This window comes from Syngnathus scovelli, chromosome 22 (genome assembly GCF_024217435.2).
Source record: "Syngnathus scovelli strain Florida chromosome 22, RoL_Ssco_1.2, whole genome shotgun sequence".
Classification (NCBI taxonomy): domain Eukaryota; kingdom Metazoa; phylum Chordata; class Actinopteri; order Syngnathiformes; family Syngnathidae; genus Syngnathus; species Syngnathus scovelli.
Genome location: NC_090868.1, coordinates 1,620,778 through 1,762,872, shown reverse-complemented (window position 1 = coordinate 1,762,872; position 142,095 = coordinate 1,620,778). Strand labels below are relative to the sequence as shown.

The 142,095-nt window shown below is 44.0% G+C and overlaps 7 protein-coding genes and 1 long non-coding RNA gene across 18 annotated transcripts; 3 read left to right on the top strand and 5 right to left on the bottom strand.

Moving 5' to 3' along the window:
* The first annotated feature begins 1,287 nt into the window (after window positions 1–1,287).
* ifrd1 (interferon-related developmental regulator 1) lies at window positions 1,288–4,787 on the top strand. Its single transcript, XM_049760772.2, has 12 exons — window positions 1,288–1,528; window positions 2,383–2,487; window positions 2,546–2,627; window positions 2,683–2,807; window positions 2,872–3,029; window positions 3,099–3,149; window positions 3,214–3,392; window positions 3,461–3,569; window positions 3,798–3,932; window positions 3,990–4,118; window positions 4,188–4,283; window positions 4,352–4,787. Exons 1-12 carry the CDS (start codon window positions 1,498–1,500, stop codon window positions 4,436–4,438), a joined length of 1,287 nt encoding a protein of 428 aa, XP_049616729.1. The 5' UTR covers window positions 1,288–1,497; the 3' UTR covers window positions 4,439–4,787.
* A 10,252-nt stretch (window positions 4,788–15,039) lies between these two features.
* On the bottom strand, window positions 15,040–20,745 carry tmem168a (transmembrane protein 168a). Its single transcript, XM_049760753.1, has 6 exons — window positions 20,683–20,745; window positions 19,386–20,294; window positions 18,692–18,967; window positions 17,939–18,081; window positions 16,488–16,765; window positions 15,040–16,335 (listed from the first exon to the last, which is right to left on the bottom strand). Exons 2-6 carry the CDS (start codon window positions 20,217–20,219, stop codon window positions 15,785–15,787), a joined length of 2,082 nt encoding a protein of 693 aa, XP_049616710.1. The 5' UTR covers window positions 20,220–20,294; window positions 20,683–20,745; the 3' UTR covers window positions 15,040–15,784.
* A 14,174-nt stretch (window positions 20,746–34,919) lies between these two features.
* Window positions 34,920–38,674, bottom strand: gpr85 (G protein-coupled receptor 85). Of its 2 annotated transcripts, none has more exons than XM_049760776.2 (2): window positions 38,287–38,674; window positions 34,920–37,834 (listed from the first exon to the last, which is right to left on the bottom strand). In XM_049760776.2, exon 2 carries the CDS (start codon window positions 37,646–37,648, stop codon window positions 36,515–36,517), a length of 1,134 nt encoding a protein of 377 aa, XP_049616733.1. In that variant the 5' UTR covers window positions 37,649–37,834; window positions 38,287–38,674; the 3' UTR covers window positions 34,920–36,514. The 2 variants fall into 2 exon arrangements, with proteins under 2 accessions (XP_049616733.1, XP_049616734.1); XM_049760777.2 differs by having other exon boundaries at window positions 38,503–38,674.
* An 883-nt stretch (window positions 38,675–39,557) lies between these two features.
* Window positions 39,558–40,181, bottom strand: LOC125992137 (small integral membrane protein 30). The gene has a single exon (XM_049760788.2). The coding sequence runs from the start codon at window positions 40,092–40,094 to the stop codon at window positions 39,903–39,905; it is 192 nt and encodes a 63-aa protein (XP_049616745.1). The 5' UTR covers window positions 40,095–40,181; the 3' UTR covers window positions 39,558–39,902.
* A 9,512-nt stretch (window positions 40,182–49,693) lies between these two features.
* LOC125992116 (uncharacterized) lies at window positions 49,694–52,940 on the bottom strand. The gene is made up of 4 exons (XM_049760742.2): window positions 52,082–52,940; window positions 51,751–51,803; window positions 51,590–51,669; window positions 49,694–51,444 (listed from the first exon to the last, which is right to left on the bottom strand). The coding sequence occupies exons 1-4, from the start codon at window positions 52,795–52,797 to the stop codon at window positions 49,915–49,917; spliced, it is 2,379 nt and encodes a 792-aa protein (XP_049616699.1). The 5' UTR covers window positions 52,798–52,940; the 3' UTR covers window positions 49,694–49,914.
* Window positions 52,941–54,876: 1,936 nt separating this feature from the next.
* Window positions 54,877–117,631, top strand: foxp2 (forkhead box P2). 8 transcript variants are annotated; one of them, XM_049760749.2, is made up of 19 exons: window positions 54,877–55,471; window positions 61,834–61,894; window positions 62,285–62,350; window positions 82,581–82,770; window positions 92,494–92,583; window positions 99,013–99,150; window positions 99,716–99,805; window positions 100,905–101,085; window positions 101,302–101,611; window positions 102,304–102,408; window positions 107,009–107,096; window positions 107,883–107,966; window positions 109,466–109,676; window positions 110,140–110,216; window positions 110,345–110,446; window positions 111,486–111,607; window positions 111,691–111,760; window positions 112,060–112,355; window positions 114,703–117,631. In XM_049760749.2, exons 4-19 carry the CDS (start codon window positions 82,594–82,596, stop codon window positions 114,845–114,847), a joined length of 2,286 nt encoding a protein of 761 aa, XP_049616706.1. In that variant the 5' UTR covers window positions 54,877–55,471; window positions 61,834–61,894; window positions 62,285–62,350; window positions 82,581–82,593; the 3' UTR covers window positions 114,848–117,631. The 8 variants fall into 8 exon arrangements, with proteins under 8 accessions (XP_049616706.1, XP_049616705.1, XP_049616709.1 ...); XM_049760748.2 differs by having other exon boundaries at window positions 54,879–55,471; window positions 101,299–101,611; XM_049760752.2 differs by having other exon boundaries at window positions 54,880–55,471; window positions 110,113–110,216.
* On the bottom strand, window positions 73,019–76,597 carry LOC125992139 (uncharacterized). The gene is made up of 2 exons (XR_007489537.1): window positions 76,457–76,597; window positions 73,019–75,643 (listed from the first exon to the last, which is right to left on the bottom strand). It is a non-coding gene; the product is annotated as an uncharacterized lncRNA (long non-coding RNA).
* Window positions 117,632–127,894: 10,263 nt separating the features above from the next.
* mdfic (MyoD family inhibitor domain containing) lies at window positions 127,895–140,046 on the top strand. 3 transcript variants are annotated; one of them, XM_049760784.2, is made up of 5 exons: window positions 127,895–128,230; window positions 128,383–128,485; window positions 129,703–129,765; window positions 136,111–136,371; window positions 139,238–140,046. In XM_049760784.2, exons 2-5 carry the CDS (start codon window positions 128,398–128,400, stop codon window positions 139,495–139,497), a joined length of 672 nt encoding a protein of 223 aa, XP_049616741.1. In that variant the 5' UTR covers window positions 127,895–128,230; window positions 128,383–128,397; the 3' UTR covers window positions 139,498–140,046. The 3 variants fall into 3 exon arrangements, with proteins under 3 accessions (XP_049616741.1, XP_049616740.1, XP_049616739.1); XM_049760783.2 differs by having other exon boundaries at window positions 127,896–128,230; window positions 128,380–128,485; XM_049760782.2 differs by having other exon boundaries at window positions 127,900–128,230; window positions 128,346–128,485.
* Window positions 140,047–142,095: the final 2,049 nt, after the last annotated feature.

Below are 142,095 nucleotides of genomic sequence, written 5' to 3'. Positions count from 1 at the left end.
AGAGGTGGGTAGATAAAATATGAAATCATACAAATGAGTCGAAAGAAAGCACATCAGAACAATTATAAGAATTAAAATAGCAACATAATAACACACAGACTTGTCATCACCGTTGTTGCCGTGGCGACGCAGAAATATCTATTAACTCTAATATGGGCAGACTCGCCTGCATACCTCTCATATCGTGTTAGCATTAGCATAACCGCTAACAGAGAGTCGCCTGATCTAGAAGAGTGTTGCTGAGTTGTAATTACAGCGCTCACCACTAGATGGCAGACATTGTAAAGTGATGTTTTAGATGATTGCTCATAGTTATAAAATGGAACAAGTGAGTCACTTAAATTCAACATGCGTCGCCCTTTAGGCCTCAATATTCCTTCCCTGACAACCGATACAGCCGCGGGGGCCTTCGCCAGATACATTATTTAAAAACGACGGAGCGTGGCGATTAATATTCACGTTTTTTTCTATCTATCGTGGGCTGTCGGCCAAAGCGCCTCACGCCGCCATCTCACTCCCGCTACCTCGGTGCCATCATCAGTATTCCTTTGGCATCAAGTTGGTCGGGGCCCGTGCCCACCCATGCGACGTGCACGGCATGCCGAGCGGCCGACACACTGGGCTTCTCTGTCTTGCCTCTTTCTTGTGGCAGGTGATTATCCACTCACATCTCCTTTACTTCCTAAAACTTCAGATAAACAGCCCACACTTTCTTAAGACCTCACGCATAAATCTTACTTTTGCAATCCGGCCTGGTTGCAATGGCTGTTTATCAACCAGTGAGCATAGTGAAATTAAATTATGCATCACAGAAAACCTATCTGTGGGAATTTCACTTGCTCCTTTGCAATTTGGAGCTGGGCTGTGAGGCAAAGCTATTTGAATTTCAAACAGAATGGCTCCCCCTAGTGTACCATAGACAGTTTTGGAGAGTCCTCTTGCAGCCTACTTTAAAATGTGTCTGATGTAATCAAGCGGTTCATTTGAATCACTGTAACAATTAAATGCAATCAAGCAGGTCTTGTCAGTGACACGTAAAGTGATTAATTCACCGATTATTCTTTTTGGGTGTGACATAATCTCCTATATTACTTTACACTGCACCGCCTCCAAAAAGATAATATTGCTCAAAGTCACTTGTAAGCACGTTTTCAAGAGTATGCAAATACAACTGTAGTTTCAACGTGAGCGTTGTACGAGACGCCCACAAAGTGCGCACAAAAACGTCACGCGTGCGCACACGCGACTGTGATCCTGTCCCCCGATTGGTCAGCCTTGCCGGTCAAAAGTGGTGGTGTCGCGTGATCAGCGCAGCACTGGTGTGTATGAGAGGAAAATGTATCGTCTCGGACAACAGTGTACCTCCCAGATCGCTTTCAATTGCCTTTTCTTCACAGTGCCGCGGGGTTATTTTCATTTTGCTAGACAACACAATAAAAGCTGGTCGTGTATTGGCTGATTTTTGATCAAAAAGTGAAGATTTTGAAAGCAAAGAAAATGCGAAAGGCCAAGAAGAAGAGCGGCAGAGGTGAGTGAGGAAATCGGGCCTTGTTTTGGCCTAGCGTTGCGCGATGAGAGTTGTAGTTTTTGTGGGGGCGCCCGGGCGTTGACTTGCGTTGAACGTGTCTCGTGCGCGGACTACAAACATGGAGTCGTATGCGTCCAACTCTATTTTGCGGCTATTTTAGCAGCTAACACAAAGCAGTAAAAACGTGCGAACACACGACGTGTTTTTACGTTTGATCATTTTAACATTTATAATACTTTAAAGCCCGGGTGTATTTATCCAGCCAGGGTTCAACTTTTTGAGTTTTCCTCCTTTTTTTGCAGCATTTTGTCAACATCCGTTAGCTAAGCATCAGTTAGTTTTGTCCCGTAGTTAAATGTTCCGATTTTATTTCTTCAATAAAGAGTAATCACATGTCTTGGAGTTGCATTATTTTAAATGCTTTGGATTATTTCTGCAGTTTAAAGGGCGTTTAGGCCCTGTGGTTGTGTCGGGACTGAATGCGGACATTATTTGCTGGTTGTTTTGGGCGTGTTTAAGGCGGTGCTGGCTTCTCCCCTACAGAGATCAGCTGTTCAGTACACGTCAACACATGCACTCAAATGGCCGACGTGTGCTAAAGTCCCAACATCACGCTTCTTGCATCTTTTAACACATATTCCGGAATGTCCAGTAAATAATTTGAGATCTTGCCACTGCATTTGTGACCCAAACTGTTTGAACAGCTTTTAAAACAAACCAGACTGACCCGAGCGTGTAATCAGCAGCGTACGGGGAACAGATTAGATAAAAGTAGTGTTTGCGCAGGTACATGTGCTGTGCCAATATTATGTAAGAGTTGCAGCAGACGTACTGTAGTTCTTCTTCTTCTTCAGGGGCGCAGCATGGAAACGTGCAGCCTTTCAGCGACGAGGACGCCTCCGTTGAGACGCTCAGTCATTGCAGCAGCTTCAGCGATGTCACCAGTGTGGCTGATGAAGGTGAGCATGAAATATTAATCATTGTGTTAAGAGTACTAAGGGTGGGTTATTTTATAAGGTGGCGAGGCCAGCGAGGATGCAGCCCAAGAGGATTTCCAGTACAAGCTCAAGGGGTTCATCGACAGCACAGTGGACAAGAGGTAATGGAGTTAGAGTGTCGAAAGGATGAGCCACGGTTAACGTTTGTTTCTTCAGCGCAAAGACCAGACAGGGGGCGCTGGACGGGCTCAAGACGGCAATGGCCACGCGTATCTTGTACGAGTTCATCTCAGAGCAAAGGATGACCATCACCGATAGCATCGAACGCAGTCTGAAGAAAGGTAAGGCGATCCGGAATGGAAGATGCAAACGTCGGGGTCGAGTTTAACGGGTTGCTATTGTCAGGGAAAGGTGAAGAGCAGCGGGCTGCGGCGTCGTTGGCTTGCCTGCTGTGCATCCAGCTGGGCTCTGGCATCGAGAGCGAGGAAGTGTTTAAGACGCTCAAGCCTATTTTCAAGAACATCCTGGCTGATGGCTCGGCAAACATGCAAGGGAGACAGGCGGTCGGTGGCTCTCCTTATCGTTGTGAAGGAACTTCTGGAAAAAAAACTCAAATGAAGCTCTTGTTTTAGGTGGCGACAAGTTTGGGCCTCTGTACGTTGGTTGCCGAAGATGACGTTTTGGTAAGTTGATTGATTTGATAGGAGTGACATCACAGTGTTGACCTCGTCCTCTTGCGTTCTCAAGGACGTGTGCGCCACTATGGAATGCTTCGAGAACCTCTTCAGCCGCTCCTACGCCAGGGCGGACGGCACGTGCGCCTCCATCAGCGCTCCCGTCAGCCAGCTCCACACCAACGCTCTTCTGTCCTGGGCCTTGCTCCTCACCATCTGCACCGGCAGCCAGCTCAAAGACATCGTGCACAAGTAGGTCATGACGGCACTCAACCGAGACAGGAACAAATTGAGAATAATTCTCCACGTTTGTTGTTCAGACATCTGCCCAAGCTTCCGAGGTTGCTGGAGAGCGACGACGTCAACATGAGGATCGCCGCAGGAGAGACCATCGCGCTGCTTTTCGAGCTGGCCAGAGATTTGGACCCTGTGAGCGGCTTGTGCTTTCAAAATGGCAGAGATGTTTAGAGTTGGAACAAAAACTTTGAGATACAGAAATACAAATTTGCTAAGTCATTAATATAAATGGCAAAAAAAGAGGGGGGGCCTAAGATAGAACCCTGCGGAACCTCTCTTATGGAGAGTAACATTCAGAGCGAACATTTAATACACTTTGACCTATTTAAAATATCAACCAGAACCTCAAATGTCTTCTAGGAGTTCGAATTCGACGGCTGGGATGAGCTGTGTGACAAATTGAGCGCGCTGGCCACCGACTGCAACAAGCATCGCGCCAAGACGGACAAAAAAAAGCAGCGCTCCGTGTTCCGGGATGTGCTCAAAGCCGTCGAGGTGAGTCCGAACTTGAGCCTCTCATGACGTGGAGAGTCTAATCTTGGTCTTTTCCAGGAGGGCGACTTCCAGTCTGAGAGCATTCGCTTCGGGACAGAACGCATGACCATCGACAGCTGGCTCAGGAAGAGGATGTACGACGCCTTCAGGGAGTTTGTAGGCTCGGGAATGAACTACCACTTGCAGGTGTGTTTGTTTGTCGCCGCCGCGATGTCACGCCGTCATAAATCGAAACCCGCCGGTCCGCCCTCGCAGGCCAACGAATTCATTCGAGACGTGTTCCAACTCGGGCCTCCGGTGCTGGTCGATTCGGCCACGATAAAGGCCATGAAAATCTCCCGCTTTGAGAGGGTAAGGCACAAAATTGCTTTTTGATCACAGCCAAATGTTGAAATAAAAAATGGCTTCCCTCTTCACAGCATCTTCACAACTCGGCCGCCTTCAAAGCTCGGACCAAAGCCAGAAGCAAGTTTAGGGACAAGAGATCAGATGTGGGCGACTTCTAAGTATTTTTATTTTTTTTCCTGAACAACTTATTTACAAATATTCTTTGCTTATAATCACTTGTTTTAACGTGTGTGTAACGTTTTGGGTCATTTCTACACCATTTGTAACACTACGTGTGTATGGTAAGCGCACTCATTGTGGTATTGTACATATTTGTCAGATTTCAATATTCCGGTAAAGTTAGATTAGTACTTATCGTATTTATATTTTCCGCCGCCATCTTTTCTTACGTTGCGCTAGCTAGCTGACCACGAGAAGTTTCAATGTGTACAACCTGGTGTTGATATATTTTGCATTGGGTGTATGAACAAGAAAAAATATGGCGATAATAAAGTGCAAACAAAAGGATTTGACTTTTTTTTTTTTTTGAGGAACGCGTTCACCTTGAGAATAATAAAATATTCACCCCCGCCGGCAGAAATGTCAAAGTATCCAGTATATCTACAAAAAGGCTTGTCAAATGAATTTCCCCGGGAATCTATATTTTCGCTTTGCTTAGCACGTTTAAAGAGCGGAAACCTTCCACCGAGAGAAGGTCATTGTGAGCCAATGGCGTGTGTGTGAATCTCTTTTACGACTCGATATCAGAGTGAGGAATCTGCCCATAAAGGGTACCCAGCAGAACATTGTGCACCCCCCTTTCCCTCTATCCCAGACACACTTGTGAACTCCCCAAGGTTGTTGTTATTGCAAGATTGTCAGGGAGGCGGACAAAGTAACCATGAAGCGTGTTATCAACAATTAGCCGCAGCGATCCTGTTAAGTAAACAAGATGGTCCTGATTGGATTGGCAAAAGAATGCTAACGAGCTATTATTCATTAGCAATGGGAGCAGCGAGAGCTGGGTCGTCGTTGGTGAGCGTTCGAATACGGTTAGGAAAGTCATACCTTGGTAAAAAATGATTTGAAATTTTGGGATATATTTAAAATATTTAAATATATTTAAATATTTATTTGAATATATATTAAATATTTATTTTAATATATGTATACATGTAATATTTATTTATTAAAAATGTATTATTAATAATTAATATTATATACAAATGTATAAAAATGTATTTAAATTTTTCAGTGAACACCGCAAGTATCAATTCCATTGCTGGCCAAGTGGTGGCGCTTTGCCTCCATCTGCCTTCCTGCTGCAGTAGCATCCCTTGCATTGATACTAATCATGTCTCCACTTGAAAATGAACATGAGTGACGATCCCGAGCACCCAGTTTGGAGGTTAAAAATATTCCGTTACACAATTCTCAAATTGACCCACAACAATGGCAACCCTCGATTCTACCACGAGCCCGCCCCTCCAAATGATAATCCCATGAATCGAATAATAAAAAGCAAGCCTGCATGCGTTCCATTCATGTGCGAGTGGAAATGGAGCATATGGAAGGTGCTCGCAGCCTTGAAACACGATGCAGCGATGCACATTTTGTCGTGCCGGGCGCAGATGCAATGCAGCCCCCACACTGTGTGACTCATTGCTGTTATGAGGACACACACACATGAACACATGCAGACACATCATACCTCCCACTCCTGCCCGCCACACCCCCGTTAACGCAACCCTCCCTCCTTTCCCATCCCGTTATGTGGGCCACTGATGATGGCAGACCCCCATCAGGGCTGACAACTGTTCTCCGGATGAGGCCGTAGTCATGCACGTTGGGTACTGGTAGCGCCCCGGACTTAAATGAAACATTTATTTCTCTGCCGACTTTCAATTTTCACGCTATTTCGGGACAAATATCCACTCATTTTTACACCTCGCTTTGGGTAAAAGTAGTTTCGCAATATTGTCAAATGAATGAATAGAAGGTCTAATCATCGTTTTAGTCGTGCTGAATATTCAAGGTTGTTTCGCCGCTCGTAAATGACTTGCAGAGTACATCATGTCTCTCGGGTTGCCGGGAAACCGGCACCAAGTCAAAAGCACTTTATTTATTTATTTATGTATTTATTTTATTTTTTTAATTTATCTATGATTTATTTTCTTATTTTTTTAAATGTGGGGAAAACTTGTCCCCTTTGCTCATTTGGATTCTTTTCACCGTTTGCTCCAATCTCAACTCCAATTGAATTACATTTGTACGGGCCAAGGGGGACATCAGCTGTTGTAACAATCAATTTTCCTTCCGGATGAATCTTCCGCTCAATCTTAATTAATGCGAGCGCACACCTTAGCGTGTTTTTCGAGGCTGACACGCATGTGTGTGTATAGATTGCTCGTAAGGACTTCATGAGGTCATCAAGTATTATGCCACCCGCGAGAGAAACTACAGAGATTGGAATGGGACCTGGCGTTGTGTGTATGGTGAGTTCACTCACACACACACACACACACACACACACAAACACCCGAGCTGCATACAAGAGAGTCCAGACAGGTTTTCTACGAGGCGCTACGAGCCAAACACACAACACGCAAAGACACCCTCCCTCTCATTCCACACATCACACTGCTGTTTCTGCTTTGCCGCGGAGGTTGTTGCCAAGGCTCGGAAACGAGCCACTTGATTGGTCGAGCGGGCTCATCAGTGTGCAAACTCGCCGGTAGGATTGGCTGCTCCCCGTAAAGGAAGCTCCTCAAGATGCTTTCGCCGTCTCATTATCGCCGCACGCGCGATTTAATTAGCACGTCCGCGCTTCTCTTACTCCCCTTTATCGCTTTTTTTTTTCGAGGTGAAATGAAAAAACAAAAGGTTCCGCACTTGATCATACGAGTGATGGAGGTAGACTCAAAACCGGGCGGCCTTTTCGCCGTCAGCGCTTGATAGCCTTTGATAAACAAGACAAAACATGTCCCCGGCCTCAAGGTGAGCACGACTCGCCGGTTAGCAACAAACGCAGGGGCCGCCGACTGCGTGCCAGCCCGAGCGCCGCGATGCACGTACTGAATTTAACAAGGTCACTCGGGGCGGGCTGTGCACGCAAGGAAAAAGATCTGCAAAGAACAGCTGGAGAAAATAAAAAATATATTTTGGAATGTGCATGAAAGCATTTTGTGGGACCAGACTGAAAGTGCAAAAGTCAACGTCACAAATCGGGTTCACTTTTTTAGCACGGCCGTGTCTGGCCACGTCGCCATGGCAACCCGGGCTGAGAAAGCTCTTTATATGATCTGAGGCGAGATTGGCTTATCGTTTTCCCTTCAATCTCGCACTTCTAGGCCGACAAGCGACCTTTTAAAAAAAAAAAAAATCGACATATTAATTTTAAATGCATTTTATAGTGATCCTCGCTCTTCCCCGGAGCTTGACGATGGAACATTAACATAGCGCCTGATAAGGGGCCTCAAGAAGGGCTTATGTAAAAATGATATGAAAGGAAAATGATAAAGAATACATAAAATCAGAATACTTCAAGGCCTTCAGTTGACCTTAGCAGATTTCCAGATTACCGTCAACAGAATCGGTTATGCGGCTTCGTCTGAAAAGGAATGAAATACAAGCTTGGTGTTTTTAGGTAGCTGGAACACCGCCTGAATAAAAACAACATAATAAAAATAGATAAACTATGTAACAAAAAGACAAAGGCGGGTACTCTTGACATTGACGGCTTGTAAAACAAATGAAAAGCGGCAAATTCTCACCGTTTGTTTTGTTATCGTCAACGAGCACTCGCAATAATAAATACGATTTTCCAATCGGGAATCCCGACGCCTTAGCCGTGAATCACGCAACTTCTCTCTCTCCGTCTCGCCACTTTTCTCCCCACAGAATTTCATGACGGCTTTGTCTACTCGTAAGGTGCCGCGGCTGCCGGTAATCTCGGTGATAAATTCTCGTCTGTCACAACAACAAACTCCCGGTCCTCGCCGGAGAGATAACGCCGGCGTCCGTCTCAATCGGAGATTGACTTTGTGGTCTATATTAGTGCCGTACTGATGAGTCGAGTTGTGCCATCTCAATATCTGTCTGTCAAGTTTCTAATACTATGCCGACTTTAAGGAAGAGACATAGTGCCATAGTCATTTTTTCATTTCGACCTAGCATGTGACACTTCCCGTCGGCGGCCATTTTAGCTTTCTGGAGATGCAATAAACACACACTGGTGTATTTATCCACTGTTGTTTTAGTTGACACTCCATTCACTATGACAGATACCGGGCCACAATGCGAGATGGAACATGTCGAGCAGCTTGTATCTGCATATAGGGAAATAAGGCCAGTGGTTCGTTTCACAGCTCATTAGGCAGCGATGCTACGAGCACAAACTCACTGGAGCCTTTACACACTAACAAGCAAACCCGGCGTCACTACAATGCATACAAACGTTGCACGAGGGTGACTTATGGTCAGAAAGTCAAAGAATCTTTTAGAAGAATCTTCTGCTGAGCCTGCTTTACTGCTGCTGTTACCATGGTAACTGCAGCGCTAACCTGGCGGACGCAGCAGCTTTGAACGTGATGACAATTTCATTAAAGGGTACACAAATTTGTCAAATTGACTCCCAAAAAAAATGGACAGGAACCAAATAGCAATAAAAACGAAGCACTTGTCCCGTAGTCATGAGCCATCTAAGATGCTTTCAGTCACACTACTGCGACTTCTAAGCATCTCTATGACAACCAAACCTCGAAGCGAGGCTGAACGGCGCCGTTATAAATAACAAGCCCGTTGCATACATTCCCACAATGTGTGTCAGTGTCACATCTATTAACCTCTGGTCAGGTGGTCTACAACCTGAGCCTCCCCTCAAGCAGCCTCACCTCACTATTGATGCCCCCTCTAATTAGTCCTTAGCCCGGCTTTGATCGGCCATCTTGTTATTCAACCGCCTTGACTTCTTTGCCCTTTGCAAACAAACGGCAAAATCATTCCTTCCCACGCCGGTGATTTACAGTCATCGCCGGCAAAGTCATTTGCCGATGAAAATGAGCCCGGAGTTCTTGCTCTGCAACTCATCTGGCCTCGTCCTTCCTCCTACATATGAAAGTCGATCCTTTGTGACCTAGTCTGGGAAAAACATGGCCGTCTCGATAAAATCGATCCCGGCTACGGACGGGTGGATGACGGATGAAACTTTTGAGCGAGATGAGTAAACACAACAAAAAGTTTTCTAGCGCTTGAAGCTCTCTCTGCACATCAGTCCTCAGATACCTCCAACGAGTGGACATGGGCCTCAGGACACGTGTAAAGCCTCGAAAGCAAACATGGGCGATGTGTTCGAAAGACACAAGGTTGCAGGAAGAGGAGCTCGGACAAATACTCATCTAATAAATGCACACATCTTGCAAAAATAAAATGGAGTTAGCTTGACAGTCGAGAGCTATCGATCGCTTAGCGAGGCAGGTTTCTCCGATTTGGGGGCCGGTTCGACTCAGCAGAGTTTTCCCCACTTAACCTTGAATCGTTCGGGAGCGGGAACGCCCTTGGGGGGGATTTGAGCAACGTTGGGAAGGTCGTACAGGAGGAAGGGAAAAAAGGAATGCCGGGAAGGTCACTAGGCAAAAAAAAAAAAAAATGATAAAGTCATCTGTATTAGATTTTGTGTGGCTACAACGAGGACGAGAGCTGGCGACGCGCCCGCACCTCCAGCCAGAGCTCCCCCCCCCGAGCATCAGCACTTAATCACTCGTGTGGATACACACGGAATCTTAATCAATAGTCAGGGCTCGGGAATTTAGAGAGGCTCTTAAAACATGTACTTAAAAGGAGAATTAATGAATAAATACAGTGGAACAACTATTTTTTTAAGCTACTTTTGCTTGGCACGTATAATTTCGGGGAAAATATTTTGGAAAATAGGATTCAAGTTCTTCACTGACACTATTTACATTCAAATAAATAGACAACAAAGAGAATTACATTTTGTGTACTTAAAAAAAAATGCACGTTTTCAGTTCACTAGCTTAATGCTAATGCAAACGAGGAAAAAGATACTTTTGGTCTATTTCACAGGTTGGCACGTATAATTTCGGGGAAAATATTTTAAAAATAGGCTTCAAGTTCTTTACTGACACTATTTACATTAAACTAAATTGAAAACAAAGATTTTTTTGTATTTAAAAAAACAACAGTTTTTAGTCCACTAGCTTGATGCTAATGCTAATTAGCATCTATGTGAACAACACTACGGCACATGCAAAATACCTTTTCTGCTAAGGCAGGGGTGTCAAACTCGTTTTTTTTCACAGGCCGCATTGTCACAGCTTATTTTGGAGGGCCATTTAACCCTAACCCTAACCCTTAACCCTAACCCAAATAAATGTATGAGCACCTCATATTATATACAGTAAAAGCTACAAAACAAATATTTTTAAAAAAAGTGAAGACAATTTGCAATTTGTCTTGGCGGGCCACATAAAATGATGTGGCGGGCCCTATCTGGCCCCCGGGCCTCGAGTTTGACACCCGTGTGCTAAGGTGTCATGCTAAATTGCCCCTGAAAGAAAAGAAAGAGGAACATGCAAGACTGAAGAAACAATTACGCTCGCCCTCATGTTCTTTTGTGTCTCGTCGTCGACATGTCTGTCAGACAAAAAAAAAAAAAAAAGCCGATAATCGTTGGTAAAAGTGCTGAGTCGGACGCTTCCTCCGGGGCTTGCATCCACTAAAGCAGTGATGCAACAAATAGGCAATGTACTCCCTTGGCGGCTCCCGGACATCTCCGCCAGCCTCTGCTGGGATGCACTTTTTAAAAGCAAAATGTACGACAAGCAGGGCAGCACTCATCGCAACGTCGATAGCGAGTTGTACAAAAAAAAAATGAAGGGAGGCAGAAACACAGCACGACAGAGGGAGGGGAAAAACAAAAAGTCCTTCGCATAAATTAGTATGATTGATTGTAAGGCGGCGCGGGGTCAATCAGTGTTGTTAGCCGCCGTGGTTGACCGTGCGGGGACTCGAGGCTTGACTGTAGATTAGCGATGATATTTATGGTTTCACACTGGTCTCATGGCAACAGGGACACAAAAAATGGTGGAAATGTGGAAATGGAGTCGAGCGAGAAGCCACTCGGTCATGCTGTCATAAGCCTCCATTACGAGGACCGCCTAGCACGTCCGCACGTATAAATCACCTGGCTAATATGAAAGTAGCATGCTGAGTGACCAGCGCTTGGCTTACACGGAAACGCCCGACGCTGCCTTGCGGTCCGGTTGACCCCAAAGCAATTTCAGCCCCGGCGCTTCCGAGAACAATTCCGAAGCGTGATGAAAATGAATTTGCGACGGGGTAATGCTTCACTTTGCTAGCCACTACTTTCCGGGTCATCTGTTTTCCTCCCAGAGGCTGCTCCGGCGCCAACACGGTCGTTTTTACTTTCAATTCAGCACACGGGGGAAACGATTGACACTTTCCAAAACAGGCAAATGAATGTCTGACTGCGAGATATTTTAATTAACACAGCGAGGGTACGTTTGTGTATGTCTGGAAGGCCATCGCTGCGATGAATAAACAAGAAACGGGGGAAAATGTGGTTTTGAAGTCATTTTGCCGTTGATGCACTCTGCAGAGAACGCAATCACCGCTGTGTCCAACTCCGCTCGGAGACAATCAATAAAAAGCTTTTATTCCACATGGTGGCTAGCCGCAAGCGCCGAATAGTAGCGCTTCTCCCACTCCTTGCACCTCCACCCATGGGTGATAAAAGTCAGTCCCCGATGTCACCCATCTCCAAGTAAACATGAGTAAATAACGGAAATGTAGCCCGCAGGAGGGGGAGGGGAGGGGGGCAAACCTGGGGGAGGGGCAAACCTGTGTCTCTCCCTTTCTAAATTGGAATTGCATTAATCTTCCGCTGATTAGCAAATAAATAATGAAAAGATGTCAGCCCGACCTGGGGTGACATGAAATGCGTGTCACGACGGCACGGTTGTGCTCGTGGCAAAAACAACGGCGGGGTGGGATTGCGGTAAAATTGCCACGATATTAGAAACATAAACTCGATTTGTGTCATGTGAGGCAGGGGGGCTTTTATTGTCTCCTGGAAATAAACGGCGTTGCATAACGCAATATTTGTCGCTCTTCATATTACTTTGCAATACCGTACATACAAAGAGATATCGGAATGCTAGCTAGCTAGCTACTTTTGGGCAACAAAATATGTGTCGCTCTTTATATTACTTTGTATATACAAAGAGATGTTGGAATGCTAGCTAGCTAGCTACTAGCTATTTTGTCGCTCTTCATATTACTTTGTACATACAAAGAGATATTAGAATGTTTGCTAGCTAGCTAGCTACTTTTCGGCAAGACAGATGGCAGGGGGGCCTTTATTGTCTCCTGAAAATAAACGGCGTTGCATAAGGCAATATTTGTCGCTCTTCATATTACTCTGCAATACCGTACATACAAAGAGATATTGGAATGCTAGCCAGCTAACTAGCTAGCTACTTTTGAGCAACGCAGTATTTGTCACTCTTCATATTACTTTGTTCATACATAGAGATGTTGGAACGCTAGCCAGCTAGCTACTAGCTATTTGGTCGCTCTTCATATTGCTTTGTACGTACAAAAAGATATTGGAATGTTAACTAGCTAGCTAGCTACATTTGGGCAACGCAATATTTGTCACTCTTCATATTACTTTGAACATACAAAGAGATGTTGGAACGCTAGCTAGCGAGCTATTTCGTCGCTCTTCATATTACTTTGTACATACAAAAAGATATTGGAATGCTAACTAGCTAGCTAGCTACATTTGGGCAAGACAGATGGCCCGATTGATACATAATTACAATTGAGCCATCTCCACATGCTTATAAATCCGTCTCATCCTTCTAAACTCTGCCTTGTTTGCCGCACCTTACCCTCAGTTGGAAGCAGCTTCAAGGCTGCAATCAAACAAGCTCCTGATAGAACCCCCCGTGGTTCTCCACACACGCACGAAGAAAATATAAACCACACATCCACCCCTGACTGAAATCACGCGGAATAAATCACCGCATACGTTTGGTCCCTGTCAAGTCAAGCTCTCTTAATACCGCCGCTTGCTTGTTTTCCAAGAAGTAAACATAAAAAAGTCGCTGCCTGAGTGCCTCGTTGTGTCACGGTTGAGAAGACACCAGGCCTTCGCTATCTGACAGCCGGCAGATAGCTCGGATAGCTCGTATACACGCATAGCATAAGCGACGACAGACGAAGAACGCCGTCGATTTAGTAGCTCGGCTCGATAAAACCGTGAATAGAACGAGGCAAACGATACTTCCCTCCGACTCCGGTTCCAGAAGCACAACGGGAATCTCGCCGACTCCGCCTGCTAATTACCAAGCAGTGGGATCCCGCGGAGCGCCATGTCTTGTTAGTTTTCCATTTACACTTTTAATGGCATCAAGCGAGCCGAGCTCTTTGCCTCATCCAAAGTGTACTTACAATATCTTTGATTAGAGACGACTAATCTATTTACACCGACACCTGTAAAACGACATTCGCAGCGCCTGTTAACGAGATAATCTGTCCATTTTCAAACTAATTCCGGCCGAATTTAATACATCCGGATTTCTTTCCTCCCATTTAAGATGATTGCCATGGCTTAAAACTGCGGCTCTAATTAAGTGTCAATACTAAAAATACAAATTGGCTTCACTTCAAAATATCTTTTTTTTTGTAATTTTTAAAAATTTGAACAATTTTTACTAGTCTCAGATTTCAAAACTTCTATAATAAGACGTTCATACATTTATTTGAGTCGTCAGTCCTTCGAAGGAAACTATGACCACGCTAAAAAAACTTTGCGTTATATCAATTTCTGTCAATATCTGATTAAATTCTCGATATCGAGGCTTACCAAGCAGTGAACACGTCCCTCTCATCCATCCCTTCTGTGATTTAAGGTAATAGCTTTGACATTTCATTGTCGGTGATAGTGGAAGCCTACTGGGATCGGTAATGCCCTCGGAACATCGGGACAAAGCCGTAATCGCTTTCCTCCGCTTCGAGAGGACGCGGGAATAATATAAGGAAATTCAGCATTTATCTTTCCGTCCATTTTTTTTTTCCGTGTATTTCGATGAGCTCATGTGTGAAAGTGTTGGCGAAAAAAGCGTAAAGCCATCACGCTCATTCATAGGAATTAAAAAGCAATTATCGAGTCTTCCTTTACCGAGTTCATACACCCTTTTGCAATTTTAATGAATGGACCCGCGGTAACGCACCAAATTACTGGAGCAAAACCGGCGAGCGAGAATCGTGTTAAAGGGCATAAAATTGCCCTCCGCCCTCGCTTTTTGCCTTTAGAGAAATTGTTGGCTTGTCAGATAAAAAAAGAAAGGCCGTAAAAAGCACATTTATTTCCGCGGTCGAGCGTTGCGTCACTTTGGAAGCTGCGTGCTAACCCAGGAGCCGCACACGCGTGTGGACTCTGACTCAGCACATCCTCAAGGGGGAGGCAGTGGGGGGGTCTTTTTATTACCTAATCCAGTTTGGGGGATGAATCTGGCCCATAATCTAATATGGTGGTGAATGATTGTTGGCGTATCCACAAATGTATTGCTGAGGCTGCAGCTTGTTAGCGATCAAATGAAAAAGCAGTCACCCTTTTAATTTTTCCTTTTATTATTCCGAAGCTAATCTCTCTTTTTTTTTTTTTCTCATTTTCCCCTTCCCTGCGCAATTCCTTTTTCCCAGACAAACGCCACATGGGGACTACGATAAATATGAATGTTAAAATGACTTTATTACATTTTGTTCTGACAGTCCAGAGAGGCGCACGGATGTATACAGTTTCTATCGGGTCCTTTTAAGGCAACAGAAATTCAATTATTTTGATTTTTCTGACACGTCTCGCTTTCTGTTGCCGGGTGAAAAGCGTCATTTTTTTTTAAGTCGCCACGACAACAACAAAATGACCGCGTCGGCGTTTTTGGATTGTGACAGCTAAGTGGTTACATCACATATTTCAAAGCGTGCGTCATTTTGTGCACCCCCCCCCCATGACTATAAATTCTCAGCAGCTTTAGTTTGTGAGCACGTATAACGCTGGACTTAATTAAATAAAAAATATTTATGTACAAAGAAAAAGGCCAAAGAGTGCAAAAGAGGATTAATAAGGCACTGGAAGCAAAAAGAAAAAAAAAATCTGGAATATTACAATTATCTCAATATTTTTTAAATGAATAAAAAAGAAAAAATCTCATATTTTGTTAGTCTTACAATGAGACTAAAACCTAATTTGATCAAAAAAGGCACCAAAGCAACGTTTTGAGTTGAAATAAACAAAACATCCCAATCATCTGGGTTTGGCAAAGTATTTAAGTTTACCCAACTTTGTGTAGTATCAACAAACCCCCAAAGTTGGGATGATCCCTAATCAGATCTAATTTTAGTTTTTTTTTTTTTCACCCAACATTTTTTAGAGTGACGTGACCTCACCATGTTCCCAACCAATCCGAGAGTCCCATCTACGAGTGCACCAGTTTAAGGCCCTGCCCAGTGTCCAAAATGGCAGGCGGGAACCACGCCAGTTTGCACCTCCGGAAGCAGCGCAGACACATGCCGCAGAACCAAAACAGGTTCAGACCACAGCACCAGTTGGAGAGGTGCACCATGGGATACGTCGCTTTGGGAAAATGGGTCTTCCAATGCTTGGCCACGTCGCTGCCCGTGGGCAGGTGCAGCGTGTAGTCGCTCCAGCGTTTGGACACGGCGTAAACGGCCGCCACGCCGCGGCCCTTCTCGGACCACTGCGTGTCGCTGTTTGGGTTGCAGTTGAACTCCACCCATTCGGACGTGAAGTCCCCGAGTACGGGGGCCTCGCCCGCTTCCGGGTCGGGCCTCGCGGCCGACAGCTCGGCTGTTTGCACGGCCACGTAGACCCCGTCTGCTCTACGTACCTCTCTGATCCAAGGGAGGGAGTTTTCCGTGTCCAGGACCAGGATAAGACGTGAGCAGTGGCCTGCGTTCTTCTCCTTCCACAACTCCAACAGCTGGGAAAGATGAAGACTCTCTCCTCCTACCAAAACAACCCAGATAAATAAATCATCAGTTGAGGATATTATTTTGGAACTGTCAATTATAAAACACATCCGATTTTTTCTGAGAAAAAAACTGACATATTAATACGAGTCAGAGTTTTAATTTTAATACATATAAGTGATGACTCACCAGCTAGCGCCCAGGCTCCATTTTCTTTGCGCGTGTGCCCGCTGTAAAAGATCAGGTAGGTGTCGTGACGCGGGCCGTCGACCGTGCGCAACTCCAGGAAGTTGCGCAACTTGGCGTGCAGCGTCTCCAGGCTGACGCCGCTGGCCGAGTAGTCGCAGCCGAACGTCTGGATCATGTGGTGCGAGAAGAGCCGCTGCACGTTGTTCAGCATGCCCGTGGAGCGCAGGTTCAACTCCTGGGCCTGCTCCGGGGGCAGCAGGGCGGGCTGGCCGTCGGCGCTGAAGCGTGGGAAAATTGAGAAAAGGGGGAGTTGATCGTTTTGCATCACCGGAATGAAAGCAAAAGTCTGAGGCGAGCGGCTTGACGACGGCCGAGATTGAAAAGTTGAAGGTAAAGTCGTTTTATAGAAAAGTGTGTGTGTCGGTGTGTGTGTGGCGGCGGTGTGTGGTGACACACATGCGCACACAAAGTCAAGGCTGCCTCCAAATCACACGGCCATACAATCCCTTTCAATCTGCTGGCTTGATGGAGCGAAGTGACATCAGCACCTTGGACAGCGCCGATGATGCTATGTCAATTAAGCGACTCTGATTTCTAATTTCTCCAACCGGGTGAAATTTGTGTCACTCGACCGGGCCGAGGACGCGCCGATATTGACTGCCGACGCCTGGCGCATACACAAGCGGAACTTTTAATAAGAAAAATGACACGCTTCATCCTCCGGGCGCATCTTGCCAAGCTCATCTAATCTTTTCCGATCTCACGTACTTTAAGATTCACGCCGCATCTTTCATCCTCCCTGTGAACTTCTCCCTTTTGTCAAAAAAGCATCCCCCCCGCTTCTCACCCCGATGGCTGTAATCTCCCCGTGGGGCTCGTCACTACGGCAACCAATCGGCGGCCATCAAACTGCCTATTACGCGCTACTGCGTTCTCATCATGCCCCAAGTCGTCCCCGCGGGCCCGCTTGGAACGCAGAGAGGCGACGACCGGACGGGAGTTGGGACGCGGAGGGGTTCCACGCACGATTGAACATCGCTGACATCACTAATATATGACGGCGAGCTGCCGTGGCGAGGGAGGAGATCATCAAACCTAACCGGCCTATTAAAAAAAGATGCCGGGCCCTCTTGAGAGCAACCTGGGGGGAGGCGTCGGGATTGGCGTTAGCTAATGGCTAACCCGCTCCACGACTTAGTATGCTGCACGGAGAGCGCCGGAACGATCCCTTTAGGGGCGGAACATTAGCGGCATGTTTATGCATCGTTATTGGCCTATTTATCGAGTTGGTTTTGCGTTAACTGAGAGGGGATTTGGGATGGGAGATCATATGTAAAAAAATGTAAAATAAATATAAAATAAAATAAAAGTGTAAAACAAAGAGTACAAAAATAAAATAAAATGTAAAATAAACAAAATAAATAAATGCAAAAAATTAAAATAAATCCTACCTGCAGTACGAGGTGGGGATGACCAAGGCGTAGCCGACGCAGGTTCCCCCGAGACAGCTACCGAGCTCATGGAACAACCCGTGGGCCATCGACTCCAGAGGTAGCACAATTAGCAACGCACTGAGGAAGAGACCATTGGCCGGCTGCGGGGACAGGACAGGACAGGACAGAACACGGCAAAGTCACTTCCTTCCTTTTGTCACTTGCGTTTTGTGCCGAAGCAATCACAGGCACTTAATTGGCGGTGGCAGCCCGCAAGTGAGTTACGCAACACGAGAGCGAGCGACTGCAGGATCGGGCGAGAAGAGACACAAGGGACTGTTAGGACTGTCGCCACATCATTCAACGTCCAAAAGCGAAGCAAACTGATAAGGACAAACAGAAACTTTGCTAATGCAATCAGCAAAATCAGTTTCATGAGTCACTGGAACGCAGTCTCGTTTAGCCACATTCCTGCTGCCGTTTCCGAGAATACTAATCAAATCAAAAGTAGCAAAAACGCAAAATGTCTTTACCAGTGAGTCCCAAATACTGTAAATTATTCACTTTCACTTAACTGTTCAGAAAATAATTTATTTGCTAGAAATAAATTGAATTTTGTGGCCAGGCACAAAAAAATAAATCCCTACCCACCACTCTTCTTTAAAAAGAGCAATAACTAAATACACGCGGAGTCCCGCAGGGATCATGACTTGGTCCTCTATAGATTATTTTTCATTATTATGCCCAAAGCTGATGTATTTGTTTTCCTACCTGCCAGGATACGGCAGCCAGAATGACCGTGGACAGCAAGCTGAAGAACACCAGCCGCTCGGAAATGAGGCAAAAATGTCGGATGCCCCTGGAGGCCATGACCTGCTCCAAGCTGCGGCTGCTGGAGCGCTGCGCCCGCCAGGCTCTCTGGCACTCGCTCAGCTTGCTATGGAAGCCCCAAACTGTGATGAGGAGGATGACGTGGCAGACGAACCAGAAGAGGCTGAAGAGGCAGAAGCCTGGGATCACCAAGTACCACAGTTCCAAGTGGCCCAGCTATGTGAGAGGAATCAATATTGCGATTAGAATTTAAGATCTGTGGTTTTGGTCACTATCATTTTTGATGGACTGGATGTGGACATATTCATAAATAAAATATACAAACCAATCAAAAGTTTCGAAACACCTTCTAATTATGTGTTTTCTCAGAATTTAATGTCGAGGAGAAATTGATGGAACTATTTTCGATTCTACAAAGTTTTGCCCACATAACAGCTTTGTATATCTTAGGTATTTTCTTTCTCAGCTTTATAATGTGCTTTGACCTCTAACCCTTTCACTTCCCAGCTGTGCACGATCAAGAGGTAATTGAATTTGAAGGTGTTTCCAAACTTTTGTCCAAAGCCAACTAACAGATGGAAATGAAGTTGAGGTCATTTTGGGCTCTGAATTCAATTACATAAAACAGCTGTACCTTAAAAGCGGACAGGACGATGAAGGTCAGCTCCAGCAGGCTCAACGGCAGGAGGGACAGCCTCCTCCACATGTTCCCCAAAGTGAGCACGGGCATCCAGCGCTCGGTGGCGCCCAGCGCGCTGAAGTACACGTCCAACACGGGCTCGCACAGCAGCCTGCCCAAGTAGCACCCTAAGGCAAAAGGGTTGGCGGCGATGCCCAAGGCTTGGAAGAACACCAGCGAGGTAACCAGGGCGAAGCTGATCAAATTGGGCAACGCCAGCATGGACTTCATCCTCAAGTCCACGATGAGCGCGCCTAGAGCCACCACGAGGCCCACGATAGCCACTGACTTGCTGAGAAGCATGGCGGTGCTGGCGATGGCAAACCCCAGCAGCTCGAGGAACTCGGTGGACTTCAACAAAATGGGTTTGTAGCGGATCGAGCGGAATATTCGCTCCGTGGCGGCCCACACCACCTTGATGATGACGCTGGCCAACAGGAGATAATTGGCAACCACTTCCTTAACGTTGGAATCCAAAGCGGGACTATTAAGGAAGCACAGGAGACCCAGCAGGAAGCCAAACCACAGATGGAAGAGGCTCAAGCTGGCTTGCTCCATCCCAAAGTAATAGTGGAGAATACTGGCGATGCCGAGGACGAACAGACCGAGGATGAAGATGACCAGGATCATCGGCTCGCTCGTCACCTCCCAGCGTAAGTACATTCCGACACACACCGCCACCAGGAGGTTGAGGCTTGACAGGTACCCGAGGCAACGTATTGATGTGATCATGTCCACCTCTTTGGGACCCTCCACGGTCAGCTCCTCTTCTTCATCGTCGTGAGCCATGGTTGACAAAGCCTAAAACGCTAATGATGCTTCAGAAGATACTAGTAAGGCTTTTGGTGTAACAGAAATCACCCCCTGAGAACAAATACAAAAATACGTTACATTTTTTCAACTCATTGGCATTTTAGGTGAATTTTCACAACACAATGAGACTATGTGCAGCGACATAACTTTGCTAAAACTAAAATAACGTGACAAGCATATAAAAGTATTAAAGAACAGTAGTTTTGGAAGTATTAGACATTTACATGGGTGCTCATCAGTTTTTAGGCGATGTGGCAGTCTAGCAATGAAGCTGTATGCTAACTAACGTTAGCATTAGCGCTGATTTACCGATCACCGTGAGCTAAATGTTTTGTTTTTTAAGCTGAGAGAAGGATAAGACGCGTTCGGACACAGAGCGGAGTAAACTGCTTAAGCATTAGTGCTTAGTTTTATTGAATATTACTTAAATGAAACTTACATGTTGAGGAGTAGATGATAGCGACTGTACTTCCGGGTTCTAAACTACAGCAAAGCGCGAGGGTCAAATATCCCAAGCTTCGCTTTTCGTTTTAGCCATTCGGACCATTGTTGATTTCAACATATTTAGTAGAAAACAAAAAAAAAACTTACTTAATCACAAATATGGGGAAAATAGGGAAGCTTTTGTGTAGAAGTGTCATATTTCCAATAAACAAAATAATTATAATAGAAGCATTGTTGACACTGCTGTAAAAAAATTCCCAATCATAAAATAACCTAACCTTCTTCATGACTTACTCAACATGGCAAGGCAAAAATTCAAATTTCTCCTAATAAAGATAAGGCACTCTTGCTCAAAGGAAAAAAAAAATTCATTAAGGCTCCCGTTCATCTTAATTCATCATCTCCATTCATCTCTGGTCGAGTAACAAGATCACTAACACAATGAAGGAGTCATCACATTTATCCAATTAGACCCCGAATGTGACATCTCTGAATAATTAACCTATGTGGTGATGAAATCATTTTGTAGTGCGTATGTGTGGGTGCTGAATACACACCTTCCATCTTAGCTATTTATCAGAGCTTGTAAAAAAATGATACGTTGGTCTTTCCTCTGAGAATCTCAGAGCGAGGAGGAAGGATGGAGGATGTGGTGGAAAAAGCGAGACACTTAAATTATGCAGAAGGTACCTCTGCTCTAATGTGAGACTTACCTTGAGTCCAAACTTAATCTCGAGAACTACAACATGTAATCTTCAAACACAATAAAGCAAATACATTCCGTTTTGGGTGACTTGATCCGTCACGGCGTGTAAAGTCGAAAGACGGAAAGCCATTAAGCTCTTGTCGTGGCCACGCAGACTTTTTGTTCAGGGAGGAAATGAGATAGAACTAATTATACATGAAAGCGGTATTTGGAGGCAGCAAAAAAAAAATCTCGCATCATCTTGATGGCCTTCTTCACAGACAACACGGCGGCCATCAGCCTGCCTGGAGAGCTCCGTCCAATCACTGGTCTCATCTTCTCAGAAGATGTTACAAGGAGAAGATGATGAAGTCAGAATCAAAAGAGAAACAGCTTTTAGGTTGAGTCGGGTGGGGAAAAAAAAAATACACACACGATAAGACTCTTGACTTTTATTTGTCTCTCAGGAGGAGAATAAAAGAGATGCTGGAAGAAACAATGCAAAGATAAGAAATGTGTGGAATTACCTTCACCCCACCCCAGAAGAAAACTGGAGAAGATCCATCATGGTGTTTTTCCCATGCGTTAAATATGGCAACCATAATTGGAGTGATTGCGCAATAAGTGGACTCTTGGATTAGCTTTACCATGACCTTGAATTTAAACTTCAAGAGTGCTGACAGTAGGAAAAATTCCCGTCCAAACAATTAATTTGTTTGCGCCCCCCGCGTGAAATGCCGTACACCCGTTTAAAGCTAACGGCGCGACGCCGCCTAATGGGCCTTCGTCCTGAGATCAAGCTCGCCGCCGCCGGAATCGTTTCATTGAACGCACCGCTTCACGAACGAGCGATTTGATTTGGTAATTGGCCCGGATTAGTCAGCGTTTTGTCAAAGTGCGGACGCCGCCTGGTTGCGTTCAGCCTCCCATCGCCAGATGGATGAGGGATAAAGATTTAGCTACTTGATTTCCCTTCGCTCTGTTGTGTTTCGCTATACATGGAGGGAAAATATGGAACCTCGCTGTGCTTCCTCAGGTTTGACAAATCAGCATCTGCTTGCCTGTCGGCGAGCCAAAAAAAAAAAAAAACCCGTCCGAGTCCAACATCGATAATAGAGAGAGGACACGTGGAAGTGCTGAGATGCTCTTTAATTGGGAGCTCTCAGGTGCAGAATTAAAATGGGTGAGAGGGAAATGAGCCTGACAGTCACTCAAAATGAAAAACTAGCTTTGGCTTCGGAAATAGCCGCCCTCATTAGTTTTTTTTTTTTTTTTTTTTTATCCGGCTCGGTCTTTATCAGCAGTCTGATACGTTTTTGCGGAGTCTGTTGCTCTTGTAGCCTAGCTTGTGGTGTTAGCCATATTTGTAGAAAGTGTCGGCCATGTTTGTGGAGTGTCTGTTTGTTTATTAGCGTAGCATGCTAACTATTTTTGTGGAGGACATCGGACCCTTGTTACTATGTCATCGTGTGGTTTTTATTTTTTCAAACTAAAAAAACTCAAAATTAATAATCCAACCTGCAGCCGTGACTTTCTGTAGGATGCAGAATTTGACATTTAATCATTTTCAACAACTAAAATGTTGCCATCTAGAGTTTGAAAGTGGAATTACACTCAATACTGCTTAAAAGAGACCAACTTTTTTTAATGTTTTTAATACAATACCCATCAGCTGTAGTTCCACAAACCTCAACAGTGTTCATCTTCTGGCCCAAAGTGTGAGCAACAAGAAGGCGGTGACTCATGATCAGAAGCTGAGGGCTGACTAAGTGTGGCAGGATCCATGTTGGTGTGAAGAAGTTGGTGTCGGAGTAAAAAAGTAAGAACGCAGAAGATTCAAATGACGAATAAAACCAATGTGACTACAATGTCGCCGTGACTGGGCCCGGGCCGCCACAACCTGAACGCACCTTCTGATGATTCACCGTTTGAGTTCTTCATCCGGTTTTCCGACGTGCCAATCGCTCCTCGTTTGCGTTGTAACTTCATCTCGCCACTCTGGCAATGTCAAGATAGACTTCAGTCAGCACTTTCATGCATCATTAGAGCCCAGATAAAAAGCACGGACATTAAAGGGAGAAGCGCCCGATTGAGCACAGAGTGTCTTTTACAATACATTTGCTTCAATATCTTTTTTTTACTAGAGAAATATTACAGGCTTGGATTTGTGAGTATGCCGCAGTATATGACTTGACAAGTTTTTGTTGTCCATAAAAACAAGACATACTAATGAAACGATATTGATACAATTTCATCTCGCAATTTTTTCACACCCCAAGAGAAATCTAATAGGGTGAAGCTATTTAAATTTTCTCTATTTTGCTTTAGGCAAAATGCAATTATTCTCCATTTTGTGCACTCAAGCCAAATATTCAAGCCATGTGCCTCAGTGTCACATTACAGGTCGGCAATAACGACACGCTGGGAGGAGAGCAATATCGGCCAAATCTCCAGTCGGTATTTGGGAAACGTACTTAAAATAATAACAATAATAAAAAGGCTTCATTGCCCTGCCAGAAAGATGGTCGAATAATGTCTCCGATGGAAATGTACACGATTTAGCTTGAAGACATTTTCCCTCTGATTCGAAACAATCCTTGAGAGAAATTGAAGCTATTTGGCTTATATATTTGCTCATTATGTTGTTTGTTGAATTGTTGAAGCCAATTGTTTATGTGGGACCCCTTTGAAAGTAGTAAGACACATTTTGCAATTAACTTAATCTAAAAGGCATCATTTCGAAAAAAAAAAACAATTAAGAGTTTGTGGTTTTAGGAGTATCTACTGTACAGTATATATTTTAATGGACACAATATGTCGCCTTGGCTTTAATGGTTTCGAATAAAGTCACCTTAAATTAAACAAAGAACCCCAACGGATAAACGGCATTGTGAGTTCCACTTTTTCTTTCTTCAAGTTCTTCCATAACCATAAAACGTAACCGTTTTATGAAAGTATCTATTTGTATTTTATATTTTCCAATCTGCGGAGTACCCCAAGGCTCCATCATTAGCCCACTGTTATTCTCAAAGGTGAAGGCATTAGACAAATTGAATGAGAAGGTACCATTGCTTCAATTTATAATAATAATAAATTAATAAAAATACATGTAAATGTGTCCACTCTGTTATATTACACTTTTTCAAATAAACTTTCAAGCATTTTGGTAATCGTCTAAAATCCCACTCGGCTGTTTTTCATAAATGTCAGAACACTTGCATCACATCTTCCAGACATTTTTCTTCTGTCCTAACATCCAGGTTGGGCTCCTCCTCTCCTCACCTCCCCTCAGTTGCCGCAAAGCCGCTGTTTGATAATGACATTTCCATCTGTAATGTACTCTAGTCATGACTCACCCACAGATAGATTGGCCAAACGCACTTTTTCTTCTCCTGCAGTGGCCCACTTGCCAGTGAAGAGCTGTCCGAGACTGTTAAACTATGCTCTTTCTTGTGGTATAATATTGAAATGAGATCATTTAGATGCCGAGGAGCAGGGCGGACGCTGGCAAGTCTCGCTCATAATTTACGAGCGGCGAGTTTGCATATGTGGTGATTAAATGCGGCGGAGAAACATTGAAATGTTTGAAAACGCTACACAAGCTTTGAATCGTATTGATAAGGTGTCAAACTCGAGGCACGGGGGCCGGATATGGTCCGCCGTATCATTTTACGTGGTCCGCAAAGACAAATTCAATTCAAGTCGATCCTAAAATTGCAAAATGTGAAGTGGACACGTCGAAGTTTATGACAACACACCAGGTTGGCAGCGTGAATGGCAAATCCTGCAAGTCAGCTACAACGCAAAACTAGCGTCAGGCTAGCCAGCCTCTCATCAATCAATATGAAGTCGACGCTATTAGAAAGTCCCGGCCAGGGTTAGCCGTGTATATCGAGCGTTCCGTTTCATTGTGAGAAGAATAGGGCGGATAAATTGATGGATGAGTTATAAATGTATCCAAATAGTGCAATGCAACACAATTAGCATAAATAGTCAAATGCAGATGTTTGGTCAACGTAAGATTTGTTTGGAGACAAAACTCGGATAAGCATGTTTAGGCGGAGAACATTTGAGACGGGAGCCCTGAACATAATGGATGCATGGATTATACTGTCGAACTATGCCAAGTATTGTTTAAAAGATGCTGACAACGGCATAAAAAGCAATTCATCCCCTACGTTTGTCTGATGGCTTTTGGAACTCACTCCAACGTTGTTGTTGCTACGTGCACGGGTGGCTGCGTCGGCGTCGCTGTAATGTGTGCACTTTGTGAGCGGTAAGCAATCAGTCTGTTGTTGTAAACATTTATTTGCCTTCAGTGTCATTAGGGAATAGCGGCGGGAGAGTTTCTCTGCAATGCAAATCAAGACAAAGAAAAGGGAAACATGGAAAGGGGGAGTTGAATCATCCAAGTTAGCCGTTTGATGTTTTTTTTTAGTACAAGGTCCCAATACCGTATTTTCTGCACTATAAGGCGCACTGGATTATAAGGCGCACCTTCAATGAATGGCCCATTTTAAAATTGTCCATTTATAAGATATATACATTTGGCCGGATTTTGGACACGCCTGCTGTAGTGGCTCAATATTGCTCCATATATAAGGCGCACCTGATTATAAGGCGCACTGAGAAAATTGGAGGTTTTTAGGTGCGCCTTATAGTGTGGAAAATACGGTACTATCTGCATCATGTTGGAATCAGGTAAAAGCCAAATCCGATTAATTTAGGAATCCCCCAGGGATCTGTTTTAGGTCCACGACTGTTCTGGATAGCTGACATATGCGTTTTTATATTTGACCTACATCTCATTTGAACTTCAGTGCTCTAATTGGCTTTGGCATTGTTCGGAAGCCAATGTTTAATAATTACAACGGTGATTTATGTGTCCCGCCTGCACCTGTGCGACACAGTACTAGCGGGTAGTATAAAAAGGATCACTTTGTGACGATTTATCCATGAATCAACCTTTTCCCGGGTCTGGATGCACCTGTCACAGCGGAGAAGCAGAGCTACCTCCCACCGAGCTTTAGGGGAGGGAGGGGGAGCAGCAGATGGGGAGGCCGGTACAGGAGGGATCCGGTTCGCCGGATTGCTTTCTATATGCAGGCGGAGAATATAGGTCAGTAACACATTTGCTCTCTTTTATCACGCGAGGCGTTTGTACCAAATGAGCGAGTCCCACTCGCTGTGATGAATCAGAATAGCCTTGACAGCGTGACCCTTGACCTCTGTGTGATTTTGCACAGCTTTAATAACACACAGGTGAGCATTTGAAGTAGCACCTGCGCAGGCTCGCTCATCCATTTTTTTTTATTCCCGTTCTTGTTCCTGCGCTTCTCGTTCCAAACCAGATGGTGACACATGCATTACCTCGCATGTATATTTAATACAGAGCACAGATTATGGAATTTCTATAAAATTTTTAGTGTTTTTAGACTCATTGCCTTAATGTGACTGGTCCTGTTTGCTTCTCGGGTGGCTTACGTGTTTTTAGTCTCTGGTGGTGTTACCATCGAGGCTTGTGAAACGAGTAGCCAGGAACGAAAAGGCGTAACTTTAAAATCTTCAGCTCTGTTGTATTTTACTACCGGATAGAAGACAATGGGAACTCGGGAGTGCCACAGGGATCTGTTTTAGGTCCACGACTGTTGTCGATATCGCCGACCCAGGTCGCTTCTACATAAACATCCGTGACCCCGTTAAAATTGCAATATTTTTTATCTCACTTTGTCTCTCGTTCCCACTCGACACCAAATACAGAGCTTTGAAAATGAACTGCTGCCTTCGCCGCCGAAGGACATAAATAATTCATAAGCTAACCGGTGCGGAGCGAGTGGAAATTAAACATAGGTTTTTAGCCTTTGCGTGCAAGCTGCTGGAATCTACCAAGCATGGTCAAATCCCTACGTCTATTTTTATTTTTTTATTAAGTACATTCTCCCTGGAGTTGTTAGTTGATTTCTGAGTGACAGATTTTTTTCAATGAGGTTTTGTGGACTGTATTTTTTCATACCTGGAAAGTAAATCCAGTTTATTCACGTTTGTTGAGGAGCTGGTTTTTGGAGCTGTAATTTTGGATAGCTTTCTTGAAAGAAAACAATTTCACGCTAAGGATAGGAAGTCTGACTGAAAGTCAAAAAGCACTCGAGGGCGCTTAGCTCGTCCACAACTCCAATCCGGCCTGACTGGCACGATGGAGAAACCTTCAGGTGAGATGCTGTGAAGCTGATCGAATTTCTCCAGCCCAAACGGGCGACGGCGTACGGAAACTGCCAAATGGGTTTTGGCGTCGCTGCCAGTCTGGTTTTCCGCGGCGGCATCATCGGGACGGCAAACGTTCGTGACGTGCCGCCGCCACAGGAAGAGCTAAATTAATCATGGGTGGAAAATTCACACCTCCTGTCAAGCCTTTCCTGTCTCGGAACAAAAAACCAAGGGAGACACGCGAGACAGGCCGGCGCCCTTCGGCCGGCCGTGACACGTTATGCAAATTGACATTTGGGACGCATATAATAGACTTAATGATGAAATGCTAATGATATTTTGAGCTGGTGTCGCTCCTCCTGATGTGCTCGGAGGTGACGCTGCCAAAGCGGTGACCTTCAGGTGTGAATGATGATATTCGCAAGGACGAGTCTCTTCTTGTTCCGTATGGCCGGCTGGAGCGAATTTTACACGACGGAGGGGGACACTCACTGACAAAAAGGACTTGGAGATGAAACCTCTCGTGTAATCCAATTTTCTCGCGGGGCAGTTGTCACATGGTGATTTTTCATGACCCCCCCCCCCCCCCCAAGCATCGAGCCAATGTATCATCAGTCATCATTCTGCTGGACTTCAGGTCTGCTATGAGGGGCAGCTCTTTTTTTTTTTTTTTTTAGGAGCAGGATTGCCAAACCTGTGGGGGTATGCAAATGCCCTCCAGGAATTACAATTAGAATTAACATCTGTCGTATTTTTTTTATTCATTTAATTTAATTTAATTTAATTTAATTTAATTTAATTTAATTTAATTTAATTTAATTTAATTTAATTCTTATATTTATTTATTTATTAAATTTGATTTAATTCAGTTTTTTCACAGTGCATGGTTTTAAAAGTCAGGGGGAAAAAAAACTCAGCAAAATGAAACGTAATTACACGGACAGTGTTTAGCGACTTGACTCATGATATATTAAAAGGGCAAGGTCCCATTTTAGATTTACATTTATATATAGTGAAGCTTCTATAAACACTGAATATTTCATGACGTTTAAATGTCTTTGGCTATTCCAAGTAATAATATAAGCTTATTAGGATTCCATTCTGCATTGAGTCCATTCAAGTTAACAAGGACTCCTAACCTTCATGCTTTTTCGTATGTCTTATATCTTCTTGTTTATTCCGCAGCTCTTTGGCCTGTGCTGTGTATCACGCCAGCGATTCATAATTAATTTTTTGAGCAGGTGTCTGGCCTTGCGACAGGCCCAAACAAACCTAGAAACTCCCAGAAGTCACTGAAACTGGGGCAGCGAGACTATATGCAAATTTGTAGTCCTGAATTTTTGGGGGCGGGGCTTTATGCATTATTGTTACAGCTGGATTTGGGAAATATAAGAAACATGATTTAATTTGTTTTCTCACCATCAATAATTTATTTTATTTATTTAAAAAATATTATTATAGTTATTATTATTTTATTATTTTGGAGTGTCACATATGGAGGTAGCATATTTCTCTCCGCGTCTAAGTAGCGGCCCCCGTAGAGCAAAGCGGCCGTTTACATGCATTTTTATGTCCATCCATAATTCAGCATAAGACATTTGTGGCGTATGTTCTTCCCAGGTATCTACTGCAGAGATGTTTTTTTTTTTTTTAAATGGCATACCATGAATACCTGAAAGTAGCTCACCCAAACACAAAAACGTATCTGTGATAAACAACAGATTGTCATTTACAAGTGTGAACTCGTAGGTGGGGGACAAAAAAAAAACATATGAAAGGAGAGTTTGCGATATTTGATCATGTGATTGTATTTTTTTTTAGCTGGAGCGCAAAATTGATTTAAGATGGCTTAGCCGTTTTTGAGTTTGAAGATTGAGTAACACTGCAGCGATGATGGAATGCCGCGAAGAACCATATTGGATTTATCAAGCCGTCTTCTTTTGAAATCATCTTTATGCTTCGGGGCTGTTGACTGACAGCCAACATGAAAGAAGAAGACAAAAAGCGCCGCTGACTGAGTGTGTTATTCCGGGCCGTCTTCTCCCAATCCATTTGAGCTTCGCCCACTCAAGACACCTACAGATCTGGCTCATCCAAAGCCAGATCCAATAAAGCACTCAGTCCGTTACCTGCAATGGATGGCGGCCATGATGGGAGAAAAACGATAAACGAAAATGAGGAATGCGCTTTTGAAATTGTCGGTTCTTCTCCGAGATTAAGAACAACAATCTCTAGCTTTGCATATTTGTTGTTCTTGCTTGACTTTTTGAGCGCTCTCGTTAGCCGCCGACGTTCCTTCTACATCTTTCAAAAGCTCTCAGAGTGAAACAAGAGGTGCTTCCAAAAAAAAAAAAGATAACATCGGGGTTGGAGCCGCTGCCGTGCTTTGCGGGATGATGAGATGGGCGACTGGGCCTGAATACTTCATCAGGCTTTCTCCCCGACAACACAATTCCATTTTTTTTCTGTCTCGGCTAGCGTCGGACGTAGCTAGCTAAAAGGCGCTACGTACTAGAATTAAAACCAAACAGTGCGTGTGGGCTTTAAGTTGAAGTTGTTTTTTGTAAATAAAACATGAAACATTTCCTAACAAGCTACTTTTCGTGTATCTCGTTTTTTTTTCAACTGCGTGTCCCAGTCATCGATTAGCTTGCAACGGCTAATTAGCTCGGATCTTATTGTGCCGGGATTGGCGCCGCGTGTTAAATCCTTCGCTAAGGTATCCAACGCCTAACCGTTTTTTTCGTTGTCCCCCGGGCGAGTTTGACGCATGCTGTCAAAGGCGAAAACGAGAAGGCCGAGCCCCGAGCTTGTACGGACCAATTCAATTACCGCCGGGCGTCGTCTAATGGAGAATGCCAAGACGGCGCCGAGGCTGCTGACGACTGCCTCTTGTCTACATGATCTTATTTACTAAGACACGCACTTATCGATCGCCTTCCACATGCCAGCGACTGGAAAAACCTTTTCGCATGCACTTTTCGAATAATGCCGCCGGCGGCATTGACATTCAGAGGTACGCCGGCGTTGTCTTATCGCCACCAAATCGGTCGGCGGGGGCATCACCGACACGGGTCAATGAAGAGAATCGATGGGCTCCGTTGCGAGAAACAACGAGAGGAACAATTTTCCGCACCCCGATATTTATAACTTCTCCGTCTTCCTTCCTCGCTACCGTTTCTAGCGACGGTCTTATCGAGCGCTGCCTGGCTGTCAGCGAGAGTGCTCTATTTTGGTCTTTATCTCCAACCCAAGCCGGAGACTGAGCTGCAGGTCTTGAAGGTGCCGTGCGAGATAAAACAGACACTGTAACCTGCGTGTCTGCGGTCAGGGTGGCAACAGATGGGGGAGGGGGGCGGAGTTAAAGCTCAGAAATGTCAATAAGGTTGTTTGTGTCCTCGCAAGGCCTGCTTGGGTTCTGCGATACGTGAGGGCGAAAGGTTCAACGCAATCACTGACACGGACGACGGAGACGACCTGAATCGAGATAATGGAATATTGCAAAATTGGGCCAGTTATGGTCCTGCAAATTATTTGGAAGAAAAGAATCCCAAATTGACTAATTCAACTCGCCGTTTTAATTAAAAGATGTATTGATAGGCTGAAAATGTTTTTCCAAAGTCATACGAGAGAGATTAGCTAGATTTGTACTGTATCGAATTTCCTTATTCAGGTCGGCATACTTTCGATGTTGTCGAAAGTTTGCTCGCAATTGTGTCAAACGAAATACCGTCGTGCATTTCCCAACGGTATTTTGTGCAGGCTTTGAAGATAAAAATATTGCACATTTTTGCAAAAAGACAAAAAATAACATGTCAGGCTTCATCAAAATGCCTTTCTGGTTGTTGCTAGGCAACAACTCCAGCGCCATTGCCCCTATTTGGAACAAAAAAAAAAAGTTCCTCGAGTGGACTTATTTGACTCTCGGATCGGGAACAATGAGAACTGTAATCGTATCAGCGACACGCCATAGACCTTCAGCAGCCGAGCAAGCGAGGTCATCGTAAAAACATCTTGTCCTCTCTGGGATTTTACGAACTGTTCCCAAACACACCATTTTCCAAATGATGGAATTTGCAGACGGAAATCAGCGTCTCTCTGTTTGTATTCAATCGCTCCATACGAGTATTTGGGCTTTAAAAATGTGAGAAGAAACAACAGCAGCCAGGAGAGAGACTGTGATCAATAGCGTTGTCATCGGCGCCAGAGAAGCTCCCCACCACGGGAACGCTCTTACAAATGACTACAAAGGTGCAAGACGATTGCTTAAACCCAAAAATGTTCTACGGGAGAAACAGAAAAGCAAACTGTCACAATTAGTCCACTCCTCTCCATTCAACTTATGACAACATCTCTTCCGTGCACAATTTTTGAGGCCGGGAGGCTGCGGCACGGAGTGGCTGGAATACCAAGCGGATAATTGGCTATGCGTGCAAAGCTCCGGAAGCACTTGCAGTGCCATAAATGCTTAATTGCAGAGTGACAATGTGATTGTTTGAAAAAATACTTTTTGCTCCATGATAAGTACTGGCTAGGATTAGTGACGAACCATGCACGACATCAAAAATAAATAAATAAATAAAAAATATAGAAAATAATACATGATATAAATATACAAAACAAATATATAAAAAATATATATAATAAAATGTGATTGTTTGAAAAAATGCCTTTGCTCCATGATGGCTAGGATTAGTGACAAACCATGCTCGACAAAAAAAAAATATATAGAAAATAATACATAATATAAATATGCAAAACAAATATATAAAAATTATATATGTATATAAATATATAGAAAATAATACATAATGTAAATATACAAAACAAAAATTATATATGTATATAAATATATAAAAAAATATATATAATTGGTTCCAAACAGACAGCGGGATTCCAAATCTATTATTCTCACATGACATCACTCAAGACAAAAGAGGACAAAAGTGTCAAACTCATTTTCATTGTCAGTGAAGCAGTGCAAAGATGGCCGACGTTTTATTTTGTTTGCATCATCTCAACAAGATTGGTGCTTCTAGCTAAATCCCAGATTAGAGATGACAAAAGATTTTGACACGCAAAAATAGTAATAACAACACAACATCATCCACAGCATTGATTGTGCCTCTGTAGGTATCATGGGATGTTTTAATCTAGCGTGGGTAATCCTCAATGGGGTGGGGGGGGGGGGGGGCAGATTACGCCTCACCAGTTGTCTCCTCACATATTCCAACTTGGGCAAACATGCGCTTAAGTAGCGGCCCGGCCGCCAATCACATTTGATCCCCTTGGCCATCACTTATCCCGAGATTTAGCGGCATCAAGGACATGTTTACTCCCCGGCCGGCACTAGGAGGATTTACCACAACCTATGTGTGCATTTCTGCGGCCACATCCGTCACAGTGTCATGTCATTCTCTCGGAAAGTCAATAATGTGGTTGGACGTCCATAGATTTGTTGCGGTTACCACGGCAACCCCCGTGACTGCCAATACTAATTGTTTATGTTCTGTTTTTTGACCAATGTAACATATTATGCTACATTGTGTCAGCAAAGTCTTCCAGGAAATAGCCAGACCCGGTTTAATCATAGAAAGCATGGTGATTTTTTTGTCTATTAGCAGAAAGATGGGGAGTCTGCATCATTGGTATTCCGATGAAGTCTCGTCTGTAATAGCTTGTCTGACAATAAGTGATGCAGCAATTTTTTTTTCTTCTCACTTCTTCTTTTTTCTTTCCCAGATGCAATCAAATCCCCAAATGATCATTACAACCTTTTTTTATTGGACCGTCTGTCGCTGTGCATCTTTTCCCATTATTGCGAGATGAATATAAGCGGACAAAGACTTAGGCGTCGGACATGTGTTCACATTCTGCACGCTAGGATGAGCCTATTAAAAATTTGCATTTTTGAGCTTTTATTTATGAACCTTGGATTAAATTAATGGTCAAGACTATTCATGTAAAAAATAACCCGATACGGGACCGAGCAAGCTTTTGGGGTTATTAATGTAATTTAGAACAACTGAGTAACTACTACAGATTTTTATTTTTATTTTTTATGATTTTTTTAAAAATTTTCCACTGTTTCATAGGTTTAAGTTGTGTCAACTTAATTATTTTAATTATTAGGTTTTACAAATAAGGGCTGATGGGACCAAAACATTTGCATGATTGCTTGACAGATTTATTTTTAATTTTTTTAAATTTTCACCGTTTCATCGGTTTAAGTTGTGTCAACTTAATTATTTAAATTATTAGCTTCTATGGTATACAAATAATGGCTAACGGGACCAAAACATTTGCACGAAACCGCCGCAGCATTGGAAAGCTTCTAGTTAGCATGTCGCTATCCCCCACAGCAAGCACTAAATATATGTACAGGATGTCACAAAATGAAAAAGCCATGCCCTGCGGATATTGAAAAGCATCTTGTACTTCAATGGCGCTCTTATGCAATCCAAACACACCAAGCAGGATGATGCATGTACCAAAAAAATAAATAAATAAATAAAGCTGTTCTTTTCTTCAGCATCATTCCACTCCAGGCTGGCTTTCCACACAAAGCAAAAGCATCCTTATAATTATGAAAGCCATTAGACGCTAGCCACTATGCTATTTGCTCAAAGGAAGGAGTGAGAAGGTCAATCAAAATTGCACATTCTTTATTCTTCAAATCACACCTCTGCATGTTAATTGCTTTAATTAGCAACAACACTCCCGGTCGGACTTTAAACGGCCTTCCTTCAAAACGACTTCCTTCCTGCCATATTCAAAAGCCCACCATAAGCAATCCAGCCCATCTTGGCGCTTACTTAAAGGCTACTAAAAGGCTTGCACATCATCTGCACGGGGGCTATAGAATGATCAATGTCCTAAAGAAAACAGTAATTGCCAAGCTCATAATGAAAATGGATCCCTAATAGGAGTTTCTCATCAGCGGAACCTGCAGCCCGCCGTGCAATTACCTCAAGTGTTTACAAGCCCTTTTGCCATTATATTTTTTTCTCTACTCGTCCACCCCCGGAAAAAAAAGGATTATTTTTTTTTTAAATCAAATTAGCATCACCAGAGAAATATTTTGTTTGGGAACTTTGGTCATACATACAAAAAGTAGCAAAACAGCTGGTCAATGTTGTTTCAGTGGCTCAAAAAAATAAAATATGCAAAGCAAAAATGTTCAAAATTATTATGTCTCATGCTTTCCCCTTTTTTTTCCACAATAGAATCCATCCATCCATTTTCTGTAGCGCTTGCTATGCTAGCATAGCGGCTAACCTGGAGTAAGAAACAATTCAAGTTGCAGAAACACATTTTTTTTCGTCAATTAAATCGAGCAAATGTTGCAAAGTGGAAACTTTCTTTTTTTTATTATTATTATTATTATTATTTTTGGAAAGAAAAAAAAAAAGCAACAGGTTACACAGTTAACTTTCAGCGAAATGCAATCCTAACTGAAACTGTACTCACATTCGGGACTCCAAAAAAGTAAATAAAAGACTCACATACTTACACACCATCAATAATTTACAAAAAGGAACAGAGTCATTGTTTTTTTTTTTTTTTGTTAAAAAAAAAAATGGCCACGAGAGAGAGAGAGAGAAAGAATTATAATTGAAAACAATCCGTAGAGAGCAAATGTCGGGAAAGTAGAAACAAGACTGTGCCTTACATGTCCCCCTTTTTTTGTCTTTTGACTTTTTCTCAGTTTTTTGTTTCTTTGTTTTGTTTTTTACAAATTGTGCAAGATATCATACTAAGGCTCTGGTCTTGAAGTGTTTGATGCTCACACACATACACACGCACACATACACACTCATTGCCTGTGCTCTGAGCGTGCGGTGATCGATCTCAGACAACTGTAAAAAAAAAAAAAAGTGGACATGCACTTCATGTGATTAAAAAAAAAATAGAATAATAAATAACCCCCTTGCATCCAAGGACTGACTTGATAGGAGATGAACTAAGATGACAATTAGCATTGTAACCATTAAGGCAAGAACACCCGGAGTGGCATCGGTCGGTAGTGTTGAGGGTACATGGATATGATGAGCACATTTATCTTCAAATGTCCTTTTTTTTTTTTTTTTTAGCACAACTTTGTTCCCCAAAGCAAAGAAAAATCTGCATTTTCTTCTCCACGCTGTAAAAGGTGATGAGAAAAATAACAATGGCAGACACTATCAGGGACATAAAACTTCAAGAGATCCATTCTAAGTTCCCGCTTCGAAAAATAAAACACACACGTCAAGCCCCGCCCCCAATCCCGCCCCGCTTGGTAAATAAAAAGAAGTTACCACTTACATTAAAACCATTTCATCCTCTGGTGATGGTGTGATTCCAACACGTTTGCCTTACTTACAGCGATTTTTGTGTGTGTAGTCTGTTGCAAATTAAAGCATTCATCGTTTAGTATGGAGGGGGGAGGGGGGGGGGGGGAGAAAAAAGGGTCTTGTTGTCTTTGCAACCAAAATCTTTACATCTTTTTTCGTAGTGCAACTCTGAAAAATAGAAAACATTTCCAGTGATTCCTTGAGAGGTATCGTTTCTTTGTTGTATTCTTTGTTTCTGTTTGTTTCCGTTTTCTTGTAGTTCACACCTCACAAAATAATGCATCTTGGAAAAAAAAAGAGAGAGAGACAAAAAGAAAAAAAAAAGAAACTCCAAAGCGTTTTCATTGTCTGCGTTTTTGCTTCTCTGCAACGGGCATGGCCTTCCGCCAAACAACAAGGGGCGGAACACGGCGCCCTGTTGTACTCCACGGGCCTCCTTTTTATTTTGGGATGCAATCGCCAACAGAGGTTGGCTGCTGGAAAGGAGGGATGAAGAGAAGAAAAGCTAGCAAAGAGAAAGAGAGAGAGAGAGCTGTACACGAGGGGGAAAGCCCGGATCAAACGGGGGGCGAAAGTGAAGGTAAGGGAGGCGGGGTTAAAAACCTTCATATAACGCAGTAGGGTTCCCTCGGTAACCTGGATTTTCGGCAGTAGAGGAGCGTGGTGCTGAAGCAGCGCCGCAGCTCCCGGTTGGAGAAGATGCAGATGAAGGGGTTGACCCCGGCCTGGGCAAAGCTCATCCACACGGCGGCCGTCAGGTAGCCCGCCGGCACCACGGGACCCCTGGCGAACACCCGCCAGTAGCAGGCCACCAGATAAGGCCCCCAGAGCCCCAGGAAGAAAAAGGTCATGATGTAGAACATCCTACTAATCCTCTTCTCCGTTTTGAATTCGTCCAACACCAGGAGACGCCTGCGGCCCGCCGCGTTGCCGTTCTGCCGGATTCCCAGCAAAGTGGGCGGAGTCGGGCCCCGGCCGAAGCCGGCGAGCCAGTTGGCGGCCGCCTGACCGCTGGCGCCGGGCCCGTGGAAGGTCCAGTTCTGGCTGACGGCGGGCACGAACTGGACGGGCTTCATTTTTCGCCGGTCGTGGACGAAGAAGATAAGCTTGAGGTAAACCAGCTGCGTGGCCAGCAGGATGAGCGCCAGGAGGAGCATGAAGCCCAACGAGTCGTTGGCCCGGAAGGAGCGGTGCTGGAAGGTGCACTGGTCCTCCTCCTGAATGAAGGAGTAGGTGCCCACGTCCAGCACGGGCGGGAAGGCCATGGCCACCGACAGCGTCCACACCATGCAAATGACGGCCAGGCAGGTCCAGAAGGTCAACCTCTTGGTGTAGAAGCGGTGATGGGCGATGGCCAGGTAGCGGGTGACGCTCACGCAGAAGAGCATGAAGGCCGTGTGGAAACAGGAGAGCACGCCCAGGAAGGCGATCACCTTGCACGTCAGCGTGCCGTAGCTCCACGCCGAGCCATTCTTGACCGAGGTGAAGACGAAGGGGAAGCAGATGGCCGAGCGCAGGATGTCGGAGGCGCACAGGTCCAGCAGGAAGTAGTAAGGCGCCCGGTGCAGGCTCTTGTCTTTGACCAGCAGGATGGAGATCAGGAGGTTCCCCACCACGCCGACGCCGATGATAAAGCCCAGGGAGGTCAGTTTGAGGAAGGTGGCGAGAGGAGAGACATTCTGCAAGATGGTGTGGTCCCCTGCATGGCTATAGTTCGCCATAGATGGAGGAGGGATCATAAAGATAAGCGGGGATAGCTTCAGCCGAGTATCATGATCTGGAGGCGGTGGTGGCGGCGGCGGCTGCAGCGGCGGCGGCGGGGGGAGGCGTTAGATCCATTTGGCTGCGGTGGGCTTTGAGGAGGTTTCCGGGCATGTAGGCAACCTCTCCTTTAAGGCATCCTTTGTTCCTTTGTCTCATCACACCTAAAGGAAGCCAAACGAGGGGAAGAGGAAGAAAAAAATCATCATCCGCCTATCAGCTACTGCAATGTCTCTGTCACATTCGTGTCGTTTCATTTAAACAAGCATTCATCCTTCCAATGCGCAGTGAAGCAATTTTTTTTTTAAAAGCAAGAGGGAGCATTTTAAAGCCTCTCTCGGAAAAACAAAAAAACAAAAATCATAAGGTGCTCTCGATCACACCCAGCAAGCCTGCCCGCACAGCGCGCACACACAAGCGGGATGCAAATAGTCGCATGAAGCCTTCGTGTTTTGCTCCCCTTTAAAACCTTAACTAGTAATTAATTTCATGAACCTGCTTATATTTGACACGATTTGCATAAAATCGCTGGTGAAAAGCAGATTCAACAAAAGCCCGTCTGTTGTCTCACAATTGCGTATTTCTACATGTCGCGTTTGTCGAGCGGCGTACTTACGGTTTATTTATATCTTTTAAAAAAAAATAAAAAGCCTCCTTCGATTGTCACATGAAGCAAAGCAATCCCAGTTTTTTTCTTTCGGTCACTGCTTTAGATAAAACACAACAGCGTCGACAAGACCATGTCAAAATCCTCCAGGAAACACAAGAAGAAAAAAAAAAATAGAAAAATACGGGAAAAAAGGTGATGACGGGTGATCGATCCAAACCGTACCTGTTGGTAAGGGTCCGTTTTCACATCCCCCTGGAGATTATTTCGTCGTCTTTTGTCGCTGGTTTAAAAAAAAAAAAATCCCGATTGTTGCCTGCCCCCCTTTTTTCCACCACGGCGAAAATCATACAGTAAACGGGGAGCAGTGCGCATGCGCCCTGCATCCCTATTTGTGATCCAAGACGCGTCTCTGTCTCTTGTTGCAGCAGCAGTAGCTGCAGCTCTCATCCACTCAACCGGGCCTCTGCTTACATCATTTAGAATCTAATTTTTCTCCTTTTGAGTTAGGTTTTACTTTGTACTCTGAAAGTATTTTATCTACAGTGATAACTTATCACATATATAATAATCATGCATTTCTCATTAACATATTAAAGATGACTCGTGGGATACCTCAAGAGTCTCCTAAATGATTCAAACTATAAATTAATGCATGCAATGCTTCTATAATTTGTTCTATTTGCTGATGAGACAAACCATGGACAGCTCCTGAGAAGTTTTATTACAAGGGGAAATTTTGGCTGATGATATTAGCATTAGCAATAATAAATGGGGGACGTATAGAGTAGGTAAGTGGGTCGTGTCAGGCTGCCAAGTTCACTTGAGGTAAAAGGCATCCCATGTACGGCAAATGCATAATTGACAAGCACTTTGCTCACTGTTGTTCTCCCATCCAAGGCAGCATGACAAATTCATAGAATTGGTTTTCTCAAGCATGCAGCCGTCATGTCGCAAGCGTGTGGGACAATGTTCTTTTTCTTTGTCGCTCGGGTATAAAACATATGACCCTAGGTGGGGTGATGGCATTTTTAATGGACACCTTCATTCTCATTTTATGAGTTTTTAGTGGTGCACCACACCTGGGCATGAATATGTGCTCCAATAGGCTCTCCATCCCAAGTGAGCATTTTATTTTGAAGGATTTCTAGTCATGCAATAAAGAAAAGGCTGTATTGTTAAGATTTTTCTCTCTTCTATCTACATTATTGCATAGTTTCTACCTTTTTCTGCATTATTATAAAACATGTTTGTGTTAAATTCAAAATTAATAAGCAAAATTTCATAATGGTTTAAATGCATTTATTTTGACAGGAGCTTTCTTTGATTTGCAAGCACTTTGCAATAAAGATGAAAACATCAAATCAAATCAACATTTTAAGTAGAATACAATTATTTATTTGAGGCAACGACAGGGTTGGTTTGTTTTGACAGCAGTGTAACATGTTATGAAGTTCTTCCGGTTTTTTCCACTTCTTCTCCACGACGCTTCCGGTCAGGCACATCAGTCGATTTCAGCCAAGCTTTTCCCCCAAAACAACCAAAAAGGAGGGCGGAAAGTTTCATATGTGCATAAAGCAAACGCTGCAATTTGAAGAAGCGCAGAACGAGCGACTCTTTCCTCCTCACAGTAATCTGTTACGCTTCCTCGCGTAACATCCCAGGCAGGCACAGAAGCCCACCATGGAGACGACAGTTCCCAGTAGCAAAGCCAACGCGTCCCCGGCATCGTACGCCGCGGCGGGGGGGATCATCTGGAGGAAAGTCAGGCAGGTAAGCGAAGCCGCAACGCGTGAAAGTTGCTGTTTAGGCGTCATGTTTGGAGCTTTCGAGTTGTTGTGCTTCCGGGATAGCCGCAGTGCGTGCCTACGTCACGTAACAGGAAAGGTGGGACTTCCGGGTGTAATCAACCAATGGCTTTGTAGCTTTCCGTAACAGGACCGGAAGAAGAATTAATTTGCAATATTTCAGTGTTTTTTTTCATTTTAATTTTATTTTTAGATAATCCTGGACTAGAAACAATTATATGAATGCTATCAAATGATGTTGTTATTTAATGCAGCATTAAATCTGTGTCATTTTGACAAATCACTTCCAAATTTCCAAATGTAATTACCAAAATGGCTCAACCCTATTTTAGCCTGTTTTTTATTTGAAATTTATGTTTGCACATTACAATTTAAGACAAACATTAACATGAGACAATTAAGATTAATCAGTTATCGGAATTTTATTCTGCAAAAAATTGGAATCAGCATTTGACTTGAAGTCCGCAAGATGTTCCATCCGAGCATCACCCTGGCTGTTTCTCTAAATGCTCTTTCATTTAAAATTTGGAGACAATTCCACATGGTGAGTCATCAGTGTGATCCGGAGCAAAGTAATAACCGTCCATCTGTGTGTGTGTTTACTCCAAGGGCAGCCATGTTGTCATTAAATCCCTCCCAAATTTAATGAGGTCATCTATGGAATCGTAACCCCGAGTCGAGCAATAACGTGAAGCTGTTGTCTACCTGCCATTTGACGAGAAACCACATGAGCAACATCGGCAAATAACCGCACCTCTCTGAATCGTGCTCCAAAATGTGATGCTTCACCATTTCACTTGGGCTGTCACAGTGGAGCCTTTTCCAAAATTGATGCCCGCCGGTGGAATTGATCTAAACGAGCGTTTACTCAAGGTGATCAAGTTTTCTTCAGATACGCCTCGATGTGTACCCTGCATCAAATTTCGCTGACGGCAAAGTGCATCATGGTGACTCACGCCCATGTGTGTGTGTGTGTGTGTGCAATATATGCAAGGGGGGATTGATAGCTCATCACATTTCATTTCATAGTGTAAATGTCACCCCTGTGCCTTGCTATGATGAACACAATCATCTGGTTGGTTTATCATCCGCACACTTCTATGGAAATACTCACACAAAAGCAAAAAAAAAAACTGAAATCATTTGCATTTTTACCATCATTTTTTTTTTATTGTTTGCCAATGTGTGTGTGTTGACTACTGTATACACACCGTGGTTTGATATATGCATTGTTGTGTACTGTAAATATGATAAGAGATGTTAACCCAATTGGCGGAGGTAAAAGCACTTGTGGCACCTGCTGTAATTTAAAGTGCTTTTCCATTAGTGTGCCATTCATCCTTTTTATTTCGCCTGTCAATCGCGTACGAAAGGACTACCAGGAAAGAATTACTGAGGAAAACGTTTCCATAAGCGAACCCGGCTTGGATTCGTCATTTTGTAAGACGAGTCATTCAAATTTTGATGGCAGATAATAAATATATATTTATTATTATTATTTTATATTTATTCTATTTTTTATATTTTTATTATATATTTATTCTATATATTTATTATAATAAATATAATAAAAATAATAATATAATTCACGTGCAGCCTCTGAGGCTCAAGTCGGCTCCGAGATGTCGTTTCCATTTACTTATGGAGTTGCATTCCCCGCAATTGAGCCGTCAAGCTGCTGCCAGTCAGGGTAAATTAACGAGGCCGCTGATTGCACCGTCGGTAATTACAGATTGCAGCGGGAGGTGCTCCGTCAGGCCGCCGAGAGATTTTCCAGCTAGCCTCCATCCTTTCTTCCCTTAAGCCAGGTCAAGGAGGACGTTGTTACCTCCTCCGAAATATTCCGGCATTTGTGGAAAACCATCACAACGGAAGCCAAGTCGCCGACCGATCGTACATACCGATGAGTCGGCGACCGAGCCAATCAATTCATTTGAGAGGAAAATGCGGGGGAAAGAGCCAAGTCCCCTGTTCTCCTAGCATGCATAAAAACACATCGATGGAGAACCCTTAAATTTGTCGCTTGGTTTCAAAGTTATCGTCCATCTGCACGAATGTCCGATGAGTCAGCAAAAACTCTCTCAATATTCACCGACTTGACTGCAATTATATAAATCCGAATAATGCTTGTCAACTTCGGCGCTAACCATTGTTGACAAAGCTGTAGCGTTCTTTCCTGGAAAAAAAAAAAAAATGGTTGGGTCACTGGCTGGCTTTAAAAAAATCTCACTGAGTGATTACGTAATCTTCCCCTCCGTCGGTCGGACTCGCTGGTCCTGTGTGTGTGTTTTGTGTTAAGCTGGCGTGCGTGCTAATGCGCTCGCTTGGGGGTGTGTGGACATTTTTGGGTCTGGCTCAAGATGCCGCATAGGGATAAAACGGTTGCCTTGACGATGAGGCCTGCTTTTGAGTGGCCTCCTCTGCACGAACCTCTTATTTGTCATAACAGGTGTCGCTTTTATTTGTTTTCTTCTTTTGGAAACGATTACTCGGCGGAAAATCGCTTGAAGCTCAATTGATAACCGCCGCACTTCGGAGAATTGGAAAAACTGAGGAGGAAATTGAATCGAAAGGGAAAAAAAGCGCTGGATGAGCTTGAGTGGGAAAATGGACACATTGGATTTCCCGCCGATATATTACAATATGTATTCCCGGCTAGCGTGTTGAGCTATGCCCAGAATGTTCTTCACCAACAGCTGTTGACCCCCTCCGCCTCATCAACCCCTCCCTATCTGACCCTGGAGACTTGTAATGGCCGCCGGCGCTCGGGCAGTGTCAGCGCACACACACTAGCGTGTTTTTATTTTATTTTATTTTTTTATTCCCAGCGTGAGGGGAGATATAAGCCTGCCTGAATGTTAGCGAGACCCCAGAGGACGACACACACACACACACAATGAAGGAGGACTCAACCTTGAAACCCCTCCCCGATCCCCCCTGGGGGGTTTCCCTAAATGGCCTGTTCTTTCACTCATTGCTTTCTCTGTGTAGGAGGAAAAAAAAACCAAAAGCAACATTTGCTCGTGAGCAATTTATTCTGACCGTTTGTAAGGGTGAGTGAGTGATTTTTTTTTTGTTTAGCTTTTCATTATTGATCATTCCAGCCATTTCGCCGACTAAGCAATATCGCACCAACTAACCAAACATCGCTGGAGTCATTAAAAATAAAACTCACTTGCCGCCGTAGCGTTAGACTGGAATGAATTTTCCGATTTTGGCAACCTTCCGTTTGGGTTACTACTGCAGTGCCTAAGTGCCTTGTCAATAAACCGATATGGACACAGACGGAAAAGGACTGCAAATAGAACAAATGGGTCCATTTAATCGTGTTTTACGACACAGTCCGGTCCGAAAGAAATTTGCTTCATTTCAAAAAGCCCCAAAAAAATAAAAATGCTGTCCCAATATTTATGACTTTAATACCGTATCGTCAACATTTACCATACTGACAGCAAGCTAATAAACGCTATTAATAGCTTTGTTTCCCTTTTTTTGTATTCCTCGAAGATGTTTATTGTCACAGTAAAACATTTCTCGGCTATAATAACCGGATAAACCAAAAGCTTGCATTTATAAAAATCATAAAAGAGCAGACACCATCGATAAAAGCAGCGAGTGCCTTTATTGGGATTTGATACATGTGTATGGCCTTTTAATACATTTTATAATCTGCAGACCCGAAGCTGAACCCGAACCTCATCTTCTCTAAACTCGGATTAATCTCGGCGAGTCATGCGAGGTTATCAGCGGCGAGGTAGCGTAATGAGACTCACAATAACAAGAGGTGGCGTGCTTAAGCCGAACCCTCGTTTGGCGCCAAATCAGCTCCGACTCCCACATTTGCTGCTGCTTAAGGAGCTTGTTTGACAATCCCGGGCTCTAAGTAGGACATCTGATCAAGAAAATGGAACGCTCCCCAGTGGATGATATGGCAGGCTTGGATTTTTTTCATTTTCACGTCGAGCCAAATCCCGTTTTAGGTGTACCGGACCGTGGCGTGCTTTTCGTGTTGTGTCCTTGGCTCAACCTGCCCCCAAAACGAGTTTACATTTGCATGCATTAGCGCTCTCCCGCGGCTCGCCCCGTTACCCGCTGCGCCATCGAGCCTGATTAATGATCTGAGCGCACCACTTGGCGTGGCGGTCGAGTGGGCCGCCTGCCTGCGCTAACATCAAGGTAGAAATCTCAATTTTGGCTCTGACTGAAAGCAAAAAAAAAAGAAATGGATTGAGTCAAGTCAAAAAAGCCTAAGAAATCACATTAGCCAGTTAAAAGGTTTTTTTTTTCATGTTTTATCAAATCCTTGAGTCATGTAGCGCGCAACATGCTATTGTGTTACAAAACATTGAGCGCCACAAAACACACAAAATGCACATGCTAATGCTGAATAAAGATTTCCGTCGTCCAAGAGCTGCCTCGGGCTTGTCACGATTATCAAACGGGTAACATTTGCTTTGATTGATACGTCGTTGCTGTTAAATGCGGCGATTCAGCACCAAGGACAGCGACGGCTGGATTTAACACTGGCTGAAAGGCTCAATTTGTTTTCATTTAAGCATTCCATTTTTTTTTTTTTTTGACTTGCTGTGTGGCAAATGTTAACAAATACAGCCACATTGGTCCTCTTATTAACCGTTTGACATTTACGTCGGAAATTAAAAAGGAAGGGAGGTTTGGGGTAGCCGGGCAAACCTCCGGAATGTCTCATTGGCTCTTTGCGTTCTTGCTTCGGATTTCATCATCTGCTGCGCGGAAGAAACCTGTTTCGTCTCTCGAATGGAATCCCCATCCCCCCCCCCCCCCCCCCCGTCCCCCCCTCCCCCCCTCATCTTTTCTGAAATGAGGGCATACAGAAAGAGGGGGGAGGAACCGATTTGGGATATTAATATATGATTTTTTTTTTCCGTGGTAGAAGTAAATGGGAGTCTCAGCTTATCCCCACCCCCCCCCTTCCCCGTGTTTACATCTGCAGGCTTGCGCACGCTCGTCCTCGATTTCCACCGGCAAATTTTCCGCCTGCACTGATTTGAACCCACTCAAATAACCGAGGGTCGAAGAATTGACCCCTGAGGGACTCCGACATTACCTTTCAAGCTCCTTTCAGTACAGCACGAATAATTCTTTGCAGAGGATAAAGAATACATGATTATATTGTCTTTCTATATGTTGCTGCCCTGCTTATTTCAACACATTACAGATGCTAATTAGCATTAAGCTAGCAAATAGTATGTCTAAGCTATTTTTAATAGACTCTTTGTTGAGCTTGACGGCAATCTTCAGCTGGTAGTGCCGATTAAAAAAAAAAATTGACTCTGTTACATGGTGTTGCCATGGAAATAGGCGTTTAGCTATAAGTCCTGGGAATGATGCGTTACCATGGCGAAAGGTTTTACTTGGCCAAGTGGTGTTAATAGTGATGGGAGATGTGTCTCCCGTTGCCGTTCACACACACAAAACATTCTCAAGTGATCGAGCGCTGTTAGTCCTCGTTGGATCTATTCATTCGCCGTCCGTCTCCCCGGCACGTTTGATTACGGGCTAACTGGACTGACTGACGCATCTTTGGAGACTTTTATTATCTACCGGTGGAAACGGTAAATGAGAGGGAGCCGGGGGTCTTTGATGATTGCCACGCGAGGCGTTGAATAATCATCCACTACCTTGCCGTGCCTTCATCAGCATTCTGCCTGGATGGCTGCACCTGATTTATTTCTCACCCTGTGTTTGTGTGTCTTGTGGGGGAGGAAGGAGGGGGGGGGGGGGTGTCAAAGCAGGGAAGAAAAACATCAAGTAGAAAATGGAAAGAAAGAAGCCGAGGTACGAGGACATAAAATCTTTTCTCTACGGTTGCGATGCAAAGACAGTCGCCATGGCAACACAGCAGTCCCACTGTAGGCGCCTTTCCCTCGACGCCTTCTTTTCGCCTGCTCTGCTTGCCAACAAGGTATACAGGCAGCCCCCCCCCCCCCCCCTCCCCCCGACACCCACTTATTACGATTTGTTGTCTCCGACAGCGCTGGTTGGCAAATCACGCCACCTGATTTGGAGTTGCAACAAAACCTGGACACTGACTTGTAGAACACGGAAATATTTAAAGCTTTAACCCCTTTAATTATTAATTAATTATTTTCTTATCAGTTATTTAAAACAAGAGTATTTATTTTTTTAAATTTAATTAGATTTTTTTTCTTGGCTACACCAATTTTTTTAAAGTATTTTTTGATTAAATAATTGGATGCCGTCCATCCTTTGATATCGTTATTCAGCACTCAAGCGGATGGACAGCAAATAAATAATCATTTAGAAAAATCTCCTTTTAGAAACGATAAATATGTATCCATTATTTTTCTATTTGACGATTGACGGCAATTTTCAACCGATTATCATGTCAATCATCAACTAGCGTTGTCAAACTTTTTGCTCCTGAATTCTTTCGAGCACGCTCACGAATTTTTACCTGCCTGCTTTTGTAGCTTTTTAATGAGACCTCCTCTTTATCTTTAGTCCTTTTAATCATTCTAATCTCCCTAATGAACCGGAAGAAGCATGTAGAAGGGTGTTTGGGGGTTCAGCTGGAGTGTAATGTGATTAAAAAAACATAGGAGAGAAGCACTTTTTCCCCGTAAGCTGACAACAGCAGGCTGACGTGCTGTTTCCCTTCACCTGTCACTCAAAGTCAAACCACTGGACTTACTGTAGACTCGCTCTGTCCATCTCTCGCTCACACACACACGTACACAACTTTACTTACTGTCACGCATGCACACACAATTACAGTACATCACACACTGGTCTTCACATTTCACCAGCCTTGTAAGCAGTGAACCATAACAGGCCTGTCTCCTCTCACACTTTCCTTGTTAGTGTAGAGAAAGAGAGAGAGAGGGATACTATAGCTATATAAAATATGTGTAAAAAATATATGTATATATATGTATATATTTTTTAATTTATTTAATTTTTTTATATATTTCTTTTTTATATAATTTTTTTTTCTATTTGTATTATACATATATAATATTTATAAAAAATATATATGTATATATATTTTTAATGTATTATCTTTTTTTATATTTATTTTTTGGGATAAATTATAAAATGTTTTTTATATTTGTATCGTATATAAAAATATTTATGTATATATGTTTTTAATTTATTCTATATTTTTTCAGATTTATTTTTTGTATAAATTATAAAAAAATATTTGTGTTATACATATATACTATATATAAAAAAATATATATTAAAAATATATATATTTATCGTCATACAAAGACACGCAGATGCAGAAAGAGACTCGGATTTCCAAGGCCACCGCTGTAAAAATCGATTGAATTCACTTCTCCCCCGTGTTGCTATCTATCTCATCTGTCTCTTCCTTCTTTTCTTGACTTTGCCTTTTGCAGACATCCATCTGCTCCCCCAAGCGCTTTTGTCCTTTTCATTCCCCCATTTTCCTCCTTTTATAACCACTCATCCATTATCCGTATCAAGGTAGGCAAACGGAGTGAGGAAAGAGGCGAGCAGTCTTTAAAAACTTGAATGAAGTTCTCAATAAATACGCAAGTGGGCCAACTCCTAATTAAAACGATGACCGCGTTCTCCATTAGAGAGGGATGGCCGCCTAATAAACACGCATTTTGATTTGTTTTGACGCCTCCAAAAAGGGATTTAAAAAGCCGGCAGATCATCAAGGCAACACGAGGTTGGATGGAATAAAATAAATTTAAAAAATCTGCTCCTCGTGTGACCTTTTTTTGGCGGCAAAGCTAACTAGGATTTCCAAATTGGATTGGCTGAGAATAAAAATGGCGATTAATTATACGGAAAAAAAAAAATGCTTGCTTTGTGTAATTTTAATGTCAAGGGTGCCTCAACCTAAGACACCCGCTGGACAAAATCCAAACCACACTGTAATACATTTGACGCCGGAAGGCGGTACGCCTCCGTACATAGAGTGCATAAGTCTCCACCCCCTCGCAGCCTTGCTCCACTTCTCATGTGAATTGAAGCATCACACATATGGCGCCTCTAACGTGACATTGGCATCCGACTCCCCCCCTTAAAAATTCCTGCTTGAAAAATCAGCAGAAAACATTCCCAGCCCCCGAAGTGCCGTCGTAATTGTTACGCAATCCTCCCTTGTTCTTTTCCTGCTTGCAGTAACCTTATACATCTATATTCGAGTCCCAGGAATTAGCCACTAGCTAATAATGTAGCAGCAGTGCCATTTGCAGCCATATGGCATCACACTCAAATCCCCAAACAGGCTGCAATTAGTGTTGCTCGGGAAGTGTCGGTGTCCCACCTACGTCCCACCATCCAAAATGTCAAGTGTCAGGAGCACCAGCAGCTGGAAGCTTGACGTAGGAACTCCAGCGGTATAGGGAGTCGGGTACTAGCAAGAGGTCATGTTGTTGGCAAGGTGCAGGATAGATGGATGTATGGATGATGGTGTTTTGGAGGCTTGTCAGGTCCCCGATTTGTCAACCGAGTTCCTCCGGTCCCCTCGGGCCTCGTAGCTAGGCCCAGCCTCCGCTAGAGCTCTCATCCACTCATGCTCCATGTCCTCATTCACCCTCTTGTCCCCGGCAGTGCGCTTCATTGCACGCTGATTTTTTATTTATTTATCTATTCTGTTGCCACGGAGAGAGAGAGTGGGCTCGATTGTTTTGTCTGTGTCGCTTTCTGCGTCATGCAACCGCTTATTATTTCAAATGGCATTTCAAGTCCTGGATTATGCAGATGGTGTCCAATATTTGCTTGAGGTTATTTTTTTTTTGTATGAATCCATTTAGCAGAAGGTGATAAGTGAGGCTGCAGTGACATCTAGAGGATGATGGTGACATTGCAAGATGAACTGTGTTTATTTTGATGGCTAACTGGAACTGTTCATAATTTGCTCCACTTTAACAAAGTTGTAGCTGTGTTAAGAATATTTTGTTAACCCCAAAAATTAATCCCAGTCTGGATTTTGTAGCCAGTGACTATCAGATGCACTTCTGAAAATATCACTCACATGATCCTTGATATACAGTTCCTCTATTTTAACTCCACATGTGATTCCACTCAATTATAAATCCATGTGCGGTTATGCCACGCCCACTTCTACCAGATCATTCCGTGTGATATGCGAAAAAGCGAAGCCGGCCTTCTGCCATGCCAACCTTGGCGAGAGGCCATCTGCTTTGAGGCTGCCAGCGTGGGATCGCTGCCCGGTTTTACAAAAGGTCGCCATGCCCCGGATTGGATCAAGTGACTTATTCTGAACTGCTTTACCGCCCACGGTGACGCACTCGTTGAAACCTGAACCCGTTTTGACTGCGTGATGTCATAACGAGACGTCGATAAATTACACTGCGACCGTTCGCCGGGCGAATTTGAATTCCTTCCAAGTATTCTCGACAGGCACTTAAAAACAAAACGATGGATGGCTCCGCAGAGGCAAAAGCGGCTTTCTCATTCAGAGCCGTTGAGGTTCACAGAGTTTATTCCTGTGAATGGCGTAGGGGGGGGGGAGTCTTTTGTTGTTGCTAGGCAAACTTGGAGATTTGTTTTGATTGCCAAAAAGTGTTGCGGCTAAAAATGCGTCTCGAGTCTCCTGAAAATGTTGTGACCAGTCGTTGAGTTTATTCAAGAAAGCCAGACAACCACGGCACTACTTGGAAAAAGTAGGAAAGGCAAAATACAAATATAAAAATCAAACGTTACAAGTGTTATCACACTTACTCCCTCGTCCTTCTCTTCGTACACTAAAGTGCAAAAAATTAGGAACATGACTATAGTGTCGTTTCACACTCGCACACCATATCTTCTCCATTATTCGGACCTAACTGACTTTGTTTGTTGCCCCCTGAGGGCCCCTCCACTTGTAAAAGCACCAGGCCATAGAAAACATGTAGAGCACAAAGAACGCCGGGAATTCGTAGAGAACGACCACGACGAAGAACCCGCCCACCAGCAGGCTGCCGGTGAGCATTCTGCTGATGTGACTCAGGATGTACAAGACGCTCCACCACATGAAACCGCCGGACCCCCTGGAGGGACTTTGACTTTCTTCTGTGGGGTTACTTCCCGCCGGATCCTGATCAACCTTTGTGTTTCTTCGGGAAGGACCATGGACCCTCTTGACTGAATCATCTCCAATTTGTCTGCACTCAGGTTCTGATTCACGAGTGTCCACATGACTTTGCTTGGTTTGGACTCTCTCAGTGCCTCGTTTCATTGCGTGACATTCATCTGGATCCAAAACATCGTCATGGACGTTTGTTGTCGTTGGTTCTACGACCAAGGTTGCACCATTTTTGGAGATGCCGACACGGTCACCCGGTGCGTCCGATTCCTCATTTTTCACCTCAAGAGCGCAAAAAACATTTTTTTTCCGATGGACGTTCTCAAGGTTCTTACATGATGTCGCTCCTTCAGTCTCTGGTTGAACGTCTATTTGTTTCGCATTGACGGGTTGTATTCCGTAGCTTTCGGACGTTTGATTTTCACCTGCCTGGTTTTTCTGAGGCTCTTCTGTAGATGTGACAGCATGATTACCGTCCAAAGCGTCCCAAGATGCCACCATGTCATCTATCGTATTGTGTGGTTCTTCCCATTCTTGGCTTCCTCGCTGTGAGATCTCATCACCGTCTCGAGTCTTTGCTGTCGTGTCTGTTGTCGTCAACTCCCTCTGGCTTGTTTCTACGAGCTTCTCGGTTTCGTGTAGTCCTCCTTTTATCCAGGCTTCTTCATGCTTGTGACACTTACTTAAAATGTCAACAGAGTCACAAGACACAAGCACGGGAGACCCGAGCGCGGTTATGTTTTCAGCGCCGCCGACAACGCCGGGTGTCTGGCGGTCCTCGGAGTTTAAGGAAACGTGATCCGGGAGAGCATGTGACGAGGTGGTCGGCTCTGCATTCCGAGGTACGTTCTCGCTCGCGGGGGGAACCAAAGCGGTGGTCTGCAGCCATTCCGATTCAGAAACTCCGCAGTTGCGAGGCCCGTGAATAAACGCCTGCCACACGTCGCACACGGGGCTTTCGTGATCCGGGCTTGGACTTTTCCCGTTAAGAAAGGTCGCCCAAATATCATTAACAGACAGCGCAGCTTTTGCTGTTTCCACTTTGGCTCTCCCGGTCCAGATATTCCGGTCCATGTTGGAGCTCACCCACTGCTTCTGCTTCTCATTGTCCCAGTCCAGAGTGATCAGAGGAATTTGGTGATAGGTGAGGACTTGTTTTCTTCGGCGTTCAAGCAAATATTCCCCCGAGGGTTGAAGGGTCTTGGCGGGGTCACGCCACCTCTGGGACAAGATGTCTTTCACGTGCGCCAAGCGCGCCGCTCGCTGTCGGCTTTTTAGGCTCGCCACCTGTCAAAGAGGTCACAAAGTTCAAAGTTGGGAAAAAAACTGTAAAATTAAAAAAATTAAATTAAATTGCCAGTTGATTTATTTCAGGCTTTCACAAAACAATTAAATAAGACAAACTCATCAAAAATCCAGGAATGACCCTCACCAAAGGTTTGCGTTCAGCGGGCGAGAATAACGACGGGCCCTCCGCTCTCATCTCCACCGCGTCACGCGGGTCCTCGCCCTCTGCGAGTCGACAAGGGTCAGAGTTTATGAAGGGGGGGGGCTTTGACCAACGTAATATAATCGTGACACATGTAAACACACCTGCGACGAGTGTCAGCATGTCCGTAAATTCTTTTTCCTGTGTGCTCGCCCTCCTGTAATAGCACACACATGTCAGGCCCCCTGTTTATTTTTTTTTTCTCTTCAGCAGGGGATGATGATGTCACTCACAGAAAAAAAAGAATAATCCCACTATGCAATCAGATGAGCATGTACACACAGGAAGTGCCTGCCTGTCTGTCTCCATCCAGCAGTCGAGAGAGAGAGACACCAGCACCATATACGGGCAAAATAATCCATCACTGCAAAATTACGTAATTGCACTCGAGTTGCCAGCTCCGACTTTAACCCCAAAAGCAAAACTCTCCCTTACCTGTTGGCTCTGAGGCAACTCCTCTTCATCTTCAGTTCCTCTTGCACTTGTTGCTTGGCAGGACTCCTCAGGTGGCAGAACATGACGTAGTTCATCTCCTGGTTGTTAGCCCAAAAAGTACCGGCCGAGGTCTCGTAGCACAGGCAGAACTCGACCCGAGTCCCTTCTTTCTCCAGCGGAAGAGCCACCGTGTACTGGAAGGTGAAGCGATCTGTTTTCCGATCACTCGACCCGGGTACGTAGTCGGCCGGAAGGTCAAAGTGGCTCTTCCAGCCGTCCAGGGTGATGCGGGCGTAGACGGACTTACTGAAGCAGAGGTTGAGGACCCGCACGTAGCCTCGGAGATTTGTAGTTCCCGGGAGGAGCTCCACCCTCTCCAGCTCCACCATCTGCTCCTCCAACCGCCTCACCAGTTCCTCCTCAGATGAGGGCGCCGTAAAAAGACACGACAGGTAGAACTCCTCTTGCGGTGGCGACTTTTCTTCCGTGTCCTCACCGGCGTGGACGTCGTCATACTCCTTGACGGACACCAGGTTGAGCCCGAAGGCGTCGGCGAAGGAAACCTTCCTCCGGACTGTGGAAGTTGCTTCCCACTCAGGTTCTTCCTGTTCTGCAGTGGAGCCCCAAGGGGGGAAGGCCTCCATCCTGACCTCTTCTTCCTGTCTTCCTAAAGACAACCTGTCCTCCTTCAGGGGTTGAATGGACAGAGCCTCCATGGTAGCCAGCTGTCGGCCTGTCCTGCCGTCCGTCTGCCTCGGAGGGTGACGCCGAGCGCAGTGCCCTCAGCCCTGTCCGGGGGGGTGACACCGGAGAAGGGGCGAGCGAGAGAAGAGGCTACGTGACTGGACAGATGGAGTCGGCTTGCAGCTGAGTCCGGGCCAAGACTATTAATAGGACACATGCGGCTCAAGCGCATCGGTCCTTCGCTCGTTTATCCCGCCACAATGTGTTTGCTAGCGACAAGAATAAATAAATCCAAACCCGTCTTATGTAACAGCACTCAGGACATGACAAAGACCACGTCCGCAGGGATGATGCGAGCATTCCTCTAAAATCCTGACAAAAACGAAACTGTCCTATTATTAGTAAGACCACAACACGTGTCCTCAAGTCCCCCCGTAATCCCCAAGATCCTACATTTCCCACAATGCATTGGTTTGAGGTAGACCTCCAACTCCAAACATGTTTTGTGATCTAAAAAAAATACAAATAAATAAATAATAAATAATAAATAAAATAAAATAAAATAAAATAAAATAAAATAAAATAAAATAAAATAAATGTTTCGTGATCTACTTACTATTCTTCTCTCCAGTGAGTCTTTCACCTCATTTTCTGGACCAAAGAGCAGATCTCATTCTATTCTTTGTTTGGCCAGATTAAGCCCCCTTGAATACGTTCAACCATGTGAAGTTTAATTCAACTAATCCTCGATATGCTGTGCGACCACCAGCCCCTTACGGTTACAGTAAATCTTGTCAGTAGACTTCAATGCGAGTCGCACAATCCCTCACAGGTGGCCTCTGTCCACAAAGGCCACTTTGTTCCCCCAGCCAAATATTTCCCTCTAATGACTTTTAATGGCCTATTTAGGCTCTGGCTATTATTAGGCGTCATTCCTTTTCTCCTGTGTGGAGGAACATAGCAACTCATGTTCACTACAAATGGTCAGTGTGGATGTACAGAATATGTCGTATTTTTTTAAGGCTATAGTGTTCATTTTTAAAATAATAATAATTGTAATTCCAATGCCTGATCAGTAGAGGGCGGTATTTGATCACGATAAGATTTAGTAAGGCGCATGCAAAGAGAATTTTTCAGTCAAAGGTTGGTCATTCTTTAAGTCGTCAAATCAAACAAAACTTGCCATTAATCCACAAAGCAATGGCTGTTATATGAAAGAATTGATCTGATTGATAGGAAATCAATAAAAATGGAAATTTAAAAAATATCCAGTATGATATAATATTTTGAGTGGACCATTAATAGAGTATATTTGCTGTGTCTGCAACTTGGATGGGTAAAATGCCTTATGACAAAAAAGATTTATTTTTTCTTTTGGGCCATTGCTGACTGTCGTTCAACATATGACCGCTTGGTGTCAGCAAACACCCACATGTTTAATTGCAATTCAGGCCAGCATGGTTTTAATTGAAATATTCGCATCATTTTTTACACAAGCAAACAAATACCAAAACATATGACATATTTACGCCATTAAAGTTTTTTTTGTACATTTTCAAACATATTCAGGACCACTGCGCTTGTTCTTCAGAATGAAGGTTGTTTTTTGGTTTTATCGTGGTTCTTTTAAAATAATTGATTTTGAATAAGGCCCAACATTGCAATAATTAAATTCATCACACCCAGTTATGCATAAAAAAACACGCATTTATTTTAGTATTTGCATTTAAAGAATTATTTTCCTTTTTTGGAGGATAAAGTGATTATTTTAGCCATTTCTTTGCAGAAATTGTGTTTATTCTAAATTATTCCACAAGCCTTGTGAACATGTGAGACAATCTTCCCACATTTTTTTGCACCTTGATATAACACTCATTTTGCAGCAATATTCCATATAATTTAATTGCAATAGCTAATTCTAAATGTTAATTTGGATATTATTTAGCAGAAAACATGTTGCTCTTTTTTATTTGTGTTAAATCACATGTTGACACTTCACTGGTTGATTATAATTGTGAGTGAAAATATTGTGGTGGAAAAAATGTGAGGGTTAGGGTTAGGTCGTGAGGGTTAGGTTTAGGTTGTGTTTAAATCACAATTTGAGTAAAGAAAAAAAAAAAAGTTTATTTGAATTAACTTAATTTGTTTGCGGAGCAGGTGGCCCGTGACGTCACACGGGGTCGCAGTACACCCAAAAATAACAAGGCTCACCCTCCGCGCTCAGGGATGAAGATGACGATGATGATGATGATGATGAGGAGGTGGTTTAGTGTGTATGTGTGTTCTAGTCCCAAAGTGCGTGGCGTGGATACATCTTGATGTGTGTGTGTGTGTGTGTTTGAATGGAAACGAAGAAAACACACACGCACACAAGCAGGCTTTTTTTTTTTTTTTTTTTTTCTCTCCTCTTCCCGCATTGCGCGTCATTCAAACGGGACTGCTGGCTTACTCCTCTGGGTTGCACTCGTAAGCCTAAAAACAGCGTCGTTGGTGGGAGACACTGGTGCCCAGCGGAGGAATATTTGTGCTTATTTACTCTTCTGCAGCTTGTTGTCACTTTGCGTCATGGGCAGTCCCCACATGTGAAGACTTGACCACCCAAAAAAAAAAAAAAAAAAAAACAGGACTTCCTCTTCACCAACTTGTCCTTTTTTTTTGTTTGTTTGAGCAACTTCACCGTGAAAAATCACCTGAGACTTTTTAAAGGTAAGTTGCAGTACTTTTTTTTTTTTGTGCAATTCGCTGCGTGGATGCTGAACTCGCACTTTTGACGCGCGGTTGTATTTATTTGCAATATTTTTGTTGTGTGTGTCTTTGTCATCGTTTTAAATACTCCGCATGCATTAAATGGCGTAAAGTAACTCGAGATAATTTGTAAAGTGTATTGAATTGTAGTTTCCAAAATACAGACTATTTTATTTAGTTCGACAAAGAAATCCAACCAGGATCATTTCAACCTAATTATTTATTTTATATTTTTGCTACATCAATTTAAAGCATTGTCACAGTTTTAATCACATTTATAAATTACAGTTGCCATTGTGGTGTGTACACATTTTTCTTTGCAGCAAAGTGACATTTTTACGTGTACGTTGACAAGTTCCATTTGGTTCATTTTGAGCAAATATTTATTTGACCTGCTTTTGTAGAAAATATTGATTATGACAGGGAACTCAAAAGTTTTATAAGAAATCTTTTGAGGTGTGCTCATTTATGTGGAATCGTTTGTAAGCATTCTCAGTCAAAAAAAAAATCACATTATTTTCATATTGTGGATTAAATATGAATGTCATAAATAATAGCAAAGATACTGTTAATATAAGTAACTGACACCATTTTTTTTTCCAATGATGGACATGAAAGGGAAAATTTACAACCTTGTTTTGCACAAATTAAGATCTGCAATAATTGAGTAGAATCCATTTAAATCCAACACACAGATGCACAAGCACGATCCCGTCGTGCCGATACCGCGTATCGATACTCCCTAACAAATACTCAACGTTTCTCTTTGACGAGCCGACCGCCTGGAGATTAACCGCGGCGACCCTCCTCGTGGGGAGCCGCAGGGTGCACAGGTGTTGCCTCCCGAGTTATGCAGGTGTGCAGCGCCGCGTTCCCGCCTCACTCAGCAGCTCCGGCGCTTCAAAGGAGCAGGCGGCAATAAACGGCCCTCGTGAAATATGTCGCTCCACAGTGCACAATCAGCCTCTTTGTTGGAGTGGCCCTGTAATCATTTCAGGTTCTAAACGGACCTTGTGTATTATTATGTGCCATAAGAAAGGTCACTTCATTATTTATACATATTTTTTTTTTTCACATATATATGGAGGGGAAAAAAAAAAAAGACTTGCCATCAGTCTGTTGACCGTTGTTAGGAGCACTTATTAAAGCCACTCTCCCGGCCCGGCATCCATTTTTTGATTGCTGCATTCATCATGGAGCGCTCGTGCTCTACATTATGCTAATAGGAAAATGAATGTCCTCCACTGGATTAATGTGTGTAACCTGTCATAAGTTTCAATCATTCATCAAAATCAAGATTTGCGAACACTCACGCTGGTGTGCGTTTTAATCTTTAAATGCGGAAATCACCGCTTGTGAAACGAGCCTTGCGATTTATTTGTCATTCCTGGAAACTTTACACGCTGAAACGGACAATGGAAGGAGGTCAGATTGAACACTAATGTGACCATTTTTTTTTCTTAAAAGACAAAAATAATTAAAACCTCCATACCAGAAAATGAGGTCTTTATTTGTAACATTTTTTTAGGATTTTTATTTATATGTTCTGGAATCCATTCACATCCATCATATGTACATTAAAAAAAAATTCAACCGTGGCTATAACTGCAAAAAAAAATCTTCAGGTTTGATCCCTTTTAACTTCCCAGCAATGTTTCCATGACAACCTCCCTGCATGTTAAGGCAACCAGAAGTGATCACGTTGAATCCGCCGCCCCCCAATCCAAAGTCAGAATGGAATTTGTGTTGACAGTTTTGGCCTTTAATGGCACTTTTGTAGCGCAGCAAAGTATTTGTTTACCGGGATCATACGCTCCAAGCTGTCAGCCTCGGAAAGATTTACTCCTCAAGATAAAAGAGTGTATTAGACGCTTAAGAGGCTACGCTTTTGCACCGTAATTGCTCACATCACTGTAATGATGTTTTGTGTGCCCAGTTGCTAAGGGTCTTGGGACAGCTCAGACTTTTTTTTTTTTTTTTAACTTCTGCTCTGGGTCACCTAAGCCAAAGTCGTTAGGGGAGGAGCGAGACTCGGGTCAGGGTACGAGAAGGATTAGATCTTGGACTCGTTGGTGCGTTATGTTTTTTTGATGTTGTCACGCTGATTGTTTGAACGCACGCTAACGTGTCACAAGTGTCGCTATTGGCAAACATGTGACTTGGAGAAAGAACATGTTTTTGGATGTGAGCGGAAAACTCATCTATAAAATATTTTTTCTTGTAATGCTTGGACTTGTAATTTTGGTGTTCTTTTGCCAGAAAAACAAAATGGCAGCCGCAAAACGCTAGCAACGACCAATCAGAGGAAAGCGATATTGCATATTTAAATGAACGAGAACAGCCAATCAGAGCAAAGCTTATATATATTGGATATTAATGAGAAATTCTTGGATCCAGGTGATCAAGACCATCATTTTCTTGTCGACCTGATAAAACCGCTGTTATCTTCCATCACTTGTTTACGTGCCGCGGTCACGGTCTGATGCGTGGCTTTTTCATCAGGACTGCTGCCGGTGGTGGTGGGGGCGGGGCTTAATGTTGGTTTTGAGGTGTTTGTTCCGAATTAAAGATAAGAGGTCACCCGTGGCAAAAGGCAAGGTCATCTCAGAGCTCCTAACCACATGTGACGGACGAGCGCTTGCACTCGAGGCTAACGCTATCGCTAGTCCTTTTTTTTACCTCATCTGTTTTGATGGCAGCTCGGTTATTCGAGACGGTCCACTGTCAAACGGTTGGTTATCCGAGCCGATCCAATTTGGGATGGCTTGTAAACAAACGGCGTTTACTGGTACCTTTCCACTTGGGACCGAAAAGTATGTTGCGAGAGGAGCAAATAAAACGAGAGTGGTCGAGGGTGTACGGGGGGGCTGCTTTGTGACAGTAACACTTTTTGACAGGCACATTAGGCCGCAGAAAGAGCATCCAGCTCGGGGCTGAGGGCATATGGTGCCGCCTTCTGCCGGCGTCGCTCCAGACCAAGCTAGAACGCTCGCGCAGGGTCACGACTGTCTCAGGTTTGTTCCTTCTGTCTCACCCGGGCCAAATAAAAAAAATGGGAGGGGGGGGGGGGTGGTTGGTGATGATGCGGCTATTTGTCTGCTGCCCTACGATAGATGGGTGTCTTTGGTGAAAGGACAAAAGAGATGTTCGGAGTCCCTTTTGGCCAAGATTTTTGTCGACGGGAAGTGAGGGTGGGGGACGTTTGACATTGTCACAAACGTTTTGGCGTCGGCTCTCTCCAACAGGCGCCGTAGTGGAGGGATTTGATCTTTCACCATTTGAAGGGATCTTGGACGACGAGGCCTAATCCTACTCTAAACAATGGCCGTGTTTCCACCACAGCGGCTTTGCTGGCTTCATCCACGCGAGGAGCGTTTAAAAGTTTAAGATGACGCACGGTTCTGGTTTTGAAGGCGGCGTATCGGTGGGGAGGCTAATTACAGGCTAGCGGCGGGATCACAGCTTTGGGCTTTTTGGACACGCTTTTTTGGCAAATGGAGCGGTGGCTGTAAAATAATGTTTTTTATTTCCGTGATTTTATTTCGATCGTCACTTCTGGTGAACAGCGGGGCAGATGGTGTCGAGCGCCCGCCCGAGCCGAAATACCTCCAAGCAGCTGTTGAACAAAAACTTGTTCTTTTTTTTTCTTTGGCGTCAAGTCAAACCTGTTACAACACCTGTTTCTGCATATGCAAATCTGTTGTTTTGTCATTTCATTAAACAAGGCGCCACGACACGGGGTCCCTCGTGGTTGCGAACGCGACTGGCACCGAGCCCAGTTGGCATGCGAGACGCCCGAGGCGGGGTTGAGGAGAAGTGGAAGGAAAAGGAGGGGATGTCGGGGGTGACTCAGCCAGGAGATGCCCTCGTGGTTCAATCTGGCTTGCTTCCTAAAATGTGGCTAATTATGAACACTCTTACGTGATTAGCATCTCTTGGAGTTGCAGGAAGTAGCCCAAAAACTGGCACACGTGTCTGGCACACGACTCGCTCCCTCCTCCTCGTCCTCCTGCTGCTCCGCCCATCCTCATCCCTTCATCATCTGGCGCTCTCCTGCAGCGCTCGCCTCTTAACCACATGTGCCGGCACCGGGGCCCTTGCTTTTGCTCCGGGGCTAATTGTTCGCCGGTTGGCGGGGGCCCTGGATGGTGTCGACGATGATGACGATGATGAAGAGGAGGAGGTTGGGTTGGGTGGAGCGAATCGCAATCACGTCTGGAGATTGTCACCTTGTAATCCGGCTTGTGTACTGAATGCACCGTGAAATTAAAGGCGCTCGCAAACCTGCGGAGAAACACCGATAGCGACTCGAAGATGGCCACAATATTAGGAACAACAAAAAATCCCTTTGGTGTGATTCGTCGAATCCATTGTGCAGGTGTACGGAACGAGTCAAAGCTAGCATGTAGCCATTAGCTCGTTATTAGCGACGTGACAAGAGTCGGCCGAACTAATCTGGCTTGATAACCGACCGCCGCCATTCCCCGCCCTTCCCTCCAGTGATTTGTACCCCCGCCCCCCTTTTGCCTTAAAACCCCACAAGCCCCCTCTGATACGGGGAGAGTTCATTAGAGATGGGCCTTTGATGGGCAGCCTTTTCATGTGACTACCGGTTCCTCAAATACCTTGATGTAGAAGCTTAAGAAGCCATTGTGCAGTAAGCCCTCCTTTTGATGCGACTTATTTAGATCTGCATAGTAAATCAGGGAGGGGAGGGGGGGAGTAAATAACCAACCAGCAGATGGAAGCAAGGAGATAAGGCGCCCCGGCGAACAATCGCATTTGTATTTTGTTATGATGTTGACAGCGGCTAAAATTGGCTAATCTGGAGCAGCTGATCTGCATTTCAAAGAAATCTCATTTAAAAGCGGCCGAGGATAAAGTTCCCCCTCATTGTGTCCATTTTATTGCATTCTTTACTAATTTATCTGGCCGCAGATTTAACGCGCGGTGAGCCGGCGTGGGCACGTTGCACGCGGGGGTCTTAAATACGATGAAAGCGGCCCCGCGTCTAGACTGTGAGCTGAGGGTAATTACACGTCTGACCATGAATAGAATCAGTTCCAGGACTCATCTCTCCTCCAGCGGCCCCCGGAATCGCTCCACCAGTGCTGATAAGGCCCGTTTGGTCCCTGCGGAAATATTTCCTCCCAATATTGTATTTACTTTTCAGATCAACTTATTGTGTACTGTAATCTGGCGATACTTGTTGTAATATTTTTGGGGTTCCAGATATGTACGGTTTTCGGAGGGCTTTTTTCGGACGAAATAAAATACGATACGCGGTGTAGCCGCATGAAAGTCGATTTAACGGCAAATCAAGTTAGTAGCACGTGCCAGTTTTTACCATCAAAGTGTACAAATTGATTACTTGTCAGAATTTTACTGCGGGACACAAAACATTCATAAGGGATTTGATTTTTTATTTTTTTTTTCAACTTCAAGCCTTTTATTTTTCTTCCCACATGCACGCACGAGCAATCTGTGCAGCATTTTCCGCAAACTCAAAACAGTGAGAAATTATAGCAGTTGGCATGTTTTGTTTTCAGCTGTGCTCTTTGAGCTCCAGGCTTTTTTTTTTTCTTTTTTTTTCCCCCCTTTTTTTTTGTTGGGTACAGTTCACAGAGCACATTCCTCAGGATTCAGCAGTTGCCGGTTGCCTGTAGGGGTCATTGGAATTCTGGGAGATTAAGAAAGAATCTCAGAGAGGAACATCCGGGCTATCCTCTGCCCCTCGTGCCACCTCTGGCATCCTTCCATCATATAAATTCTATTTATTTGTTTATTTGTACGATTTTAAATCCCATCGACATCTTCTATATATAGTCTAGGCTACAAAACAAGCTGTTGAATAACTAGTTTTGAAATCAGAGATTAGTAAAAACTGTACAAATATTTGAAATAGACAAATGGTAATAAAAATTTAGCCAAAGTTAAAAGCTATTTTTTTCCAATGTGTAGTTTTTAGCAATAACACAATTTGTCGTCGCGGGCCACATGAATTGATGCGCCCGGCCGTACCTGGCCCCCGGGCCTCGACTTTGACACCAGACTCAACAGAATAAAAACGAACGAGGGATCAATTGTCTGTCAGTCTATCGTCGTGATTTATTTGGTGTTGACATTACGTCCCTTCAGGCATTATACCTTTTAACTTCAGAGAGTGTCTCCCACATGCATTCTCCTGTTTCACAGCAAAACCCAGGTGCAGTTTTTCTTGTTTATTGCCTTCAGAAAAGAAAAATAGTTACGCAAGATCGAGCCCGCACACGCCGGCAGCTAAAGATGCCGTTCAATAACTAACGATATACTTGCTGTCGCAGATTGCTGCCACGGCGGGACTCGCTCCACCTTTGTGACGGGACAAGTTCTCTCCCCTTGCAAGTAAGTCGGCTTTCCTGTCAAAAATGAACTTTGTAATGTCCACTCGGATGTCGGACCGCTAGAGTGATTGTAGTGGCTCGTCGAGGTCAAGAGGAACCTATTATTACCCTTCCTCAAATGTAACAAATCTTGTCCACCTTGATGGAATTGCCCCTCCAGTTGCGCCTGTTTCACACCCCAAAGCTTTTCAATCTACTCCCGCTCGCAAGTTACGATACGCCGACAAATGCCAGCGCGCTTTGCCGTCTTTTTATTTATTTTTCCTGACGTCCGGATTGAGATTTGTAGCGGAACGGGATTATACGAGCTTTAAGTGATATTCCGGTAAATCAGTTTTGCTTTGAATCCAAACATCTATTTCCCCCCTCCCCTTGTGTTTTTTTTTTTTAGGCTGAAATATGCCGACTCTGCGCCTATAGAAACAACCTGAAAAGACGCACTGTGAAATCCAAAGTGGTAAGTGGAATTTTATTGTCACGGCATGCCGACCGACGTGTGTTGTGTTTTAGCGTGTACGATATAATGAGGCACATCAGTCATGTGACGGCTTTGGCCCGGTCCAAGCTGCTAAAAGCACAAAAGGGGCGAGTTATAGCTGGAAAAACAATATTTTTTTTGCAAGTTTACACAGTCGGGAACATGTTATTTGAGAGAATGTAGATATAAAGATTTCTGGATAGAAAGTGGAGTCGTATCTGGACAGACCAGATTCACATCAGCCTTAAACAGATTTGAAACCAGTTCTTAATTTGCCAAGTACTCGGTTATATCTTCAAAGCTGAACTCTCACTTTAATTTTGGTTACCGGATTTGTCAGAGTCATATCTGGACAGACCAGATTCACATCAGCCTTAAACAGATTTGAAACCAGTTCTTAATTTGCCAAGTACTCGGTTATATCTTCAAAGCTGAACTCTCACTTTTTCGGCCAGCGGGCCGGCAAACTTCTTTTTAATCATTCCGGAAAAAAAAAAAAATCCCCAATTGCCGTACTTAAAGCGAAATAAGAAAATCTCCAGCAATTAAGTCTAACTTGGCTACTTTAAAGCAAGTGTGCGGTTCAGAGCGAGCAGCTCACATTTCCAGTTTGAAATTGATTTCTTGTCATAGATCAGAGAGCTCTTGTCATTTCATTTCCAATCCTCAAACGGTTCCCCCACCGCTAAGTGGCGGACCTCTCAGCGGGCCAACCTCGGCGGATCTTTACCCCGGCCACTCAGACCCATCGACGGGGTAGAGGGAGAAATCACTCCCCATTGGCGGCCGCCATTGTCTGGTTGATTTGGGATTGGCGCTGGAGGGGGAGGATGGAGATCAGGCCAAGCTCCCCAACCCCCCACCCCATTTTTTTTTTTTTATCTTTATCCACCATTAACCCCAGTGCCCCCAGTGTGTGGCTCAGATCAGGACCACTGGTCAATCCCCCATTCACCGCCACATGGAATATTTTAAAGCTAAGCTCCTTCGCTTAACAAAAAACTCTTACTCATCAAAGCTTTCGCTCTCTCGTCTTCCCTCGGTTCCGACCGCCTCTTCTCTCCATGGTCGGCTGTTCACACTTTTTTAACTTCTGGAAAGTTCCATAATAAAGTCAGAGCAAATTGGAGTTGATGAACCATCCCAAGCTGATCTCAAGATTGAGGGCTATCCTGTTTTTTTTTTTTTTAAATGGCCCACATTATTTTGAAATGTTTCGCCAAATAGTATCATCAAACCATATGTAAGCCATCAAGTTGTGAGTATTAGCAATTGATTGCAGATTTCCTACCGCCATTTTTTCGTTTATTACCGTATAGGTCTGACGCGGGTTGGTCATGTCCAATAATTTCGCAGGGTCTCATCTTTCACGTGTTATTCTTTCCACGCAACTTAATTGGAGAAATTTTTGGGGTGCGGAAGCCGGCCTCCCAGCCCCTCGATTATTATGAAACTCAACCTTAGACAGGCATGACATCAGAGCGGCCTGACATTAGTTTGAACTCGCCATTTCAGGTGGGAAGAATTACGAGTGGCTTCGATCCTGTCCAATGAATCGGTCGCACGCAGTTTCACATTCTTCTCCCAAGGTCTAAATGCTGATTGTCCTGACAGATTGAACTGCTGTGTTATCACTAAAGTGTCACGCCGCCTCGTTTTTCAGCCTTTATGTAAGCCCTTCACAGTTCAGTGTTCCGCCGGGACGTCGGCGTGACCTCATCTTAAATGTACACTATTTTTACCTGCTGATGAGTCGCTTCAGCGTGCGGCGGTATCTGGAGTCACTTAAAAAAATAAAAATGTTGATACATTATTTGGCGGTGCAACTACTGCTTGGAAGCCGACCGGTGTGGATTCGGGTCATGGAGCTGACAGACAGTGGAATGTGTGTATGTTGACAAACTCCACTGCACTCTGAATGGGGTTTGTGATTACACCTCATCATGCTTGCTGCATGGGCCTCCCCCCTCTCCCCCCCCCTCCCATCTTTCTCCCTTCCCTCCCATTTCTCCATCTCTCACTGTAGTGCCTCTTGGGCAATCATGTGGTCACACTACCTGACTCCTTGCTACTCAAGAGTGCAGTTGACAAAAACAGCCCGAGGCCCGTCATGTGGAAAAGATTCAGTCGGAGCACTGCATATATTCCCCCCGCCCCCTCCCCTCGGGCTTTCTCCCCCCTCCCCGATGGGTGTTCCCTCCCGCCGCTCACCTGTGAAGGCAACTCCGAACCGGCCCAAATCCTCCCCGGCTGAAAATGTTTTTTTGGCAGTCCGAGCGAGCTCCTTTCTGTCATGTAACGCAAAAGCATGGAGGTCAGTGAGAGCTCTCGCTTGTCAGTCAACTGCGCTGTCGAGCTGCTCACCTGTATTTATCGAATAAAACACGTTCTGCGCTACTCGGGGGACACCGTGCCCCCCCCCCCTACTCCCTTGCACTTCTTACAAACCTGACACAGTCACAGATACAGCAAGCAAGTAACATTTTCACAGTTGAATCCCTGTTGTGTACTAACTATAAAATACCGTATTTTCTGGACTATAAGGTGCACCTAAAAACCTAAAATTTTCTCAACAGTGCGCCTTATAGTCCGGTGCGGACCAAATTCCTAAATTTAAACTGGCCCGAAGCATTGTGAAATCAATCATAAGTGGCCCGCTGAAGACTATGAATCATGAATGAAAAAGACTATGGATCATTATTTTGTGATTATAAAGTCATTTGTTGCGTCTGAAGTAGAAATAAAAAAAGAGTGATTTGATTTGGATTAAAAATCTGACATGGTGCGCCTTATAGTCCGGTGCGCCTTATATAAGGACAAAGTTTTAAAATGGGCCATTCATTGCAGGTACGCCTTATAGTCCAGAAAATACGGTACATTCACAAGAAAAATTCAAAAAAATAGCACCATCTGGCCCTTGTTTTCCCCCTAAAGCAGCTTCTATTTGTATTATTTTGAAATATTCTCTCCATCTGTTTGCACCCTGACCTCTTTGTTACCGCCTCCGTTTAAAGCGACGTTAGTTCGTCTCGTCCTCTCCACCTGGCTGAACGTTTCTCAACGGTTGATTGAAACCCGTGGCGCTAAGTTGCTAATGCTCACTGAAGCATTATATTGTAGATGGAGTAAATAAAAGCTCCGAGGAATCGCATTTGTTCATTCAGTCAACGGCGTTAAATTTGTTCCCTTTCAACTCGCCTTTTTTGCTAAATTGCTTCCAAGCTTTTATTCCTGACCATTTTTTTTGTTCCCAAAGACTTATTCAGCGTATCGGTACAATTCCGGGAATGATCCTTTTTAGTGTGACTCGGCGTTGAGATCCTAAGAAACCCTCGGTGATATTTTCACCCGGCATTATATAAAGCTCCGCTTCGACCCGTACGGTTAAGCGGTCCAGGTGACATGGTAATACGTTTTGCTTTGTACCCGCTAATAAATACTCAAGTGCTTCGTTCCCACTCGGCTGCTTCCCAATGTGTTCGGACGGGCTTTTTTTTTTTATTATTGTCAAAAGGGGTCATTCAAAACTCCCCTCTGCCTTTTGTTCAATATTTTTGCGACGATGATAGTTTTTCCTCCATTTATTTAGTGAATAGTCAGCGGGTGTTTTACATTATGGAAATGATGACATGGTTTATAATCTCGCACATATTCATTGTGGTAGACGTTGGACCTTTTGTGATACTTTCTTCCAAGTCTCTTCAATGAACGGCTCGCTTGAATCATATCTTCTTTTTTTTTATTTGATGGTGTTTACCATTCAAAAGGACCACAAAAGAAACCATAATTCTGGAATACTTTAGTGTCAAGCCTAATTTGCATCTGTTAAAACAGAATAGCAGAAATGGACAGATGATTGAACGGCTAATGCTAGCAAGCTAACTGATCACGCCGTAGTCTAATTGCAGACATTGAATGAAAGAACTCTTTGCGGATTTCGGATCTTTTAAAAAAATCCTTCAGGGTACTGAGAGATTTTCACGTTTTTCTGATAATTGAACGGCTAATGCTAGCAAGCTAACTAATCACGCAGTAGTCTAATTGCAGACATTGAATGAATGAACGTAGACTCCTTGTGGATTTCGGATCTTTAAAAAAAAAACACCTTCAGGGGAAATTCCGGTACTTGTCTCAGGTACCACAACACAGCGGCATGTCACAGTTGGGAAGTTATTAACGCTAAGTAGGGATTAGTGTTTTGGATGTTGACGCTAAATTGGCTCTCCGAGTGTATGTTCAACACACTTTACGTGGATCAGACGCATTCTCGCTGAGACAGAACGGCCGCCCCTTTTTTCATGTATTTATACTTCATACCATTTCATAATATCAACAAATGTGTGCCAAAGAGATTTAAAAAAAATAGCATAGAAGTCAAGATGCTGCTTTTTACTCCGCCTCCCGTACTGAATTGTTTTCCCTTCAAAGTCTTGACAGCATTCGGGATTGGTGCCATAGCCGTTCACAATCATTAGTGCGTTTTCACCATTGTGTCAATGCGCTCTTGTTTTTGGTAGGCGAGCGAGAAATGGAAAAACAAACGCGGCGACCCCCGGTGAACCCTCCTGACAAACAGTCAGTTAAACGCTTTGTACCACGTTTAATTAGCGAGCGGCGTTATCGTGATTCATCTCATCATTAGACGTATGATCTTAAGTGAATCGGCTCCCCTGGGCCGCCGTGTTTCACAGATCAATCGATTTGAAGGTGGATACGGCCCTGGGTGGCCACTAGCGACACTTTGGACTCGCCCCTCCATTGTGACGCTCATTTACATATCGAGTTTATCAATCTCAAGATTGTCGGTATTCCATTTTTTTTTTTTGAACAGATTTATGGCGCTCGGGTTGATTCGGACGGTGAAAGGACGTGAAACAATAGGCAAGGTTAGGACACCACCCACTTGCCAGCCAGCGGCAAGAGTGCTAGCGTTAGCACTTTGTTGCTCCGGAGCTTTGTTTGAAGGCATTGTGGAGATTGCTAATGCAGCGTGTACACCTCGGAGGCCCGCAGCTTGATATTGCCCCCTATTCCCCAATGTGAATATGGTTGAGTGGTGATTGGGGACTTGCAGCACCACCAAGCCGCTATTCACCGCAGCCGGCGCTACTAGCCAGAGTTAATTGTCCATTATCTGCCATTATCTGAGCTCTCTCCCCGGCTCCTGTCTTTTATTCTATCTCGCTCGTCAGCCTCGCCATCACCGCCGTCTCGTTCGCTCGCTAGGTAGGCCCTGGCGACGGAGAGTTCACGTCAGAATGATTTGCTTTGTTTCTTTCTTTCTTGAGCATCATGTCCAATTGTTTTTTTTCTGCGGTAAATTTGTGAAACTATTTTTTTGGTTTATATTATGGTTGTTGATTAGCTTGCACAAAAGAAGCAAGTCAACTTTTCTGGCGAAATTCCACATAAATCTCGTGAGATGTTTGAGGAATCCTGGGAAATTACACTTCTATAAAAAAAATTTGAAAGATAAAATATATAAAAAAAATATATATACATATGGATGGATGGAGGAAACACATTCTTAATTACAAAAAATATATATATATATGTATATATATAAAAATAATAAATATATAAAAATATATATATATATATGGATGGATGGATGGATGGATGGAGGAAACATTCTTAAGTACAAAAAATATATATATGTATATATATATAAAAATAATAATATATATAATTTTTATTAAGAATGTGTTTTCCTCCATCCATGGCGCTCACTCTTGTCTAATGGAGAGAGCGCGTGAGAGGCTAAAGGATTAAAGCGAGTGTAAATTAGGCTCGGATGGATGCGTTAATAAGTCGTCACGAAACAAACGAGGAAATGTTGGTCGGCCGGCCGTGCCAGTAAAGACGCAATGCATCACGGCGACAAATACCCGCGCTTGTATTACAGCATTAAGCGCATCATAAATAAAAGGTGCGGCGCTCATAATTGAGGCTCTGGCGCGGAGAACCTCGGCTGGAGATGAGAAATGGAAATCTGTGTACTGGTAAATAGATAATCACACAAAAGTAATTGAGGTTTTCAAACCCCAATCTCCAGTGCCAGCGTGAGCTCGTTTGCATGTTAATCACGCCGCCGATTTGCCTTCATCGCAGGCCGGTCGGCGCGCACGCTTCCATAACCGCCTTTTAATTGCATTTAAAATGTCACAGAGGTGGAACACATGTAATTTAGCCAGGACTGTGTCCAAATTAACGGATGGCGCTCTGGTGGACATTGCAGTCTTCATCAAGCGACCATTTGGAGGATTTGTTCGAAACCTCCAGAAACTCCATCAATTTTTTTTTTTATTAGCAGGTGTTTTTTTGGCATATAATGATGTGAATGATAACTCCAGAGAGGGGCATCCTGCAAAACAGACCTACTTAATTTTTTATGGAGTTAGACCACGAGGAGCAATAAACCGATATCCCTCTTCCCCTTTTTTCCAGATGCCTTCTACACCGCTGTATCTTAGCAAAAAAAAAAAAAAAGTTCTGCCGAGACATACATGAAAGGAAGGAACTGTTGAAATGTTAATTTTACCATCTGCTCTCGAGTCCTGCTACCTTGTGCGTGTTCGCCCGATTCCCCCCCCCCTCCCCACGACTCCCCGGCCTGCCTTCTTTAATCCCTCAGTAGTTGTGTTGTGTTTCGTCAATGTGCTGCTATTTTGCCCGTTTGAAGTCGCAGGCGAGCGTGGCCGCAAAACACAAGGCCACATTGCACAGGGGGTCCCGTCTGGTCTTTGTTCTCGGGCCCCCGATCTCAAATTTCCAATGTCCGCTAGGGCTGGGCAATTAATCAGAAAATAATCACGTTTTTTTTTGGCTAGCTTCTCCATCTTATAAACTAATCACACAACAAAAAGAAGGACAGATAAGACATGCCTAGTTAGCATCGCTAATGCTAATTCATGAAAAATCTCATTGACATGCTAACAAGAAATTAGCATGGTGGAGTCATAGTTCTTCAAATAACCTCATTGTTTGAAATCTGCTTTGTATTCATTATTATTTCAATATCAGTCCAAAAATAATTTATTTTCCATAATCGCCCACCCCGAGTGTACACCACTCTTCAGGGGAGCTGTTTTGGATCGTAGTCGGGCCGTTTACAAGCTGCCCCCTTCCCCACCCCTTCCAGTTTTCCCGTAAGCTCCACTAAAAAAAAAAATGCCTCTCCGTTTTGTCTTTTTCATCTCGCCCCGGTCCCCACAAAAAAATCTGACAGTTTTAAAGGTGAGAGCGTCGACGGGCTCCAAGTTTGAAGATGTCGCCAAATGGACGGATTCCATTGTGCGATTGGATCGTTTGGCAATTAGGCTGAGACATCCTGTGTGCCGAGTTGCTTAGCATTTTCCTTGGCCCGCAGCAGATTGTTTAGTCTGCTCTCATTGTGAGCTGCAGTTGACGCTTGTTTGCAGAGCGCTGGCTGGGGGAAAATGTGAGAGGGCCCAGTGCCTTTTCTCTATTTATTTATTCCCCCCCTCCCCTCCCCCTCCCCTCCCCTCCCGTCCTTGGAGCAAGAATCTGATTTGTGTTCATGTTCCTTTATTCTGGATGAGCGTTTTTTAAGTGTGGCTGCTGAAATCTAGACTCTGCATGACCTCACTGCGCCGCCTGTGTTTCATTAATGACCGGCCCTGTGGTTTTGGGGGGGGGGGGAGAGGAATATTTTTCATATGACACCGCCTTGCATTAGCGTGGCGCGGCAGCTGCGCAACCACAAAATCATCCAATTTTGTGGCTTTGGAAGGTGTGAAAAGTTCAGCTCCCTTTAGCGAGCCTCGCATTGATAATTACTCGAGTAAAATGAAAAATACAATCACCTGCTGATATCACATTTTCGTTTCTCCACAATAAGTCCAAGTATTTTTCCGCATACTGTTTTGGAAAGCACGGTAAAGTCTCCTTAAAGAATTTTTTTTTTTTTCAACTCAACACATCTGGCACAAGAGGTATTTTCTGTACGGATTGATTGATTCCCCAGCCTTTTGTTGGGAGCGCCTCCCGTGAGCTCCACAGCAGTTGCAACACATAGTTAAGCCCCGCCCCCTCCCCAACCACCACATGAAACCCAGACACTAGACTACTGTAACTCTATTTGTTGGATATTAAATATCCAAAAAGGAAACTTCAGCTTTGTCCGAAACAAAGAACCCTTGTGTCGACACTCAACCCTCCCGGACATTCTGGTAATTCAGTCAACAATAACAACAAATTCAAAAGTTATTCACAAAATGACCCAAAAAGGAAAATAGTTGGGCTATGCAAAATATTTGCAGGGTACTTTTAAGTCGCCGGAAACATCCTCTTTGCCATCTGTCTTCCCGTATACATGCCGACGCACTTTGATGAGAGGTCAGAAACCAGCGTGGAGGGAAAGTTAATGACGTTGCCATATAACTCGTAACTTCGAGTTGTTTCCAGTGAGCCAAGCTGCATTGTGTATTTATTAAAGTTGGGGGAGTTTGTCGTGAAGCAACTCTGTTGATGTAAAAAGTTCAGAAGATTTGGAATAATAATAAATAATATAATAATAATAAATAATTATAATAATAATAAATAAATTTGTCTAAAAGGAGCATATGAGAACGTTTTCTATTTATTTTTCAATTAAAATGCCTTGAAGATATTTTTGTACACTTAAGCCCGAACCTCTCGATTGATATGTTAATTTTTTTTATTTTTTTTTTAATTCCCCCGATTTACAGCCTTCCTTTCGGCACTGGCTTTTGAACAGTCGCAACCTTTTTGATACGCTGAAATCCCCGCTCGCCTTAAACGTCTTTTTTTTTTTTTGCTAAATTGTACATTTAGTCCTATTTTCAAAGTCATCAGCGATTGCTTTTTTGCCACTCAGCGCATTGAACATGGACAGCTTTTAATGGCAGTGAGTCGCTCTGATAAGTGGCTCAATCTTTGTTGCAAAGCTTTTTTTTCTTCCTCCCCCCCCCCCAAGGTTTAATAGCCACTGTAAAATGAATTATAATGTATTCTCTCCAATTGAAAATTCTCTTTAATACAGTATAGTCCACGTGAGTACTGCCATGACCATCTATTTAGGCATACAAATCAAATACTTGAATTTAAGCAAAAGCGGATTTTTCTTGTAAATACCTCGCTAATGGAATAGCCGCGACGTCAAAGCAATTTTCAAACCGCTGCCATTTTTTCCATCCCAAGACGGTCGTCTATTTGTGTGACACAGTGGTCAACTGCGCCGGCTTTCATTTCGTTGAAAAAGCTTCTAAATCGTTTTTTCGTCCTTCCTTTTCAGCGGCGTGCGGTCAAAGTGAAACTTTCGCTTAACTTGTTGCCGAAATAGTTGCCGGAGGAAAATTGCCGCCGACAATTGTATCGAGGCCTGAAGGAGAAATTGCCACTTGCGTACTTGTCTTTGACCAAAGTGTAGCCCCTCCCACTCTGGCCCACTCCATGCTGTTTAGGAAGATATAAAGGAGTAATTTTATTACTGGCTACATGTCTCTTCAGAAGCCATTTCATTTCTCCTTTTCAGCCTCCACGGAAGCCTTTATTTGATCTCATATTCCCGAGTAAGACTGCCTGGAACCGGTCGGAGTCCGTTTATTTTCATTTGGAAAATACATTTCGAGTTAGGGGCGAGCGGCGTGGGGGTTGGGGAGCTGTTGAACGGATGCAAGGAACTTTGGAAACGTTGGATGAACTTCATATAGCGGAATGACACCCCGAAAAGTCAAATGAAAAAAGGATTTTGGGTAGTTTTTGTGGTATTGCCGGAAATGGCTGGTAGTTGTTTTTTGGTCGATTTTTATTTTTGTTGTAGGCCAACAAACAAGCTACTTGAGTGAATTCTTTTTTTTTTTTTTCAATTAATTAGAATTTTCAATTTAATTTAATACATATAATTATAACAATTTAATTATATAATAAAATAATAAAAGTAGGATGAAAATTGTTTTAAAATTCGGAAGTCAATCATCAGCAATATTATGAACAAATTCCTAGCAGGGAAAAAAAAACTTTAACTTCCTTTTTTTTCCAGAAAATAACTTCTACGGTGTAAACGGACACATGTGGCTAACGCTTTGAAACGGCCGATCATTGGGAAAGTGTGCCATTTATTAGACAGCCCACTTAGCCGGGCCAGATGTAGCTGGTCACTTGAGAGGTGCCCATAAACTCCCACGCTGGTGTCAAGAATGAAGGCCTTTCCCCAAAAAAAAAAAAAAAAAAGTCCGCTTCTTTGTCCCTGAGCCGTGCAGCTGCGCCGTCTTATTTATCGCCATCACTCCGTCTGCAACGTTTATATCTTCTCCTCGTGTCTGGGTGACAGCACGATGAAAACATTTTGATGTGTGTCATTTTAGCGGAAGTCCTAAAAAAGTTGAAGGGGAGGGACTTGGAGGGTTATCGTGGCCTCCAGTGGGCTTGCTTCCACGCCATCAATGACATCCAGATGTAAATCTCGTAAAAATTAGCTTTGGATTAGCTGCGGCCGTCCAAACGCTAGCGTTAAAAACAGCCGAATAATCAGTTTAATCTTCTGGATTTTTTTTTTTTTTTTATGAATGAATTTTTTTCTTCTGTCACCATGAATGGATTGCCACGCTGTCCCCCACCCCTCCCCCTTTGCAAAGACCGCCACGGCAAGTTATTTAGTGCCTGTTGATTTATTAAGATAATTTTAATGTCTGGCATATGGAATTAGTTATCTCCATTCAAATTCATTGATTCTACGCTGACAGCATGATCAGCAACCGCACATGCTCGACAGTAGTTTGTGTGTTCCGAATCTGCTATCCGATAAGTCGTGGCGGAATATTCCGCAGTCATTCCGAATTGTCCATTTTATCTATCAAAGCGTTGGAGATATATGGCGTGATGATGTCATGAGGAGGTTGAGGGTACATTGGTGTCAAACATAAGGCTTCGGGGCCAGGTACGGCCGGGCGCATCATTTTATGTGGCCCGCAAAGACATAGTCTCATTACTATTTATCTTTTTCAAATATTTAAAAATGACTTTGACGTGAGAGTCTTGTGAGAGCAGTTTTTGGTCGGAATCCGCAGGTGTTGTTCTCCTTTGACCTCCACTGGAGCTTAAGACATCACAAACGTCTCCCAGATTCCTCGACGGGACGGTTTCAAACAACGTCGGAAGTCATTTCTTCGTTTATGATAATATCTACGGCGGTGGGGAAAGGGCGGGATGTTTTCTGCCAAGTCTTTCATCTAATTCCAGTGTGCCGCCGAGCAGGTAAACTGCTGTGAGCTTCACTTGCTTATGTAAATTTTTCCCCAGCTCAGCGCCGTCTTTGATTTCGAGTTCTGAAATTCAAATGCGCGTTCCGAGCCGTGCTTCACGTACGTCTAATTTAACCTCGAGTGTCGTTTCAAAAGAGCGGTCAGCTTGAACTCTTTGACTCGTTTCGATTTTTATTTTGAAATTTGTTAGCGGTAATGTATATTTGAATTCCTTCTGTTGATAGTCAGTCACGAAAAACAGTCTCTCAGGGATGTCCTGTTGGGCTCCGGGCCAAAGTCCGCAAATGGAAGTTACGTGCGAAGGCTCTTGGAGGAAAAAGCAGCATTGCCGCATTTTTTTTAATTTCCAAAAAGAATAGTGTGGTCATTCAATAACAATTTAAACAACAGTCAAAATCTTGCTTTCTTCACTTCATTGCTCTCTTTCAGGAAGGGGAAGGGCAGGTTGGGGGGGGTCTTCCTCCCCCTGTGAAATACATATGCAAATATATTTGGATGCTGTCATTATCAGCCACTTAATAGGCATTTCATTAGGGGATTTCTGAATAGGGCAAAGCGAGTTGCCATGGATACGTGGCTGCTTTAAGTACAGTAAATTAAAACGCTGCAGCCTGACGAGCACTTATATAATCATCGTTCTTTAATGGTCTGTGCTCTCTGGCCATAAGCAACATATCATGTGATCAACACTGGCCGGGGTTTAAATAGCCCCGCCCCCTCATTATGCATTATTTGGCTCGGGACTAAGTGGTCCCTGAATTGTGCTTGGTGGAACATTCATGTGGTAATGAATGAACGTGGTTGATGAATGTTTTTTTTTTTTTATGTGTGTGTCGTTGAAAACATCTTGCTATAATTTTGGGCGAGTTGCCCAAAAGCTGTTGAGCGTATTCAAACGGACCACTTCAACACACTTTTTTTAAATGTGAGGGAGGAGACCAAACGCCCGTTCTGTATTATTTATTCATTATTTATTTGTCTTTATTTTAATGTAAGAGCAAAGCGATAAAAAAAAAAAATCTGATATGGTTTGATTTTTGGGCATTTAAAAAAAATACTTAAATTAATAAAATAATTAAAAATAATGTATATAAATGAAAATAATTTAAAAATTTGAAAAATACCCTGAAAAACTAATCGCATATTTAATCGCAATACCGAGAGGGGGGAAAAAAATTGCAATTAGATTATTTTTCAAAAGCGCTCAACCTAAGTTGTGAACCAACAGCACCCCTGCTGGTCCCAACCTAGTACTGCACTCTATTTGCACCCATTGGGAACCATAGAAAACAGGAGGCGTCATCGCACTGCTGTTGCTCTTGGCGGGCTTTGTAGCCAGCTGCTGCCAAGACCCCCCTCTACCTCCAACTGCACCCACTTACAAATGTCTGCACCCCCCCCCCCCCTTTTTTTTAAACTGTCTTTCTCCTCTCCCTACTCTGCTGCCACCACATCAAGACGCTGGTGGGCCTGTTTGTCTCTGTTGACCTTGGCAGCAGAAAAGCAGTGCAAGAAGAGACAAAGGGAATAAATAACTGCGGGGCGGAGGCACAATTGTCACAGATCTGTACGACTCTGCATTCCCCAAGTCGACATTTCTCAGGCCTCTTGTTTGTCTTTATTTTTTTGCACTCTGAGCAAATTCAAAAGTAGCCCGAAGGAGCCTGAAGTCGACACGGAGAAATTGAGATTCAGAATAATGATATCATATGCTCCAGTCGAGCTAATGCATTACGAGTTCAAGTGGTCTTTACCCCGCTATGTCTTCCCCTAAATAAATCCACCCGGGGGGGGGGGCTTGTTTTGAAAAAAATAAAACAGTTCCGTTGTCATTTTTGAATCGGATTGGATTATGCGCGGCTTGAGTGTGAAAATGAAATCTCTCAGCGAGATGGTGGCAGATGGACGGTCGTTCTGCATCTGCTGCGAGCAGACTGGGGGGGGCTTTGTGCTGGACTCTCTTGGGGGGGGGGACCCGGCCGGGCAGGCTTTTTCCTCCAGTAGATTCCCTCAGCAAGAAAAACATCTGCACCATGCAGAAGAAGATAGAGAAAAAAGTTGTTACATCCTAAATCTTATCATTTTTTTGACTTTTCTAAAAAGTATCTGGATTTCATCATCATGCTTTTTTTGGAGAAAATGACCCGGCCGTGTTTTCCTTGACAGCCGAGGCTTTTGTTTTTTGCTATTCGGACGTGATAACATATCAGTGTCAGGGTTCATTGTGAGGAGAAAAAAAAAAAGTAAAAGAGCCGTCAATGAGCAGAGGACGCCTTCCTCGCCCCCCCTTCTCGTCCCAAACAATTCCTCTGCCAACTCCCGTCACCCCCCGCCCCCATCCTCGCTACGCCCCCCCTGCACGATCAAGCCGCTGGTTTTTGTGTACTATTGGTCCTCGGGCGTCAAAACAATCCAGTGGGGCTGCCTGACTTGTTTTAATTAGACGGCACTCAAACGGCAAGTGTCTCTCCGACGTGAGGTTCTCCGCTCTCCACTGTAAATACCTCACGGATGATGCTCCTCATAGAACATCTCAGCTAGTTTCCACTACTTTTTATTTTTATTATCACTACTTTTTTTTTTCTTTTCCCCTTGTGGTTTTTTTTTTTTCCACCCCCGCATTCCATTTTGCATCGACAAATGTTTCCCTATCGGGGGGAGTGGATTTCTCCGGCACTCTTGTCTTAAAAGGTAAGGTCACAGCCTCTCTATCTTCTCTCATGCACAAAGTGTCACAGCAAGCGACGCTTTGTGGTCGCCAGGATCGGAGCGCGGCTTGCGTAATTGCTCACCCCCTCATTTTCTTGACATTCCAGAAGAAAAGAAAGATCACACATACCTGTGTTAGAAATAAAAGCGGTTTTTGAGGGTTGTCCTCGTCTCCCGGTCGGGGTTTTGGAGAGGCGAGCTGCGCGCCGGTCCGCTTGCAGACGCGTGTGTGCACGCACAATGGTTGTCGGAGCCGCGGTGAGAGAGTGTGCGATTAGAGCGAGAGCGAGTCGGCTGGCGAAAGGGGGAAGAGCCGCCGACCGACCCCCTTTCACACTATTTGGTCCCTAGTCCAAAAGAAAAGTTATTTTTTGTACTATATAAATATATTTGATCAGTTTAATAATAATACAAATAAATGATGGGATAATTATTTCCAAGTGTGGCGAGGTATATGAATTTAAATTTTCCAGTCACACACTTGCCCCCCCTATCATGTGTCGGGGGGGTCTGGTTGGTAATTGCCGTGGTGACAACAGGAAATGATTGCCAGGAGAAGAGAGGTCTGTTCTGATTTATTTTTTTTCTCTAATGGTGATTTACATGAATGGCATATTGCTGGTGAGGTGGCAAGAGAGAGAGAGAGAGAGGAGTTGGGGCGGGAGCTGGTTTGTGGTTGGGGAAGGGGGGGGGGAGTTGGGGGGGGAGTTGGAGCTGGCTTGTTTATGATGCCATCTCCCCCCCATAAACACGGCTGGAGTGATGACACAGATAGTGTTGCCTCTCCGCACGCGGTGACACCGTTCGACTCGCTTTTGAGCCCTCGGCGGCGGCGGTGGCGGCCGAGGCGAGACCTCTGCTCTCCTCACTTTGAAGGTACCCAAAAAAAAAAAAAAAAAAAGTCATCCATCCATCCATCAATCTGCTGTCATCCATCATCAACTTCTGCTGGCTGTGTAACTTTGCTGCTTAATTAGTTCTGACCAATTGCTGCATGTGTTGATTTTATAATTGTGCTAATTGAGTGGGGGAGGCGGGGTCCGTGAGGGGAGGGGGGGGTTCACTTCCAGATGTGCTACTTTTAATCCAACAAGACAATTAAAGGGCACACACACACACACACATGATGGTAGTGCAATATTAATCAGATGTGGACAAAGAAAATAAGCAAACTCTTGAGGAGCAGATGTTTAGTCTGAAGAGGTCACAAGACTGATCACGGGGCGAGGCGCTAATTATTGTTATCAAAGACAAGTGTCGGATAATTTGTTGACTAAAATATTGATGAGGCCGACCAAGCGAGTGAGCGAGCGAGGCGTGCGATTGGGCGACGGTGGGCACCAGATTAACATTTCATTGTGCAGGAATGCGAACGGCGGCTCCTCTTGATAATTTAATACCCTAATGCATAATGAGCTATGTGATTAGTTCACATGGAGAATTGGCCAAAGTCTATTTTGAAGGCAGATAATTTACATTGTTCTCCAGAGTCTCGCCTGTAATAGCTTCTCCGCCGCAATAAAATTAAATGCTACACATTCGGAGTCACAAATCCCCCCGGCGATATTCACTTTTCCCGCCGCCCGGGCCAGCCCGGCCCGGCTTGCCTTCATTTGTTCCAAAATATACGTTTGGCGATGATTTAACCGGAGCACGTGTTTACCTCGGTGTTTTATTTAGCATCGTCGGCCAATTAACGTCGTTCATTATGGCGAGCCGGCGTATTTGTTTTGAAAGTTGAGCCAATCACTTTGTTATGCTAATTGTGATGTAATTTAATTTGAGTTGCCGTAATGATGATGCCGCTATTATCCACATAAATGATGCAGTTAAGCAGCATGGGCCTCATTTGCATATGCTTGTTGGAAGGGGCGGGGTAGAGGGGGGGGGAAGGCTCCCGTATCACTCCCGCTTCCATTTTTCCACCTCTGCTCACTCTTACTCACTCCTGGTTATTGACAGCTTTTAAAAAAAAAGCCTTGCTGGTTACAATATTTTTTTTTAAACTTGTCAATAGATTTTCTGCCTGCTTGTGTATATTTTATTATTATTATTTTGCTAAAAAATTAATTTCTCGCATCTCCCTCTGAGCGCTTCCCAAGTCCCCAGCCGAGCATGAAAGAAGTGTGACTAAGCCGGTGTTAAGTCGAGGAATGCCCATGTCCTATTTGGATGGGACTTTTTTTCCCTTGGATAAAATCAACCCTCTCCCCCTCCCCCTTCCTACCCAGCCCCTTTTTACGTCCCTAATTGCTTACATAAATCTTATCTGCTATGAATGAGGAGTGTTTCGGCGTTGTCAAGCGCAATCTTCACCCTTATTTACCAATTCATTAAGATCTATCGATGCAGGACTGCTGAGGGGGAATGACGACATCAATCAGAGGCGGAAGGGGGGGGGGGCATAATGGCCCTAATCAAGCAGAAATAACTGCAAACGTCACAATGAGATATGTCTCCAGCCGGCTGCGTAAAAGTCCGTCCTGTTTTAAAAGCAGCTCCGGCGGAATCGGGACTTTTTAAACGGAAGCGCTCGGCTCTCCCCGCCGCACCTCCTCGACTCGTGGTAAAGATGATTGGACCAGACAATGAGTGCTCACCCCCTCCCCTCCTTTTTTTATAGGTCAATTAGCCCTGATTAGGTGGGCCGAGTTAATTAATGCAATTGGCAAATATGCAAATGAGAGCTGACTGATGGGCTTTCGTCACTTGTCTCGCTCGCCCCCACTACGGCGCAGGCAGGCAGGGGTTGTCCATACTTGACGACCTCTTGGAAAAAAAAATGAAAGCATATTTTAATCAATTCCTTTAAGATTTTTTTTTCTTTCGCTGACCTGTAATTGGATAGCAAGTATGAAAAAGCTTTTTTTTTTTTTTAATACATCTCCCTTATACATTGAATTGTATAGAGACATTGTGTTCTTTACACAATTCCCTCTGCTCGTCTTTTCTTCCCACAAACACACACACACACACACACACTCATATTCATACACGGGCGGTCCATTCATGGACACAGTGGCAAAGACTTCCTTTTATCTTCTTCCGTCTCATCTCCTTATTGTAAATAGACGAGAATTAAGTTGGGGACACTCTTGAGTGAATGTCTGCTATCACCGAGCGACAATTTATTGCCAGCTCAAATGAAGAATTGAAACGGCGTTTTTTTTTCGGGGGCTCATTGGACAGCAGATAAGCACATTTGATTCTGTTGCTTTGAATAATGTTAATCCCGGGAAAAGTCCATTATTCATATTCATCTCTTTTCATTTGGCCTCATTTCTGATTTTGTAAATATGATTTTCCTCACGCCTCCTTCTCCACCCCTCACACCTCTTCTTTTTTTTTTTATTCTCAATCTAAAGCACTTTTGAAATTCCTCTATCTGAGAACAGAAGCCATTAGCATACACAGGTTTATAAGAGGGAGTCATTAATGCTCTTTTATGGTGGCCCCGTAGTGCCAAAAAGGAAGCTTTTAAGGCACGGCTGCCTGCCTGGTGTGCCTGACTTCATCTGGGGCTTTTTTTTTTTCCCGCTGCTGGTGTCCGCTTGTTAAAAAAAAAAAAAAAAATACAAGCCTAGGTTGGATCATTATGTAGGATTTGTCCAAGACATCAATTTACAACTTTTTTTGTGCTCTTTTTTTTTGATTTGTAGATTTAATCCATCGTCACGACTTTATTTCCCCGTCCGCACCGATGTGGCATTTTGATTTATTAGCCAATCTAAATTATTGAATATAGACGCCTTTTGCCCTTGCCTACTTTATTTGCTATGCGTAGTAACTTATGGCAATGATGAATTAATTTCACTCAAGCACACAATACGTGATGATTTGAAATGGTAACCGTATCTCCGCTTGATGAGGAGCCACCAGAGTGTGAAATGTAATTTCTATTATATTTCTTAATTTTTTTTTGCGGCGAATGGGGAGGGAGGGAGGGAAAAAAAAAAACACCTGGAATGTGAATCAATCCGGGAGAATATTTTTTGAAGCTTCCCGATATGATGAATTTTGAAAGTATCGGCCTTGTTGTGCACGTGTGTGTGTGTGTCAGCGGTGGACAGAAGACAGCTGTGCGTGCCTGCGAGATGGATGGCTCGGTGTCATGGTGTGTGTTTACCGCACATGATAGAGCGGCAGACAGGCCAGGTAATGAGGCTACATTAAGGGCTTTTAGAGCTTGCAAACAAAGATGGAGGAGCTGAATTGCATCGCCCGGATTGTGGCACTTCGACCGGCATCGTCCCCCCCCCCTGGTGCTTCCCTACAGATTCCTTACGGAGGAGATCAACAGTCCATGTTTGCTCAGGGCGGTATAGTAGTGAGGTATGGAATGCCCCAAAAAAAAATTGACATGAAGTTGTCACTACTTAGCCAAATTTTAGACGGGATTTTTTTTTGGTCAAGTGTGCAGGATGACCTGTGGGTGCTGTGTAAACTTTCACTCACCCTCCAGTGTGTGTGTGTGTGTGTGTGTGTGTGTAGCCAACCCGCTCGTCATGGCAGCTCGGCTGTGTTTCTAATTGACACTTTAATTGGCAGTTTTGAATGCCGCCTTTTAGACGGCTAATTAATTTATCTCGCCGCTGTCATTAAGGTTAAAGCGGCATCTGATCTCGGCGAATACACTTTGCATACATCTGCATTATCATTACGCTGATTTTTTTTTTTTTTAAAGGTGTGGGGGTGTTTGTTTTGACTTTTTTTTTTCTTTGTCTGTTTTCCTGCAGTCCGAGAAGGACAAAAAAAAAAAAAGCAGAGACGCAGGCTCCATTAGAATGTTCATAAAATGGTAGTAAAGGCAATCAGACAGTCTTTCTCTGAATATTTTAAACATCAGCCATGTAAAATTTATGCCTAATTTGAATACTTATTAGCCGGCTGATCTCGGCTGCAGCCTTGACTTTCTTAGTCTGAGATTCATCTCCGGATTGGATGTCACATTGTACCCCCCTCTCCTCCTCCGCCCCTCCCATGGCGTCTTTCTTCCCTCCATCCGTGTTAAACAGGGGCCTGTTTGTTCACAAGCGGGCCTCTTCCCTGTTTGCTTGTGTCCCAGGCAGCTGTCGCCCTGCTCTGTGTAACAGCTCAGTCCTGTTTGTTCTTTTCCGCCCGGATCCTGTTTATCCTGGCTGTGGACATCCTTTAAGACCTGTCCTCTATCAGCCTCTCGTCAAACACACACACACACGAAAGGACATTTGCACAACGCCATTAAAAGCGAATTTACTAGGCCAGAGAAGATCATGGCAGCACTCTTTTTGTTTCCTTTCATTTGAAAGTGAATTGAAATATTCCAATGGTGACATGTTTAGGGTGTGCACATTTGTGCAAATATTTTTTGACAGTGAGAGTGTTGAGTGATGTCCTCTGCGAAGGTAGCGAGCGGGGGCGGGGGGGGGAGAAAAAAATGATAAAACATTTATTACTAGAGAGGGAGAGGAGCTAATATGCATAATTTATGCTGTTTTTAGCACAATCATTAATGATCGTCCTGATAAATTCATTTCCTTTCTTTTGCTCCTTCTTGTATTTTAGATAGATGGAATCCCTTGAAAAGCTCAACTTAATTGTGTTATTATTTTTTTTTAAATGTGCAAAAAGCCTCTTAAGGGTGACTCTAATTGCCAACATTTTATTTTCTGTTATTAGAGGTTTAATGAAGGAAAGATTCGGGCTCAAGTAGTTGTGGTTTGGCTCCGCCTCCTCTTCTTCCTTCCTAAATTGTTATTGGACATGATGAGCTTTTGCGTCATTAGCCCACTTCACACAAAAAGAAAAAAAAAAAATCCTGTCGGGTCAAGATGGAAAATATGCCTGTCGTAAAGACGATGTATGTTTTAATCGTGGCGTAATTATCCCGCGCATGCCTTTATTTCCACAAATGATTCTTTTTTTATTTCATGTGGCGTTGGTCATGCAACTTCTTGAATCTTTAATTTATGTCTGGATTTGAGTGCATATAAACCGCATTTAGTTAACCCCCCCCCTCTCGCTCCCTTGTCAAATAGAACCAGGACGTGCATCTTTGTACTGCTTCATTTACACAATGAATGCATAATTGCGTCTCCCTCCTCCCTCCCCCCTCCCCTCCCTCTTCTTTAAATGCTTTAATTTGCAGAGGGGGTTCTGAGAATAATGGCTGCATTAAAAAAAAATATATATAGGATGCAAAAAAAAAAAGAGAGGGGGTTGGATGGGTTCGAAATGTAAAAGAGCCCTAACCGGTGCCTCTTAATCACTTCTAGGTTTTAAATCGTGATGATGCAGGAGTCGGCCACACAGACAATAAGCAACAGTTCAATGAGTCAAAATGGAATGAGCACCCTAAGCAGCAGCCAATTAGAGGCTGGCAGTAGAGATGGGAGATCAAGCGCTGGTGACACCAGCAGCAGCGAAGTAAGCACAGTCGAGCTGCTGCATCTGCAACAACAGCAGGTAAGTTGTTTCGCACCCCCCCTTACCTCCTCCTCCCCCCTCCCTCCCGCTTGCTTCCTCGCTCTCCTTTATACCCCCCCATCTCCTCTCCATCATCTCCGCGTCTCCTTTTGGACTTCTTTAATATGCTCGTTTTTGATGGGATTCTCAAATTTATGAGTCCGATTTGATTCCAAAATACTATTTTGGGGGAATGCGTATGGGGATAGGGAGTGTGTGGGAGTGTGTGTCGGAGCGCCAGAGTCTTGCGCGTGTGTCATGGCTGCTGAGTGACCACTAGAGGGCCTCGTGCCTCGACAGAGTAGCAGTGACGCCTTTAAACTGTTCATGTAGGCATAAACTAAGTCTATATATGTATATATATATAGATATTTATTTTTATTTTATTATATATATGATAAAATAAAACTAAATATAAACAATTAAAATAAAAATTAGATATATATTTTTAAACAAGTTTTTTTTGTTTTGCTTCATTGTCCTCCATTTTTTTGCGAGTGCACGAACGAGTTTGTGTTGGGTGTGGTGGGGGGGGTATTTTTGAAAGTCAGGCGCCGGCGGAGTAAAAGAGTCAAGTGCCTCTTGTGTCTCTTCATGGTGAATGATGGCTTTGACAGTTTGCCAAAAAGAGCAGCGGGTGATGAAGTTGTGGGGCCACGCCGTCGGTTTCATGGTGGTGTGTCCTCTTTTGCTTTGCTGGTCATTTTCAGAGTAGTTGTGGGTAAATATGTTGTTGGAAGCAGCTGAAGCCCCGTGGTGGTGTATGTTTGCAGGCTGCTGGGGGTCAGTCTAGCAAAATGAAGCATGTCCAGCAGGCTTCCCCCTTTCTCGCTCCCATCCTCCACGCCTGCCACAACACCCCAGCGGCCATTGCCCGTCATTTCTCACCACGCCGTCGGTACACGCACCTGGTTGAGGTCGAGCAAAGTTTTAAATGTGGATGTGTGACAGAAAAAAAAAAGAGGCGAGGCCTTCTTCTTCCAACAGACACATTAAAATGAGCAGTCCAGCTAACAGGTCTCTGGAGGCTTTTTAAAATCCTCACACACACATGCACAACGAGGTCCAGCGCTTCAGACAAAAAGACGGAGGCTTGCGTTCTTGTTTCCTTGGAAGGAGTTCACACGTGAGTGAATGACAGCATGCATGCAAGCGTTCAAGTGTTTGTCAGGATGGAAAAAAAAAAAAAAAATCCCATATCCATGAGTCTGTTTTAAAGGAAGGCTGTAATTTTCCCTCCCAGATTTACCATGACATTGAGTGGTCCGCTGGGTATAGGAAGCTGCAGTCTCTCATCACGCTGCTGGAGGGATGATTAATAATAAGCACTGATGAATTCTCCCCTTCCCTGTCCCTCTGGGTTGCGCCATTACCTAGCAGCTTCCCAAATACCACCTGCAGCTATAATTAGAAAAGCAGCATCTTAAGGTCTTCACGCTTCAGATTGGACCAAACGCCTTGTAGGACACAGATCACCAACTTGGAATATTTATCACTTGAATGATTTTGCACACCATAAATTTGTGCAATCTGGGGAATATTTAAATAATAATCCTTTTTTTTTTTCAATACATATATATATTGAAAAATATATGTATGAATAATAAGCACGGTGTCCACTATCGGATTTGCCGGGGGGGTTCACCGCTAAATAGATCTAATTTGATTTCAGATCAGCGATTAGATTCCTACTCTATCTGATTGCAATTTGCCAGCCGCGGAAACGCACGGACGCAAATGATGAATGTTGCGCGCCGCTAATTGCCACTCGAAGAAAAAAAAAATCGCAATAATGTAATCCACCGGATCGATTCATTGAACGTTGTCATAATGCAACGGGGGGCCCCTTTATGAATATGCGAGCATTGATCTTGGAATTTGGAGATCAAGATGAAGAGGCTGTTAGTTGATTACTTTGGTAATCAGGATTGATGAGCCGATAGCAAATGGGGGAATACCGCCCCGCCTCAATCTGGGTCTTGGCCTATATTGTGGTCAGTCATTTGAGTCAGCGTCCTACTTAACAGCTGGTAGAACTCAGCTGCTACTTGTTTACCATTCATCTATTTGCCAATAAGTGCTACTTTCCGATTTTTAACGACCGCGAGGTCCAAGTCGGCGGTGACGGCAATTAACCTGCCGTCCAAATTGTTTAGCTAGCGGGAAATGGTCAGGAGGAGGAATTTTGACAGCAGGTGACGGCTAATTTGTCAAGTTTTGGGGGCAGATTTAAAATGTAACATAATTACTCCAGCTTCATATAACTTTTTTTTTAGTAGGGTAAATCTGGGGGTAGACAAAACTGCTGACAAGCATTGTTTCAGTCTTGTCACCTCACAAATAAGCCTCAAGCATCTTTCTGCCCTTCACCTGCCTTCCTTTCTCATTCTCTCTTTTTTTTTTACCAGAACACACACATAAGATGCAAATCTGTGCTTTGCCCTTGAGCATAATTTAAAGGCCTAATCACCCAGACTGTCCCCTTTGGATGCGAAAGGGAACGCAAAAAGGGGGGGTAGGGGGGACCTGGCGTCTCATTTGCACCCTTACACAAAGAAGCTCATTAGGTTTATCTTTAAGGCCTGAGATTGCCTCACTCCACTGTGTAAATAAGACACCGTTGGCCCCGGCTTTGGTACATCAATCAGCTCTCGGGACAGGAGAAAGACCTCCACCTGAAATATGTTCCATTTCATAAGCAGGCGTCTTCAAAAAGCACTGAAAAGCCAAGCCACATACGTCTTTGTAAAATTATTACCCCGGACACTTTCTGTGTCCGACGTATTTACAATGGAAGCCATTTTTCTTTCCAGGCAAGCTATCGCTAGACAGTCCCCACAGGAGAGTACATACAGGCCGCTGACATATACGCCTGTCCTCCCCCCCCACCCCCCCTCCTCCCCCCACCTTTGCGATGACACTAAAGATATATTGTGAATGTGAATGACAGCAAGGCGACTGTTTGCGCGGCTTTCCCTAGACAAAACACGGCATTATTCGACTATCTCCAACGATGCCCGCCGTCTATTTTTTATTCTCCCAACCCCGGTCTGTCCATCTCTGTTTAAGGCACATTACACGTGGCCTCCTGAAATTTACAGTGGCGCTCTCCCAGTAACTCCATTTGGTACGGGAGTCTCTGGAGAGCGTGGCGAAATGTCAGGCATTGAGGCTTGAAAGGGAGACAAGGGAGGAATGGAGAAGAGGGCATTAAAAGCAAGAGAGATGGAGTGAAATCTGCTGGAAATAAACACTTATGGGATTTTTCTGCTCAAGCAGTCAGGGGCTGCTGCGAAAGGTGCGGCGGATACGAGTTCGTCGTAAATATCGCTCGGGACCGACGTAGATGTTCGTTGAGGTTGCAAGACCGTGACTTTGGAGAAGTAGAACAGGAGAAAAGTTTTGTTTTATTTTGCCCAAGGTCCCCACTTGTATGTAAGCTTGAGTAGGTGTGTGAAAAGCAAATCGAATCAAAGCAAATCGAATCAAACCGAATCAAACCGAATCAAATCGTTGCATTTGAGAATATATCGAGTTAGGGTTCATCTCTTCCAGATTTACAGTAACCAAGTTTCTTCGTCTTGTAAAATGAGAAGAAACATCATCGCCATCCTGTATCGTAATCGTAATCCCACTGAATCGAATCGAATCGTTCCACTTTCAAATGAACCGTCCTCCAACCGTATCGAGATATGCGTGGATTTATCTTTTATTGTAGCGAGTGCTTATTTGGTTAGGATTGAAACATCTGGAAGCAAATACTTTTTTTTTTTAAACCCCAAGGTAACCCGAGCGAACCTACCTGCAGTTCCAAAGACAATAGCAAATGCGGTAATTGAATCCCAGTAGGATACATTAGACTTCCAGTCATTAGTCTGCGCCCACTGCACAGATGGTTTGGTATGCAGAAGACAGGACATTTTTTTTTTTCCTTACAAAACCACTTCTTTGTTTACAACACTACTGGGGACGTCAACACAGTCCTTGACAAATGAACTTGGCCAGGGTTAACCACCTGAGTGTAAATAAAAAGCATTCATCCAGCGGTCACACTGCTGACCAACCTGGCGGGATCAATGGTCACTTCACAACTCATTTCCTTTTACGCCTCCCTAACTGCTTCGCTTTAGCGCTGGGAAATAAACGGCCGGCGGATCTATAAGTCCAATAATCGAAGCTCAATAGTCTCCACGGTAATTTATTTGCCCTAGCTAGTGAATGGCCGATCTTCAAAACAGGCATTCTGTCTTTGTTTGTTGCCATTCCGGTAATACGTCAGGATGGAGTGTTCATCGATATTTGTACGTAAAATGGCAAAAACGTCATATAACGCATGCTTTTTTTTTTTCCCCGAAATGATTCCCCTTCCTCCCCCCTCCCTCCGCCTAAATGGCTTACAGTCATTTGATAGGCCACGGCACCACTATCCATTTAACAGAGCTTAAAAAAAAAAAAATCCAACATATGCATATAGCCGAGTGTCTTAAGCTGACAAGCAAAAGACAGGATTTGCTAGAAGGCAGCTTTGGAGTGTTGTGAATTTAACAAGCATGTCTAGTATTACAGTTCCTCTCCGCTTTAGCCATGAATAGTAACAAATCAGTCTCCGAAACCGACGGTTTGTTGTGTATAACCCCCCCCTTCCGCCTCCCACCTCTCTTCCCCTGCTATGACTTCAAATCTGGCTAAGAAGGCGACATGCAAGGGAATAGGAGCATCGTTCATGACATTGCAGTCCTCTTTATCTAATTCGCCCAGGTATCAGATTCCAGGTATCAAGGTTTTATTTTTTTTTCGCTTTCTACTTACTTTCATCCCCTGAATAGAGCTTTCTAGCTTCCTCCCAAGATGTCTGCACTTGTAATACGACCACCGGGCTGCTCTTTTTTGTTATGCATTGCTTCCAAGCGGCGTGTGTGCGTACATATGAAGTACAGGCTCTCATCCAAATGCAGTAAATAAGCGTCACGCCACGGGGAATTCAAGGAGACTGACTGACGTGTTACTTAGCGCCGGCTCTCCTCATTGGAATAACAGCGGCCATTTTTTGGAATTATTCATACGGCAGCTCTATTTACCAAAATGGCTCGCTGTTGTTTCTTTTTGCCGGCTTCCATGAAGCAGAATCGAATCGATCCTCGTCTTAACCGTTGCTTATTTATCAACGGAGGGAAAACTTGCTTGTTCCGCCTCGATGAAAGTGAGCATATGCAGAAAGGCGCTTTGTGGGGACTCGGGGGCCGCACTTCAAGCTTGACTAAGCTGATACCAAGTCTGTCGTATCTGGCCGAGCTTTGATTGTCTCTGCGTGTGCGCTGTTATCAGAGCTTTACATGATAAATATACATTAGCTTCGATGCTATTGTTTTAGCGCTATTGCTTACCAGCCGTTCAAATTAATTTGATTTAGAGGAAAACTTGTTGCTTGTTTCTGTTCTCAGATAAGAATTTTTCCGATTTCAAACCGAGTAGGTTTTTCAGACAACTTCCCCCCAGTGGTTTTACTTCTTAATATAATTGTTCTGTCTTTGCATGGGGTGCTATGATGGAGCGATCATGCTTTTGGCACATTCATCAAAGCTGGAGAAATAGGGAGGATAAAAAAAAAAAAAAAAAATCTGAAAGGAAGCCTGTTCCTTGCACAGTGTGCAACCGAGTGATACGTTTTCTTGTTAGGCGAAATTACATCCACTAACTTGAGCTACTTCAGCATGAAATTGAAAAAGAAGCATTTCTTGCAAATTTCCATTCTTGATTCAATGAAAGATGCAGATTAGCCCTTTGGAAAAGGGCGGCCCGATGGGGATGGAACAAGAGAAGTGGGACTGTGCTCACTCTCGCCCAGCTTTTTGGAAAAAAGGCTGTTTAGGACTCAGTCGCTCTGGCGGTGCATGAAAGCATTTCTTCTCCGCTTGGATGTATTCCCACACCTATACATTGTTACATTTTCATCACCGAGACCGAAAAAAAGTCACACTCTGTAGCCACGCCGACTCCCTTTCTCCGATGATGGATAGACGTTGGGCGTCAGAGTGGAAGGTAGATAACGTTAGCGTCTACGTTCTCACTTAAAGGTCAAACGCACGCCGTTGTAATTGGAATATCCGCCAGCCAGGTAGGATGGAAAGAAATAGATTGGGGGGAAAAAAAAGATTAGAAATGAGATTAGCTAGCGGGAGAAATGAATATGAGCTTAGTGCTTTCTTGGAAAATGAAAACACAAGCGCTATTTGGCTAGCTTGAGCGCTACTAGCTTGTTTTTGCTATGCAGCGAGCTGGCTTTCAGTTTGAGGTCAGACAATTTTAATCGACCCCGCCAATCAGGTGACACTTTACACCCGCCACTTAACCCGAGCTCTCCAGAACCAGACAGACTCGTACTATTGACCCGTAAGTTGTCCTTGGTAAAACAACTTTTGAGTCTTCCAAAGATTGCGAGTGCTCCGACGCTGAGTTAATTTGGAGTTTTAGGTTTATTGGGTATTTTTTTGAACTTTTTTGGAGTTCTTCTGACCACAACATCTTCCAAAAAAAAAAAAAGCCAACATTAGTACAAAAGAGAGCAACACTTGACCTTCCACACTGTCCATCACTCACGCGATACAACACAAGCAGCTCTATTCTATTCCGCCTCGCTCTCCATTTTACTTCCTGTCTGTCTCTTTGTGATAGCACAATTGTGGAAGCTCTCAGCTGTCGGGGCCTCCGAAAAGGACTTTCCCTAAGAGTGGTGCTAGATAAAGAGCGCCGCTGAAAGGGCTTGCTGTCACCTTATCTGTAGTGATAGAGCCCAGGTGAAAGACTTTTGCTAAAGCCAGGAGGAAAAAAACCCAAGAGGATTTTATAATTACATAAAAACATTAATCAATTTATTATTAATTAAAATAATTCAAAAAAAATCCACTGTTTTATATAGTTTTAAATACAACAGATGGACAAAGTAGACTCTTGTTTTGCGATGAAAAATGAAGTACGAGTCGAACGCCGATGCTCCCCCCTCCCCTCCCTCCTCCGCCTATACGGTACTTCGCTTTCTTCCCGGTGTTTGGAGCGAGCAAATTCATCTTGTCAATCCTCCCGGGAGTGTGTAGCTATGCGGCTCTGTTTACTGTGGCAGAAAGTTAATATAAATTTTCATCAGTGGGGGAAGTTTACACATATGATTCTATTTGTCCTTCATTATTAGCACCTGAGTCTGGGGTCTGGCTAGGCATAATTGTCTACAGACGCAGGCCAAATAGATGCAAGGCAAAGGCAAATAAGCACAGCCCAAAATAATTTGATGCTTGTGTGTTACAATCCTCCACCCAAGGAATTCTTAATCTAGAGAATCAATAAACAAGCAGCAGCCTCAGAGTGGCAGAGGAGATGAGTGGAAGAAATGAATAAGGTGAGATGTGGATATAAGGGGGGAGAGGGTGAGGGGGCGGGGGGAGGGTAAGTTGAGGGAGTCGGGAACGACCTCTTACCCGCACGCAGATGATATGTTTATTTTCCAGTCGAGCATCTTTCAGATGTTCACTGTGGATTAATGATTGGAAATCGGGTTGGTGTCAAATATACGGGGCGGGGGCCCAAACCTGCCGGGTCCAATCCGGGAACATTTTGCAATAAAAGCAATTGTTTTTAATTTTGGCCTCAGAAATGACGTTTGAAAATATGCGTGCATGCAGCCATCCTTGTCAACGCCGTCGGCCCTAACCCTAACCCTAACCCTCCACCAAACACGAGTCACGAAACATCTGTTTCGCCGAGCCCACCTGCGTGGCCGCTCCAATATCTCCGCATCCCCGCTCATAACGCCAAGTCCCACCGTGGCGTCAGGGCAGGAAGTGATCTGCGCTGTCCAAACACAATGTCACAGCTCTTCAGACATATCCAATTCGGATGTCACGGCTGCATAACGCGGCCGGGGTCTCCAGGTGGATTTGAAAGAGTGACATTCTTAGCGGATGGCTTATTCCTTGTGTACACACGCGCAAACACCTCCACGCACGGCTCGCCTCGCTGATCCTCCAACACACAATAAGCAAAGCAATCTTCAGATTTGTAATGCTTTCTAGACTCGGTCTTGCCTCCTCCGCTAATGTCTTTCATGCTTGTTTAAGGTCTTTGCATGCTCCTTTACAAAGGTGCATTGTGATCGGCGCTCCTTATTACTGTGCTCTCTATGGACTCTAAACAGAATGATGTATTATTTTTTATTTTTTTTAAAAACACCCCCACCCGCCTCCTTTCCTCACTGTGTTTTGCCTCTCCGGTGATCTGTGCATGCCTATTAATGTAGCCCTGGAATGTCTGTGTAAACATTCTTGTTTCTCCGACCCCCCTTTTTTTTTTTTTTTTTCCTTCGCATAATACTCGCCTGTATCGCCTTTCTCTCGACCTCACTATCTGAAACCAATTACAGCAGTTCCATTTGGGCCGAATCTTATTTTCATTAGGATCCTCGTGTCACGCTCTCGGTCGCCCTGTTATTTTCCCCTCCTCTTATTTATTTTTCCAACCTCAGTGATAGATATCAACATCAAATATGCCTCTGAGTGCTTTGTTATTTATATAGCAGCAGCCTCTTCACTCCCCCCCCCCCCTCCCTCCCTCGCTGTCTGCCAAGCTCACGTTGTCATTCTCAAAAATGTGTCGCATTGTACTGTTTATACAATGTGTGCATTAATAAAAGGCCGTTGTCAATTTTTTTCGTGCATAGCAACCCGGTTTAAATAGACAGCTGGTATGTTTTTGTCCACTTCTGCTGCTTTTCAGCAAACTTTTTGATGACTTCCCTTTATGCATTTTATCCTGTTGTGTGTATGTTCTATAATGTAATTTAATAATAACTTTTCTCTCCTTGCCTATTTTTTTCTGGTATTTATTTTGTAGTCCATTTTTAGGAGGCTCCACATTACTCCTGGCAAGGAGACTGATCAATGCATTTAGAACCCAGTTCCTGACTTAAAGTGTTTGTTTACTTGAGTCTGGCTCCTCTTGTGCAGACACCCAACTCTGTCCTTCCAGAATTGATCATGGTGTCTACATTCCCTCGAGGGGCCATAAGCATGGCAACTTTTTTTTTTTTTCTCCTCCTCCTGGTTGTATTTGCTCTGGATCTCAATGTTCTTGTTCAAACACTGCGAAGCCGCGTCATATGCAGCCATCGTCATGGAAACCGACACGCAGCTAGCTACTGTATATTTCCCAAGAACTTTTCCTTCGTGTCCTCTCAAGCCGTAACGTTGCATGTCCTCAGAACGTTCCTATTACTTCATTCTACTAGGCGGTGCGGATTAGCACTAATAATTCAAATATTAATGGCATCCTCTAACAAAAACTTTAAGGCCCATTAAGTATCAAAATAATCACGTTTATACACACTCGCTAATAGAGCCAAAGAAAATGAAGGTTGCTTTAACGCTCATGGAATAGAACCAGGCCCGCTCCTTAATTCATTCCCAATCCAATGTTGATTTTTGTCAACTTTAATTACAGCTCCCGGGGACACTTCACGTGGCGCTACCTCTATCACAAGTTGCTATTATGAATATGCAAATGAGGCGGTAACACGCCGAGAGAGAAGTGGGCATTTCAGTCGAGAGCGCACTAGACGGGTCAATTCGACTGATGCCTCCTTGTTTATTTAAACCGCCGCCCCCGTATCCTCTTCATCAGAGAAAAAAATAATATATTTCTTTCCGTGATGTTTTGGTGTCTATTTTTTTTTTGCAGGCCCTACAAGCAGCGAGGCAATTACTCTTGCAGCAGCCAGGCTGTGGCCTGAAGTCTCCAAAGAGCCAGGACAAGCATCGTCCACTGCAGGTAAAGCAGCTCCCTGTCTAATCTCCTTAAGTCTATCCATAATACATGCCCCCCCTACTCCCTTTCCCAAAAGATTCCCTCCCTCCCTTCCACAAGTGTGTTTGATTTGGCCCACGCAATCCCTCGGATCTGTCACAGAATCCAAAAACCCGCCGAGTGACGTTCTGCAGTAAGCTCGTCGTCGGCATATGAAAAACTCCGGAGCAGATTTGAAGTGTAAAACCAAAATCAGGTATTGGGGTACCCCTCGAGTTGTCGATACCGGTGTTACACCGAAAAAAAATAACGCTTTGTTGACTTTGAACTGACTAATTGTGGTCAAAGGTGACACTCAAGAAAAGACGCCTTACTAGCCATGCTAGCAGTTTGCAGCCTGCTAATTTTACCCGGGCGTCATTTTCACTTGTCAAGACGAATTTACCTTCTCGACTCCGAGCCGTGTATTCCCGTTGTCAGTGATTTGGAAAAGGTCACACTTGCTTCCGCTCCTGTCACACTTATGTACACATTAACACGTCGCATCGACACCTACCGGTACCTTAGCTAGCGTTAGCGCAGTCCTCATTGCGCTCAAGGAACTTCACTGGACTATTTTTGATATCATTTGGTCTCCCTTAACGAAGCAAATCCAAGAGAGTTTGAATATAGCCTAGACGTGACCTCATTGAGGGGCTAATTAGCGTTAGCATCATTCAACGATGTTTTCACAGTCTACCAATGGCAACACCTTTGGTGTCACACCCCCGCGTTCTTAATTACGAGAAGATACGTCTCAGTCGTGCATATCGGGAGTGCTAATCTCGTTATGATTTGGAAACAGATGTCTTATTGTTGCACTCGAATTTATTGTTAGGATTGGTGGATACGAGTCTACAAATAAACACACATGTAGTGAAGAGACAATATTGAAAGGGAGTGTTGTGGGTGCATGATAACAGCCGGGCCCTGTCCGAGCCTCTAATAACAACCCGAGAAGGTAAATATTGAATATTTACATTTGCTTACTACATCCTTGCCTGGTGTTGGCGATAAGAATCAATATGAATCGCGGGGTTTGTCTTCGGCCGTCGCTAATCCAACTGTTGATCCTGCCTTTATTAACATTGCCATCTCCCGCCTCCAAAAAGTTTCCATTAAGAACATTGTGGCAAGAGCCATTTGCAATCCTGGTGACATTTTATATCGGTAATACTTTTATTGCCGAAGTGAAACAGCATGATTGTTATTTTCACTTATTTATTTTATTTTTTACAACTGGATCTTGTATGGCTGCAAGTAACAAATATAAATAAAAGCAAAATAATATATTATTTACTATATTATTATTTTTCAATACAGATTTTATTTCATAAAAATTAATCGACCATCATAATTGCAATATTAAGGGGAAACTAAAGAATGCTCAACCCCCATTTGTTCCCATATACGGGATTATACGACCGCGTGTTCGACAGTGCAATATTTTATTAGCTTCTTCTTTTCCAATGGCAACGTGTTTTTCAGCACGCGCGTTGATCCCCGTGTATGATTAACACAGCAGAAAGTCGGAAATGGATTAATATTAGCATGACACGCCGCTTTACTGATAAATCCTCTGCCGTCTTCCTTCTTCTTGTTGGCCAATCTTTAGTATTTAAGTGAGGGAAATGATCCATAGATCACGGCATGTAAATTATTTAGTACACAAGCATCTAAGTGCCTCGGCTTGCGGTTTTAATTACCCGTATTAGCGGCTAAAGTCGCTCTCGCCTGACTAATTCTATCCGCTCGCTGGCAGGAGTTGATGACGGCGCTCTGCCGTCGGAAGCGCACAAAGAAACAAACACACATACAAACACGCCAACCTCGCCTTGTGCACATTTGCGTAATGTGACAGGTCTATTATTACTCAGTAAGCCCACGGGAACGCTCAATAAACACCTATTTCTCCCCCGTAAATCCCTCGCCTGCCGTTGCCATGCTGCTTTCAAGGCCCTGCTCTTCTTCTTCCACTCGTCCCCGGGAAAGGTTTTTTTTTTTTTTTTTGACTCTGACATTTGAAACGCAAATAAAGAAACAACGAGAGGCAGGGAGGATTACGCAGGCCCGGCGCGTGGTGACAGTTTCGTTGGCGTGTACATAATGCATCCTCACGCGGATGGAAGCCCGGCCAAGACCGCTGGAGACGAAGTTTCTTGGCTAAACTTTATAGGGAGGTGGAAGTAGCCCAATTTGTAGACCAATAAAAGCAACTGGTGTCAAACTCGAGGCCCGGGGGCCAGATACGGCCCGCCACATCATGTTATGTGGTCCAGCGAAGACAAATTTAGCATCGACTTTGTGTCATGACTAAAATTACAAATTGTCTTCACTTAAAAGAAAAAAATTGCTTAAAATTCTTTAAAAATTATACAAAAAATATAATATATATAAAAAAAATATAAAAATAGCTTAAATGTTTTTAAAAATTATTAAAAAATATAATATATATATAAATATTACAAATTGGCTTGACTTCAAAATTTGTCATTTTTATTGCCATTTGTTTGAACAGTTTTTACTCATCTCTAATTTTATAACTCATTATTCATCAGTTTTTTTGTAGCCTATACCATAAATAGAAGATGTTGACAATCATAAATATGATTACTATGCAGCCCGTGACAAAAATGAGTTTGACACCTTAGAACCTGCACGTGTGATTTTAAAAAAAATGTGTTGATGAGAGTAGGTTAGCTGACATCAGCGTGCCCCCCCAAAAAAAAGTTGTTACATTTACATGTATGAATAGCCCCCGGGTTGCGTCTGAAAATAGTGATCACAGCTCAAGGCCGTGCGGAAAAGCGGGGAAAATATCGTGTATTCATGAGCAAAACTCGTGTTGACTCTAAGCGAGCGAGCGGGAAGCGTCAGCACATTTCAAGTCAAACACAACTGCTTTTATAACTAGAAAACAATTTTTTTTTCCTCCCCCCCTCCCTTTTTTCTTTTTGTAGCTACAGGACAAGTTTGGTAAATTGCGAGGACAGAGCAGGTTCATCATTGTGATGCAAAAGGAGTTGAAATGCAACCCCGAGGCGCTGTGTCGCTGAGTTTGGCGAGAGGGAGGAAAAGGAAAAAAAAAAAAAGTATCTCAGACCTTTGATGTAGCGGCAACAAATTTACCTTGTGACAGAAGATACATGGCCGCAATAAACGAGTTATACCAGCACTTACACATGCAATCAGATGATTCTGGCCAGGGTGTTAATTGGATCCTAACCGCCAGATCTGATACGCCGCTGGTGACGGCTGTGTGTGGATGGGGGAGGGGGGGAGGAGGGGGAGTTGTTGGAAGCCTTTCCGAGTGATGAACTGTAATTCAGTGAGCTGCTTGAAGCACTTGTAATTTACTGTGTGTCACTGATGAAGAGGCTGATCCAGTGGTAGGCCGTCTTACCTGCAAGATCAGAAGCAAGTGCCACTGTCGACCCCCCCAACCCCCTCCCTAGTCCGCCCCCCTCACTCTAATTCAGCATCTTCTCTACTTCAGCAGTTTTCCCTCAAAAACCCCGCGGGGCGCCATCTATTGCGAGCGCTACTTTTAGCGATAAAACTATTTGTGCTGATAGCTTGACAAACAACCTTCCAAAAAGCCTAATCAATGTCGATCTGCATGTCGAGATAAATCAACGTACGCTAAGCCAATCTCCTCTGGCTCTATTTTTTTTTTTATGAGAAGCTTTTACATGATACGTCTTTACGTTGTGATAAATGAAGCTTCCCATGTTATGGAAATTGAAAACATTGCGTAATCTACTTAGCCCGAGTCCTGACAATCTACAGTATTGATCTCGACTTTAAAGCCAATACGCCTTGAGGCCTGCCATGGTTTAGCACTCCAAGAAGGCACTTGAACTTCAGAGTCGCACGCTGGTTGCGGCAGGGGGAGACTCGGCGCACCCCCCTCACGCCCAAAGTGGCGTCCATCAATAATTGTGTTGCTGCGTTTGGCAGTAATTGGATAGTAAATGAGCAGTGTCAGCTCGAGGGAACCGGGAGGTCACAAGTCCACGATGGAGGAGGGTTGGTTTGAGTTTTGCCCCCCCCTTCCTCCTCGGGGACGATGGAATCGGCTTTGCTGATTGTGGGGTATTCATTGTCTTTCTGTCTGCTTTCCATGTGTACAAGCTCTTGGCTTAATTAGCAGCGGCTCTCCCCCTGCCAAGGAGCCACGGTAATTACCAAGCCTTCCGTTTCTCAGCGTGGCGCAACTCAGCTTGTCCGACACTGCGGGACCGAGCTCTTGTCCTTGATAAGCATCCCCGCACCTCTCCGACGCCCCCGCCATGTTTATGGCTGACATCTAATCACCGCTTCCTGCCACACATGGCCAGTTGTCCGCTAATTGCTTAAGTCAGAATTCCATTTATCTACATCACATAATGCCGATTGGAGGAACGGCTGCAAGATTCGACCAATCATTTCCTGTGATTCAAGTTCTGGTGAAAAATTTTTGAGACCAATTTTCAATTCGTGCTGCAAAAATGTTGGTTTTGGAGAGGGGAGGGGTGAGCACTTACGCAAAGAGGAGGTGCTGCAAAGACTCCCAAGTATGATGGTTTTAGAGAGGGGAGGGGGACAAGACCAAAGAGATACTATGAAAGATATTTTTTTTTAAAAAAAGGGTCCAGCAGATACTAAATCGTCCCAAGGTCAACTAATCGGTAAATCGATTTTTTTTTACTAATGGTGCATCCTCCTCAATTCAGCCACTGTCAGTTCTGCTCCTCGAAGACACTTGAAGCTCCATTTGAAAATCGTCAGCGATGCATCTTTGCCGATTATCAGGCATTTTCCAATCGGATCTCCTGTCCCCTCTTCTTCCGATGTTTGTGCCATCATCACTGAGTAAATGCTCATTAATTTCACCCCTACGTGGCAAAATCATTTCTCGCCGAAGCAATTCAGCGCCCTGTTCCTTTCAATTGGCCGCTCACGTCAATCAAGCGGCGTGGCGGCGTCTCGCCCGATGGAGGTGTTATATTCCCGCAATTATCATGTCATATACTTGAAAATGTAAATGAACGTGTGTGTAAAATTAAATTTATGGCTTGTCACTGAAGAATGCCAACCAGGAGAGCAATTACTTATCCGCTTTCATCTGCTAGCCTCTGATACGTCAAGCGGAAAAAGATGGCCGCCGTTAAACGACGCAAATTAGCATCCAGGCGCACCTCACAATGGACCTCGCTTTCATTTTATCTAAAAAAAAAAAATCTATACGCAACTCGCAGGTGTCTTGAACTTGTTTTTCCTTTTGTATTGTCATTCCGCTTCCCTTGTTAATTTTTTTTTTTTTTTATAAATTCACTGCATTATTCATCTTATAGGTATTTGACCATGAATGCCTTTATTTCTCCACTTAGACAACACAAAAGCACTTTGAAGTACCGGCTGGAATTTTAAATGCAATTTCACTTGATGTATGCATGCGCATATGTTAAATCCTAAACCGGGTCGGCTTTTTGTGCACCGAAAAACATCTCGGCGTCCAATTAATGCTCTTAATGAGTGCATCTTTAATGTTGTTTCCATCGTCACGGCGGGCGAAAGCAGTCGTGACTGCGGGGGTAATTACTTACCTCCACAAACGTACCTTGAAGGGTTAATAACGTCCAAGGTGTAAGTACGGTATTTGCATAATTACACACGAGCTGTTTAATTTTGCAACTTTTTTTTTTTTTGTTCAGCCTCCTTTGCTTGTTGTGGGCGGAGCCACGTCCTCCCTCCTCGGCGTCCTCTCGTCGCTTCTCGCTAAGACCCTAATGAACAATGGAGGCAGGATTTGTTTGAATATGAATATGAATGTGCAGCAGGGGCCGGCTGCCGGTTGACCTTCAGCTGTGATTTTCAGTTCATCAGGATTAGTCAAGGCGGGCGATCAGGAGCCACTAATGCATAATGACTTCTAAAATGAAAAATGTGTAGTGACCATGCAAATGTCTCAGCTAATCAAAGAGGGGGGGGCGGAGGGGGGAGGGGGGGACCTGGGCCGGGAAGGGGAGAGGAGCTAAACAAGGACGTGTCAAGGCCTGACAGGAAGGAAAGGAGGGAGGAGAGACATGCGTGCAAAGTAATCAAGGTGGCTTGATTAGCCGGCGATGAGGACGGGGATGTCTTATTGGCCCCTTGACACGCCAACCGTCATGGCCGCCCACGCGACACACATTCTTGTTTTGTTGACAACCTGCCGGAAACCGACTCGGAGAGTTCATTTGTGTTGAGGGAAATCAATAAACAAGGACATTTTTTTTTTTTTAATCCACTTCCTTTAGCTTTACTGATAGGAAAAGCTAAAGTAGGGGACCTGCTAATTAAGGTCTACGTCTATTTAAATGGCTTACTTTTCCCAACGGGACTAAGGAGGAAGTAAAAATAAGTCTCTCAAGTATCTCAATCTTCTTCCAGGTTCCAGTTTCTGTGGCCATGATGAGTCCCCAGGTGATCACACCACAACAGATGCAGCAGATCCTCCAGCAGCAGGTTCTCTCCCCCCAGCAGCTCCAAGCTCTCCTCCAGCAGCAGCAGGCGGTCATGCTGCAGCAGGTAACGAAACCAGGCTAACGGAAATTAGCGTGCTAGCCGTCCTTGACACGCTTTTACCCAATGTGAAATTGCTTGTTCCACGTCGCCTCTAATTAAACATCTCCCACGTGTCGCCGGTTCAATTCCCTCATCTGGGACGGCAGGCCCGCCACGTGGTTCTGAGTGATACCGTAGGTGACGGATGATGTAACATTTAGGAGCGCGCCGGTGTCAGAGTTGAAGTGCATTTGTAATTTGTGGCTTTGATTAAGACGAGGAGAACGGTTTAATTAAGATTGTCACTTATCACGATCGGGAAGTGCGGGCGACTTCAAGGCGCTTCAGTTATTAATTGGGAGAATTAGATTTTTCCCAATTGTGGTAGACCCCCAAAAAAAAAATTTTTTTTACAGATGCAAATTCTAAAAGCTGTCAAAACATTACTGATAATGCTTGGCGGTTTTTGCATAATCAATGCATAACTCCGAGTTGAAGAAAAAGCTCGTCGCATTCTATGGAAGAGATTCGAAATTAATTCAAATGCTTATTTTTATACGCAGATTAACACGTGTTTTTTTACTTGCAGCAACACCTGCAGGAGTTTTATAAAAAACAGCAGGAGCAGCTCCATCTCCAGCTTCTGCAGCAGCAACATCCTGGCAAACAAGCTAAAGAGGTAATTTTATTTTTTTCCCTCGTCCTCATCAATCCGAGCTACTTAATGCAAAGGATGCCGCGACTTGCTCGGCTAACGAAGTGTTTTCGAGCAACAACAACAAACCCAAAGGCGACTCATTAGCGGATTGTTTCGCCGCTCGTAAATCACGTTGACGGACAGCCGGTCAACCCAAATAGTCGGGAGCGTCTCATCAGCTGGCTATCATAGAAGAGAAGACAGCCTCAAGTCCAATTGATCAGAAAACAGACATTTCTTTGTCTTCTCAAGTAGGCCATTACTTCGCCCCGACAGGAAACCACGCGCGACCTCCCGGCGGCTTTGTTTCTGTTTGGATTTGTAAATTGTTTTATTTTTCGCCGCCGTGGAATATGGAATAGAAATTGCTCGGTTATTTCTCCAGAGGAGTCGGGCATCACCTCCCTGCATCACTCCATTATGCAGCAGCTTGTGTTCCAGTGAGCGCTTGGCTAACTCGCCCAGCTCGTTTTTATCACGATTCGAACAATACTCATCTTTTTTGGCTCATGGATTTGATTCGATTGTACGCTCGCCGTAAATGCCCGCCTGGTCGTGGAAGAGCTGAGGAGCCAGTCGTCCCATTACTTTCGCTCACTCCCTTCAATTTTAAAGCCGAAAGATATCTCTGTCCGATTATTTATGGATCGGAGTGGATTAGATTGAACTTTACGCTGAAATATATTAAAAACGGAAAGTCAGTGTCACTCTCAAGGTGTCTTTGAGGACACCAAATAAAAAATAAACTCGATGAAATGTCACACGGCATTTCGTTATGTGCTGAAAAAGTAAAATCGGACAATAATAATAAAAAAATTGCCGTCATTTCAAATGGGCTTATGATTTAGGATGTAAATTAAATTAAATTAAATTAAATTAAATTAAAAGAATTGGAACTTTAGGGTAAAATATATACATAAATAAATCATACAATAATAATAATAAAAAAATTCCCATCATTTCAAATGGGTTCATGGTTTAGGATATCAAAAATTTATTTAAAATCCGGTATTTGTTGATATCCCGTTCCCTCGCCACGCTTTCTCAAGTCCTTAATTTCTCGCCCTCTCCTCCACAATAGCAACAGCAGCAACAGCAGCAGCTCGCCGCCCAGCAGCTTGTCTTCCAGCAGCAGCTCCTGCAGATGCAGCAGCTCCAGCAGCAGCAACACCTGCTCAACATGCAGCGGCAGGGCCTGCTCTCGCTGCCCGGTCCCGCCCCCGGCCAGGCCGCCCTGCCGGGCCAGGCTCTGCCCCCGCCAGGTAAAAACCACAACGTGTAAATATTGCCTCTGTCTGGCTTTATTTTTCCCATCGCTATGCACCCGTGGCTTTCCCGCGTTATCTCGTCATACGTGTTTACATTGGCCTCATTGCTATGCTCCTCGGCTAGCCGCTAACTTGCCACATGATCATTTCCGTATTTACCTTCTTCTTCTTTCCATACAATCTCTAAATAAAAACGTCATCCTCCAGCAGGTCTGAGCCCGGCGGAGCTCCAGCAGTTGTGGAAGGACGTGACCGGAAGCGGTGGCGGCGGCGGAGGCGGCGGCGGCGGAGGAGGTCACACCTTGGAGGACAACGGTATCAAACACGGCATGAACAACACGGGCGGAACGGGCGGCTTGGACCTCTCCACCAACAACAACCACCACCACACCAACAACAACAACAACAGCAACTCGTCATCAACTACCTCCAACGGCCCCAAATCGTCACCGCCTCTCTCGCACCATTCCATCGCTAACGGACAGTCTCCCGTACTCAACCACAGACGGGAGCGGGAAAGGTGAAAAAAAAAACGATGAAACAACAGCTTGTTAACTACACGGAAAACAAGATGTTTATTTGTTTCATAGTTGATCACAAAACAAAAGCTTTGTACTCCCCGAGGAACCCGCTTCGCCGCCGCCACCGCCGATATCAAAAGACACGGCAGGCAAAGGCACGCCAAGACGAGATAACATTAAGTATTTAGTGCTTTGTGCCGCTTTGGAAAATTACCTTCCTTGCTTGCTTGTCATGTAAACAGAATACATGATGCCTTGAGTGGCGTTTCCAGGATGTTTATCCTTGTGATGGCGTGTTTTATGAATGCACCAAAACACGGACTCTTCACAGCTATGCATTATTCAAAGGCTTTACTTGGGCGATATTATAATAAGGCGCCGCTCCGAGGTGGAAGTGCTGTGTAATTGGTTTACAGTAGATGCTATCGTGACACCAGAAGGATACGTGAAAAAAAAAAAAGACTTTATCTACCCGTGTCCCGAGGGCCGGGTGGTAATGATCGAACGAGGAGTATTGTCAGGAGCGCTGCTTACCAACACGCCGCCGATCGATGCGGGGTAAGCCCCGCTGAAAAAAAAGACGACGTGAGCGCAAAGGTTAAACTGTCGATAGAATGAATTTAGAATTGAAATCTGGATAAAACAAATTTTCTCGGGTAATTTTCATGGATTTTTTTTTTATTCTCTGCAGTTCACAACATGAAGAAAATGGCGGCTCCCATCCTTTGTATGGTCACGGGGTGTGCAAGTGGCCCGGCTGCGAAAGCATCTGCGAGGACTTCGGGCAGTTTTTGAAGTAAGATTCGGACCACGATTAATTAAATGTATCCATCATTCAGTACCATTGACGATTATAGACCTCAAAGATATTAACTGGGTTGGCAGTGAATGAGTTAAAATGTCAAAAAATGAAATCTGCAGTAAAATGACCAGCTGGAAATTCACCGTCGCTACTTTGACCTTGCCGACAGCCCGGGTTCGCCGCCCCCCCCCCCCCCCCGGACTCAGCCAGTCGTGATCCATAACAAATCTCCTCGGCGGCGTGGAAGCGCCTGATAGGCTTGTGGAGGAAGTCGTCAAAAGGCTAATGGCAACTCGCACGGCCGCACACTCGCCTCCACAACAAAGGGCCGCCATTCAGTTGTTGTCACGGTGCGCGGCAGCCGAGCCGATGAACTCTTCATGCTCCATCAACAATTTAGTTAATTAGCTCATTTGTAATTGGCCGGCTTTGTTGCCGGGATGTCAGCGAGGGGACATCAAAAGAGGGAAGGTGTTTGCGGCGCCAACGATTACAGGTTATCACGCCGCCACTCACCCGCTCGGAGAAGAAAAGCCTTTCATTTGAATATTCTAATTAGATTTGTAATTAACTGTGAAATAACGATCTGGTGTGTGTTTTCCGTAAACGCGGATGGAGTCCGGAGTTGCCATTTGTTTTTTTTTTCCCGGTCGCGAGGCAAAAACTCATCGGGTTTATGAATTAAGCGTAATAAGCTCGGTGGTTATTGGGCGAAACAGCCAGACAGTATATTAAGCCGCATTTTCACGCACTATCAACTCATATTGTGGATCTTAATTGACACCAAAGCATGGGAATGAATCAGAGGTGAAAAGTAAATCACAGCGGCAACCCGAGTGTTTGCTTATTCCCCATGCGAGTAAAGTTAACAAAAGCTGAAGTTCGGGAAAAAAAAACAAAATTAACAAAACAATAAAAAAAGGAATTGAAAGTCCGTTGATACAAAAAATGTTGATTTAGTTTTTTCCTTTTTTTTTTTTAATTTCATTTTGACTTTTTTTAAATTCGCTCAATTGTGATTAGTGTTTAGAACATTTTTTTTACATCATTTTATCCCCCAAAAAATAATAAAATAAAAATAATACCGGAATTAAAACAGAAGTATTTTCTCTAAAATCAAAAAACTAATTAAATTTAAAAAAAAAAGTCAAAACAAAATAAACCCTAGCTTTAGTGAAAAAAAAAAAATCAAAAATCCAGCATCTTATCATTTTGTCCTAAAAAAAATAATAAAATAAAACTAATACCGGAATTAAAACAGAAGTATTTTTTGTAAACAAACTTTCTCTAAAATCAAATTAAATTAAAAAAAAAAAAACAAAGTCAAAACAAAATAAACCCTAGCATTACTGAAAAAAAATCCCAAATCCGGCATTTTACAGGAAATATCCATTTTGCTCACATCCATAGGCATCATGTATCACTTGAGCTTGTTTTTGTGGTCCGGTGCAGGTAGACGAGTTTGCCTTCCATCTTGGGGACCGAGCACGCATGAGGAGGCAAGCTTGTGTGGGATTATCCCCCACCATATCTTTGCATCACCTCAGTCCGCTTACTTAAAGACGCTCTGTATGCTCTGAGGATATCGTGGAGGTAGCTTAGTGGGTTATTTAGGAGACACTGCCAAAAAAAAAAAAAAAAAAATCCACAGGTCAGACACTGGAATAAGCTCGCAAAGTGATGCGAGAAGGAAAGCGAGGCAGGAAGTTGAAAGGTTGGCTGACAGTTTTTTTTTTTTCCCGATACCGATGCTTTCCACAACATCGCCTCCGACAAAACAGAACAACGTCTCCGCAGCGAGTCAGAGGCTGGCTCTTCTACCCTAACCCAGCCGCCACATGAAAAAAAAAAAAAAAAAAAACAGACGCCAACAAAGGAGGCGGGCTCGTCAGCGGAACAAAGATGGCTGCTGGAACGGCGGCGTGCCTCCGAGCGGTGATTGTCGGTGTCACGCCGAGGCCTTTCATGTTGCCGGAGATGCCAGTCGACGACACGCCGGCGACGTTTAAACAGGGTTACATAAAGCGGGTGTCAGATTTGCGTGACAGTTTCCATGTCGCGAGATGGGTGTGGGTTACGGGTGTGAGGAGGGGGGAGGAGCTCCACGAGGGTAATCGCTAGCTGTTGGCGCCTGCGACGCGTTTAGTCATCTTTTGTTGTGTTGCGGCGGCGGGCGGGCGGGCGGGCGGGGGGGGGGGGGGGGGGGGGACTTGTCGCTATTGGCGTTTTAAAAGCGACTCTGTCTTCTTTGAAAATGCTCTCACCTGCAAAAAAAAAAAGGGAGCTGTAAGTAAAGGGTTCCTCGGGTTGTTAGCCGCGTGCTAGTTTCGCCGCCGCCGATCCGGCTCGGCCGCCTTATTACTGGCGCCGACGTTGAAACGGCTAACCTGGTGTCTCTAACCCGCCGCTAATTAAACCCACAAGACTGCGGCCAAGTGTCTGGATATAACACACACACATATACATACGCCCCCGCAGCCCCTTGATAGTTGAGCTTCCCCTCTACCCTTCCACATGTCTGCCGCACTGTGACAAGACCTTTAAAACGGAGGGCATTACTTATGCATCAGCACCACGGACAGCGTCTGTGGGCCGAATGCGGACATATTCCGGGTTTCGCATCTGCGTACAGTAAAGTGTGTCGTCTAAGTACGAAATTCGCGGCCCATGGTAATACACAACTACAATTAGCCCAACGGTTTCATCGTGTAGATTTATTACCGGGCCCTGAGTGGACGCTGATGGCCCACATACATATTCATTCTGTTGGGGGGGGGGGGGGGGGGGGCTTTGAGGTGTATATAACATATAATATTTAGATTTTAAAAATTTAAATTATTATAAATTATCAAATAAATAAATACAAATACAAAGATTTAAAAAAAATAATTATTATAATTTATAAAATAAATAAATACAAATACAAATAGATTTAAAAAAATAAAATTATTAAATTATAAAATAAATAAATCAATAGATTTTAAAAATTTTAATTATAATAAATTATAAAATGAATAAATACAAATTCTTGTTATTTTTTTTAATGCATTTAAAATGGGTGTCAGCTCTATGAGGATTTTTTTGCCCCAGCTCAGTAAATAAGGTGCATTCTTTAATGATTGTTTCTGTCTGCCCTGCTTGTCCCCCCCCCCACCACCCCATCATTATTCTCTCCGTCTTGTGGAATTATTAATGCACAGTAGGACATGCTGCCATTTGAATATTTCATAAATGTAGTAATCTTCCCTGTAATCGCCTCACTAACTGGCCAGTAGCAGAAGGTGCGTTTTGAATCACTGGCGAAATATACGCACCAGCTGAAAAAAACAAAATTTAATGGAGATCAACCCCCACCCCCCACCCCTCCCTTGCCGGCGACATTTTTTTTTTTGTAATGAGGTATCTTTGGGGACGGCGAGAATTGTGCGCTGTGCTTTTGAAGCAGCTGTAATTCATGACACGCGCTATACATCAAGTGCATAAGATAGCATTATGGCCAGTGAAATGAAAAGGGTATTTGCAACATTAGTTTCCTCATCCTGCGAGGGACGTGATTAAATGATGAATGGAAGGCCTCGTCTTCTGCATGCACATCCCGAAACAGCAATTAGGCGACGGGCTGCAGAAACACGCCGCTTTTTTTACCCCCGCCCCTCCCTCGCTCGCTCGCTCGCTCATCTCCCCAAATGCTTCCTTGATTCTTGCTTGCTAATGAAACATTTGTGAACAGGATGGATCGCTTTGCGCAAGCAAGTTCATGACAAACTCAGTTTGGACTCGAAATAATACGGGAAGTCAATCCATCATTACGGCACAAAATAAAATGGCTGAGGTTAGAACGTTGGTGTCAAACATGAGGCCCGGGGGCCAGATATGGTCCGCCACATCATTTTATATGGCCCGCAAAAACAAATGTGTCATTACTAAAATTACAAATTGTCTTCACTTTTAAAAAAATATAGATATTGCTTGCAATTTTTATTACCATTTTTTTTTAGCCTGTACTTTATCCATGAAAGGTCTGGCAAAAGAAAAAATAATCCATGTTAGAAGTTTTATTGTGAGAATTAAAAGGAAAAAAAATATGTTTTTCAGTCTCAATCCCGCTTTTGTGGACGAAATCCCGCGGAGACAAAAACTCTCATTCCGGCAATCTCTTTCTTCTTAATGAGGCGAACACAGCAGATGGCTTTAATGCCAGTCGGTGGAGATGCATCAAAATGTTGCCGCCGTTAAATGGACGCTATTGTTTTGCCGGGAGACAAAATGCCACGCGCTGAGTCGGCGCCTTTTTTTTCCCCGGCTCAAGTTCGCCATCTCAACCGGCCTATTGTCATGTTAAACATGGCGCCGTCGCTTCTAACGACCTCGTTTCGGCGCTGAACAATACCGCCATGACGGGTTCCTCTAGATAGGTGTCAAACCTGAGGCTCGGGGGCCAGATATGGCCCAAATCATTTTATATGGCCCACCAAGACTTTGTGTCAATACTAAAATGTCATCACTTGCTAGAATTTTTTATTATAATTAAAAAAATTCTAATATATTAATATTTTATTATATTAATTTTGATTATTTTTATGTTCACCGCCAGGCACCTAAACAACGAGCACGCCCTGGACGATCGGAGCACAGCCCAGTGTCGGGTCCAGATGCAGGTGGTACAGCAGCTGGAAATCCAAGTAAGTTCTTTCCAGAAAGTCGTCACTAATTACGCCGTCACCATTTGTCAAACGAGGCCACGGCGAGGTCCGCCGCAAAAGCGGGACCTGCCGAGTTAAACAAAGCCGCCAAACAATGAGATCCTCGGGCCTGGCAGCGAAAACCATTATGGCTCTTTTAATTGAATTAAGCGTGCGCTTTATTTTCCGCTTTTGCTTTTTTCTTTCCAATTAATAGCGAGCGCGTCTCTCCCAGTCTGCCGTGTTAATTAACTGCACTTTGCACCTGAAGAACGCTCAAAAGGAGGGAACTATTTTCAGTAGGTGGAGCGTGACCTTATTAAGAAGTCATGCTGGCGAGATAATGAGAGCGCTGATTGAGCGACATTATTGCTCGGCGCCGCTGACATCTGCTCGTCTTCGGCTTTTTTTTTTTCCCCCCAAAACAAGCCGGTGCGTTCAAATACGGAATAATTGACGGTGTTTACAAAATGGAAGCTTCGTTCGGGTTCCTCAACATCCATCACAACTAATGAGGATTTTTTTTATGAAGCTTTCCTCGAGGTCTGGTCCCTGTCAGTCCCGGGGTCCGTTTAGATTGATGATAGGCCGCTAACCGGACCCCGGTCCATCTCACGCCTTCACCTCTCGGAATTTTAAGCCCGCCTCGTTACTGGTGACCTAAATCTATTGACAAAGAAAACCAAACCATATTTTTATTTTCTCGCCTGACCTCTCGACACCATCCCCGTAGGTTTCTTCACTTTTTCTATTTAATTCCATCTTTCATCTCGTGTCTTTTAACAGCTTTCGAAAGAACGAGAGCGTCTTCAGGCCATGATGACCCACTTGCACATGCGGCCCTCCGAACCCAAGTCATCTCCAAAACCAGTGAGTGCATATTGCTCGGTAAACACGAGTTTTTTTTTAGATGAAGATGTAATGGGATTTGTATCACCGGCTTCTGGACAATAAGTTTGGAAGTGTATTAGATGGCAGAACCTCGGCCGAGGGTTATTTCTCCGTGATAGCTATAATGGGCCAAAACAACCTGTTGGCCGGATGATTGAGGCCGCCTTGGCTCTGTTATTTTAGCAACAAACAGCGGGAAAATGATAGCTGAGGCTTGACGCTGAATTCTGATCAGTTTCTAAAATGATATATTTATTTGAGAAATATCGTCAGGTCGACACGTTGAAATCAATCTGCTTGAATGGAGATAGCATAATGGTTGGGATAATTCCGTCAAGAATCAAACGCCCCCTTTTTATGAGTCGGTCTTTTCTCCAAAAACTGCTTCTAATCGGCGTTGAATATGAATGAATGATGTTAATGAAGTGTTGCGTTACATAAAAGAAACATGAAAGAGGAGCTAATTGCATTTGATGGTGTTGAAGAAAAGGAGGTGGGGTCGGAATCATGGAGGTCCTCGTTTTAGGCTTCCCTCAGTAAAAATAAATTCTTAAAATAATAAAAAAATTCAACTCATTTAGTGGACTTAGTTTTGAATCAATAAAAATCTTTAACCTCTCCAACTTTTTTGTGCTCATTAGAGCCAAGTGGCTACTTAATTATCTGCAAGTCCCGACAGCTATCCGGAATATTTCCAACTTGACATTTTCTCCTATTTATCAACACAAATGGGCCCGAGCGATACCCTCTCGCTCCATCGGCCCCTCCCCTCCCTGCCTGCCATTTTTTTTTTAAAGTCAACGCCAAACTCCCGATACGTCCCCACTTGTCACCTCGCAATTAAGGCAATTTGCTTTGAATATGTAACGATGTCATTACCATTCGCCGGCTGAAATTAGCACCGAAAGGTCACTCCGGCGTTTTTCCACTTGGCTGAAGGTTCTCGCATGAGATTTGGAGCCAAAAGATGGACAATTAGCGAAGACGGGGCAAGTGGCCTCATACTCGCCAATGACTGACATATGAAGATACTTTTGGGGACGGCATGGCGTCTCCCGTTTTACTCGCCCCCTCCCCCTCGATCTTTCCTGGCGCGGTTTTGAATAAACATGAAACGTGCAGGCGGATTTTTCCATCTGTCGTAAAGAAGCGATCAACAGAGAGATAAAACGAGATGGCGCCCGATAACACGGAGGCTGATCGTTGGCTAATCTCGAACAGCGTGCTCTAATTAGAAATCGCGTGATACAATTTGGCGCTCGTAATTAGCCGAGATGGCCCGGCGAGTCTCCGCGAGTCTCGTTAGAGGAAACACAGCTGCGTCAAGGGTGGCGGGGGGAGCGCGGCGGATCTTCGAAAGACACGGAATGACTCGACATGTTCGAATTTACTTGGCAAAAAAATCTTTTATAATTTCTGTATATTTCAACGTCTATAACCGTCAATGGCACTGAATGAGTGACTTTTCTACCTTCTAGCTCAACTTGGTCTCCAGCGTCACCATGTCCAAGAACCTGCCGTCGGCGTCGCCGCCTAACTTATCGCAAACGCCCACCACGCCCACGGCCCCCATCACCCCAATGGCGGCCATGCCCCAGGTCCCTTCGGTTCTAGGCGGGGCCAACGTGCCCAGCATGGGAGCCATGCGCCGACGCCACTCGGAAAAATACTCCATGCCGCTTTCGTCGGGTAGGTCCAACTACACAGCGGCGTCGAATCACTTGATATGGAAATAGACTGTGCATAAATATTACACTAGTGTTAATTAAGTTCAAATAACGGCCAAGTAAATAGAATATTTATTGCATTTGTGATTTTTTTTTTTGGATTGGAAATATTCCGCCTTTGATGTTTGTATTTACGGGCTGTGTTTAAGTGGCATCAATTATGCAACGCGCGGCTAACGAACGGCGCCGATCTCATTTTATGGATTTATTAGTGTTTAAGATCTCTCGCGAGAGACATTAATTAAAAATGCATTTTGTTAGACATGGAAAATGCTGATTTGATGTGCCCCCCCCCCACCCCACTCCCCTTTTCTGCCCCCCCCCTCCCTCCCACCCTTTTTAATTTGATGAATGCTGATGTAATACCTGGAGGAATAAAAATTTACCAATTATTTCAGGTGGTGACACAGTATTTATTTTTCCAGAGATTGCCCCAAACTACGAGTTTTATAAGAACGCCGACGTCAGGCCGCCGTTTACTTATGCAACCCTTATAAGACAGGTGAGTGGGGAAATAAATTAACTTTGCTTGATTAGATTTAAATTAATTGCGGCATGAATCACGCCCCCCCTTCACTCTCGCTCGGGATGTCGTTAGCAAAAGCATTATTTGATGTCATCTCATTCCAGGCTATCATGGACTCGTCCGACATGCAGTTAACGCTTAATGAAATCTACAGCTGGTTCACGCGCACGTTCGCCTACTTCAGACGCAACGCCGCCACTTGGAAGGTACGGAAAAAAAACCCCGACACGCTTCCTCCTCTTCCATCCCGACGACAACATCTCTCAGATCTTTTATTTATTTATTTTTCCCCCCCTCCTCTCCGTCGAGCGCAATTAATGGCTCGGCGTGGAGAGGGCTCCGACGCGCTAATTATACGGCAGCCACTCCATCATCAGCACCTTTTGTTGAGCCAGACACCCACTCCACCCCCTCCCACCTCCTTCTCGAAGCCGCCTCGCCTCTGCATATCATTGATTAATTAAGAAGAAAGATGGCCGTTAAGCGGGAGAGTGAGGGGAGGGGGGGGAGCAGAGTGGAGGTCAAACCTCGTCCGGCCTGTCTTGCCTCTTTATTTAGTTTGTAAATGACTCGCTGCAACTTTATCGAGGAAAAAAAAAAAAAAAAAAGTCCATCCCGTATCAGCATGCAGGCCGAGGTGCCGAAAGTGAATTAATTTGGATTTGGGATGCAAATGAGCGACAGGGAGGGGGGGGCGAGCGTTTCCCGCCTTGGAACGGAGGTCGTCCGTTTACACGCACGCTTTCGCCTTTTTTTTTGCCAGCGTGACGGAGAGAATTTGTTTAGGGGAGAAAAAAAAGAAAGGAATGAAAGGTAGTTTAATATCTGCTTTTCTCACACACACACACACACACACACATCCCGCTCTTCTTCTCCTCTCATCCAGAAGCTTATTAGTTCTAACTATATAGCATGCATAATAAAACTGCTCATTTGCTCATTAATATTAAAATGATCATATTCAGAGCCATGGGCATTAAGATCAATCAAATCCAGGGATTTTCAGGTCAGATGCGAGATCTGCTTATGAGTTTTTTTTTTCTTCATGGTGAAAGAGCACCAAGGCAAGGGAGACGCTAAATATTACAGGCAGGCATATTAAAAGCCTTGCTTATTGTTTGAGCATGTTTTAATTACGCTTGTAATTATTTTGACGCGCCGTGCTTTGTGATGAATAAAATCATCGGTGGCGTTTACGCTAATGGCTGGAATAGTGAAAAAAAAAATGGCTGTGTGACCCCGCAGAACGCCGTGCGCCATAATCTGAGCTTGCACAAGTGCTTTGTGCGCGTGGAAAACGTAAAAGGCGCCGTGTGGACGGTGGACGAGGTGGAGTACCAAAAACGCCGCTCGCAGAAGATTACAGGGTAGGAGCAATTCCGGAATGTCCCAATACTTTTGTCTCTCTGACGACTTTTATCTGACTGCAATCTGTCCGCCATCTTTTTAGAAGCCCGTCGCTTGTCAAGAACCTGCCCTCAAGTCTCGGATACGGATCGGCACTAAACGCCAGCCTACAGGTAAAAACCGAACCAGGACTCTACTCGGTCCACTTCCTTCCCCCCTTGAGTTCTAAGGATCCGAGTGTGCGCATGAATATTTATCCAGTCTGTCAAAAATGATTTGACTCCATTGTGTTTCTCTCTAACTTTAATGCCAGGTGAAAGTGTCCGAGAGTTTTTATTATTTGGACTTTTCAAGGGCATCTGAATTATTTATTCATCGTGACCCTTTTTAACCTCTGACCTAATCAAAGCGACCATTTTTTTTTTTTTTGTGTAAAACGGTACTAAATGATTTTTTTTCATTCTGGACGTAGGCCGCCCTGGCAGAGACCACCCTGCCTTTATTGGGGACCCCGGGGCTAATGAACAGCGGCTCCATGGGCGGCTGCCACGGCCTCCTAGGCGGCGACCCGTCCGGACTGATGGGCGGGAGTCCACCGGGTCTTCTCGGCGGCAGCCCGCCGGGCCTGCTGGGCATCAGCCCGCCCGGCACGCTGAGCTGTAGCCCCCCCACCCTCTTGCAGTCGGCCCACGACGACCTGAACGGCTCGCTGGATCACCTGGACACCAACGGACACGGCAGCCCCGGTTACTCCCCGCCGGGACACATGTAGGTTCTTTCAAATTTCAAAATCCAAAAAGTACCAGCCGCTGTGCTCATGCTTTTAACGGTCCAATTATTGTCAAATTTGCATGACACACACTTGGCACATTTTTACGACTTTGAGAGGCTGTCTAAGACGTGTTCAATCGCCCACTTTGTATCCTTCTGCCCTTTGTTGGTTTAATTGCTTGATATTTAACCCACCGTAGGCTACCACTGCTTTTTTTTATGATGTCATGACCCTGGGGCAAGGTTACATATATCATCCCCATTATTTCTCGTATTTGAGCCCCAGACTTAAAGGCACTCTTAAATAGTCGGGAAGAAAAAATGACCCAAATTGGGTTTAAAATTATAAAATTAAATAAATAACCCACAAAAAAAAGTGAAGAGCCCACAAAAAAAATAGTCGGCTATCCACTTTTTGTGGCCACATTTTTTTTTTTTTGTGGGTTATTCATATGACCCAATTTTTGGGTTAAAAAAAATAAAACAAAAGTTGGGTCAGTCTTTTTTTTTACCCTGTGTGGGTTATTTTAGACCCAGTGGTGTTTTCGTGCAGTTTAGCTGCCCATTAATATTCAACAACAGGTAAAAAAAAAAAATATTTGACAACAAACCACTCTCCTCTTTAATGGCGCTGCTAGCGAGAAACAAAACTTTGATTTTTTCCGATTCACATGCCACACATAACGCGCATGTCCATCAGTGCTCACTGGCCGAGTCACATGACATTCTCGTCGCATGTAATGGACAAAAGATGCACTTTGCGCTTGTTTCGTCCCACCAGACGTCCGCACGTGAATATGTTTACTAGCCTCGCTCTGAAATGGAGTCTTAAGTGGGCCAAATCTGCTGCCTTGCCCCGCTCCCTCAAGTCATTTAACTTTTAATAACAGAATGGAATTGATGTTATTTTTTTTTTTCCCGACCGCCGTGTGTACTGCCACCGGAACCTCAAAATGGAAGAAATGTGTTTTTCGCCGCCGTCTCTTCCAGGATCTCTTTTAAATAATGGAGTGGCCCCCAGCGCTAAACTAAATCGTACATGGCCTCTTAAAGGCCTTTCTCGAGGGAGGACACCCTGCTCGGACAATTAGACAAACCTCGGCTTCCCCTTTAGCGCCTAAAGGTTCACGCTATGGGCTCTCCTGCTAACCAAAATGGCCCCGGGACATGCTAGCTGTCAACGTCCACCCTGAGGGATTTGCGTAAAGAAGCGGCGCCGCTTAACGTCGGGCAATTTGAGCTCCAAGGTTCCTTTTCTGTAAATTCCACTAACAGTCATGTTTAAAGAAATACAAAAACAAAAATGCTAACAGCAAAAAACGGCTAATTTTGAAAGCAGTTGCAGTACCAATTTCTGGCAGAATATTAGCACTTTTATTGCAACATGAGCCTTCGATGACATCACAGCAAGATCAGCCATCTTTGGCGTGGTAATATTAATTCCCACAATCATCTGTACCTTTTAGGATTCTTTTCAAATTTCAAATGGCAACACCCCCTCCTTGGATGTGACAAGGGCCGCCCAGGAGAGAAGCCATGAGACAAGTCCTAATGTACTCCTGCTTGATAAGCCCAACTCCTCCTCCTCCCCCCTCCCTCCCCTCTTTCCCACCTCCACCTCCTCTCTTGGAGTCTGAGGGGATTTTCTGATGCATCCGATGTGTCAGAAATAATTAGCTTTTGTCAGATTTATCATGGTGGCACCAACCCCTCTTCCCCGACCGACTCAGGCCTCAGATCATGTTCTACCTTGTTTGTGCGTGACAGCATTATTATTCTTGCTCGACGACCAACGCCGGGGCTGTTTGTCGCCCCTCCGCCCCTTCCAACGCTTATCGAGCCGAGATGTTCGTCCATTTGGAGTTAAAAACATGTATCATGGCGTCCGAGCCAACTGCCAGGGCTGAAGTTGATTAATGGCAGAACCTCGCTGCGTTTTTTTTTTTTTTTTTTTCCCCCCTCTTGAGGAGCGACACGCGCAGCCCCTGCATATTAACGAGCGGCTGCGCTTTCTATTAACTAGATAAAAAAGCCTCTCCTCTGCCTTTGCTCCGGGGGGCTTAGGGATGAGAAATTCTCCATTATTTATCATGTGGCCTGTTTTTTTTTTTCCCCAACCCCTCTCCTTTCCGCTCCACCCTCCCCTTTTCATGTATTTCAACCTGGTGTCATCAGTAAACTCTTAAATGCCAAACATGTCTGAGGCATCGCAGCCCGTCTTCGGCCCACGCGGGGCATCGTGTCAAATTAGCGTCTGGCGAAAAAACAACACGCTCGCATGCTGGATAATGCATGCCGTCCGTGTTTACCGGAAAAGAAAAAATAAATTCTGCTTGTGTCACAGGCCGTCCGTGCACGTCAAGGAGGAGCCTCCCAGCATGGACGACGAAGATTGCCCCATGTCACTGGTGACGACGGCCAATCACAGTCCGGAGCTGGACGACGACCGGGAGCTGGAGGAAGGGAACTTATCGGAAGACCTGGAGTGATTTTTATTTTCTACCATTTAGTTTGCTTCCCCCCCCCCCCTCCAAGGCCAGACTTGGAAAAGAACCACTCCCTGTTTCCTCTCTTTCGCCCTCCCCTCGCTCTTTCTCTCTCTCTTTCATTCTCGCCACTGGGACTATTTATTGAGCATGCATCCGGACGCTCCAAAGGAACTCCTTCCTGAAGCCCTTTGGAATCGCGAACATGTCAGGCATGAGATGCCGGGAAAAGGACGACAAAAAAAAAAAAATCCAAGATGGCGTGGCCACTACAAGGACTCATGGATGGATGGATGGATGGATGGATGGATATAAGGAGGGAGGACACAAATGAGCAAATTCCGTCATATTCTGCCAAAAAGAATAAAAAAAAGGACCATTTTGTTTGTGAATAAGCCGAGCCGCAGTAGTTGTTGATGTCTAGAGACGATTGCTGGTTCAACTCGAGTCTGTTGTGTCACCGCTTGTACGTCGCGACTATTTTTTTCCCCATCCATTTCCACACGTCAACTGTAAATGCCATTCGCTCGATGGCAACAACTGCCAAAACCGAGAAAAAAAAAAGGGATGAAATTTGAAAAAAACAATTTCCACTCACCGTCTTTCCTTTGACTTTCTGAAAGCTTTGTCGACCTGCAAGCAGTCACAGGCAACAGCTAGAAACCAAAGCCCACGCTAGCTAGCTTATTGACACAAGACGCCAAACTCAAGCTGCTCGGACCAAGAAGAAGCTTTTTTTCCTTCTGCAAAAACTACCTTCGACTAACCTCTGGGATTGTTTCCTTTCAAGGCCTCTCCATGGAGATATTCTAGCACGTCTGTTTCAAACCAATTTAATAAAAAAAATAACAAAAAAGCTGCAGGCCAGAGAGGAGCTAAACGTCAAAGTGGATCATAACCAAAACATTTGTGCAGAATCATGAACCCATTGTGTTTCCCGTCCCAATTTTTATTTTTTATTCAAGCTGGTGAATATATATATATCGTTCTAAACGGCACTGTTAACGTCACGACCGGAAACCACAGACGAACCAAACATGACAAAAAAAAATATCTAGCAAAGCCAAATAGTATTCAAGTGGATGTGGCTTGGTTAGCACATGAAGAGCAAACTAATAATTAATAATAATGCTAATAATAGCCATGTCGGAAAGGGAAGCTATGTTTGCTATCGATCTTTTCTGTAGGATGGATTTGCTTACAATTTGTCCCGTTGAACGTGTTATTGCTTTAATAAAAACGCTCATTGCTGTTGTCAGAAAACCAAAGTTACACAAAATTCTGCCTCCGCTGTTAAAAAACAAACAGGTGTAAAACTGCACTGTAAAAATATATATATATATTAATTTGAGTTATGGCAACATTGTAAAAGCTATTTTTAGTTCACTCAACTTTTTTTTATTACTTTTTTTTTTACAGTGTGGTTTTTCAACCAGTGGAAAAAATATCGTGCCATTTTTCTAATCCAATTCTCATGAGATGCCATCAAACTGTAGTTTGCAATCTGCTAGCATTTCAAAAGGGTGGGAAAAAAAAAAAAAACGTCAAAGATCCGGCACATCGGTACCGTGCCGGCCTGCCACGACCAAAGCGGATCCAAGCTGCAAACCAAGCTAGCATTTAGCTTTTAGCACCATTTCCACTTTGCGAGAGGCCTGCTAACTCAATCTAACCACACCAAATAAAAAAAACTTTCAAAAAGGGTTCTCCCACACTCCTTCCCCCAAAACGACACAAAAAAAGGCTTTGGACAAAAAAAAAAAAAAAAAAACCTTCTACCTCTGCTCATCACTACAACGACACCCCCCCTCCCCTCCCTGAAGATTTGCATTGTAATAGGTTGTCCTCAAACATTTGTAGAGTGCTGATGTATAGATTACCTGTAAGGGAATATTGTGTTTTAAACATGCATGTCAAATAAAAAAAAAAAAAAAAGAAGAATCATTTGTCGGACAGAACAAGAGCTAAGAATGAGACTGGAATATGGCGGCGGGGTTGGCCTAGCGATACATATAAACAAATGCATTACCTCACACTTTGGGGAAGAATGCATATTACCTGTAGATTTGCATGGGTTTTGTATAAATTCAAACGGAAAAAAAAAAAAAGTCTAAAATAGTTGCTTGCACATAATACCAGAAAGACCTCCAGAAGTTGCTCCTCCACTAGATTTTAGGATTGTCTGGATTTTCTGGGGTTTGATTTTGTCTGTATTTTGATAACTGTGCATACTTATGTAAAGAAGAAGAAAAAAATTAATCGGTGGACCCATACTTTTTTCTAAAGATTCCAATCCGTGTTTCTTTTACCGGAATTTGTACCGATTCACTCTCACGGCTGGCTACGAGTAGCAAACCTTTTTTTTTTTTTTTTTTTTTCTGCATCTGCTTTGCGTAGCTGTAAGGCTTTAAACCTAACGTGTGTATTTATTGCTTGTACCTCTGTGCATACTTTATGAAGCATTATGTCCGGCAGTTGAGTCATGTATCCTTTCTACTGCTATCCTAATAATTGGGAATATGATCCGCCTACTTATAAGGTCAATTGGGACTGTAGCGAACATGTTTATGTCATTGGTGAGAAGAAAAAAAGATTTTTTTTTTTCTTTCTTGATGAGATTCAGCTACTTTTTTGATACTTTTCATGACTGTGTACTGTGTCCATATAAAAAGGTTCTCTGACGTTAGAAGGTCATGGTGGAGAATTGTAACGTCATTATTTTCTGTATTTCATGGCATTTCACTGCTGAATAAAATAAAGGACCAAAAGTTGGGATTTAAAAAGCAACCTTGACTACCTCCAGGATTATAATGGCTTCATTTATTGGCTTTTATTCTGGAAAGGGAGCAAAAAAATGGACAAATTGTAATATTATGAGCATTTAATTTTCTTTTGAGAATATTTCAGTGTTCAAAAATTCATAATTTAATCCCAAAATAATTAATTGTTGGAATTCACTTTTTTTTTCGCAATCCAAGTCGTAATTAAAGAAAAAAAAAGTCCTGAAAATCAAATGATATTAACAGAAAAAAGTTTTGGTCATTTTTAATTAAATAAATAGTGGTTAATAGCTAACCATCTCTTTAAAAAAATATATTTTAATAAGTCTTTAAATCCCATTTGGGAATGACTCCAAAGAAGAAAAAAAAACATCGTGTAATTTCCTTCCATCGACTTGTCAGCTAAAATCAAATTGGCTGCTGGGATTGATGGCCGTTGAGAGGTCAAAGGCGCTAACAGGCTAACAGGCGCGCGGCCGCCCGCCGCACCTTGTCGGTCACGGAACCCTCATTGCCATTCAAACGGGAACCCACCATGACCAACGGGGTCGCCCATTAGCGGGCGTTCCAAAGGGTGCTCCGGAACATCGTAACCCCGCCACTCCCCACCCATGTGATCATCCCGAGAGACTTCGCAAAACAACACTTTTTTTTCCCCGTTATCTCCTCGCCAACGGCGTTCCGGAGCATTAGCGGCGCCTCCTGTCTCCTCGTGCTATTTATGCAGCGAGCGGCAAGTGTTTGTGAATTCAAGTGAGGGATGGCATACGGAGCGCAACAAGGGCCGCCGCCTGTGTACGACACAACATCAGAGGCATGAAAGCGCGCCAGCGGCTCCTGGCCCGCCTCTCAGAGAGCATGAAATAATAATGGCTTGTGGTTAGAGAGGTATCTGTGAGTCACACTGGCTGCTTTTCATAAAGTGGAGTTATTTACAGTGCGATGAATAAAAGAAAGGCTAGTTGGCGAGGCAGGCCTTTTCCACATGAACGGCACGCTTGGAGAAAGGAGCTTGTAATGTACTGCGGCAGTCGAGTATACTGAGCGGAATAAAGAATGCCCGATATTTCTTTTCAGACTTTTCTTTCGCTCACTCTCGGAACTGGTTTGCGCTACGAAATTAGCTAGCGCAACAAGAAGTGTCAACGCGCGAGTCGTCCCTTTGCCGAGACTTTATTGATTAAAGAGTACCGACTTTTTTTTTTTGCTCACTTCCCCAATTGTGACCCGACGATGCGTGTCGGGTTCCTCGCCCCCCCCCCCCAGGGCTGCCAAATTGCCCGCTAAATAGTCCAGCGGCAATAGCGACGCTAATTGAGATCATAATTATTATAATTGCGGTGCCTGAGAAGCGCGTCTTAAATAATTTTCAATGCTCTCAAGTTGATTTTGGAAACAGTGCAAAAAATAATTGCATAGCTCCGAGGCACTGCCGCTCGGATTCACTTGGGGGGAAGGAGACTTTTTGTGTCAGTTGACCCCCCCCCCCGCCCCTCCGACAGTTTTCGTCAAATGAATTATTTCATTTTATACAAGTGACATCATTTTATATATTTCTAAGGACATATAAACATATTCATCAGTATGACATCACCAACCAGAAGAATGTTCAAACCGTAGAAGGCCGAGTATTGATCCCTGTGGGACTAGTAGCCAATTAGTACTTTACCTGAACGATTACTTAAGTACAATACGTTCTCTTGTCTGAGTTGATGCAGGAACTAGAGTGAAAATAAATGTCCGACCACCATCTTTAATCCACGCTAATCAATGTAGCCTTCATCACCAATTCATAATGGAATTTCTTAATGGGATGATTTCAATTACCTGCTTCCAGCACAGACGCCGGGTCCTGCAATTAAATTAGCTCTTTGTCTCAAACCCTTCAATATGTTTGTTTTAAAGGAGCCAAGTGTTGGCAGAACTTCTTCAAGCAGAGCTTTGCTTTATTTAAACCCCGGGAGTTGATCCTGGCGGCGGTTTGGCGACGAAGAAAAGAGGAATGTAGCATTAGCGAGGAACGGTGGGTTAAATCACTTACTGAAGATTTTTAATGACGTTTCAGTGTTCCTCGTATAATTACTCTTCATCCGAGATGGGCCGTAATGCTGTTGGACAGTCGCGGTTCAGGCTCGCTAGCTCGCTTCATTAGCGTGTCATTCCTATTTCACATCAGAGGCTTTAATTGTAATGCTGAATATGCACAGCTCCCCGCACGAGTCTAATCAAAGTGGATCCACTTGTATTATTAATATCAGAAATCAGCCCGCTTGCTATTTTTTTTGTAATAAATAAAAGAATACAGACGCATAAATCAGCTGTCATTTATTAGCGCCGCCGTGGCATATCCGCCAGACATGCAAGGAGAAGGCAGCCCACCTCCTCGTCTTCCTCCCCTCATCACTCATCAACATTTAAAAAGTAGCAAAGACAGAGAGGAGCGAAAAAGAAGAAAAGGCGCCGCATTAAATATACATGCTAATTCTGCCGCGGAGAAATACGATTACAAAGCAGGTGCGTGGTGCCAAAAAAAAAAAACGGGGAGGTGGAAATAAAATACAAATATCTGTGACAGCATATAGAAAATACTTGGAATGCCATTGTGTGGTGTCAACTAACATTTTTTTTGACTGCATTGAATCCAACTAATTTGACCCCAGGTCATAAATCTAGGTGTACCTAATGAAGTGTCCGTGGCAACCCATACCAAGTTGGTGCGTGACAGCCACATCAATGATTAATTAGACAATAATGGGCAGACAGACATTAATTAGCCATTAATGAGAGGCCTCACCTTCCGTGCTGACTTTTTAAGTGCGTCTCAACCCTCTCGCCACTTGGCCGCCGGCGTGAATAAATAATTGCTTCAAAATAGTCCCCGAACATTTACAATGATGGTGGACGCAATGGTTTCCAAACTTTGGCGAAAGTGGCGAGAGATGTGTTTGATAATTTTGACCGTGTTTACATCCAGGTCAGCTCCATTACCTGCTTCCAACATGTGCACCTCACATCCTCAACCTACATATATAACCCCGGTTTGATCATCCCCCCCCACACCCGTCCCCAATCTCCATCCTTTCCATTCCCAACCTCTTTGATCTGTCATTTGCATTTCTGCGCCTGCAGGCTGGAAATTATGTGGATGAGATTTTTTTTTCCCTTTTTTTTTTTTAATTTTCCTCTTCTCGTCCATCGCCTCCTTTCTTTCGTCTATCTTCTCCTTCGCCGTACACCTGGTACCTGGAGAATCCATTCTCGTTATCGTCTTTAAAGATCGGCAAAACATCTAAATTGAGTGAAAACTGTGCAAATAATAATATTTATTAATTATTATTATTGATATTATTATTATTGATTCAAAAAAATCTGTTTCGCTTGAATCGTGCGATTCATCGAGATACGTATCAAATCACCCCAATGCACTCCAGGTATAAATCGGGAATAACAGTTAGCATAGATGGGTTCGATTTTGCCGATGATTTATTGTTTCTTTGAATCCAATCGGACGCCATCTATCATCAAAATGGATCACTGCAGCGTTTTTGTTCCACCAAAGAGGAACAATCGTAGGCAGAGCTTTGCCAAGGGCCTTCATCCGCTAATGTCAGTAACGTGCTAACAAAATGCTTGTTAGCGTTAGCGCCGTTGCCTGGGAGCATTTGCTTTGATATGTTGTCAAGCCAATATGGCGGCGCTTCCTGATTACCTCGCTACGCATGTTTATTGATTGCGAGAGATGCCGGAATGTCTTTTTGATGTGAAAGCGATGCTCTGTCAGGCAACGGCGACGCTTACGTTGCAATGCCGGCCTATTATTATTTTTGCTTTTCCCCGACTTTGAGCCTTATTGTCATGGCAGTAGATAAAGGAAAGGATGTTAGCGGAAACAAACGGCGGCAATTACTTTCCTGCCGGCAGTCTGGGCAACTTTGGGCCGCCGTTGTGTTATGCTGACGTCTCCTCGTGTGCTTTACATGTTTGTGCTTTCATGTCAAGTATTTAGACCAGGCGCTAATATAGCATGCTAGCATAAATGATCGCCCTGGGTAGATAAGAATGACATGTTGATTGGATAAAAAAAAAAAATTAATCACCTCTTTCCCGCTATCTAGAATTCCTTTCTTGGAAGCAAAAAAAAAAAATCTCATGTCAGATTTCATTATGAACATCAAAACATTTCTGTTTACAACATCCAAGTGGTGTCAATTAAATATGATAAATTATTCAAACATTTATCTTCTCCCGCGACGTGCCTTGGGAATTTTTAATCAAGGCAGCGCTATTTGCTTTAAATTAGCAGCGTCAAGCATGCGCCTTGTGTAAAATCCCTCGTATCATTAAAGATTTATCAATCGGAAATCTGTTTGGGTTGATTCGGCTGTTAATTGGCTAGGAGGGACACCGCGGCAACAAGTTGCTCACCAGCAGATGTTGGAACGGAATTTTTTTTTTTCAATTTCTATCCGAGAAGCTAACTCAGCTATTCTAATGGAATGGAAATCCAAGCCAGCTGGCGACTAAGCTCTCCCGAAAGGTCAAAGCGAGGTCAAAAAGCAGTTCTTCACTCCCCCCCCCCCCCGCCCTTCTTGCCCTTTCTTTTATTCCCTCTCTCCATTTGTTCCACATGTTCCTTCATTTTGTCCCGCTGTCATCACGTCACTCACCAGCAACTTTGCAAGTGATTTACATTCTATTAGCTTGAAGCTTTTTTTTTTTTTGACACCCCGTGCACTTTTTTTTTCAATTTTTTTGTAATGCAAATTTGGCCGACTGTGTCAAAACGGAGAACCGGCGAGGAGACTTTTGGAAGTGTGCCGTTGAAAGCTCGTTTTAAAGCACTTCAAAAATGTCTCCGTCCGTTTGCTTCAACACGCTGATGTCATCGCTTTTGGCCCGTCGAGATGTGAAACGGACGATTGTTAGCGAGAGGGGTGTTTTTTATATGCCGGGTGAAGTTTTTACAAGAGGCCAAAGTTGATTTTCGTTTTGGGGCATCCAGGTGTGGGCGCTCCCAAGAGAACGCCGTTGCCTTTTGAAGGCGATAGCAATTAACGTATTCATGATATTTATATATTGAAATATATTTATAAGGCTGGAAACCCTGAGGATGGGAGGGGGGGAGAAGTGCGCGTGGCTTTACATTTTGCTAATGACATGCAAATGGATTGTAATGTTTTCGTTTTTTTCCCCCCATTCCCAACGAGTTACGAGAATTAATCACACGTCTGGATTTGATGAGGTCACATGTAGACCGAGAAACTATTTTAAAAGGAGATTTTTTTTTTTGTGCTTAGACCAATCAAAAAAAGTTGCACGAGTTGCAAAAATAAACTCTCCTGAGTTTCATATTGCAAATATGTTAATCAAAGCGCACACATCTTTTCAATTGTTCACGCAATCGCTCGGGCGTTTATGGAGAAACAAACAACAATATTAATTTAATAGTCAACACTTAGCGAGCGGATCCCCTGGAGTTTTGAATTAAGTGTTGGAATTAGATTAGATAGATCGACGCTTCCTCCCCATGAGGCTGAACGCACAGAGCGCACGGCGTTGTATCAAATTAAGGAATCAGAGGCTGCCGAAGCTCCCGCTGTTACAGATCTAATTATCACAAACACAATAAACAGCTTGATTGTTTTTAATGCCATCCACAACAAAATCTATTTTCAACTGGCACTGAATGAGTATATTTTGTAATATTTATCCGGCAACAAATTAATTCTTGATCATTTGGAATGTGATTCAAGTCACTCTGCATGTCCAACTTTAATTAATTATTATCAGTATTGTGCCCGGGGTCGAGAGCCAGGGTAAAATCCATCATTTAATGTGCGCCCTCTCCAAATCTCCCCCCGCCCCTCCCCTCTCGTCTCTCCAGCAACTCTGACATTTTGAGAATTCTTTGATTAACATAATTAGACAACTTTGATGAGAGATTTACCAAAGCCTCCTTTTCTTGTTTCCGTGCGTGTCTTCCCCCGCCATCCGCTGGCTAATTCTGCGAGGATTACTCGTGACATTTCTAAGGGCGCGTTTAACCACAAGATGCACAGCACATATGATGCGATTGTTTTCCTCTCACAAGTTTGGATAAGGTCATTTGGTAATTGCAACTTGTAGAGCGATGATATAACAGCCGCTAAAATCAATCATGTTTGTCGGGCCTCTTAATGAAGCAGACGTTAATGTGCATTATGTATCGAATACTTGCAAAGAGTTGAGAGAGATAGCAGCAGCCAGATGCTGATAGACTCTGGCAGCCTGTTATTTCTCCGCCGAGAGCTCCAGCAGTGATTTTATTGATTTTTCCCAACCGCGCTGCTCTTATTGTTATCGCAGCGTGCTGAGCGCCGTTCATTGGACATGAGCGCCACCTGAGGCTGTGATCCCTGCCTGGGAATGCTCGGCTCTCACAACAGGTGCCTCGAGTCATGCCCCCGTCTCATCGCCGAGGGAGTCTCGCTGTCAGTGTCGGTTTTGCATTGGGGGGCGCCTGGTAACAGTGCCCCACCGGATCCAGCAGATGGTGCTGTGCTGGACGGTGCAGTAATTCCTTGTTTATCGGGATCAACTCATTTATTTATTTATTTATTTATTTATTTATTTATTTATTTATTTATTTACTTGTTTATTTATTTATTTATTTATTTATTTACTTATTTATTTATTATTATTTATTTTATTTTTTAAAAAGAAATTAAATTTGAAATGTATTTATATGGGGACAATTATCATCAACAAATATTAGTGCCGTACCGAGTGAAGCGACGTGAGAGTCAACAAGTTTTGACTGGCTATATTAACATGCTACACTATTAGCCATCGCTAGGCTATACTAAATTAGCTAAAAAAAAAAACAATTGTTTATTTTTGTTTACGATGGTTGTTTGGCGTATCGCTCTGCAGTAACAGTGTGATGTCACCGCCGGTCGTCACCTTTAGCTTTGGGTTTGTCTTTAATTATTGTCGAGGACGAACGCACAGGCCAGCTCATCAACTGGATAAATATTTGACCGCTGTTCCATAAATTGGCACCGAGGGTGGCGGGGTGGGGGACTATTTTTAACGACGCGACTTGTCCGATCCAGATATCACGCATCGAGCGATACGCCGTGAATTGGTTCTCTGCAGGTGACCGGCGCTCGCCTCGGCATGATGTAAATTAAAACGCACATTTCTGCTGGGGAAATGAAGGGATTTCAAACACTTCCTGAATTGGTCTTATTTAATTATTAGCCGTGTCGAAACCTAATCTGGAATCTTCCAGGCCGGGTATCTAATTAATCAAGGTGTGTGCAAGATATATGGATTTGCTGACGTGTTTGCGCAGAGTTAGCGTTTTTTTTAGATGTTGATTTTAGAAGAATTGAACATTTCATCTTCCCCAAACCAGGGGGGGCCTAACAAGACTCCGGGGTATCTGCTGATGTCATAGGGAGAAAGGACATACATGTGATGAGGCCTCACGTTTTAATAAATAAGAATCCCACTGTGACTTTAGCTAGTGTCGCGTTAGCTTGGCTTACGGTTTATGCTAATCGCAAATCTGCGGAGGATCATAGAAATTCAAACAGCCCGAGATTTTTTGATTAGCGTTCCGCGTCGGACAACAAAGGCGGCGAAAGGACAAAAGGGACATTAAAGTTTTCTCGGGGAAAATAAATGGTCACGTTTAGAGAATTCGGTTTCCGTAACGGGCGACGTTAAAACACGGGTTGTAAAAGAAATGACGTTTAATGCTATCTATAAAGTCAAGAAAACATCAATGTGAATCAGAAAATTGTGGCAACATAGACATAAACCATTTGATTGAATCTCCATAAACAGATTTACTGTCGTACATTGTTGCTAATTTCTCAGAAACGCCGACTCGGGGGGATTGACACCCACGTCGCTAATCTGTATTTGTAAGTTTTCATTCGCAATCTTACGTGTCAAACACTGAATTTGCATTTGCCTTCATCGCCTTCAGGGATCACTCCTGTCAAAACTTCTTACAGTTTACGCACTGTCACAACATGGCATCGTATTTGTTCGCCCGACTGACGCGTTTGTCGAGTAGCGAGTGTTTAGAGCTGATTTCGCAGCCTAAGAGTTCTTTCCTGAAAAATGATGTCACCCCTCCTGTGGTCACCATCAATAATTTTGGATGGCTAACAGATGGGTGTCAACTTCAATCCGACACCATCATGGAGGCCGGTTGAAATCAGGCGTCGCCATCCCCCCCCTCCGACCTGAGACGCCGTCTGGCCCGAGTTATTACGATAACCTTCCCAGTGAGCTCTTTTGTTTTTTTAATGTCACTATTAATCATAGAACGCCGCCATTGTTTCTCGGCCGGGATACATATTCATGATGCTTTTGTGCCAGCATTTGCTACCGATTACGCGGACCCGCGCACCAGATGTCGTTATTCAGGCCTGGGTGAAAACGCGCCCGTTTATTTGCATTTGTCTTTTATTGAATCGATCAATTACTGCAGTTTATTTCCTTTTAGCGAGCACAACTGGCAAAGTCTGATTTTTGATCAAACGACTTACTGGCGACAACAAGGATTGAAGTTAACGCCATTAATCATGCGAGAGTCGCCACGGTTCAGCCGGTGTCACGGTCAGCTTTTAAAATTCCTCACTCATTAAGTTCTGCTCGTCGGGCAAAGAACTTTGAAGATGTGATCGGGTACAGATGTCGCCTCTCACCTCGGTTTGATAAAAGGAACGACGTTTATATTTCTGTCGCCGGCACGGAAAATAAGATCATTAAGATTGAAGGTCCCCGCGATTTTTTTTTTTGCAGCTTATTGAAGCGGATTTTCTCCTTGTCAGCTCCACGTCTAACCCTCGGCACACTCCGGTAATCAGGCAGCGTGCCAAACAAACAAAGCGAGCGACGAGAGACGCCGGCTTCCCTGTCGTGTCTTCGCCGCCGCCGTTTGACAAAGTGTGACAGCGCGGCGTGTGTGTGTTTTGGGGGACACCGTCGTAAGCGCATGATCACGCTCCGGATAATGTTTGTCAGCAGAGAACGGCGCTGTCACCGCCAACCAGAAAAAAAAAAACAAGTGGGGTTGATTTCACGCTGTTGTAAATCGGCGGAGAATTGAAAAATTGAATCGTAGCCACGATTTCTGTCTTCTCTCCGAAATCGACGACCACCCATTTCGGCCTAACCCTAACCGAGTCTTTTTGAGCAGCTCCGGGGAATGAATCGAGAGGTAATTACAGTCTGAGGGGGGTACAGGGGGGGTCCTCTGTGATTACACATCAGCCCTGTAATGGATTCAACACTTTTAGAACGGAGGGGAGAACGCCGAGGCTTCCGTGGGACGGCGCTGGCCGAGACGGGGCGGGGCAGGGTTGCTAGGTACATCTCCAAGATGGATTACGTGAGGTTTGCCGAGTTCAACATTGACACAGATTCATCGTAAATCATTATGCCGGGGACCTGGAGTGATTTCTGCATTAGGAGCAGAAAATGGAGTTCAGCCAGTCAATGAGGGAGGGCATATTTCACATCAATCACCTCCACACTCTCATGTTAGTAAGGCTTAAATCTCACTTACACTCTTACCAGTAGGGTTCAATGGCTATGATGGCAATCAGCAAGACACTGACTTGCACTAACAATACCCTACTGACTCCGCAGAGGACATTTATTTCCAGTGAATGATACGGGGGAAATGAATTGGACAGAATTAAGCGCTCATATTGGCTGTTTGGACTGCGCTTTGCCGAGAAAGTTTGAAATTGATTTCGGGCAACTTTTCAAGTTGACCTCTCGCGGGGAAAAGGCGCCCCATTTCGATAGTACCGAGTGATGACGTTTTTCTTTATATACTTCCAAGTAAGGTCCGCCATCTTGTTGCTCTGACGCCGAGCGGTCTTAAAAGTCTGTCTGCAAAGTCGCTGTGAAGTGAAAATAAATGTAGGAAAAATAATAATAAAAAAAAGAAAATAATCAAATTAAAATAAATAAATAATAGGTAAAGACGCGGAGAATTTTTTAGGATAAAATAAATATTTAAAAATAGACAAGTCTTGCAGATACTGTCAACAATTGCCTTTAAATATAAACATTATATTTGGGGGAAAAAAGGACCTCAACTGCAGAATAACAACAATAATAGTGTAATTTTAACCATAGTTTGCGTCGGATTTAAATAAAAAAAAAAAAAAAAAAACTCCAATTAGATTTGGACACGCCCACTTTTGGAGTATCACACCTGCTTCGCTGCTGATTATTTGTCGATACCTGTCCGTAATCAACTGTGCAGTATTTGTAAAAATAAAATAAAAAAGCGTGATTTATTCCATGGAGGCAAGGCAGGAAAGAAGCTGTGAAGGAATCCGGAAATGATGAAAAGTTCGGCTCTCCTCTCAAGGAAGAAAAAAAAAAAAAAAAGTTTGGGACGTGCGTCAGACACATCTGCGCAGAGTCAAACTTTTTGGACGCTGCAGCTTGGACACACACGACTCGTCTCCAAAAGTTTACGGTTATTAGTCGTGCTTACTTTTCACTTCCGAGCAGTTTCCGCAAAAAAAAATAAGGATGGGAGTGAGCGCGTCAGATTTGAAGCGAAGGAAGTGACATGTTGTGAAAGGTAAGCGGCGTCTTTCTAAACAATGTTTGCCGGTCAGCAACTTCCAATAAGGTTGTCAGAAAAATAACGGGACTTTTCTTTCCACCGAATAACCGTCGTTTTTTGTGTCTCCAAGCCTAATGAGGTGACTTTTTCTCCTCTGGCAAAAGAAGAACTTTGACGGTTCCATGTCCGCGGAGACCGGACACCCTCCACAGGGGCCAGATAGAAGCCCAAAACCGGAGACCGGTTCCTCTTTGCAGTCCCTCACTCACGGTAAAAATGGATGCCAAAATTATTATTAGTCACTAAGCTGAAAGCAGTTTTATAATATTTATTATTTTGCTTATTTTTTTAATACTACCAACACATGTCTATTTTATTTTGATTATTTTTATTGTACACACGCATGCATGTTGTCTGCCTTGTGTCGTAACAATGACGTCATTCATCAAAACTTGAAGGCATTCTAGAACCTTCTTGACACTACTTTTTACTGAATGGTGCCAAGTGGTGCATAAAAACTGGACCAGCAGGTATAAATAGGAAGTATGTCAATATATGGATAAAAAGAACCTAGATTGCCTTTCTCGTGTGTTGTTATGCTCTTGGTCATGTTTTCTTTATGTCTTGTGAAATCCACAGGAACCCATGAAGAGAAAACCACAGCCCAATTATATTTTTAATTAACTTTCTAGTTAGATTATCACATGTAAAATAATCCAACCGCCCCTCTCCACACCCTCCTTTTTTTTTCTTCATTTTTTTTTCTTCAAACAAGCAATGAAGCGTTAACCATCCTATTTATACCAAGCATCATTACGGCTCTGTCAAAAAATAGCAAAGTAGGACAAAGTAAGCAATCAGTCAGGCTGCTGGATTGCGAATGGATTTTCGCCGCCCCCCCACCACCCCCCTTTCAAAGGCGCCTCTGCGCTTAAGACTGGATTTTCCCTCCCGGGGGAGCGGAGATGTAGCGGGAGTAGGCCAATTCGTTTCTAACCGTGATCACTAAATACTGCGATGCATCACCAACTAGCGGCGCTAACGTCGCTGCTATACATCATCCTCGCAACTGCGCCGCATCTATCTAGCCCCGCCCCCCCCCAGGCCTCGATCCATCACCGGTTTCGCCAAACACACTTGTGAGAATCATTGCAACCAGAACAGCAAACACGGCTCCAAACTGGCCGAGGACCGATCCAATAAAGTGGATTGTTTTCCTCTGGAGATGCGAAGGGAGTGGAAGCTGTTGACGCTTACGTACTTTTTTCCACTTGAACATGAATGCTGCTTTCATAGCAGGTAGCGCCCCAGTCGGGAGCGCCGCAAATGAGTTCCAGAACCGACCCACCGCTGCAAGAAATTTTTTTTGTTTTGGTTCCATTCCAAAATCGGTCATGTGGTATCATGTGACAAACAGAACCTCGAGTTGTCTATTTTGTTGTGTTATCTGCCCCTTAGCTAACACAAAAATGTTTTTCTGATTGTAGATGCCGAACCATCGGGACCATCCGGTCATGTGACGCAAGAGGACCACTTTGAGCCAATCAGAAGTACGTAGAACCAAACAGGAATCTAACATGTTGGGAAATAATTAGAGCCAGGTTTGAGGTTGAATAATATCTTACCTAACAAAATAATCTGTCAAGAATAGATGTTTTGACGCTTTGACTTGGGGCCAACTGAAATAGCAGCCTGAGTGTTTCCACTTGAAATAATACCAAGATGGCACCTGGAGGCTGTTTTGTTGGATGGTGGGGGCGGAGCCAAAGGCCCACATGTCTTATTCCGTCTCGACTCGATCTCACGTTTCCATTGTCCTTCTGTTTCCTACCCGGGAGGAAATCCTGCTCGGGCTTTATTGTATCTCACCACGTTCCTTTTTTCCCAGTGGCGTGCTAACACATCTCCTAGCCTCGGTTTGCTAGCTAACATTAACGCTAAAGTCTTTTCCTGGAGCTAGCGGATGGGCATCAATTGACCGAGTTCAGTTCCGTCCACGGTGGAATCTGATATCAGAAGGTTCGACCCGCGATTGGGTTCACTCGTGGTACGAGATGACCACAAACCGTCAAACGCGGCTGTTAGCTTTCTGAAAAAAGTCCAGTTGTTTATTTATCAGGCAAAGGCAGCAGAATCTGGATTGATTAGCGTTACGTCGGAGTTCTTTGTACGTCTGAACCGCGCCGACTTGAAGACGCGTCGAGTGAGCATCAGTGTCATTTCGGCGGACATTTTTTTTCCCAAATGCACGTGTTTACAAAGCCGAAGGAAAAATGTGTCAAGGCAGGCTAATAGCAGCTGATTGCTTCCATGACAGTCGGTGAGCTATAATAAGAACCGTGTTTGATTTTGACACAACGGTTCTTTTGTTTCGATCTTGTTAACTTTTCCAGGTCTCCTATTTTTTTTTTAAGTTTAATGACTTGCCAGGGGCTTGTTTACCGGAGTGGCGAGGGAGCAATTTGGTTGCAAAAAGCAGAGGGGAAAAAAAAATCTCTTCTGTCAAGAGGTCTTCTAAAGCTTGTCAGGTGCGAGAGTGTTGTTCTCTCGCTTCTCTTTTATCGGAAAATAATCCCACGTGACAACAGTTTTGCGTCGTATTTGATCTCGCCCCTCGCCGCTGCTAACGGAGTGTGCAACAGAGAAGTGCGGCTCGACATCTTGAACTGTTTTGGAAAAATAAATAAAAATAATAAAAAGAAAATAAATGATTGGAAAGTCTAAAGTTAGGTATTTCACTGGTCTTGAGGTCTTCCCTATCGTTGCTAATTGAGAGCCCTCGTCGGCCGCGGCAACAGGAAATCAATAAGAGATCATCTGCTTGGCTGCATCCTGCCCCTGAGCTCTTCCCCCTTCACCGTGTGATTTAACGCCAGCGTGGCGTTCTCACAACACGAGGAAGTCGACTATATTGTTGTACTGACAGCTTCTTTTTTAACCTTTTAAATGGGCTCGTCGCCTTACAACAGGAAGATAAACAAGCTCTTAGTTTGAGAGCGTCGATTTCCAACGATACGGAAGTTTTTGGTGCTCTACTAAAGATTCAAAATGGCTGACGATCATTCTGAAGTTTTAGGATGGTTACGAAGCAGCCGCCGTGGGGATCGGCAAGCGAATCCTGGAGGGCTTGGCGGTCCCCAAGAAATTCCATATCTCCTCCACCCAGTACCCTCTCGGCTTCACCCCTCTGAATAAATTGAGGAGTTTAATCGTCGCCATTATTCAACGGATTGTCAAATATTTTTTAATGCCCGATAAAGATGACCTTACTTTTATCTGTCGCGCAAAAGGCCCGTCAAGTAACACGACTCGGTTTGAAAGAAAGATCACCTTTTGTGTGACTCTCTGATTGGACTCGAACAGCACACCTTCAAGGTCAAATTACCCGATTGACCTCTTTGGGAAGGAATTTGTGACCTCTAAGAACTGAAGTGAAATACGTTTCCAAATGTGATTTTTACATCCAGAACTTGCTGCCAAAGTACTCAAAGACTTTTTAACCTCCCGCTAGTTTTTTCTTTTTAGCGCTAGGAACTGTGCGATTGTTGTTAGCCAAGCATATCTTCTTCGTAGTCCTCGGAGCCCCGGTCTGTGCCGAAACAATGTGGAAAGTACAGAGCCATTATGAACTCCGTGGTTATTTTTCAAGTGATTACTTAGCAGTGGGTCACGGAATCCAAAACGGTATAAATAGGGTGAAATGCTAGCGCAGGGGTTGATTAAAACGGCCATTGTAATTCTACCTCTGTTGTAATTATTTTCTCATTGTCTTGCCGCAGATAGATTTCATATGGGAAATTTCAAGTGCCTTAATTAGCATATTTTACCCAAAGTGCCAGCGTGTATTTTTTTTTTTTTTCGACATACTCAAGCCACATGATTATGCATACCACGATTATCAAGAAAGTATTTTGATTGTGAATTAAGTGTTTAATAATTGCTGTTCTCGTCCTGAAGTTATTTTAATTCCAGTTGACCTGTGACCCGATTGTTAGTTCATAATTTACCAGACATTTTTTTTTAATCTTTGGAGAGCCTGGGAACTTTCCTCACAAGACTCTTTGTTTCGGCCTTTTTTAGTTTAGGTGAAGCACTAAAATAAAATCTTATTGACTTCAGTTGTTTATTGCAGGCTTACCAACCGTGCCACACACGAAGGCATTTTTTCCAGAGCTCCTCACAGACAGGGAAGTGAGGGCAAGGGGGGGGTTGATAAAATGGGGTAAAAAAAAAAGAAAAAACTCCACTCGGTTTAAATGAGAGCGGCGCGGGGGGGATTATGTGGCCTCTAACAGGGTTTTGGCTCCAACATTAAGGTTAAAACCCTTTTCTATTACTGAGATCTGTGCTGGTGTTGCCCCCGCCAGCCCCTGAGCTTGCAGCTCCTTGGCCCCCTCGTGTTTGTAGGTTCAATGCCTCGCTGCGAGGTCATTCTGTCAGACACCCCTGAGCAGCAGAGGGTGACCAGGGACCGGGTGGGGGGGGGGGTCTGGCTGCCGTCCAGACTCCGTCTCAGCCTGAGACCTCCCCCTCCTGCTTTTCAGGCTGGAGTTAAAATCGATACGGGCGTCTCCGTGTTTAAGAAGCCACTCACAGGCGGACGAGCACCTCCATCCCGAAGGTTGATTTCTCCCAGCTTAGGGCTTTTTGATTGGCATCGGCGAGATGTGAGGCGCTGACCCACAGCTGTCCCATTAGCAGAGGGTTAATGCGGAGATTGCCACTGAGCAAATAAAGGAACTCGGCGTGGGGCTGTTTTGATAGACTGCCAATCCTCCCTGTGACCCGCAGTCACACCTCAGATGGTCCTTTAGCTAGCTTGAATCGGTTAGCGGCTGACACAGATGCCAGCTCGCAAACACTTGAACTTCCTGTCGAAGTTCGGGGTATGGAAGCCAGCGGAATATTTGAGTCATTGCTCTAACTCGCCGGCCTCCCACAGCAACTTTGCTTGGTCTTACTCACTCCTGTTTGGAGTTGAAGAGGGTGGGGCTTGTTTTTAGAAGCCTGGCGGTTTGTGAGTCACAAGACGTTATTGCAACAAGAGCCTCGATTCAAACATTCAGCGGTTCAAATGGAGAGAAAGAGGAAATTGCTTCAAATAGTGACACAGAGTCGTTCGAACGCATCTGGAGGAAGGCGAGCGTTCAGCGCTGAACTTAGCAAACTGCTAAATTCCACATAACAATGTTGACAAATCGGGTAGTGGGAGGAGGCGACGACTCAGAATTCCAAAATTGACTAACCCTAACCTGAATTCTAGTTAACAAGATACGGTAAACACCATTCCAGGTTGATTTCATGTCACATCCTGCTTGTTTTCCAGCCAGCGCATCTTTTATTCTTTTTGCATATTTCAAAGAAAGTCCTTGTCTTCAAGTTGGGAAGGTCAAATGGTAAACACGGCTTTGATACGCCCAAGGAACATTTCAATCAGAGCCCTTTTGTAATAACATTCATTGTACTATATATCCCCCCCCCCCCCTCGCTACTCGTATAATTCCCCTGGTTTTGTCTCTATAAATATGAACGGGGAAGATGTATAATTTCTAATGAGAAAATATATCCCTTTGGATTGAAAGGCAGGGGCTGTTCCACACGCTATTTGTTAGGAGGAGAGATGATACCTGGGGCTGTTTTGGCGCTGATGGTGGTAAGGAGGACTCTGGCTAGGTCATTGCACATTTTTACAAATTAGCATTTCAATCATGCAGGTACATGCGCAGCCGAGCGGAAAATATACACGCTTTTCCTTAATGCAAAGATAAACAAAACACCGGGGTGGGGGTATTAGCATAGCGAGCTAGCAGCTGGAACGTGGTTCAGTACGCTTAATTTTTGGGTAATAGTAGCAATTAACGGATAAATACGAGCGTGTTTGAATGCTAGGCCAAAATCTTTTCATGGTATAAATATTAAAAATGCTTGTTATTGGGCTCCCGTCTCCTCGCTATAGCGGCGTGTGAATGACAGTCTTCACACTGCCCCCTGTGACCTCGTTGTTAGACTTTCATGTTCTTGCCTTTTTCAGAATTGCTGTTTGTACAGCTGTAGTCCGAGCCGCATGCATGCATATTCCCGCTTATGTGTGTGTGTACGTTATATACACACACACGCCTTTCCTCTTGTGTCTTCTGGGTGCAATTTTCAACTTTCTCCTGTAGGACCTATTTTCGATGACAAAAGTGTTGCTTTTATATATGGAGCCCCCCCTCCATGCAGACTCTCCGGCGCCCGTGCGGCGGCGGCGCTGAAGACTCTGTGACAAATGGCAATTATATTTGTATGTTCTTCATGAATCCATCAAACACTGGCCTTTTAAAAATGCTCCCCAGATATCGCCAGCCTGTCAACTACTGGTAGCGGCGACCAAATTGGGATGCTGCTTAGACAGTCAAGAAGCACTCACCCCGCAGTTTCCCCTGTGATGTGTGTGACAGCGTGTGCCGGGGATAGCATGTTTTATTCAACTACAAATGTACACTCTCAACAGTTGTTGATGTGCTAGAAATAGGGTGGTTACAAGTCCAATTTGGTCCGCTGTGTGTGTGTACATGTGTGTGTGTGTTTGCAGGATACATGTGGTTTTAATGCGTCCTGTCAGGTTTGGTATATTCAGTTATCTCTGCAATGGTGTGGCAAAACGATCGTTTTAAATGTTTATTTTTTAATCCTAGGTTTGCTCAGATAAACAATTAATGCGGTAACCAACGATTATTTTGGTGATCGATTAATCTGTTAATTATTATTCTTATTATTACTATTATTCATTATTTAACATTATTATTATTAAGAAGTATCTGCCGATACTTTGTCTCGATCCGATACCAAACAAAACCTCCAAACAAAAGAGCTGAAATGTGGCACAAATTTTTTCCAATTTTTTGTCTCATTATTTTTTCATCTGCAGAGTGGCGACTGTACACGTCTGTCATTGCCATCTCTGACAGTATCATCATTAGCGTGATCAATGCTTTGCATATTATATCACGCATCGTGTCCATTCATCTTCATTGGGATCGAAATAGAAAAAGAAAGTTGCGAGGACAATTCAGGGAACCTGCCGCTACGACTTGAACTCATTTTACTCATTAATTATTTCTTTTTTACTTCAACAATTCCGCAACTGTTTGTTGTGTTTATGCTCGAGGGAGCCCCTTGTGGCCACTGCACCGTTGCGCAATGTCGCAAGAAAGTCAATCGAGTGGCTCGAAAATCACCTCGCTTCGGTTTAGCTGTATTAATCAAAGGGCCGCTCGGAATGTAGCCGTCTCTTCTACGTTCCGAAGTAGCTCAATTAGAATCGCAACTTCACATTTCACTAGCAGGCTCTGATGTGTTCCAGAGTGAGGAAGGGAGGGGGCGGGGCAATACAGGAGCAACTCCCAGTGGAGCTGAATGTGCAGGTACTCCTTTGGGCGAGGCGCCCAATCCTTGGCTCCCTCTCATCCTTTTGCCGCCTTTTCTTATCAGACGGGTCGCCGTCTTCTGGCTCCAAGACTTGCTGAGGCCATCTGAGCGCTCAAGTCGACGAGATCATTACGCTTGCAGACAGCAGCTATTTTCTATAAAGCTCTTTTATTAATCTCACGTTCAACTCACCTGGGTACTGCTCCCATCCGCCAAGCGTGCCGGGGTTTTTGTCATCCTGTCACATGTGAGGTCCCTAACATCTTTTCTGTCATCCCGGCGCGGAAATGTTTGCCATCTGATCAATATCGCACAATACTCGGAAGATTTGCCGAGAACCGACGGGGCGAATAAAGTTTTTCCCCTACCCAGCCTGACGGCAGAGTGCTGACAAAGTTCTCGTTTAAATAAAGTTATACTGATGTCAAGTGGAGTTAATGGAAATTTTTGGGGGAGAAATTGATGGATTGTTTTTTTGCTTTCAGATCAACCTCAGATTGAAAAAGGACAAAATGATGTCGGGCCCCCCGCCGCCGATGCGGGGACAACGTGCAAATGCACCTGCGGCAATGGCGCCGCAGGAGGGCCGACCGCCGGCACGAGGCCAACGACGGCGGTGGCCACCAGGGGGCCGGCCACGCCGGTTTCGCAGAAAATGCAACGAAAGTTAAAGTCCAGCCTGTCGGTCAACAGCGACGGCAGCCGGCAAAGCTCCACCGGATCGTCGAAGACGCCTTTACCGGAAGGTGAGTCAGAGTTCAAACTAATTCAAGGACTAAAATTGACTAATTACTAACTGCTAAAAGCACCCTGCTTTTTACTAATCAGAAATCAAGTCTCATACATGCATGCAAAATTATAATTAAGTTTTTTTTAAACAAATTATTGCTGGTCAGATAAAATATCAACAAAGCGACATTCGTAGCAATTCTTTCGTATACTTTTGATCATGTCATGTTCATGTCAATGTCAAAACTGTATTGATAATTGTGAAATGCTTTGTGGACCTTCAGACAAAATATCACAAAAATAAGAACGATAATCACATATAAGAAGGAATATTCAATCCCACTTTTTTTTTTTTATGTCTTCTTTAACGCCTGGCGAGAAGGACTTAGTCAATGTCAAAGTTACTGGTATCGGCCCGATACCGATCTCCGATATTAACAGAATAACGGCTACAATACCAAGTACGAGTCTGTCGCTTGTGTTTATCGCCGATGCCAGGCGTTTGATTTTGCGTTCCTCGGCCGTCACTTTGCCAGGTGCGGGCCAAAGGTGGGTCCGGTAATGACCGTCGCCGCACATACAGAGTAGGTGTGACCGCCTAACAAGGTCTGTGTTGACGGGGTGCCCATTAAAAGTCATGAGCGGCTCTCGCACCTCCAGTCCCCCTCGTTAACAGTACGGACGCGGCCGCCCTCGTCGGAGTCCCGAGATTTTATGACGCATTAGCGCACGCATCCGTCCTGAGGACATTGATTGATAACGAGTCGGATTGAGATGCGTGTTTACGTGAAGGAGAAAAGTAGGCGGCGTGAGCTTTGGTTGATTTGACGCCTGTGAATTATGCATCAGGTGGAAAATGCGGAGGAGAAAATCATCGGTGTCAAACACGAGGCCCGGGGGCCAGACACGGCCCGCCGGATCATTTTATGTGGCCCGATTCATCGTTTTGAAATATTTGAAGAGTTTTTACTCATCTCTGATTCCAAAACTAGTTTGTTGTGTACTGACAGTCATAAGGAAACAATGATTAGTTTGTCAGACCTGCTGTAAATGATCCCGCTTAATTGTTAGAGAGGGCGGAAATGAAATTAAAGATGGAAAAAGCTCAACAAGTCGGTCTCATTATGGCTTTTGTGTTGACTGTTTAGCAGTCGCCAGCTCTCGAGTGTTTATTTCCCGGCCTGAGGGAGAGAAAAGAAAAGAAAAGCCAAGCTGTTGTGTTTGAGTGTTTACACGGATTAACATAATCTGTTTGCCTGTGAAATTAGCCTTCTAAACACAAGAAATAAAAGAGAGCTTCCTCCGGGGGGTTTCTCTTGTATTCTTCGGCACCGGAACCAATCTGCGATCACACGTTTTGGGTTTCGAGGAGTTCTTTGCCTTTTGTCGGGGTTGGCTGGTGTTTTTAGCTAATTGGGCGTAATAAGCCTCAAGGTGCTTTCCGCCTGCCAAGTGCTTGGTTTGTCTATAATGTGGAATTTCCACCATTCATACTTCATCCTCTTCTAATATTAGATCTTTGTTGACTCTAAACAAATAAATTACTCGGTTCAGGTAGATTAATTAATTGGTTCAGTTCATGGAAAAAAATGCTACACGTTGAGCGCAAGCTAGCAATCTGGAGGTTAGCCGGAGTGTGTCCAGTTGTGAGCGACCATCTTCTTCGCACTAATCGCTTCTCTTCAATTATACATCCAAGTGAATGGCTGAGAGGCGGAAAAAAAAAAAAATGGCTGAGAGGCCCGCCCGCCCGCCGCTTAATGATTGTGTACCGTCTTTTTATTTATCGTTTTTTTAACATACAGAAGTCTCGCGTGGCTCGTGGGTCTGCCCTCTGGGTCCTTCAAAGTTTCGTAGCCCGGCTTTGAGGTTCGGCGTGCACGTCGGGGGTACGCGACTATATGTTGAATAGTAAAGACGCTTCTGTCTTCAGATCAGCATAATCAGATGCATTAAAAGTTGAGTACACACTTGCTTATATCACAGCAAGCTGCTCCTCCTGGTCAGCTCTGAGCATCAAAAAAAAAAAAAAAAAAATGGACTTTGATTAATCAAACATGAGCATCCAGCAGTCCTCTGCTTGCCTCGCCACGCCGTCCTGCCGCTGCTTTCTCCTTCGCCTCCAACCCAATCAGCAGCAGCCCACTCCGACAGCTCAAGATGGGCTGATGAAAGATATGCAAATGTAGCCTGTTTGTAAGATTTTTTTTTTTTTTGGTCATATATCAGCACTCCAAAGTGCCGCGCCGGATTTTCAAAAGTTTTGACATGGACTCGGAGGACTGTAGGAAATGGTGTGCGACTCTAAAATGGAATTAGCACACTTATTTGATCACGGCTGATGATAACATTTTATTTGGGTGGTGTCATGTAGAAGCAACTTAAGGATCTTCAGATCATGTGAATGGCATTCCAATACCCGCACTTGCTGCTTCCCCATTGAAAAATCGCTTACGCGGCATTTTCTGCTTTTAAAAACTAGCTCAAGTGACATTTTCATCATGAATAATTCCCCACATGCCATTTCCGCGCAGCGTAGCTAATTCGACCTAATCTGTAAACACCTTTGGGCTGGGTAATGAGCACATTTGTAATTTGTAATGGAGAATTCAGCAAAACCTGCATGCGCCCTCATCAAAAGGGTCCGGAGAGGTGAAATGTTAATTGGGAGGCCACGACCCCGCGGCTAACGCTAATCGGCGTCTTTGCTCGATATGGCTGCTAATCGTCAAGCTAGCGCTCTGCATGATAACGCTGCAATTATTTAACAGCTTGCTAATCGAAAAGGAACGGCGAGGAATCCGTCGCCGCGTATTTCTCGCATGCAACGACCGCGTACTAATTCAACCGTCTCCTGAGTTTGACGTCGGCGAAATTTCCCAGACTGCTGCGTGCACTCCATCCTGGCGTGCCTCTTCTGCGAGTTCCTAACGCTTTGCAACCTGGTGGTGGCGCCGGCGTGGTGCGGCCCGTGTGCCTCCGAGTCGTCGTGGTGCTGCTGCTGTTGCTGCTGCGCCGAGGACATGGGCGACGACTGCAACTGCCCCTGCGACATGGACTGCGGCATCATGGACGCCTGCTGCGAGTCGTCGGATTGCTTGGAAATCTGCATGGAATGCTGCGGCATCTGTTTCCCCTCGTAGGGACGCCCACCATTTTGTTTCTCGCTCTTCAAGTACTACAACACTGTAAAATGTGACATCTCATGTTTATGTATCCATATCTACTGTCATGGAATTTCAGGAAGGGGCTGATCAGGAATTGAAATTGCCCGCCGACTCACAACGAGGCGCTCGCCGTCGTATTGTTTTTGGCAACTAATGAGGCGAGAGGCATTTTTGTAGCTCGTCTCCGCTCGCCCGCTAGCTTTGATGCTCAGGCGTGCTCATTACCGGCGCTACTTGCTAACCGATAGCAAATTGTTACTAGCTAACAACGATATTTTTCAGCCATTTCGTACTAGATTACTTGGATTTTATTTTAGTTCAGTCATCCAGTTGTTTTTGGCCAACTTTTACTGTTGAGAAAGCACAATGTGAAGATTTTTTTTGGAGGAGGTAACTTAGCTATAGATTTGACTAATTCTCAAGCTTTACAATTTGATGTATTGGTTAAAATTCCTCTTTTTATTACTGTTGTACATTATTTCTGAATTTTAAAATAAACTGTATTCACATCGTGCAACTTTTGAATGGCACTCTGCTTTTCTTTCACTTTATCAGTCAGCAGAACAAAAAAACTTCAGGTGACCTTTTCTTTTGTCGCCGTCAGGTTGTGACTAAACCGTCACCCGTCTGACGTCAAAGCCAATATTGAATAAATGACTAATTGACTAATTGGCGCCCAAAGAGGTGGTATATTCACTTTTATAAATACAAGCAATTTATTTTTTGTTCCTCCGCCGCAGTTGTCTATGAAATCGTAATAGCCGTCATTACCTCCTCGTTAGCGTGAACGTAATTTGTTCCGATGTAGTTCGGCACGCATTAAAGCTAATACTCGTCAGACTAAGTTTCTTTTTTTTGGACTTCATATCAAATGAGAAGAAAATCCAGCCGCGTCTCTTTCAATTAAACTCGTCAGGTATCGGCCCCATTAGCCGCCTGGCTCAGTTTAGCGTGCAAATCGGGTCATTACCTGACACAGCTAATTGATTTTGACATCAGGCTGCCCAAGCTTCTTGTTTATTTACTTGTGTGTTTATTTTGATCTTCCGCCACTCGGAAAAAAAAATAAAAAATCATGTAGAATATCATCAGGAGTGACAGATGATGAGACGCTTTATTTTCATGTCGTGATGTTTTTCTATGTACAGAATGCGGCGGCGTCGTATCGGTGTCGGCGGCGATGAAATGTAAATGATTTTTTTTTTTTTTTTCCGAGCGAAAGCCTTGTATCCTTTGTTCCTGTCTTCTTAGAGTAACAATACGCGATGGCGTTCACACCTTAAATATTTAAAGACCCCCTTTTGCTAAAGCTTTGCTGCCGTACAAGGCCCTCTGACTGCTTCTAATCTCCTCCATACCTGGAGGCGTCGCCACGGCAATGCAACGATAACACGGCGCCGGCAAAACACCCGCCTAAGAGGAAAGAAATAAAAGCAGGGGGGGATTCATTCACCCCCATTTTTGGGCGCAACTTTGCAGAAAACATTTTACTTTCCTCCCGTGTCGTTCCGAGTCTTTTTGGGGGTGAGCCCCGACGCCGCAGATGCCTGCGCCGGCTTTGAAAGGGAAGTAACAGAAGCCTCGGCGTCCTTAAATAAGTCATCATATCTTTCAACTTTCCATCACTTTTCCTCGCAGCCCCGCCGCCGTCTGAAAAGCAGCGTAGCGTGCCCGAGGCAAATTGAGGAGGACGCGGGGAAGGTGGGAGGGGGGGCTGTTTATTTGCTTGTACACGCTCCTTGAGCTATAAATTAGATGTCAGCATTGTTACATGTCACGGGCCCATTTGGACACGACGTCTCCCGAGCAGCACTTTTGATTGTTTGCTCTTAACATCACTTAAATGAAGGCAAGCCCTCCCAACGGCCCGCAGTCATCTGCATCTCACGGAGGTGATTGGCAGGTTGTTTAGTCGTGCCCGCTCGCTCGCGTGCTCGCTTCGTCTTTGTTGACTTGTTCGTTAGAGGACGAGTTGACACGGCGGACGAGTTTGGAAGACGCCGAAAAGTTACCAATGATAACGTGCGGGAAATGGAATGAATTGCTCAGACTGCAACATGGCCGCCAATGCTAGCATGATGTAGCAGTACGCTAGTCTTTGTCTCTTGCTCATTGAGCCAATCAGGCGTCTGTGAGGGTGAAGTGGAAGGCAGATCACACCTCTCCTCTTTTCATCTCATTTATTCCGTTTTTCCCTTTTACGTCGTCGCCTCTGAAGGTTGTCGGTGTCAGCGGGCGTACGATCCTCAACATTTGATGCAAAGGTGGGAGTCAGAGGTGTGACTTTGTTTTTTTTTCACCCCCCTGTCGTCTTCCTAATTCCAGTTACCTGTCGGGTGATAAATGTCAATTGACTGGATGTGTGATTGTATAGCTGGATTTCTTTTTCCCCCAACCCTTTGATGGTCTTATAAGATTTTTTGCAACTTTAAAAAGTATTACAAGCACATCTCGATGCTTTCATTGTTGTATTCCGCATAGGTGTCAAAGATGAGGCCCGGGGGCCAGATACGGCCCGCCACATCATTTTATGTGGCCCGAGAGGTGTCATTACTAAAATTACAAATTATCTCC

Bases quoted from the DNA above. Each gene is read 5' to 3' on its own strand.
- ifrd1 (XM_049760772.2), top strand. From the start codon at position 1,498: ATGCGAAAGGCCAAGAAGAAGAGCGGCAGAG. The intron at 3,030-3,098 runs GTCGGTGGCTCT...CTCTTGTTTTAG, and splicing joins ACATGCAAGGGAGACAGGCG to GTGGCGACAAGTTTGGGCCT. The intron at 3,150-3,213 runs GTAAGTTGATTG...TGCGTTCTCAAG, and splicing joins TTGCCGAAGATGACGTTTTG to GACGTGTGCGCCACTATGGA.
- tmem168a (XM_049760753.1), bottom strand. From the start codon at position 20,219: ATGGCTCACGACGATGAAGAAGAGGAGCTGACCGTGGAGGGTCCCAAA. The intron at 18,968-19,385 runs GTACAGCTGTTT...CCTCTCACATAG, and splicing joins TCGTCCTGTCCGCTTTTAAG to CTGGGCCACTTGGAACTGTG. The intron at 16,336-16,487 runs GTGAGTCATCAC...TTGTTTTGGTAG, and splicing joins TGGAGCCTGGGCGCTAGCTG to GAGGAGAGAGTCTTCATCTT.
- gpr85 (XM_049760776.2), bottom strand. From the start codon at position 37,648: ATGATCCCTCCTCCATCTATGGCGAACTATAGCCATGCAGGGGACCAC.
- LOC125992137 (XM_049760788.2), bottom strand. From the start codon at position 40,094: ATGACGCCTAAACAGCAACTTTCACGCGTTGCGGCTTCGCTTACCTGC.
- LOC125992116 (XM_049760742.2), bottom strand. From the start codon at position 52,797: ATGGAGGCTCTGTCCATTCAACCCCTGAAGGAGGACAGGTTGTCTTTA. The intron at 51,804-52,081 runs GTAAGGGAGAGT...GTGCTATTACAG, and splicing joins AGTTGCCTCAGAGCCAACAG to GAGGGCGAGCACACAGGAAA. The intron at 51,670-51,750 runs GTGTGTTTACAT...GTCGACTCGCAG, and splicing joins CATGCTGACACTCGTCGCAG to AGGGCGAGGACCCGCGTGAC.
- foxp2 (XM_049760746.2), top strand. From the start codon at position 82,594: ATGATGCAGGAGTCGGCCACACAGACAATAAGCAACAGTTCAATGAGT. The intron at 111,761-112,059 runs GTAAAAACCGAA...TTCTGGACGTAG, and splicing joins CACTAAACGCCAGCCTACAG to GCCGCCCTGGCAGAGACCAC. The intron at 112,356-114,702 runs GTAGGTTCTTTC...CTTGTGTCACAG, and splicing joins TACTCCCCGCCGGGACACAT to GCCGTCCGTGCACGTCAAGG.
- mdfic (XM_049760784.2), top strand. From the start codon at position 128,398: ATGTCCGCGGAGACCGGACACCCTCCACAGGGGCCAGATAGAAGCCCA. The intron at 129,766-136,110 runs GTACGTAGAACC...TTTTGCTTTCAG, and splicing joins CCACTTTGAGCCAATCAGAA to ATCAACCTCAGATTGAAAAA. The intron at 136,372-139,237 runs GTGAGTCAGAGT...GAAATTTCCCAG, and splicing joins GAAGACGCCTTTACCGGAAG to ACTGCTGCGTGCACTCCATC.